We start from the raw sequence: 110995 nt of genomic DNA, 5'->3' as shown, positions 1-110995 counted from the left end.
TCTACCATATGGGAGGCCCTGGGTTCGCGTTCTGGGCCTCCTTGTGAAGGCAGGCTCACCAGCCAGCACCATGGAGAGCCGACTCAGCAAGGTGACGCAACAAAAAGGGAGAAAAGCAAAATCAAAACACAGAAGAGTGTGCAGTGAATGGACACAGCAGACAACAAGCAAGCCACAAAGGGAGGCGGGGATGGAATAAATTTTAAAAACAAAATAAAAAAGTACAGACACAGAAGGACGCACAGTGAATGGACACAGAGAGCAGACAGCAAGCAAAAAGCCACAAGGGAGTAGGGGGAATGCAATGACAAATTTCAAGTGGGAAGCTAGCGAAAGGAGAGGAAAGGGCCTAGGATCCCTCCTTGAGCAAGGAGGTGTTTGCTGACCCTATTCACTTAGGATAGCGAGCCCTGGAAGAAGAGTGGATTTGTGAAAGAAGATGATGTCTTCAGCATGGGAACACTATAGTTGAGAAGTCTAATGGGCACTTGCATTCATTTGGTCACTTAAATTGAACACCTGCTATGTGCCAGCCTCTGTTCTAGGCACCAGGGATACATCAGTGACTAGGAGAGACAGGATCCCTGCTCTCCCTACACAATGGGAGAAAATATTTGGTAACCATATATCTGATAGGAGACCTGTAACCTGCATATATAAAGAACTCCTATATACTGAAAATAAAAAGACAAACAGCCCATTTAAAAAATGGGAAAAAGATTTAAACAGACACTTCTCCAAAGAAGAAATACAAATAGCTAAAAGCACATGAAAAAATGCTCCAATTCTCTAGCTATTAGGGAAATGCAAATCAAAACTACAATGAGATACCATCTTACTCCCATAAGATTGGCAGCTATGAAAAAAACAGAAGACTACAAATGCTGGAAAGGATGTGGAGGAATGGGAACACTCATCCGCTGCTGGTGGGAATGCAGAAGGATCCAGCCATTCTGGAGGACAGTTCAGCGGTTTCTCAAAAAACTGGCTATAGATTTGCCATATGACCCAGCAATTCCACTGCTGGGTATATACCCAGTAGAACTGAAAACAAGGACACAAACTGATTTATGCACACCAATGTTCATATTTATGCACACCAATGTTCATAGCTATAGCTTTTGCACCTATTGCCAAAAGTTGGAATCAACCCAAATACCCATCAACAGATAAATGGATAAATAAAAAGTGGTATATCCATGCAATGGAATACTACTCAGCTTTAAGAACGAATACACTACAAACACGTGTGATGACATGGATGAATCTTGAGAACCTTATGTTGAGTGAAGCAACCCAGGCATTGAAGGACAAATACCACATGACCCCAATGATATGAAATAAGTAAACCAAGCTGCCTCAGAGAGCTAGAGACTGGATGATAGGCTTAAAGGAAATTGGGGGGTAGAGGAAGGATGTAAGCTGACACCTACAAGGGTGAAATCTATGATAAGTTGGAGGTAAGTATTTGTACAAGGAAGGGATAAAATAGGGAATTAGGGTTACCTTAGGCTGGGGCTTTGTGGGCTTGAGGGGAGGGATGGGAATATTGCCCAAGAAATTGGGGGGAAGGTGGGGGAACATATGAACATAGGAGATTGTCAGATATTTGGTTGAGAGTATAATACTGAGAAAACTTTTTCAAAAATGTAATTAGGAAGGTTACCTGTTTAAGACGCTTAAAGGGGATAATCTGATGCAGGACAGGCTTCTAGGGAGTGTGTGAGTGCTCATTTTGTCATAGTGGGTTATATCATTGGATAGAGACCCATATAATGAGAGTGAAGGTATACCCACATCCTGGGGAGGACTGATGTTCTCAAATAGAGGGAATAGTATCTCTCGAGAGAAATGGTGGCTCTCAGTACATTAGGGCAGTTGAGCATGTCAAGCCCTCAACATTGTTGCAAGTATCTCTGAACATGGCCCTTCAAGCAATGAAGATTGACTGTCACTGTGGGCCCTGAGGGGAGGGGGAAAGAGGTATTGAATAGATGGAACCAATGTAACTGTGTGGGCAATAGAAGTGTTCCACAAGATTATGCAAGGATGGATATAAGACATGTTAAATTACACTAAAAATGTATAGGGGCTGATAGGCTAAAATGTAAATCATAATGTAAAACATAAGATAAGGAAAAATTTAGAAAATTGTATAGTGTAAAATATAAACCACAATGTAAACCCAAATGTTACCTTGTTTGAAAGCTATTGTCTCAATATCTGTACATCAATTTCAGTAAATACAGTATGAATATGTAAAAAGATTATTGCTGTGGAAGGATAAAGGGTTTTATGTTGGATATGTGGGAGTACTGTATATTGTATATATGAATTACTGTGATCTAAAACTTTTGTGAAGACAAGCTTAATAATTAGGAAAAAGAAAAAGAAAGGACATACACACCGAGGAAAAGATGGAAGAAGTTGCCTTGCCAATTTGCATACAGGGCAACACTTATTGCAGTGATGGAAGGCAAAACATCAAAAACAAAGCTTTTGCATTTTAAAATTTTTGATACCCCAATTTATTTTTACCTTAATTTTTCTAAATTAATATGTATTCTATATCTAACCTTTAAACTCATCACTATATTCCATTTTACTATTAATGGAAACTGGCAATACATTGGGCTTCATTTCTGAAGAAGTTTTGGATCACAGAGAAGTTCAGTAATGGCAGGGGAGGAATACTGGTGTGGGATATTATTGACAGAGGACACATGGTTGGCAGGGAGTTCTCCAGGGCATATATCCAGGGTACATAAAAATGTTTGGATATTTTCATAGTGGTTACAATTAAAAACAACATCTGAGGGAGTGTTGAGTTCCTAGCCAGGGGAGCTCTATCACAGTCCCTAAAGGAACAGCAACAATCCCCCACGTGCAACGGCAAAGACCAAAAAAGAAGGAAGGTCCAACAATGAGTCCTTGATACTAATGACTATGCTTGAAAGCCTGTGCACCTGAAATAAGAACAAGGCCTAGAGCTGCAGGGTGCCTAAGAGTTACCTCCTGAGAGCCTCCGTGTTGCTCAAATGTGGCCAGTCTCGAAGCCAAACTCAGCATGTAAATGCGTTGCCTTCCCCCCAGCGTGGGACATGACTCCTGGGGATGAGCCTCCCTGGCACCAAGAGATTACTACCAAGTACCAGTTGATGATGTAACTAGAAAATGACCTTGAATAAAAGGGTCAACTCAGACCAGCAGAATATCTCAGTGTACATATAATACCAGGAGTTAAAAATGTTTTTTGACCTGAATAAAAGGGGAAATGGGAAGGACAAATGAGTTTATATGGCTATGAGTCTCCAAAAAGAGCCAGGAGGTTATCAGAGGGGTTGCCCTTATGCACACCTCAGCAGAGTCCCAGAGACAGATATAATAGATACAACCTCAGGTATTGGTCTTCTGAGGGCTACAGAGACCCACAGGTTCTATGGTCATGGCAGATGGAGTTCAGTGCCATGTCAGTTGGTACTACTTTGGAGTTTGTGTTTCTGTGTGATGGAGCTGGACTCAGCTGTGATCTTTGTTCACAAGCCTCTCCTGTTACTTTTACCGGATTTGTAGTTGGTGCTGGGATTTAGTGTATACCCAGGGGACCTCAATCTCTGGACTGACCACGTGATAGCCAGGCCCTGAGCCTCAACAGACTTGCAACTCCTACACTCTGGTTTATTGGACTTACCCCATTCAGCTAACATGGAGGTGAAGAAGGTCAACCACCACACCAGGGAGCCAAGAGTGCCTGCAACTGAAAGTAGGAGAATTGCATTCAGGATCCATGTGGAATCTAAGCCCCCTCTTGATATAGATGTGGAGTGGACACAACCATTCTAAGGTCCACAGGATGGAGGAATAGAGTATGGATTAGAGTGGACTTACTGATAATCTATTCGTGAACTATTGTGATTAGTAATCAAAGAAAATGTGGCATTGGTGTGGAAGAAAGTGGCCATGGTGGCTGCTGGGGGTAGGGAGTGGGAGGAAGAGATGTGATTTGGGGGCATTTTTGGGACTTGGAGTTGTCCTGGGTGGTGCTGCAGGGACAGTTACTGGACATTGTATATCCTCCCATGGCTCACTGGGTGGACTGTGGGAGAATGTGAGCTATGGTATGGACCACTGACCATGAGGTGCAGCAGTGCTCAGAGATGTATCCACCAAGGGCAATGAATGTCTCATGATGATGGAGGAGGTTGTTGTTATGGGGGGAGGAATGGGAGGAGGGGGTGGGTGGTATATGGGGACCTCATTTTTTTTAATGTAACATTAAAAAAATAAAGACAAAAAAAACTTGCTGCTAATCATGGTCAATGGTTTACATTATGGTTAACATTATGCACTGTACACTTTTATAGGTTTTAGAAAAATTTAAAACTCAGTGTATCCATCATTGGAAGGTCATGCAGGACAAGGAGAATGTCTTAAAAATGCCCTATGTTCCATATATTTTATTATTCCATCCTCCTTCCATCAGAACCTATGATAAACACTAAGTTTAGAGTTTTGAAGAGTAAAGTTCATACTTACAAGCAAAAAAAAAAAAAAAAGAAAAAAAAGATCCCTGCTCTCATGAAGCTGAGGTAGAGAGGCAAATAATAAACAAGTAAACAAATAAATCTCTATTTCAGGTAATACTAACTGCCCTGAAGAGAAATAAAGCAGGAACAGAGAAAAGAGAGTGTATGCATTAGAGAGATCAGATTTTTGCAAGGCGAGGTCTCTCTTAGCCAAGGCACGGTCCACATGTTCAAAATATACAGGAGTCAATGTACAGAGAATTGCAAGTATAAAAACTCTGGGGCAATAACGACCCAAATAAAATGAAGGAAAAGTAAAAAGCCCAGGGTAGGTGGAGTGGGTTAGAAGAATCGAAAGTGGCAAATGTGGGAAGTGGTTGTGGCTCAACTGATAGAGCATTTGGCTACCATATGGAGGGTCCAGGGTTCGATACCCAGGGCCTCCTGACCTGTGTGGTGAGCTGGCCCACATGCAGTGCTGCCTGCATGCAAGGAGTGCTGTGCCACACAAGAGTGTCCTCCACATAGGGGTGCCCCACGTGCAAAGAGTGCGCCCTGCAAGGAGAGCCTCCCTGTGTGAAAAAAATACAGCCTACCCAGGAGTGAGTGGCACCACACACGGAGAGCTGATGCAGCAAGATGATGCGACAACAACAAAAAGAGTGACACAGTTCCCGGTGCCACATGATAAGAATGCAAGCAGACACAGATGAACACACAGCAAATGGACACAGAGAGCAGACAATGGGGGAGAAGGGGAGAAGAAATAAATAAAATAAATCTTGTTAAAAAAAAAGTGGCAGATGAGTTCAGAAGGAGTCACATTATTGTATGTCATAGTAAAGTGTTTGGATTTCACTCTAAGCATGATAGAATTAAGTCACTGGGGAGTTTTGAACATTGGAGTAACATAAACTGATTTACATTTTTAAAAGAACTCCTCGCTGCTGGTTAGAGAGTCTGGAGGGGCAAGAATGTATGCAAAGAGACAGGTAGAAGGCTCTCGACCAGTAGTCCAGGCAAAGGACGGAGGTGGGTTGGGCTCAGGTGAAAGCAGTGAAGGTGGTGAGAAGTGGTCAGATTCCAGATAAAATCTGAAGTTAGAGCTAAGGGGACCTGTTAAATGAATTGACTGTAAAGAGTGGGGGAAATTGAAGAATAAAGGATTACTTTAAGCCCCAAGCAAATAGATGAATGGCAATGCCGTTGGCTGAATTGGAGAAACAGGTTTGGAGATCTGTTTGGGGTAATTAAGTCTGAGATGCCTGTTATACATTCAAATTGAGCTTTTCAATAGAAAATCGTTCAATAGAAAGTCCCAATATGGGTTGGGACTCAGAGAAAAGGTCAGAGTTAGGGAAACATATTTGGGAAATGCATTAGGATACAGATGCTATTTGAAACTGTGGGATTAAAGAAGATCAATTGGGTGTGAGTGTAGATCAAGAAGAGAATGGAGGGAATTTGATGTGGCTCAAGCAATTGGGCTCCTGTCTACCATATGAGAGGTCCCAGGTTCAGTTCTTAGGACTTCCTGGTGAAGGCAAGCTGGCCTGCATGGCGAGCTGATGCAACAAGATGATGCAACAACAACAACAAAAAGACACAGAGGAAAAGACAGTGAGAGAGACAACAAACCAGGGAGCTGAGGTGGCTCAAGCAATTGGCTGCCTCTCTCCCACATCAGAAGGCCCTGGGATCAATTCCTAGTGCTTCCTAAAGAGAAGATGAGGGAAATAGATGTGGCTCAACCAACTGGGCTCCTGTCTACTATATAGGAGGTCCAGGGTTCAATGCCAGGGCCACCTGGTGAAGGCAACCTGGCCCACGTGGAGTGCCAGCCTGCGCAGGAGTGCAGCCCTGCATGGGAATGTTGTCCAGCATGGGAAAGCCACCCTACACAGGAGTGCCAGCTGACACAGAGAGCTGGCACAGCAAGATGACACAACAAGAGACAAAGAGAAGAGTAAATAAGAAGACATAGCAGAACAGGGAGTTGTGATGGCGCAAGAGAGTAATCGCATCTCTCCCCCTCCATAAGGTCCAAATAACGGTTCCTGGAGCTGCCTAATGAGAATACAAGCAAACACAGAGAGCAGACAATGGGGGGAATAGGGGAAATGGGGGAGAAATAAATAAAAAATAAATCCTTAAAAAAAAGTTCTCATTAAATGACAAAAGAGAAGATGAGAGGAGAAGACAAGCAGACACAGAAGAATGCACAGCAAATGAACACAGAGAGCAGACAGCAAGTGCAAGCAGCAAGGGGGGTGGATTAAATAAACAAATAAAATAAATCTTTAAAAAGAAGAGAATAGAGCCCCAATATGCACCAATCTTAATAGATCAGGAAGAAGACCCATCAAAGAAGATTGAGAAGAGGCGACAACCTAGGCAGGAAGAAAGCCCAGAAAAGTGTGGTGCCCTAGAAACCAAAATTGTGTAAGGATTTCAGAAGCAGGACGTGATCAAAGCCTTGTCAAATACTGAAGATGAAGACTGAGAATTGGCCAGTGGATTTGGCAAGATAATAATCACTGATGACTTTTCAAAAGTATTTTTAATAGAGAGGTGGGGGGAGCTTATTGTAGATTAGAGGAGAAAAAGGGACGTGAGAAAGTGCCTACAAGTAGAGGCAACTATTTCAAAGATTTTTTAATAAAACAGCACAGATGAGCTTTCATGAAGAAAAGCCTAATCTAAGCTAGAGTTAGAGATGTGATGATCAAAAACATACAAATAGCAATAAAAGCTTATTATACACCTACTATGTCAGACATTGTTTTAAGTGCTTTATGTGCATTAGCTCATTTAGTCTCCCAATGGACTTAGGATACAGAAACTGTTAACATCTCTATTCTTCAAATAAGAAAATTGAAGCACTGAGCTGGGAAGTGGAGATGGAGCTGGATATCTAACCCAAATCATCTATGGGCATGGACCCCCTGCCTTGTGAGTGAATGCAGTGTTCACACTGATGACCTCCTATTACTCCAGCATGTCAATTCCTTGACCTCTTCCTTCCAATGACATTGACCTCCATCCTGCTCAGCCGCAGCTCCTATGATCATATCCAGACTTTATCATTATAATAATGGAACCCCCTCTATAATGTCTATTTCATCTATTCCACATTTTAGCCACCAATAACTAGTTTTCAAACTCATTTCGTTTAGCGCCCAGCCATCCTTCTACCCCACTGGACCTTCAATCCATTGGGCCTACAATCTTTTCAACAGCCCTCACTCCCCCTTCCTGATGGCTGCACTTCCCCCTATTTTTCTTAAACTCAATCACTAAAATTCTCAACACTCTTACCTCTCTCCCACATCATAGCCTGCCCTTGGCAAAACCTCAATCTTGGTTAAATATAACTCTCCTCCCACATCAGGTGAAAGTGGCTAGAGGCAAACCATAGCCATCCTGGCTCTTATGACTTTTATCCACTTTAAATTCAAGATCAATAACTTCCCATAGGACTTATTTTAAAGATTTATTTATTTTTATTTCTCTCCCCTTCCCCCCTCACCCCAGTTGTCTGTTCTCTGTGTCTATTCGCTGCGTATTCTTCTTTGCCCGCTTCTGTTGTTGTCAGTGGCACTGGAATCTGTGTTTCTTTTTGTTGTGTCATCTTGTGTCAGCTCTCCATGTGTGCGGCCTCATTCCTGGGCAGGCTGCACTCTCCTTCGCACTGGGCGGCTCTTCTTACAGGGCGCACTCCTTGCGTGGGGCTCCCCTACGTGGGGACACCCCTGCGTGGCAGGGCACTCTTTGCGTGCATCAGCACTGCGCATGGGCCAGCTCCACACGGGTCAAGGAGGCCCGGGGTTTGAACCGCAGACCCCCATGTGGTAGACGGACGCCCTAACCACTGGGCCAAGTCTGCTTCTCCCCCCCCTCCCCCATAGGGCTCTGAGGCTGCCAGGCAATTTAATCAATTGTTCCCTAGCCTACTCATTCTCCCACTCTCCTAGATATGAATTCATATCTTCTCCCATCACCTCAAACCTCCTCATCGTCTCTCACAACTCCTGAGAGAACAGAAGCAGTCATAAGAGAACTTCCATAAGCTCCAGGACCATAGACTTACCCACCTGTGCCCACATGCTCTCCATCTCTCCTGGTAGTCTGGAGGAGCCCTCTGCTTAAACTCTAGACCCTATCCCTTCTTGCCTATTCACGGATATTACCTCAGCAATTCTTTCCCCTCTCTTTACCAGCAATAATTTTTACCTCTCAGCTTCATGCTTCTCATCAGCATATAAACATGCTGTTACTTCTCCCTTCTGTAAAAAAACAAACTCCTCATGGCCCCATGGATTAGTTTCCTAGGGCTGCTACAGCCAAGTGTCACAAACTGGGTGGCATAAAACAATAGGGATGAATTCTGTCACAGTTCTGGAGGCTAGAAGCTCCAAATCAAGGTGTCAGCAGGGCCGCGCTGCCTCTGAAGGCTTGCAGGGACGAGAACTTCCTTGCCTCTTGGTGGCTTCTGGTGGTCATTGGCACTCCCTGGCATTCCAGGCTGCATCTCTCCCATCTGTGCCCCTTTCTTTCCTGGCTCTCTTCCCTGTGTCTTCTCTCTCTCTCTGTGTCCAGATCTCCCTCTTCTTTATCTTACGAAAACACCAGTGTTTGGATTATGACCTCATCTTAACATCTGCAAAGACTCTCTTTCCAAATAATGTCACGCGCACAGCTTTCGCGGGATAGAACTTGAACATATATTTTGGGGAGACATGATTCAGCCCACTATACCTCACTTCCCTCTCCAGGTACTATTGCAACCTTTCCTTTCCTTTACAACAAACCTAAAAAAAAGGCAGTATAATTTTGTCTTCTGTCTCCAATTTCTCTCCTCCCAATGGGGCTTTCATTCAAGCCATTCTGCTAAATTACTCTCAAGGTTGCCATTGACCTCCGCACTGTTAAATATATGTGCCCAGCCTAAGTCCTCATCTTACTTGACTTACCATTTTCAAATTTGTCTTCCACAATATCATGGCCTCCTGGCTTCCTATTTGTTTCTCTGGCGGCTCTTCTCAGTCTTCTAAATCTTCCTCATCTCCCGATTTCTAATATCAGGATGCCTCAGGACACATCTTCCTTTTTCTATCTTGGGAAAGCTTAGACACCTGGCTTTAAATGTCATCTATATGCTGATGGTCCCGATTGTGTACCTCTAGCCTGGATCTTTCCCCTAACTCCGCTTACATGACTTGCATATTAAATTCTCTATTCAGTATCTCCACATGGGTGACTAACCAAAATCCCAATTTCAGAGATTTTAAAAGGTAAAAAAAAAATGCATCTTAAATTGATAAAAGTTGACCAAAACAACTGAGAGATAGGAAAAGATATTGCATCACTGAAATAAAAACAAATTTTATAAAAAATGAACATTCCAATGACCAAAATGAGTTCTTGAAAACTGAAAGTATAATAGCAAAATACAAAAGATCAACAGAAGGGTTATAGGATAAATTTTCTAGAAAGGAGAGCAAAAAAATAAAAAGAGGGAAAATCAAAAAGAGAAAAAAGGAGGAGGACTCTTTAGGAGATTGTATGCCTGAATAATAGGAGTTTATGGAAGAAAGAACAGAGAAAATGAAGGACAAGAAAATTAAAAAAGAAAATATTGCTGGTTTTCCTCTAGGTTCTTGGCTATGTTACAGAAATGAATTTAAGAACGTGTTGCTTTAGTTAGGCCAATAGTTTATTAAGGAAATGAGGGAAGGGAATAGAAATGGGAGAAAATAGCAGATTATGGGTCCAGGGTATACTTGTGGATTGGTCTAGGCAGAGAAGTGTAAAAACAGAGCAAAAAGGGACTTAACTTCTGCACTTGCTTTTTTTTTTAAGATTTATTTATTTTTTTATTTCTCTCCCCTCCCCCCCAATTGTCTGCTCTCTGTGTCCATTCGCTGTGTGTTCTTCTGTGATCACTTCTATCCTTATCAGTGGCACCCAGAATCTGTGTTTCTTTTTGTTGCGACATCCTGTTGTGTCAGCTCTCCGTGTGTGTGGCTCCATTCTTGGGCAGGCTGCACTTTCTTTCACACTGGGCGGCTCTCCTTATGGGGCACACTCCTTGCGCGTGGGGCTCCCCTACGTGGGGGAAACCCCTGTGTGACAGGGCACTCCTTGCACTCATCAGCGCTGCGCATCGGCCGGCACCACATGAGTCAAGGAGGCCCGGGGTTTGAACTGCAGACCTCCCATGTGGTAGGCGGACACCCTATCCATTGGGCCAAGTCTGCTTCCCAGCACTTGCTTTTTAAACCATTAATTATTCCTCCCACTTGCTAATGTTCAGGGTAGGGCCCCCAGTTGTTTGCCGTTTTGATTGATTACCCCTCCGGTCAATTTCCCCCAGAGTGCCCAATGTTAAGTCCCCTTGAGAATATCTGGGGCTTTTCCTTGATCCCAGATGACCAAGGAAAATTCTCACAGGTTCTTCCAGCCAATTCCTGGTGAGGGCATCTTTCACTCAGAGGATTTCGAGGTGGGATTCCATGGCCACTTGTTTCAGGTGTTTTTTTCCAGGTCCCAGATTTGTCTTTTCATTCCCTAAATTAGCCTGCTTCAAAAACAGAAAATGGTTTCCAGAACAGAGGGATATGAATTTCCATCTTGAAAGGGCTCACAAATGCTCAACTCTCTGGATGAAATTAGACTTAAAGACACACACTGTTAACATTTCAGAATAAGAGAAAGGGCAACGAGAAGAACCTATGAGCTCCCATAAGCGAAAAAACAGGTTATAGACAAATGATCAGGAATCATACAGAATCTGTATTATCAACAATACTGAAAGCTAACACACAATGAAGCTAAGCCTTCAAAATTCTGAGATAAAATTAAATTATCACCCAGTAAGCTAGTTATCAAGGATGAGTAAAATGAAGATACGTCAGATGTGCTAGGTCTCAAAAATATTACCTCCTAAGTTTTCTTTCTCAAGAAACTACTGAAGGATGTCCTCCACCAAAACAAGGAAGTAAACTGAGAAAAGAAAGGCAGGGATATAGGAAGCTCTGGAAAATTAATTCAGGAGAGAGGCCAAGGGGCTCTCCAGGTGAAGAGAGACCCTGGATGACAATGGCCTAGCTGGAGCAGAGGGAAACTGTTCAGACGTCAAAACTGTTCAGAAGTCTTGATGAGAACTTTCTTCAGGTAGATGAAATTGACAGAATAATTTGTTTGAAAATATTAAGTGAAGATTTATACAACCAGGAGAGTATAATGAGTAGAAAGAATGACAAGTCAGAAAATGTTAAATGAAGGTGACAAAAAGACAATTAAAAACAAAAACTTGTATAGGATAGCATAAATTATTAGATTGTTGAGTTGCATGAAATTGCCAGTATTCAACCATTTTTATATACAAAAGCAACTATTTATACAGTACAAAGAAACACATGACCAAGCTATAAATAGCACTATACATAATTGTGTGAACACACATTTATCACAATTGTGTAATAAAATGGTGTTGGGGAATGCAAGTATGAGACTTATATCTTTATCGGCGGGTTAAGGGTGAGCTGAGGTATGAACAGGAGTAAATCCTCAACTGTTATCATGAGAGGTCAATAATAAATGATGCACAGAGCCAAAAAAATTCAAGAACGGGTACTAAAGGCATATTTTTAGTGACGTCATTTTAAAAGCTTAAATGGAAACAAAGGAGTTCATTGCAAAAAATCTTGTGAGACTCTTCCATTGTTAAAATTATTTTTTTCTGTTTAATTGGGATACATTTGAAAAAACAAAGTCCCAGTTTTTTTTAAAGTTGCTCCATCTCCCTCAAGATACTTTTCCACCAATAAGGATCCTCCAGTCTGGTTGTGGAGCTACTTCGCTCAGAGACCACATCTGGAAGGTGGTATAACACCGAGTCAAGTGTCCCCGTCACATGTTATATACTCCATAAATGTTGATTGAATTGGAATCTTTTCTGCTCCTTTGATTGTCTACAATTCATTAATCTCTACCTTCTTCCAAAAGCATATGTATAAGTGAATATTTTCTTTATTTTCCTACTCATAGATAATAAAAAATTGGAAAAAGGAAATACTTTCTAATCAGTCCATGGAATTTCTTTACACGCATGTACCTGTGCATAGCTGATGAATAAAATGTCAGATTGTGAAGGAACTTAGTGATCATCTTGTCTACTTTATAGATGATGCATGGGTGCCCTGAAAGGCTCAGGTAGAAAGTTCCTGATCTCTCTGTCTCTCCTATGCCATGCTGTGTCACAGGGAGGCCCATTTTATAAGGCAAGTCACTTGGAGCGAAGGAGCATGCCCTTGGCTTGCAACTTTCACCTGTCTATTCCTTCAGGACATGTGCTAGGAACTTGGGAATATAGTGGAGAATAAAACTGACCTATTCTCCTCTGTGCTTTCTGCATAACTTTTCTGTAAACCCACAACTGTTCTAATTTTTTTAAAAGGCAAAAATGGATCTATTCTCTGATCTCAAGGGTTTAATGAAGTCTGGTAGGAAGACAGACTTAAATAAATAATCACATCTGTTAGTGAATAATTGTACTAACAAGGAAAAGTACGAGGAGTAGGAAGCTCCAGCAATCAGTCCTTCCATGAGAACAACTACTAAATAGGCAGTAACTATCTGAATAAACTCTTTGAAAGTTCCAGAGGCAGGCAGAACACTGTACAGGGAAGAGTGGGAGGAAGAGGCTGATGAGTTTTGGTAAATAACAGTAAATTGCTTTCTCCACACAGTAGTTACTGTCACCCAGCCCATGACAGGCAAGAGTGGTATCCAGTCCCTGGTGTAGCTTGCTGGTGCCAGAAAAGATCCGGGACAGGGAGCATGGTCCAATGCCTGATCACTCTTTTGATTAGCTACTTTGGAACCCTGGGGGCCCAGCTCAAGGGTGGCCATTGTTCCAAACTTCCCTGGACAAAGGCAGCAGAGGAAACTTGAAGTTGGCACCTTCCTCAGAGCTGTGAGGACAGTTGAAGGGAAGCATTTTATGGGCAGGGCCTGAGTCAAGAAAGCACAACTGGGAAACCATGGAAGAAGCTCCTGGCGCACTTCCTGGCCCCTTCCCTGCCCCTTCCTGGCCCTCCTGAGGGCAGTTTGGAGACAGTAGGTCCTTCCTTTGTGGTTTTCGATATGTTCAAGGAAATGAAGGGAAAAACAAAGAAAGCACCACAGGATATCAGGAAAAGTCAATATTCTAAAGATGAAGGAAAATACAGAGAAAGAACTAGAGGATAACAGGAAAACAATGAAAGAACTATATGAGAGTCTCAAAAAGAGATAAAATTTTTAAAAAGGAAACAAGCAGAACTACTAGAGTTCAAGACCACAATAATTGGAATGAAAAATTCCCAGTAGGGTTTCAAGAGCGGATTGGATTTGGCAGAAGAATAAGCAAACTCAAAGACAAGACAACGAAATGAGTCAGTCTGAGGAACAGAAAGAAAAAGAACTATAAAGAGTGAAAATAGCTTAAGAGACCTCTGGGACACCATCAAGCATAACAATACATGCATTATGGGAATCTCAAGGAGAAGAGAGAATGGGATAAAAGGAATGTTCAAAGAAATAATGAGAGAAAATGTCCCAAACTTAGCAAAAGATATAAATATGCACAATCAAGAAGACTACAGAACACCAAACAGGATAAACTTGAAGAAAAATACACCCCATCAAATACTGATTGCACTATCAAATGCAAGGACTAGAAGAGTGTTCTGAAAGCTGCAAGAGAAAAGCAGCAGGTAAAAAGGAGTCCCAATTAGATTAAATGCCAATTTCTTATCAGAAAATATGGAGGTAAGAAAGTAGCAATTTGAAATACATAAAGTGCTGAAGCAAAACAATTGTCAACCAAGAATTTTATACCCTGCAAGACTTTCTTTCAAAAATGAGGGAGATGTAAAGACATTCCCAAATAAACAAAAACTGAGTAAGTTCATCATCACTAGATCTGCCCCACAAGCAATGCTAAAGGGAATTCTTCAGACTGAAAGGAGAGGACACTAGACAGTAGGTTCAAAGTGGCATAAAGAAATAAAGACCTCCAATAAAGGTAACCATTTGGATAATTATAAATGCCAGTACTATTATATATATTTATATTTTGGTATGCAAGTCCACTTCCTAGAGGTGCTAAAAGGCAAATCCATAAAAAATAATGATAAATGTATGGTTTTGGACATAAACAGATAAAATTTGTAACAAGTACAAAAAATGGGGGGCATGGCAAAGAAGAGAAATTGTATTTGTTGGTTATTGAAACTAAGTTGGTATCAAATCAAATAGAATTGTGGTAGGTTTTTAGTTTGTTAAATTTTAACCCCTGTTACCACAAAGAAAATATATGAAAAATATATCCAGATAGAAATGAGAAGGGACTCAATATGGTACAGTAAAAAATTAAATAAATATGAAAATAGGTATTAACAGAAGAATTGAGGGACAATAGCTAAATAGCAAATTGGCAGAAGGAAATCTTGTACTACCAGTAGTTAATTTAAATGTCCATGATTACACTCCCTGGTCAAAAGGCAGAGATTGACAGAAGGGATAAAAAAGCATGACCTAACTTTATCTTGTCCACAAGAGACTCACCTTAAATTCAAAGACATAAGTAGTTTGAAAGTGAAAGGATGGGGAAAAAAATACTCTTTGCAAGCGGTAACCAAAAGAGAGCTGGGGTAACTGTGCTAATATCAGATAAAATAGACTTTGAGGTAAGCAGATGTGGTTCAACCACTTGGGTGCCTGCCTACCACATGGGAGGTCTTGGGTTTGGGTCCTAGTGCCTCCTAAAAGACGATGAGCAGACGTCGCCTCCCACAGCAATGAGCTAGAAGCCACCTCCTGTCGCATCGAGCTTGACTTGGCTCTGTCCCCAACAAGCAGAGGCCACAAGCCAGCAGATGCCGCAGCCTGCAGGGAGCGGATGTGGCTAAGTCCCTTGAGCGCTCCCCTCTCATGTGGGAGGTCCTGGGTTCAGTTCTGGTGCCTCCTGGAGAAGGTGTGCAAACAATGAGCAGACAGAGGGGAGAACCATCTGGGGGAGGGGGGTATAAATAAAAATAAAGTAAATAAAATAAATCTTAAAAGATAGAGGCTCACACAAAAAAGGACTGAGCCTGAATATTACTTTTTTTAAAAATAGACTTTTAGTCAAAAACAGTTACAAGGGATGAAGACAGTCATTATGTACAGGTAAAAATCAATTCAACAAGAAAGTGGGATTATCATAAACAAATATACACGTAACGGGAAAGCCCCAAAATATATGATACAATTATTGACAGATGTGAAGGGAGAAATAGACTGTTCTACATTATCTAGACAGAAGATCAATATGGAAATACTAGACTTGAATTAAACAAATTAACCCTAACAGACAGAGATAGAGCACTTCACCCAACAACAGATTGCACATTCTTCTTAAGTACACATGGATCATTCTCCAGGATAGACTATATCTTAGGTAACAAACATTCAGAAATTTGAAATCTTTTCCAATTATTGTGGAATGAAGCTAGAAATCAATAAAATCCAGCATCCTTTCCTAAAAAAAAAAACAGAAAACAACCACTTTCCTCAACCTGATAAAGGTCATATATGAAAACCCACAGCTAACATCCTACTTAATGATGAAAGACTAAAAGCTTTCCCTCTAAGATCTGGAACAAGACAAGGATGCCCACTGTCACCACCATTATTCAACATTGTACTGGAAGTTCTAGCTAGAGCAATTAGGCAAGAGAAAGAAATAAAAGGTATCCATGTTGGAAAGGAAGAAGTAAAACTTTCCCTATTTGTAGATGGCACAATCCTATACACAGAAAATCCTGAAAAATCCATAACAAAGTTGTTGGAACTAATAAATGAATTCAGCAATGTGGCGGGATTAAGGTCAACACCCTAAAACCAGTGGTGTTGCTATACGCTGGCAATGAACAATTGGAAGAGAAAAACAAGAAAAAATTCATTTACAATAGCATCTGAAAGAATCAAATATCTGGGAATAAATCTAACCAAGGATGTAAGGGACCTATACACAGAAAACTACAAGATATTGCTAAAAAGAAATCAAAGAAGACCTAAATAAATGGAAGGATGTCCCATGTTTATGAATTGGAAAACTAAAAATTGTTAAGATGTCAGTTCCACACAAAGCAGTTTCCCGATTTGAAGCATCTCTTTTTTTTTAAGATTTGTTTTATTGATTTCTCCCCACCCCATCGTTGTTTGTACTTGCCATGTCTGTTCATCTTCCTTGTTTCTTTAGGAGGCACTGCGAACCAAACCCAGGACCTCCGATATGTGAGGGAGGCGCCTAATCACTTGAACCACTTCTGTTCCCTGCTTTGTTGTGGCTCTCATTATGTTTTTATTCTTTTGTCTTTTGTTGCATCAGCTTGCCACACCTGCCCACCCCACCAGCTTGCTGTCTTCTTTAGGAGGCACCAGGAACTGAACCAGGGACCTCCCGTGTGGTAGGCAGGAGCTCAGTGACTTGAGCCGACTTGAGCCATATCCACTTCCCTCAGTGCATTCTCAATCATAATTCCAGCAGCCTCCTTTGCAGAAATGGAATAGCCTATCATCAAATTAATAAAGAAGTGGAGCCAGTGTGGCTCAGTGGTTGAGTGCTAGCTTTCTATATACGAGGTCTCAATGTCAATTCTCAACCCTGGAACCTCAAAAAAAAAATTACTATGGAATTGTAAGGAGCCCCAAATAGTCAAAGGCATTTTGAAAAAGAAGAACAAAGAAGAATAAAGAACAATTTTAATACTTATTACAAAGCCATAGTAATCAAAACATTATGATAACAAAAGAACAAAAAGAAAAAAAGAAGAAGAAGAAAAACAAAAAAGCATGGTACTGACACACAGATGGACATATAGACCAATGGAATCGAATCGAGAATTCAGAAATCCACCCTCCTGTTTATGAACAACTGATTTTTGACAAGGCTGCCAAATCCGCCTAACTGGGAAAGAATGGTCTCTCCAACAAACAGTGATAGTCTTTTGCTATAAAGACTTAACTGGGTCAAGTGACCATGTTAAACTTCCTTAATGTGATAACTGTACTGTGATTAGGTAAGAGAATGCCCTCGTTCTTAGGAAATACTGAAGTATTCAGATGTAAAGGGACACAATGTCTCCAACCTACCCTCAAATGTTTCGGGAAATAGGGGTATATACATGTATGTATGTAGAGGGAGAGAATGAAAAAGCAAAGGGGACAAAATGTAAACAGCTGGTGAATCTTGTAACAGATTTATGAGGATCCTTGTGCAAACTCTTGAAATTATATAAAAATAAAAGTTAAAAAAATAAAAAGTGTTCCATGATCACCAACTTTGACAGTCCTCTGCTGCCTCCCTCCCCCAATTAGGCAATTCATACCTGAATTTCTGCTACGACGTTTTTTATCATTGCATTTACCATACTGCATTAAAATAGTCTGTTCCAGAGTCAACCTCCACACTGGCCTACCTAGCACATCTGACACCAAGAGTGGATTATTTATTTTTTTAAGATTTTTTTTCTCTCCTCTTCCACGTTCCGCCCCCCCCCCCACAGTTGTCTGCTCTCTGTGTCCATTTGCTATGTATTCTTCTGTGTCTGCTTATATTCTTGTCAGTGGCACCAGGAATCTGTGTCTCTTTTTGTTGCATCACCTTGCTGCGTCAGCTCTCTGTGTGTGTGGCGCCGTCCCTGGGCAGGCTGCACTTTTTTCACACTGGGTGGCTCTCCTTGTGGGGGCGTACTCCTTGATTGTGGGGTTCCCCTGTGTGGGGGACACCCTTGCAAGGCAGGGTACTCCTTGCGTGCATCAGCACTGTGCTGTGGGCCAGTTCATCACACAGGTTAGGAGGCCCTGGGTTTGAACCTTGGACCTCCCATGTGGTACGTGGACGCCCTATCTTTGGTCCAAATCCATTTCCCTGGATAATTTTTTAAAACAATAAAGTCCCCTTCTCTATAAGACAAATTTATTTTTACTAATAATCATGAAATGAATCAAATATTAATAAAGTCTAGAAAAATCAGATCATCTTTCTTTTATTGAACTTCATGCATAAAATCCTGTCACCTAAAAAGACAAGTCAATGATATAATAAATATTATAGTATAAAAAGGAAAAAGTTCTGGATTAATATTTTCCTACTACATTAATACTTTAAAAAGGGTGGACTTATACCTATATATTGGTTTGTTGCAGTAATGAAAAATAACATTAGTTTTCAAACCTTCAGTTTCTGCAGATTTGTCAGTGGCTGCAGCAAAGTTGATTGTCTTCATGTATTCGCATCCAATAGTTAGTGCTGTTAGATTTGCTAATCTTTATTTGCTTACATATACTAGTTAGCATTTCATTTTTTAATAGCATTTAATATTAATTTTAATTTTGAACAGTTTATTTTACATGAAATAACACATACACAAACAGCTGGGAGAACTCTTAAAACCTAAGAATGATTTTGGCAGAGATTCACAAACATCCCATTACATTTCAGAAAGTGTAATATCGCCAATGTCTTTATTTTTTTTAGGTAGCTAAGTAGTTTTAAGATTCTTTACAGTTGAAACCTTTGAAACACAAATAAAAATTGCAAGCAATCACACAGAATGACAGGAATGAAGTAATAAGCTCTGCCTCTTCATATCTGTAATCACTGTGCTGTCATTGCTAATTTTTAAAAAAAGATTCATTTATTTATCCCTCCCCACCATTGTCTGCTCTCTGTGTCCATTCACTGTGCATTCTTCTGTGTCTCCTTGTCTTCATTTTAGGTGGCACCAGGAGCCAATCCTGGGACCTTCCAGAGTAGGAGAGAGGTGCTGAATTGCTTGTTCCACCTCAGCTCCCTGGTCTGCTGCATCTCTTATTTTCTCTCCTTTGTGTCTCCTTTTGTTATGTCATCTTGCTGGGCCACCTCTCCATGTGGGCCAGCACTCCTGCACAGGCCAGCTTGCCTTCAACAGGAGGCCTTGGGAATCAAACCCTGTGTCTCCTATATGGTAGATGGGAGCCCAGTCGCTTGAACCACATCCTCCTCCCTCATTGTTAATTTTCAATCTCCTGTTTAAACACAGGAATATGCAGTATCACATGAATTCTGCCCCCTAGAAAGTGTGATTGTTTCTGAAACCTCAAGAACTTAAAAAGCACTTGTTAAAAAATAGGGAAAACTGGGAAGCAAAATAATCCCCCAAGTGAAAGGGCAAAGACCAGTGAAGAAGGATGGTCCAATGATGAGCCCCTGATACTGATGACTATGCTTATGAGCCTGTGTGCCTGAAATTTCAGCTAGGCCTAGAGCTGCATGGTGCCTAAGAGTTACCTCCTGAGAGCCTCCATTTTGCTCAAATGTGACCACTCTCTAAGCCAAACTCAGCATGTAAATACATTACCTTCCCCCCAGTGTGGGACATGACTCCTGGGGATGACCCTCCCTGGCTCTGAGGGATTACTGCCAATCACTAGCTGGTGATGCAACTAGAAAGACTTTGAATAAAAGGGGGAAATGGTAAAGACAACTGAGTTTATATGGCTAAGAGACTTCAAAATGAGTCAGGAGGTAATCAGAGGGGTCCTGCTTATGCAGATCTCAGCAGGATCTCAGAGACACCCAAAGTAGTTACAACCCCAGGCACTGGTGCTCCTGAGGGCTACGGAGACACACAGGTTCTACGGTCATGGCAGATGGCTCTGGAGTTCAGTGCCTTGTCAGTAGGCCCCACTTTGGAATTTGTGCTCCTGAGTGTGATGGAGTTGGACTCAGATGTGATGTTACTACACATGCCTCTTCTGTCACTTTTACTGAAACTGCCGTTAGTGCTGGGGTTGGTGTATACTCTGGAGACTTGAATCTCTGGACTGGCCATGTGCCACCTGGGCCCTAATCCTCAGCAGAGTTGCAACTCCTATTCTCTTATTTGTTGGACCTACCCAGGTCAGCTAACAGGGAGGTGAAGATGGTCAACCACCACACCAGGGAACCGAGAGTGCCTACCACTGCATGCAGAAGAATCACATCCATTAACCATGTGGGATTTAAGCCCCCTCTTGATTTAAAAGCTGGAGTGGACATCATCATCCAAGGGTGCACAGGATGGAGGAATAAAATATGGAGTAGAGTGGACTTACTGATATTTTACTATGGAACTATTGTGATTCTAGCAATGGAAGAAATTGCATCATTGATGTGGAGACAGTGGCCACCGTAGTTGCTGAGAGCAGGGACAGGGAAGAAGAGATGTGATGGGGGGCATTTTCTGGACTTGCAGTTGTCCTAAAAGATATTGCAGGGTCAAATGCTGGACATTACATAGCCTGCCATAACCCACTGAATGGATTGGGGGAGAATATAAACTATAATGTAAACTATAATCCATTCAGTGTAGCAGTGCTCCAAAATGTACTCACCAAATGCAATGATTGAGCCACAATGATGAAAGAGGTTGTTGATCAGGGAGGAGAGCGGGTGTGTGGGGGGGTGTGTGTGGCATATATGGGAACCTCTTGTATTTTTTAATATAACATTTTTTGTGATCTTTTAAAAAAAGACAATTAAAAATAAATACAAAAAATCAATTGTCATTCTAAAATTGACAGAGGTGATAGCACTACTGTGATGAAAATGAGAACCACTGAGTGTACACTTTAAATGGATTGTAACAAAGCATGGGACTGTATAACACAGGAATCCAGTGGTGGAAGATGGACTGTGGTTACCAGAACAAATATGAGAACATTCTCTCATGGACTATAACAAATGTATTATAGTAATACACGATGTTAACAATTAGGTGGGTTGGGGGGAAATACTCTAAATGTAAATAACAATATTTTGATGATGCTATTTCTTAGTTTGTAACAAAAGTTTCACAACAATGCAAGATGTTGGTTTGGGAGCACTGTTTGATGATGTGCATGTTTGTTTTGTAAGTTTGAAACTTTTACTTACACATATTGTTTACGTATGTTCATGTATGAATGATATACGTCAATAAAATTTTATTTTTAAAAAACTCAGTAGTAACCAAAGTACTGTTTATACCTTAATCTGATAAAAGATGTTTTGGGGGAGGAGTATTTGATCAATTATATTTAGAATTGGTATTAGAAGATGATAAGCTAACCGACTTTTAGTTGATTTGAGTATCGTTTTAGAATTCTTCAAATAGTGCGCTTCTTTAGTTGCCTGGGCCCTGGGCAGACAGTTCCCACTCATTCGCTCTTGGGGTGCCACTGCACCTCACCTAATACACTCGGGATTCTTTGAGGGCAAGAGCTATTATTCTCTGTGCAACCCTCCAACCTCCGTATCAGCAGTTTAGCACAATGCCAGGCACCCAGTAGGCTCTCAACAAACGTTTATCAAGCAACCGAATTAATAAATGTAGGAGAGTAGTAGGGAGGCTTCAGTTGCAGGCAGTTAAATTTGGTGACGATTGACGTATCCTATGTGGAAAATAACCGCCTAGAAGGGTGACAGTCAGAAATGCAAATGAGACTAATTTTAAGACATCTGAGAGACCAAATTCACAGGGCTTGATCACTGATCAGAAGATGTGTTATCTATCTGTGTTGGAAGAGTGTTGCAGAGAGAAGAATCACAGATGACTTGGAACGTTCTAGCCCCCAAATAATATGAAATTGTATGATTTTAACTGACACAGGGAATGAAGACCGGGTTCTAGTTAACTGTGAGAATGCGGGAAAAGTGGAAGGGAGGAGCTAGTTCGCTTTGGGCTATGCTGAGCTTGAGGTACCAGATGGACAGCTACATGATGGTGTCTAGCAGAAAAGTGATAATATGGACTTATATATATATATAATTTTTGTTTAAAAGATATAATTGGCTCTTTAATAGTTTTCCATTGTCTTTTTTTTTTCAAATGGGAATACTGTTGCAGTTACTTTATCACTAAATAGGCTTTTGAGGAGAGCTGGAGACAAAACCACTATTTACAGCAGAATCCAAAAAGTACTTGAAAATGAGTTGTAGGAATACAACCCTCTTTTAAAATGGGAATTGCCTAAATTAGCTAATGGGAACCTTTGCTAGTTGTCGCCGAAATCCTTTGGCAAGCTGCGTCCCTCCGTTCCTCCTCCCCGATGCCAGGCAGGCGGAGATCTGTCAACTGTTGTCCTCGGCCGACAGCCCGAGCAGGAAAGCCGACACCCGCGCGGGAGGAGGGCCTGCTACTGGGAAAATAAGACAACGACAAGCTGGAGCAGGAGGAGCCCCGGACCGCCCCGCGTCCCGGGTCCCGCGCCATCCTGCCCCGAGCGCAGCCTCAGCAGCGACGCTTTCCCCCGCGTCGCCGCCCAGATTGCGTCAGGGCTGGAGGCGGGTCTCGCCCGGCTACGTCACTCGCCTGTGACTGCGCCTGCGCGGAACGCGGTGCCGCTGTCCGGAAGCTGCTGTGGGCTCCTGCGGCGGCTACCGCAGTCCTGGAGGTGGTGAGGACCCGTGGTCTGTCCGTTCTTGCCCTGCCTCGGGCGAGAGCCCTTTGAGGGAACCCGGTGCCTTTGTTGCGCGTCGTCGCCCAGAGACGCGCGGGATGGAGGAGGGTGCGAGGAGGCGCTGGGGAGAGTCCCCGGCACGGAGTCGCCTCCCGCGGCCGGAGCTTTGGGATCTGACTTGGCTCGTAGCGGGAGAGTCTTAGACCCCTGGCGCCGCGGGCGGCATCACTCTGGGCGGAGACCGGTGTCGCACGCGGGTGACCTGGGGATCGCTCTCTCGTCGCCCTGGTCGAAGTGCTCCCTGTCTCCAACTTCCAGGGAGCGCGCCTTTCCGACTGGGGAGCTGATTTTAGCGGAATCTGGGCAGAAACACAATTTAAAAATTTAGGTTGAACTCCGTCGGGGATTAGGGGCAGTGCCGTTTAGCGAGATCGTGGGGAAGTTCCCCGGCCAGACACAGAAGAGTTCCTCCCGTAAGCGTTTCATGCTGAGGAGGCCGGCGTTGGAAGACTATGTATTATTGATGAAAAAAAAGGGGCTGTCGCATCATATCAGAAGGTAATGCGATGGTTTTTAGGTGCGTATTAGTTCCAGAAGGAGGACAGGAAAGGAAGGCCGCCTGTATTGGATGCGATCCTACAGCCCTGATTTATAATACACTTACAGCACATTTCTGAACGTGTAAGTTGTTTCTTGTTCTCTGCCCCCCTCCCTTTTAAACCAATGGATATGATTTTGATATATTTTGTGATGAAAATTAGTATGCTGTTAATTTTACTAAGAGACAGCCAGGTTTTGATTTAAAAAAATTTTTTTTTACCTACTTATCCTAAAACTTTGGTTGATGATGTAACAAGTAAAACTGGTAAAATTTCCAGTCTCATTTTAATAATCCATATTTTCTCCCAGTTTAGGGTTTTTGCCTATGCTGTTTCCTCTACTTGAAACACTCTTCCTTCCCCTCCCTTTCTAATCTGGCCCCTACTTTACCCTTCAGCTCCAGATCAGATTTTACTGGGGAGATCTTGAAAATCCTTGACCAGATGCAATTCTGTGATACTTATACCGAGCCCCTCTAAGCTTCGTAGAATTTGTTTTTGTGACACTTGTTTTAAAATTGCCATTTTACATTTATTTTTCTGTTATTTGATCACTGCCCATCTTCCACTATGCAGGAATTAGGGTCTTAGTTGCCAAACACATAGTATGTACTCAGCAAATACTTTTTAAATGGTAGAATGAGTGAAATGGACTTCGAAACCAGGCAGCTGGGTTTGAATTCGAGTTCTGCCACTTAAGTTATTTGGGCAAGTTCTGGGAGTCTCATTTCTCTTTATTTGTAAAATGAAGAAAATATCAACTTATGTAGAGTGATGAAGATGCACCAGACAGCTGTACAAGTTGATATTTTCTTATATCAACTTACATTTCTGTGTTTCTTCATTTTACAAATAAGAGAACTTAGACTCCCAGAACTTGCCCAAATATTAAGTGCTTATATATTATATTGAGAGGGTGTTGAACTCTTGAGGGGCACCTCTGTATTGCCATTATGGTGATATTTTAATCATCATATTAGTTTACTAAGGCATGTTATGCTACTAGAGGCATATTTTATCAACAATAGATATATTACTGTCCACTTCCCTTTAGAAAAAACTAGTTTATATTAAAACTGCTAAAACTAAACACTAAACATAAAACAAATATTCTTTATTAAAAAGTTAACAGTCTTAATCACTGATTAATGGTTTATTTCAGTCCTTAATCACAGCCACAGCCCTTGAGTATGTCCCTTTGTAACAACTCATTCCATTTCTTCAGCAAATAATTGCCTATCTCCTATGTAGACGTGTAAATGACAGCAATCTCCAGATTTTCTTATTTATCTTATCTGCTGACTTACATGATTGCCACTTAATAAAAACTAAAGTGCAGCTTGATTAGTAACACCTTAGGCTGAGGATTAGAATTTATATTATTGAAATAGTCAGGAAAGAGATTGGAATTATTGTTGAGAAAAAAAAAGTAGTCTGAAAGGGTTGTTTGAAAGCCTGAAGTTTTAAAATGTATAGAAAACTCAATAGTAGAGTAATATTTCATAGCCTTGAGAGGAGTCTTAAATCCCTTTTGGAGAAAGGCAGGGAAATGAATAAGTGCTAATGTCCTGCCCACAATTTGGATTGATTCTACTGCTATGTACGTAGTGGTATACACATAGAAAGCTCCTCCCATTGATATCATTGTAACCTGAAGGGCAGGACACAAAAGCCAAAACTGGAGTCTTTATTTTATAATATTGTGCCAGTTTTCCATATCTTACATGAAAAAGCCAACTCCATGCTTTCCAAAGCTTCTACTGTTATAAAAAAAAATCTTGTATATAATTTTTATTATTAATATATTGTAAAGCAAAATAGAAAATATTAAATTATTTCCAGGAGTCAATGAAGTCTTGTAGCTTTACCTATTTATCAGTGTCCTCCAAACCATACTTTTAAATAAAAGAAACTATTAAATTAAAATATATATACAGAAAAGTACACTAAGTATGAGTATAGATCACAGTTTATTTTTTTATCCTCTCCCCCTTGTGGCTTTTTGCGTGCTGTCTGCTGTGTCCATTCGCTGTGCATTCTTCTGTGTCTGTATTAATTTTATTTCCCCTCCCTCCTTGCAGCTTACTTGCTGTCTGCTCTCTGTGTTCATTCACTGCGTGCTCTTCTGTGTTTTTGCTTGTCTTTTTTGTTGTGTCACCTTGCTGAGTCAGCTCTCCATGGTGCTTGCGGCCCTGTGGCTCTGCATCGCTTGGGGTCCAGCTGGCGGTCCACGGCGCTTGTGGGCCGGGTGGCTCTCCTCAGCGTGCAGGCGAGCCTGCCTTCACAAGGAGGCCCTGGGATGTGAACCCAGTGCCTCCCATATGGCAGACGGGAGCCCAACCGATTGAACCACAGCCGTTTCGCCCCGTTTCGCCACAGTGTATTTTTATAAACTGAACAAACCCATGTAACCATTATCAAGATTTAAGAAATATACTATTACAAGTCCCCCCAGCCTCTCCTCCCCAGTCACTACCACCAGCCCAAAGTAACCACTGTTCTGTAATACGTCACCATTGGTTTATTTTGGCTTTCAGCTTTTGTATAAATTAAAGCATTTGGTATATACTGTTTTGTGCCTGGCTTCTTTCCCTTAACCTTATAATTTTTAAACTATAATCTATATTGTATCAGGTAGCAGTAATTTATTCTCAGTATGAGAGTACCTCACAATTTCTTTATCTTACTGGTGATGGAAATTATGTATTGTTTCCAGTTTGAGGTTTTTATTAATAGTGTCACAGTGAACATTCTTGTATATATCTCTTGGTGCACAGGGATATACATTTCTTTTTATTATTTTCTTAGAGTAGAATTTCTGGATCTTAGAATTTGTGTACATTTAGTTTTAATAGATCTTAGATAACCCCTAAAGATAATCATGATTCTGACATTAGCACCATCAATTAGTTTGCCTGTGTTTTAACTTTATATAAAGGAATCATATAGTAGGTACTCTTGTGTCTGGTTACTTTTGTTCAACTTATGCTTGTGAGATTCATCTACTACATACAGTCGTAGTTCTTTCACTTTAGTTTCTATATAGTATTCCAAATAAATTCCCTTCCAATTTATGTATCCATTCTGCTGCCAGTGGACATTTGAGTTGGATATTAAGAATAGTGCTGCTCTGAACATTCTGGTACTTGTGTTTTGGTGCACATATGTACATGTTGGTGAGTGTATAGCTAGGACATAAATTGCTGGACCATAGGGTATATGTATATTCAGCTTCAGTAGAGAAGGCTAAATAGTTTTCCAAAGAGATTATACTAATTTACACTTTCTAAAAAAAGTTTCTTTGTCTTTATTTATTTTTAATGTTACATTAAAAAAATATGAGGTCCCCATATACCCTCCATCCCCCTCACCCCCTCCTCCCATAACAACAACCTCCTCCATCACCAATTTACACTTTCATCTGCAGTGTTTAAGATTTCCACCTGTTCTGCCTCTTCACCAATACTTGGTATTTTATCAGTTTGTACTGTTTTATTATTAATATTCTTTTATTTTTTATTATGGAAAGTTTCATACAGAATTGTATGAACTCCTATAGTCATTATCCAGTCCCAACAACCATCAACCCATTGTTAATTCTTTATTGCCTTGTGTAATTTAACATGTTCCTTTGGCCTCCGAATTTACTTTAAGTTGGTGGTTGCATCTAGAGCAGGTTTTGGCAAGTTTTTTTAGTAAAGAGTCAGGTAGTTCATATGGCTTTGTGAGCCACAGGGTCCCTCCATAGTTATTCAAGTCTGCAACTATAGTGTGAAAGCAGGCATTGAAAATACATAAATGAATGAGCATGGCTGTGTTCCATAAACCTATATTTACAAAAACAGGCAGCAGGCCCAGTTTGGCCTAGGGGCTGTCATTTGCTGACCCCTGATCTAGAAGTTTTATCAGATTTTAACCAACTTCAGATTTGATTTTTTCTTTCTTTTCTTTTCTAGAAAGATTGCTTTTTCCGAAAGGAAACAATATTTGTTTTGAAATCTTGGTTTCCATAGATTTTGTAAGTTTAGCTATTCTGTGGTTATATCTCTTTATGTTTTTTTTAAAAAGATTTATTTCTCCCCCACTCCCCAGTTGTCTGCTTTCTGTGTCTATTCGCTCTGTGTTCTTCTGTGACCGCTTCTATCCTTATCAGCGGCACCAGGAATCTGTGTTTCTTTTTGTTGCGTCACCTTGTTGGGTCAGCTCTCCTTGTGTGTGGCGCCGTTCTTGGGCAGGCTGCACTTTCTTTCGCGCTGGGAGGCTCTCCTTACGGGGCGCACTCCTTGCGCGTGGGGCTCCCCCGCGCGGGAGACACCCCTGCATGGCAGGCACTCCTTGCACGCATCAGCAGTGCGCGTGGGCCAGTTCCACACGGGTCAAGGAGTCCCGGGGTTTGAACCATGGACCTCCCATGTGGTAGGCGGATGCCCTATCCATTGGGCCAAGTCCACTTCCCTCTCTTTATGTTTTAAATTTGCATTTCCCTAGTGACTGCTAATGATGTTGAGCACTTTTTATTGATCTTTTTGATATCCTCTTCTGTGAAGTGCCTGTTGAGGGTTTTTGCCTATTTTTAAATTGAGTTGTTCCTTTTTATGTGTTAATAGCATAAACTCCTTCAATTTGTATTCACATTACAGAAATGATAATAACTTATAGTAGACACAAAAAGCAATACAATCAAAATTTAGGACTTTTGATAGTCAAAAACTCTTTATGTATGACCAATTAGTGAATTGGCCTCAACCAGTTCAATAGAAACAGAAATGTCTGTTTTTCATCCCAACTCAATTCATCATCCTAGATTCTCCATCTCATAATGGGAGCACCACCAAAATGGATACTTGTCCCCTTGATTCTAACAAATATCCATTATGTCACCATAGTCAAATTCTATCTACTAATTACCTTTTTTAACAAATCAATTTTGTTGATACATATTAAAACATATAATTCATTCAAAGTGTACAATCAATGGCACTTGGTATAATCACATAGTTGTGCATTCATCACGTCAATCATCAGCATTTTCATTATTTCCATAATAATAATAAACAAAAAAAGCAGACAAATTCTTTACCTCTCAATCTCTCTGTTTCCCCTGCTGTACATAGCTGCTATTTCTGGCTATCACTGCACAGTTATTTATTAAGCAGGTTTTTTTGTGATATATTCACGAACCCTACAATCTGTCTAAAGTGAATAGTCAATGGCTTTTAGTATAATCATAATGTAGTTCTCTTTTTAAAAGTGGCCATTCTGATAATTGTGAAATGATACCTCATTGTATTTTGCTTTTCATTTCCCTAATCATGAGTGATGTTGAACGTTTTTTTCATATTTTTTTTGCCATTTGTATTTCTTCTTTGGACAAATGTCTATTCAAGTCTTTTGCCCATTTTTTAGTTGGGTTGTTTATCTTTTTATTGTTGAGTTGTAACACCACTTTATATATTATGTATATTAAACCCTTGACATGTGATTTCCAAATATTTTCTCCCATTGAGTCAGCTGCCTTTTCACCCTTTTGACAAAGTCCTGTGAGGTACAAAAGTGTTTAATTTTGAGGAGGTCCCATTTACCTATTTTTCCTTTTGTTGTGTGTGTCTTGCATGTAAGGTCCAAGAAACCACCACCTACCACAAGGTTTTTAAGATGTTTCCCTATATTTTCTTCAGGTAGTTTTATGGTCCTGGCTTTTGTATTTAGGCCTTTGATCCATTTTGAGTTGATTTTTGTATAGGGAGTAAGATAGGGGGTCCTTTTTCAATCTTTTGGTTGTAGATATCCAGTTCTCACACACCATTTATTGAAGAGACAGTTTTGTCCCATTAACATGGACCTAGTAGATTTGTTGAAAACCAGTTGACTGTATAGGTAAGGGTTTATTTCTGGACCCTCAATTCTATTCCACTGATCAAGGTGTCCATCTGTATGCCACTGTAGCTTTGTATTATAATGTGTTTGAAGGACTAGCAGTGAAATTTCTCCCATGTCACTCTTCTTTTTTAGAATGCTTCCAGGTGCACTTTCCCTTCCAAATGAATTTGATCATTGTCTTTTCTATTTCTGTAAAGTAAGCTGTTGGAATTTTGATTGGTATTCCATTGAATCTATAAATAAGTTTGGGTAGGATTGACATTGTCACAATATTTAGTTTTCTAATCCATGAACATGGAATGTCTTTCCATTTGTTCAGGTCTTTATTGATTTCTTTTAGCATTGTTTTGTAGATTTCTGCATGTAGTCCCTGTACTTCTTTGGTTAAATTGATTCTTGGTTTTTGAGTCTTTTTGTTGCTATTTGTAAGTGGAATTTTTTTCCTGATTTCTTCCTCAGATTGTTCAATGCTGATATGTCTTGATCTTGTATCCTGCCACTTTGCTGAACTCATTTATTAGCTCAAGTAGCTTTGTCATAGACATTTCAGAATATTCTAAATATAGCATCTGCAAAAGGTGAGAGTTTTACTTCCTCTCTTCCTGTTTGGATGCCTTTAAATTTTTTTTCTTGTCTAATTGTGCTAGCTAGAACTTCTGGTACAATGTTGATTAACAGTGGTGGCAATGGGCATCCTTGTCTTGTTCCTGATCTTAGAGGGAAAGCTTTCAACTTTTCCCTATTGAATACAATGTTGGCTGTGGGATTTTCATATATGCTTTTTATCATATTGAGGAATTTTCCTTCTATTCCTGCCTTTTGAAGTTTTTATCAAGTAGGGATGCTGGATTTTGTTGAATGACTTTTCTTCATTGATTGAGATAATCATGTGGTTTTTTTTCCTTTACATTTGTTGATGTGGTTTATTACGTTGATTGATTTTCTTATGTTGAACCACACTTGCATACCAGGAATAAATTCCACTTGGCCGTGATATATAAGTCTTTGATATTCTGTTGGATTTGATTTGCAAATATTTTATTGAGAATTTTTGCATCTGTGTTTATTAGAGAAATTGGACTGTAATTTTCTTGTAGTATCTTTATCTGGCTTTGGTATTAGAGTGATGTTGGCTTCATAAAATGTGTTGGGTAATTTTCCCTCCTCTTCAATTTTTTTAGAAGAGTTTAAACAGGATTGGTGTTAGTTCTTTTTGAAATGCTTCGTAGAATTCTCCTGTGAAGCCATCTGGTCGTGGACTTTTCTCAGTTGGAAGATTTTTCATGGCAGATTCAATCTCTTTAGATGTGTTTGGTTTGTTCTTGTGTTTCTTGTAGCGTCAGTGTAGGTTGTTTGTGCATTTCTAGGAATATGTTCATTTCATCTAGGTTGTCTAGTTTATTGGCATACAGTTTCTCATAATGTCCTCTTATGATCCTTTTTATTTCTGTGGGGCCAGTCATAACTTCCCCTTTTTATTCTGATTCTATTCATTTGCATCTTCTCACTTCTTTTCTTAGTTAGGCTAGCTAGGGGTTTGTCAATTTTATTGATTTTCTCAAAGAACCAGCTTTCGATTTTGTTGATTTTCTCTATTTTGTGTGTGTATGTGTGCGCTCAATTTCATTTATTTCTGCTTTAATCTTTATTATTTCTTTCCTTCTCTTTGCTTTGGGATTGGTCTGCTGTTCTTTTTTTCATTTCTCTAGTTGTTCAGTTAAATATTTGAGTTTAGCTCTTCTTTTTTTTTAAAGACTTATTTTTATTTATCTCCCCCCCCACCAGCTGCTTGCTTGCTGTCTGCTCTGTGTCCATTTGCTGCACATTCTATATCTGTTTGTGTCTTTTTGTTGCATCATCTTGCTGCGCCAGCTCTATGCGGGTGCGGGCCAGCTTGCCTTCACAAGGAGGCCCAGGGGAGCAAATCCAGGGCCTCCTATATGGTAAACAGGAGCCCAATATTGAGCCACATCCATTTCCCTCTTTCTTCTTTTTTAATATAGGTTAAAAGACCGTGTTCACTGTATCCCATAAGTTGACAAATTGTGTTCTTGTTTTGATTTGTCTCAATATATTTACTGATTATCTTGCAATTTCTTCTTTGACTCACTGATTATTTAGGAGTATGTTGCTTAGCCTCTACACATTTGTGAGTTTACCTTTTTCCTGTCTGTTATTGATTTCCAATTTCATTCCATTATGATCTGAGAAGATATTTTTTATAATTCAATCTTTTTTATGTTTATTGAGAGCCACATTGTGACCTAACTATGGTCTATCCTGGAGAAAGATGAATGGGCACTTGAGAAGAATGTATAACCTGCTGAGTTTGGATGTTACCTTCTGTATATGTCTGTTAGGTCTAACTTGTTTCTCATATTGTTCAAGTTCTCTGTTTCCTTGTTGATCTTCTGTCTAGTTATTCTATCTAATTATGTGAGTGGCGTGTTGAAGTCTCCAACAATTATTGTAAAGATGTTTATTTCTCCCTTCGGTTTTGCCAGAGATTGTCTTACGTATTTTGGGGCACCCTGATTAGGTGAATAGATATTTATGACTGATACAGTTTCCTGGTGGATTGTCCCTTTTATTAATATATAATGGCCTTCTGTATCTTATAACTTTTTTGCATTTAAAGCCTGTTTTGTCCGATATTAGTATAGCTACCCCTGCTTTTTTTTGGTTACTATTTGTGTGAAGTATCTTTTCCCAACCTTTCACTTTCAGCCGGTTTGTATCCCTGAGTCTAAGGTGAGTCTCTTGGAAGCAGCATATGGATGGCTTATATATTTTTTAATTTATTCTGTCAGCCTGTATCTTTTGATTGGGGAGTTTAATCCATTCACATTCAATGATATTACTGTAAATGCATAATTTACTTCCACCATTTTATTCTTTGGTTTTCATATTTCATATATTTTCTTCTGTATTTTTAATTTTTTTGTTATCCTTTCTGCTACTTTCTACTGTACTCTCCTCCAAGCCTCTTTCTATTATCTTTTTTCTTTCATACTCTCAGCCTTTCTTTACTATTTCTTGCAAAAGAGAATTCTTTTTTTACAAACTTTCTTAGTTCCTGTTTGTGAATTTTTCATAGCTTACCTTCATATTTAAGGGACAGTTTTGCTGGATAAAGAATTCTCAGCTGGCAGTTTTTCTCTTTCAGTATCTCAATAGTATCATACCACTGTCTTCTCATCTCCATGGTATCTGATGAGAAATCTGTGCTAAGTCTTACTCTGAGTCCCTTGTATGTGATGGTTTCCTTCTCCCTTGCTGCTCTGAGACTTTTCTCTTTATCTTTGACATTTGACATTCTGACTAGTTTGTGCCTTGGAGTAGGGCTTTCTTGGAGTAGGATTTCTTTTTTTTTCCTTCTTGTCTTTCTCTTTTTTAGGAGGCACTGGGAACCAATCCCAGGCTCTTCGGTGTATGAGAGAGGCACTCAGTTACTTGAGCCATCTCACCTCCCTGGTCTGCTGTGTCTCTCACTGTCCCTCCTCTGCATCTCCCTTTGTTGCATCATCTTGCTGCGCCAGCTCTCCACGGCATGGGCTGCCACCTCTCTGTGGCATCGGCTGCCAGGCCTCAGTGGCACAGGCCAGCTTGCCTTCACCAGGAGGCCCCAGGAATTGAACCTGAGGCTTCCTATGTGGTAGGCAGGAGCCCAATCGCTTGAGTCACATCATTTCCCTATTTGGATTTATTCTGATTGGGGTATGGTGTGCTTCTTGGACATGTAAGTTCATTTTTTTCACAAGAGTTGGTAAATTTTTCGCTCTTATTTCTTCAAATATTCCTTCCACCCCTTTTCCTTTCTCTTCTCCTTCTGGAACTCCCAGACATGTATGTTGTATTTCATGTTGTCATTTAACTCCTTGAGCTCCTGTTCAATTTTTTCCATTCTTTTCTCTCTCTGTTCTTTTCTCTCATCAATTTCAACTGTTCTGTCTTTGGTATCACTTATTTCTTTTAATATTTTGAGTCTGCTATTTTACCCCTCCATGGCAATTTGATATTTATAAATTAAAAAAAGAGATATTATGTTTGTAAACTGGTCAGTTTTTCTGGGTGTGATACCCTTTGAATGTATTAGATTCAGCTGAGATGTCTGATTAAATTATATTAAGATCAGGGCTTTGGTCCAATCACATCATTAGAGTACAACTCAGCATTGAGTCCCAGCCCCCTTGGGCTGATAAAGCAGACTCTCACATGGAAGTAGACTCACAGGAGGAGATATGCAGGAAGAGGGAGAACTCCATAGACAGAGCAAGAGGCCCTGAGAAGAGAGATGAGCATGATAGCCTACAGCTGCAGTTGAGCCTGGAGAGAAATGAGTCCTGGGGAGAGAGGCAAGCCTTATGCCAGCCTACAGCTGAGAGTGGAAGAAACTGGGAACATGGGGCCTTAAGAGGAAGACTGAACCCTTGGAGAGACCAATGGCCATCTTTCTCCCACACATCATAGTAGTCTTTGGTGAGGCCTTGTGACTGTAAGCTTCTACCCCAAATAAGTACCCTTTATAAAAGCCACAGATTTCTGTACCTTTCATCAGCACCCCTTCGGCTGACTAATATAGCCTCTATGTGTTTTTTAACTCACCTATTGTGTCTTTCATTCTCATGCACTCTATTCAGGATTTCAAATTATTCTTTGTGCTCGCTAATTGTCTTCTTGATGCCATTTATCTCCTTAGCCATATTGTCTTTCAGCTCATTAATTTAATCTTGGAAATTTCTGTGCATCTCAGTACTCTCAAATCCTGCGTCTATTCTGGGGCTTTGATATATTCCTTTTCTTGGGCCATGTCTTCCATTTTCTTGGTGTGGCTTGTAATTTTTTGCTGGTATCTAGGCATCTGATTAGGATCTATCTTATATTCATCTAACATTCTCAGGCTTTTTTTTAAAAATCATTTTTACCATGTTGCATCCAGATTAATAATAATAAAACAATAACTAGTTCTTTTAGCACCAGGCACTGTTTCAAACACTTTATGTAGAGCAACTCATTCAGTCTCACAATATATTATTATTCCCATTTAACAACTGAAGAAACCAAGGCACTGAGAAATTAAGTAACTTGTACTGGGTCACACAGCTAATAAATGACAGCACCAGTATTTGAAATCAGAAACTATTTTCATGCTTTTTTTCTTTTAGAGTTATTTATTTATTTATTTATTCCCCCCTGTCCCTCCTCTCGCCCTGCTGTTTTTGCTGTCTGCGTTGTCTTCTCTTCTCATTTTCTCGCCTCTAGGATTCACTGGGATTGATCTTGGAGACCTTTGATGGGGAGAGAGGTTCCCTGTCAATTGTGCCACCTCAGTTTCTGGTTTCTGCTACGCTTCACCTTGACTCTCCCCTTGTCTCTTTTGATATGTCATCATCTTGCTGCATGACTCACTTGCACAGGGCACTGGCTCACCATGCAGGCAGGCTTTCTTTTCTTTTTCACCAGGAGGCCCCAGGGATTGAACCCAGGTCCTCCCATGTGGTAGGTGGAAGCTCTATCACTTGAGCCACATCCGCTGTTAGTTTTTTTTTTGTTTTTTTTTTTAGGTGGTACGGGAAACCGAACCCCAGACTCCCACGTGAGAAGCAGGCACTCAACTTCTTGAGGCACATCTGCTCCCAATAATTTTTTTTAATCTGGAAAAAAAAGAATGGGTTGGATCCATTATAGCTGAAATGGTAAGTCAAAAAGAAAGGTGCAGGAAAGTCCCCCTGTGCAGGAGTGCCAGCTGCCACTGAAAGCTGCCACAGCAAGATGACGTAACAAGAGACATAGAGAAAATAAGAAGACAAAGCACAACAGGGAGTTGAGGTGGCATAAGAGAGTAGTAATTGCCTCTCTCCCACTCCAGAAGGTCCAGGATCGGTTTCCAGAGCTGCCTAATGAGAATACAAACAGACATAGAAGAACACACAGTGAACAGACACAGAAGACAATTAGGGGAGTGGGGGGAATTGGGAGGGGGAGGGGAGAGAAATAAATAAATCTTTAAAAGAAAAAAAGAATAATATACTAAACATAAATTTCTGTCCATGTTCCTACCACTTTATTTCTGGTTACTGTTACCCTGGTTGATTACTGTTACTTTTGACCACTTAATTCCTCTCCTAAATGCCATCTCACCTTCTGGGCCTTCCCATTTCCAATCCATTCTTCTCACCTCTAGATTAATCTCCTTAAAATAAAGCTCTGGTATATTCACTCTCCTGCTGAAAACCAGTCAGGAGCTTTCGAGTTCAAGGCTATTGTTGACCTTCAGAATCCATCATCTACCTGCCTTCCACTTTAGTTCTTTATGTAACCTGCTTATAGTCTTGCCAGCTAAAATGATGGCAAAGGAATTAAAAAAGGTATTAAACCACAAAGAGAATGGAAAAATAGACAATGGCTAATAAAATATTTTAACAATTTTTAACAAATTTTGCAAACAGCCTATCAGAAGAGGAATGGATACAATGGGATACAATTATTCAGTAGTTTAAATAAATGTACTATATCTTCATCAGTGAATCTCAAAGATATGATGCTTAGTGAAAAAGCAGGTTGTGAAAACATGTATTGAATGGTCACGTATGTAAAATTTAAAACTACACAAAATAGTACCATGTATTGTTTGTAGCTATATACATATATTATAAAAATATAAAAGTACTTGGAAATGTTACCAACTTCAGGATAATGTTTATCTCTGAGGAGAGAAGAGGAGGAGAAGGAAGTATAGGGAAATAAGTTTGGTTGTCCAGCCTGGTTAATGGCTGGGCTCCATAATAGCCAAATGACTGGCTAATTTATTTAAACTTTCTGGGCCTCAGTCTCCTCATGTATTAAATAGGAATAATAACAGTACCTATTCCATAGGACTGTTGGGAATTAAATGAAGCAATTAATGTAAATGCTTGGTACATAGTAAGATTTAAGTGTTCTTATTTTCATCCTTAGTATTCTTTCTCTCCTTTTTCCTTTTTCCCACCTGTTTAAAATCTACTTTCTCTTCAAAGCCTAGATCAACTCATCTCCTCCATGGAATATCCCTTAATCATCTATCTGGAAGATTATCATCTTCCTCTGAATTACTGAACCACTTTCTTTTTCCTTACTTGGTTTCTTGATTCAAGAAACATTTATTAAGGTCCTTCTATGTGCCATACACTGCTAAGACAAAAATGCATTCTACATTTAAAGGAGCTTTCAATTTAGAAGAGAAGATAGGCTTATAAACAGTTATCGGAAAGAGTCAGAAGTGTGAAACACCATGGGTACAGAATTGGGTAAAAAAAGTAAGCATGAGGAAAATGGCTGTGGCTCAATCAGTTGGGCTCCCGCCTGCCATATGGGAAGCCCTAGGTTTGTGTCCCGGGGCATCCTTTTGAAGGAAGGCTTGCCCGCGTGCTGCAGAGAGCCCCTGGCCCGCAAGCGCCGTGGAAAGCTGACTCAGCAAGGTGATGTAACAAAAAAGGGAGACAAATAAAAACACAGAAGAGTGCCCAGCAAATGGACATAGAGCAAACAACAAGCAAGTGGGGGGATAAATAAAAATAAATACACACAGAAGAATGCACAGTGAATGGACACAGAGCAGACAGCAAGCAAGCTGCAAGCGGGGGCAGGGGATAAAAAAATAGTAAGCTTGAAAAGATGAAGCTGAAAGCAGTCATGAGGGGCTAGATAATGAAGAATGTATGTGTATCAACTTAGGATGTATGGACATTATCTTGTAGATATTGGGAAAAAATTGATGTGTTTTTACATAGAGGAGAAGAATGTCCACATGTCTGTTTTAGAATACTTTTGGTGAAAGAATGGAGGCTAGAAGACTACTTAGAAAGCTATTGTTATATTTCAGTAAGATATGTTATATTTCAATAAGATCAAGATGAAATCTTGATCTAAGACAGTGGCAGGTGGGTGAATTTGAGAAAAACTTGAGGTACATTTGTGAGACAGAATCACTTTAGTCAAACAAAAGCATCAAAACCCCACAGATTCTCAAAAGAGAATCAAGGTAAAGAAAATGACTCCAACTTTCTGGTTTGAGTGACTAGATTAATATTAATGTTGTTAACAGAGGCTAGAGCATTTAAGAAGATTAGCAGGTTTCTTGGTTACCTAATTTTGGTCTTTGTCAATAATATATAAAACTGTAGTCTGAGAACCAGTTTATGGGAAGTGGATGTGGCTCAAGCAGTTGGGCTCCCATCTACCCTATGGGAGGTCCAGGGTTTGATTCCCAGGCCCTCTTGGTCAAGGAAAGCTGACCCGCGCAGAGTGCTGGCCTGTCTGTCATATTGGCCCGAGTGGAATGCTGGCGCATGTAGGAGTGACTGGAGTACTGGCTTGCAGGGCAAGCTGGCCCGAGTGGAAAGCTGGCACAGCAAGATGATGCAACAAAAAGAGACACAGAAGAGAGACAATAAGATGCGGCATACCAGGGAGCTGAGGTGGCGCAAAAGATTGAGCATGTCTTTTCCACTCTGGAAGGTCCTGGGATCGATTCTCAGTGCTGCCTAAGGAGAAGACAAGCAGACACAGAATAATGCACAGCAAAAGGATACAGAGCACACAACAGGCGGGGGGAGGGGGGAGGCAATAAATCTTTTTTTTTTGAAAGAACCATTTTATGTCTATCATATTGACTCTTTGATTCAGTCTTTGAGGTCTCTACTTGGATCTCTAATAGGCATCTTAAACTCATAATGCCTAAATCTGAATCCTTCATTATTTCTCCCCAAATATGCTTCAATAGTCTTCCTCATTTTAGTAAAATGACATCCCCATTTTTTCAGTAGTATAGGCTAAAAACTTTGGATCAGTCCTTGACCATCCTCTTTCTTTCATATTACATAGCCTAATAAGCCTAAGTCTAATTGGCTCTACTTTCAAAATATATACCACGTCTCACCCCATCTACTGCAATTTGCTATTGCAAGCCACCATCATCCTTTCTTGTCCTCTATTCTACAGATAGAAATTAAAAAACAAGTCTGATTACCTCATTCTTTAAAATGCTTCAGCAACTTTTTTGTTGCGTAAAGCTAAAGCCCTTACATTGGCCTGTAAGATTTTGCCATAATATGTCTCTCCCCCATCCTCACCACATCCCCACCAACTGAGACCTTTCTCTCTTACCATTTCCCCTCTTTTTCCTCCACTGAAGCAACAGTGGCCTCACTTTTTCAGACTCACAGAGTATCCTTTTGCCTCAGAGAACTTATATTTGCTTTTCCCTCTTCCCTGAGGAAGCACACTTTGTGAATTTCTACTGGGCATACTCAACATTTTCTTCAGGTCTCGTCACTGACCATCCTATGTATAAAATAGCACCTCCTCCCCTTGCCTTGCCATCTTTTTTTCCTCTTATTCTGGTTTATAGCTCTTGGTATCACTAGTCACCACTGACACATATTTATTTGAATTTTGTTTAATGTCTATCCCTTCTTAATGTAAGTTCTGGGAAGCAGATTTGACCCAACAAATAGGGTGTCCACCTACCACATGGGAGGTCCAAGGTTCAAACCCGGGGCCTCCTGACCCATGTGGTGAGCTGGCCACGCAGTGCTGATGCACGCAAGGAGTGCCGTGCCACGCAGGGGTGTTTCCCACATAGGGGAGCCCCATGCGCAAGGAGTGCGCCCTGTAAGGATCGCTGCCCAGCGCGATAAAAGTGTAGCCTGCCCAGGAATGGCGCTGCACACATGGAGAACTGATACAGCAAGATGATGCAACAAAAAGAGACACGGATTCCGGGTGCCACTGACAAGAGTACAGGCGGACACAGAAGAACATGCAGCGAATGGACACAGAGAGCAGACAATTCGGGGTGGGGCAGGGAAGGGGAGAGAAATTTTAAAATAAATAAATCTTTTTTTTTTTTTTAAAGAATGTAAGTTCCCATTATATCTTTACCACCTAGCAAAATGCTTAACACACAGGAGGTCACAAATATTTGGTGAATGAATTAATGATAATGACCCTTGGACTATAATATTTTTAAAACAAACTGTAGGATAATTTATCATTTAGTAATATATTGATGTGCTAACAACTCAGCTCTCTGGAGTTATCCATCAATAAACATTATTTTATATTTTGACCAGATTTATTTTTTTAAATAATGTTTTATTTGAAAATTTCAGCCATTTATTTTCTCACTGAACTTAGTATTTCTTATGAGTACAGTACCGTACTCTGCAATTGGATGAAGAATAAAGAAGAAAAAAGGAACATGGGCCTTGCATTCTGGAGGCCTCTAAAATTATTATTCAAGACCTTTCTTTTAAACATAAAAAATTAAAACATATTTGAGATGTGAATTTCTGCTGCCAAAAGTTCAGATAAAACATTTGAACTTTATACATATGTGTGTCACCTGTATATATGTATGTATATACATATTGCTAGAGAAAAAATCCTGTATTATTACTGTTGCCAAGTACAAGATATGCCATTACAATTTTCACATCTGGTCAAGCACTATAACAAATTGTATAATAATAAACATGCTTTTGAAAACAGTAAAATTATAGTTAATAGTACTACTATATTCTTTAAAAATGAGAAATACTTTAACTGGATAATTGCTTTCCAAAATTGCACCATTTCACTACAATAAGAAAAGAAAACCTATGTTTATATTTGCTTTATTTAAACAGAACTCAGTCCACTTCTCTTTTTCCCCTCACAGGTAGCTTTGGATATGTTAAATCCCCAAGTTGCTCTGCCTGTTTTATACCCATGTCTTAAAACAGGGTGGTATATGTGCTATATATCTAGCAAAGTGAGTAATACTGTTTTTCTTTGTAATGTGGTTTTAAAATACTCTTATTTTGCCTAAGTACCCAACTAAATAGTTCATTTTGTAATTGAGTGAGGCATATATGTCATCAAGTAAAAGTGTTATAAAAGGACATATGCCCAAAATTCAATTAAACTGCTATTTAAATTGTCCTTTACATAAATGGTAGTACATGACACATATTTCTTCTGACAATTTGGGAGAAAATTTTTAAAAGTGTAATGTGAACAATAAAGTTAAATTATGGCCTTTTGTATTTTTTTACTTAGTTTCTGTGAAATTGCTTATTATGTGCCTTTCATTTTTACTTTTCCCCCTCTTGATTTAACTATAGCATTTAAATTTGGGTAAGAGGTATAATCAACTTAAATATAAAATTATTTTAGTAGAAAGTTAAAGTGATTTTTTTTACTTTTCTGGAAGCATCACATGGGTTATTGAACTATTAGATGGAATTCACATCATGAACCTGCTCTTTCATGGAAAGATAAGCAAAGTCGTTATGAGAGATTGGTTGATTTGCCTTGCAAAACATAAAAATGGAATTTTAGGTCAAAAAGTAGAATCTACAAACAACAAACATTTACAATTACATTCTCCAAAGAAAAATTGGAGTTGAGGATGAGCTATTTCAAGAAATGACAGTGGTGAGCTTCAATTGTATTTTATGCATGCATTTGCAATAATAAATGGGGAATGGGTTCCTGAGTGTATTAAACAATAAATTATAAAAATATTCCCTAGGGATTTATTTTTTCCTATAGAAATTGAAATATAGTATTTAATTCTGTTAAATTAAAATCTCTAAGGGACAGAATAATGAATTTTCTTGCCTTTTATATAAACTCTGATACCTATGAAGAAATGAGATTCTTATAGTATTCATATTTTACTTCTCTCTAAGGAGGGGCTCAGCTTGTGAAATACTTTAAATATACTAAGGAATGTTTTAAATTTAGATCAGTGATTATTACTGAAGGGAATGAATGTAATAGAACCTAATATGCAAATACTCCAAAAACAACTTCTGAGATGCTACAGGAATTCTTCAAAGAACTAAATTTAAGTTCTTGTTGAATGCACACATTATTTAGGCCATGAACAAGTTTTCTTATATCCATTGATTTATGATATGGACTTATCCATTAGATTATAAAATCATACGTTTATCATGTAATCATTGACAAATTGTTCTATAAAGTAACTGGCAGAGCAGCTCCGAAACAAATACTAGGGAAAAAAAATGGGAAAAAAAGGGCAGTAATTTGTATTTTGACAGTTTTTGTGAACAAATTATAAAATATTTTACATAGAGTATATATTTTGTTCTATGCCAGAAGAATCACATTCTGATTTTCCATATGGCTCATTTTTGTATATTGCTAGACCTATACACTGGCAAACTGGTCATAGAGGTGAGTAATGTTTTTAGGCCATATTAAATGGTATTTTTCTTCTAATTATTGTAATAATCTTACTTCTTTTCTCCCCCTTTATTGGCTTTTCTTGTCAAGTTGAGGAAGTTCAAACTATATAATTGGGAACTCCAGATGACAGCAACTGTTTTGAAGACTGAGAAGTATCAAAATAAAACACTATATTGCAAATTGCTACTCTCATAGATTGGCATTTTTAACTATTATTATGATTTGTATAACTTTTACATAAAATCTTGAAAAACAACAGAAGTTAAAGAAAGATGTATAACATTGCAAAACTGCTTAAATGTCCCATTTTGACACTTGTCTTGCAGTTAGTTTGATATTTTGTAATAAATAATTGCAAGTTGGATTAGTTGAGCAATCTCATTCTTCACTTCCTGTAAACCACTCCATAGATTTGTCTTTCTTCAAGAAATTAGCTTTCTTTTCTTTCTTTGATTGATGGTCATTGGCTACTGAAAATAAAATATGCATTTTAAGATAAATTTATGTACCTGTGTATTTTAAATACATATATTAATGGTTTGTCTCTGAGCATGGTAAATAGGAAGAAAACTGAGAAAGTAATAACAATCACCTAAAACATTGTTACAAAAGATGTAAAAATTCTTTAATCTCTTTTACCCCTCTCAGAACCAGCTTAAATAACATCATAGCTGTTCCGTGTTATTACATAAATCAAAGGTTTGGGGAAATCTACTTTATAAACAAGACCTTGGGAAGATGGTGTATTATTTGTAGGCTCCAGTTATTGAGCATTTAGCATGTGCTATACATTGTTTTAAGAACTTTATATATAGTATCTCTTTTGATATGTGTAATCCTCTTTAAAGTTATCAGTATTTACAGATAAGCAAAGTCTTAAAGTTGTTGTGTAAGTATAAATGTTTTATAGGTTTTAAAGTAGTAGTGCCTAAGAGGAATGAGAAGTGTTCCTATTCCTGGATTTATCCCTTGGGCCAGAACTACTTAAAATAATTTATATTCTAAAAAACATTTTATATATATTAATCAGTATGTGAAAATTTTAACCTAAAATCTCTGCCTTTATAGACTTTACGTCTATATGGTAAAGGTAGATATTAAATAATTAAACAAATATGAAACTAAAACTGTTAAAAATACTCCAAAAAAGTACAGGGTACTATTCATTGTTACAATAAGGGTTTTGCTCTACTCAATTACCTGAGCAAGGGACATGTTATCTTAGACCTGATGATAAGTACGAATTAAGTACAGCAGGGAAAATGAGTACAAAAAACGAGGTGTGGTGAAAGAGGTTGATTGAAGAAACGAGACTTGAAAGATAGGTATGGGTCAGGCTAGGCAGGAACTTGTAGACCTGTTAAAAGAGTTTGCTTATCCTAAGAAAAATGGTGTGCCATGGAAGGATTAAATTAAGTGAGGGGTAACATGCTTAGATTTTTGTTTTGAGGGAAAAAAAATCACTCCAGCTGCATTTGTAGAACTGATTGAATCAGGAGCAGAGTATTCTTCCGGTATCATATTTCTATATGATTATTATCTGAACAATGTAATGATATACACAATAATAATGCCTTCATAGTTTTTATGCATTTCCAGATATATAGATGCTCTGAAGTTCATTTGTAATTCCATTATGGAATACTTCCTTTTCTTCCCTTAATTGGTAGCAAAATTCTGTTATTCACATTTCTGGTTGAGCAAGATGGTGGTGTAACACTCTAAGGTGCTGTTCTCTGAAAGAATCTTTGAAAAACTAGAAAAATGGTCAGAACCATCTTTCTCAAAACTCCATAAACCAGTTAAAGGGTCATAGTAACTAGATGAGGGCAAAACCAAGAAAATGCAGCTTTAACAGTGGTAGGAGAAGCTCCTGGTGCCCTTGCTAGTGTCCCCCACCCCCTTACTCTCAAGTGCAGTGGAGCCAGTGTGTGCTCCCCTTGTGGATCCTTGGCCCTGTTCCAGAGAGAGCAGAGTATCCCCTATGTTAATACTGCTGTTTCCGTATGTGGGTGCAGTCGATCAGGTGGCAGCCTGAAAGACTGAACTAGGAAATTCATCTCTGGCTCACCTTCCCAAAACTTACTGGCAGGCAGAAGCCATTTATAGAGAGCAAAAGCAGTGTAAGAAACATTCAGTCAAACCAGCCTGAGGCATACAGTTAGGACAGCTGGGGGTGAGGGGAGGGGGAGTCTCTTCCAAAGAGAACCGAGGGGACATTTGAATTCCTGTGCACACAGAAATTTCTAACGCCATAAGTAAGCAGAAGCCCAGGACAAGACTCAGGCTCAGAAAAAGGTGGAGAGGGCCCTGCACTTCACTTTTACCTTGGGTTTATCTTCTTGATAGGAGGTGTAAACTCAGGAGAGCAGGAACCAATGCAGAGCCAATTTGCAGTGACCCTGAAAGGTGTTTTTTTTTGTGTGTGTTGATTTGTTTTTGCTAGCTCTGGTAACTCAAGTGTATCTCTGTGGTATCAATAGCTGGATAGAAACTTAAGGAGCTTAAGGAAGTTCAGGGTCTAAATCCCAGAGTTAACGCTATAAAATAAAATCCCAGAGTTAATACTTTAAAATATTAAAATGTACGGTGTGCAACAAAAGATTATAAGGTAAAAAAAAAAAACCACAAAAACTCAAGAAACAATGGCCCATCCGAAGGAAAAGATAAAAATCAGAAACCATCAATGAAGAACACTTTGGACATAATAGACAAGGATTTAAAAAAATGGTCCTCGCAAGGACAAGAATAGAAGCAGACACAAAAGAATACATAGTGAGTAGACACAGAGAGCAGACAACGGCGGTGGGGGGGGTGGTTTGGAGGGAGAGAAATAAATAAAAAAAGAAAATGGCCCTCGGGGAGCAGATGGGGCTCAAACAGTTGAGCGCCCACCTCCCACAGGGAAGGGTCCAGGTTTGGTTCCTGGTGCTTCCTGAAAACACAAAACAAACCAAAAAAAAAAAAAAAAACCAATTCAGGGAAGCAAAGGTGGCTCAGTAGTTGAGCAGTGGCTTGCCACATATGAGGTCCTGTGTTCAATTCCCAGCCCCAGTACCTAAAAAAAAGGAAAAAGAAAAAAGATCCTCAGTATTCTCAAGTAAATAAAATACATAGAACTAAAGGATATCAGGAAAATAATTAATGAACAATATGAGAAACTCAATAAAGAGAGAAAATTTAGAAAGAAACCAAACAGAACTACTGGGAGTTGAAAACCAAAGTAACTGAAAAGAAGAATTCTCTAGAGGGTATCAACAGCAGAATGGAGCTGGCAAAAGAAAGAAACAGTGAACTTGAGACAAAGACAACTGAAAATTTTCAGGGAGAGGAGCAGAAAGAAAAATAATAAGACCTGTGGGACACCATCAAGCATACCAATATACGCATTATGGGAGTCCCAAAGGGAGAAGAAAAAAAGAGACAGAAGGACTATTCAAAGAAATAAAGTTAGAAAATGTCCCCAATTTAAGGAAAGACAAACATTCAAGAAGTCCAATGAACCCCAAACTCGAGAAGAACCATGCCTGGACACATAGTAGTCAAACTGTTGAATGCAAAGGACTAGAACAGAGTTCTGAAAGCTGCAAAAGAAAAGCAACATGTTATATACAAGGGATCCCCAACAAGATTAAGTGAAAAATTCTCATCAGAAACCATAGACGGGAAACGGACTTGGCCCAGTGGTTAGGGCGTCCGTCTACCACATGGGAGGTCCAAGGTTCAAACCCCGGGCCTCCTTGACCTGTGTGGAGCTGGCCCATGCACAGTGCTGATGTGTGCAAGGAGTGCTGTGCCACGCAGGGTGTCCCCTGTGTAGGGGAGCCCCACGCACAAGGAGTGTGTCCCGTAAGGAGGCCCACCAGCACGAAAGAAAGTGCAGCCTGCCTAAGAATGGTGCCACCCACATGGAGAGCTGACACAAGATGACGCAACAAAAAGAGACACACATTCCCGTGCCACTGACAACAACAGAAGTGGACAAAGAAACAAGACGCAGCGAATAGACACAGAGAACAGACAACCAGGGTTGGGGGGGAGGGGAGAGAAATAAATAAATCTTTAAAAAAAAAAAAAAAGAAACCATAGACACAAGAAGGCAGTGGGACAAAATAAAGTGCTGAAAGAAAAGCGTTGGCAACCAAGAAGTATGTATCTGGGGAGACTGTATCAAAAATGAGGAAGAGATTAAGAATATTCCTAGAAAAGCAAAAGCTGAAGGAGTTCACCACTAGACCTGCCCTACAAGCAATGATAAAGGGAGTTTTTCAGAATGAAAGGAAAGGATACCAGAGAGTGGATCAAAGTAGCACAAAGAAATAAAGATCTTTGGTAAAGGTAACCATATGGTAAATATAAATTCCAGTACTATTGTACTGTATTTTATGGAATGTAACTCACCTTTTAATTCCTACAGGTTCTGAAATACAAATGCATGAAAAGTAATGATAAATCTATGATTTTGGACATACAGTGTACAAAGATATTTGTAAGAAGTACGAGAAAAGGTAGAGAGATGGAGGGTATATATTTTGTATCAGTTCACAGTACAGTGTTTCGTATGCTGTTGAAGTTAAACTGGTATCAAGTGAAATATGATTGTTATAGGCTAAGTTTTAATCCCATGGTAACCACAAAGAAAATATATGAAAAATATATTCAGAAAGAAGAGAGAAGGGACTCACAATGGCATATTTCAAGAAGATCAAATAAATGTGAAAGTAAGCATTAATGGAGGAATTGAAGGTAAAAAAAAAAAAAAGGTATAAGACTTAAGAAGGCAAAATAGCAAAATGGCAGAAGAAAGTCCTGCATTATCAGTAGTTATTTAAATGCAATGGATTAAATATCAAATCAAAAGGTAGGGATTGGCAGAATGGATTAAAAAAAAAAAAACATGATCCAGCTATATGCTGTTTACAAGAGACTTATCTTAAATTCAAAAACATGAGAAGGTTGAGATTGAAAAGATGGGAAAAAATATTCCATGCAAGTAGCAACCAAAAGAGAGCTGGGGTAACTATACTAATATAATAAAAAATAGACTGTAAGTCAAAAACTATTATGAGAAACAAAGAAAGTCTTTATATACTGGTAAAGGGGTCAATTCAACAGTTAAGACATAATATTTATATATGAATATGCACCTAACAGTAGGGCCTCAAAATATATGAAGCAAATATTGACAGATTTGAAGGGAGAAATGGATCGTTGTACACTAATAGTAGGAAACCTCAATACACCACTTTCAATACTGGATAGCACATCTAGACAGAAGATCAATAAGGAAATAAAGATTTGAATGATACTCCAAACCAACTAGATCTAACATACATATATGGAAAATTTCACTCAAAAGCAGCAGAATACACATTCTTCTCTAATGCATACAGATCATTCTCCAGGATAGATCATCTAGGTCACAAAAAAGTCTCATAAATTCAAAATATTGAAATCATGCAATATATAATCTCCAACCATAATGGAATGAAGCTAGAAATCAGTAACAGAGAATGGGAAATTCATAAATATGTCTAAATTAAACAGCTTACTCTTAAACAGCCTGTGGTACATAGAAGAAATCACAAAGAAAATTAGGAAATATTTTGAGGTGAATGAAGATTACAACATACCATCCCAAAACTTATGGTATGCAGCAAAGGCAGTACTTGGAGGGAAATTTATAGCTTTAAATGTTTACATTAAAAAAGAAGAGGGAAGCAGATATGGCTCAAGTGATAAGGCCTCCGCCTACCATATGGGAGGACACAGGTTTGATCCTTGAGGCCTCCTGGTGAAAAAGAAGAAGAGAAAAGAGTGCCTGCATGGCGGGACAGTGCCCATGTGGTGAGCTGAGTCCCTGCACGGCAAGTTGAGTGCCCAAATGGTAAGCCAAGTGCCCACATGGTGAGCCAAGTGCCTGTGTGGAGAGCCAAGTGCTCATGTGGGTGCCCGTGTGGGAAGCCAAGTGCCCACATGAGTGCCCACATGGTGAGCCAAGTGTGTGGCAAGCTGAGTGATCACATGGTGAGTCAAGTGGCCATGCAATTGCCTGCATGGCGAGCCAAGTGCCCGTATGAGTGCCCATATAGTGAGCCAGTGCCTACATGGCAAGCTGAGTGCCCACACAGTGAGCCAGTGCCTGCGCAAGTGAGTCATGCAGCAAGATGATGATGCAACAAAAGAGAGAAGAAGGGGAGTGTCAAGGTAAAGCACAGTGGAGACAAGGAACTGAGATGGCACAATTGACAGGGAACCTCTCTCCACAACAGAGGTCCCCAGGATCAAATCCCAGTGAATCCTAGAGGAAAAAGATGAGAAGGCAAAAAGAGAAAAAGATACAGAAGATGATACAACAAATGCACACAGCAAAAACAGCAGGGTGGAGGAAGGGAGGGGAGGGGAAGAAAGAAAATAAATAAATTAATTAAATTGTTAAAAAATAAAAAAGGAGAAAGATCTCAAATCAGAAACCAAGCATCAAAACTAGAGGATCTAGAAAAAAGAAGAGCAAACTCAACCTACAGTGAGCAGAAGCAAGGAAATCACAAAGACTTGAACAGAGATAAATGGAATAAGATGTTTGAAAAAATAGAATCAATGAAATCAAAAGTTGGTTCTTTGAAAAGATCAATAAAATTTACAAACCTTTATCTGGACTGATGAAGAATAAAAGAGAGAAGACACAAACACTAAAATCATAAATGAAAGGATATTTATTACTGATCCCACAGAAATAAAAAGGATTATAAGAAGACACTGAACAACTGTATACCAAAAAACTAAATAGATGAGATGGGCAAATTCACAGAAATATAAAAATTACCTACACTAACTTGAAAAAATTTGATAACAAGTAAAGAGATTGAATTAGTAATCAAAATCCCCCAACAAATAAAAGTTTACCACATGGGTTTACTGGTGAATTTTATCAAACATTCCAAGAAGAATTAACACCAATCCTGTTCAAACTTTTCCAAAAAATTGAAGATGGGAGGAATACTTCCTAACTCATTCTGTGAGGCCAGTATTGCCCTAATACCAAAGCCAGATAAAGATACCATAAAAAAAGAAAATTGCAGACCAATATCTCTTATGAATATAGATACATCCTCAACAAAATACCAGCAAACAAAATCCAACAGCACATTAAAAGACTTTTCTATGATGAGGAAGTGGGATTTATCCCAGGAATACAAGAGTGGTTCAACATAAGAAAATCAATCAATGTAATATGCCACATTAACAGAATGAAGGGGGGAGAAACATCTCAATTGATGCAAAAAGGCATTTGACAAAACCCAGCACCACTCCTTGATAAAAACACTTAGAAAACTAGGAATAGAAGGAAACTTCCTCAACAAGATTAAGGGTACACATGAAAATGCAGAGCTAACATCATATTCAATTGTGAAAGACAAAGCTTTTCCTCTAAGATCAGGAACAAGATAAGGATGGCAATGGTCACCACTACCATTAAACATTGTACTGGAAATTCTAGAAATTAGGTAAGGGAAAGAAAGAAAAGGCATCTGTCTTAGTCAGCCAAAGGTGTGCCGATGCAAAATTCCAGATATTGGTTGGTTTTTATAAAGGGTATTTATTTGGCTAGGAGCTTACAGATACCAGGCCATAAAGCCTAAGTTACTTCCCTTATCAAAGTCTATTTCCACATGTTAGAGCAAGATGGCTGCCAATGTCTGTGAGGGTTCAGGCTTCCTGTGTTCCTACTTTCCTCGGGCTTCTTTTTCCTGGGCTCAGTGTTTCTTTCTTCCTGGGGCTTGCTTCTGTTTCCTCTGTGAGTTTACTTCCTGGGGCTCCAGCTTAAGGTGTCAGCATCAAATTTCAACATCAAAACTCTAACATCAAAAACCCTCTAACTCTGTCCTTTGTCATGTCCACCAAGGGGTGGGGACTCAAAGTCCTACTGGCACAAGAGATTTACCTGCTTACTTAAATCAAGCAAACCTCTGAATCCAATATAATCTAATATGCCCAGAGGAAAAGATCAGTTTACAAACATAATCCAATATTTTTTTGTAATTCATCAATAATATCAAACTGCTACACTCCACCCTCTGAATTCCAAAAAGACATTACAATATTAAAACAAACAAACAAACAAACACAGTACTTGTAGTTACAATGCAAATATTAAATCATATCACAATCAATTTAAAGAAATACAGTTTGTCCTGGGGCAAAGTCCTGTCTGATATATACCTCTGAAACTTACAAAACAATTCATCTACTCCCAATACACAAATGGACAAACGATAAACATTTTCATTACAATAAGAGAAATTGGGAGAGAAACATGAGTCATGGTTTCTCTACAGTTCAGTAGACCTGCAGGGAATCCTCTGATTTCAAAATGTGGGAGCCATTCTTAAGAAGATGGTTTCTTCTCCTTGGGGCTATATGGGGACTCACCATTTCCACTGACTTGCCTACGGCCATTTTCTTGGTTCCACCCTCATCAAGCATCTGGGTGTTGACCAAGCTCCAGACCTCTCCCTCCAAGAGTGTTGGGGTAATTGCCATACCTTACCCAATCTTCAAGTTAGCATCTTAACCTCCTTACTACAGTGATGTGAAGACAACATTCCCCCTAGCCTTTGGCATAGAGGCTCAACCCTCTCAGAGCAATGACTTGACCACCTGGCCTTCCCTAACCTTTGGGGGATAGGTCCACCCCTCTCAGACCTGTGGGGTGCTGACCTTAACTGCCCTAATCCTTGGGGAATGTGCTCCACCCTCTCTGTACCCTGGGGCAGAAAAACTCTCCCAGAACATTGGACAGGAACATCCACCCTCTTCAACTGCTGGGGCAAACTCACCCTCTTTGTACACATGGGTGGGTTCCTCTCTTGGCCCAAGGTGATGTCTTAATTCCAGATCTCAGCTTCCATGGTTTTCCTTTTAAAGCTGTTTCTCCTTCAATCTTTCCTTTCCATGTCCCTTTTAGTCCAAGGTGACAGTGGTTTTGTTCATACAGTTCTCTCAAAAAACCTTGTTGGTTTAGCATGCAAGAAGCAGGGGCCCAAGCCATCAGACAATAAGACTTTTCACAAGTCTTTCCAAGATACCTACATCTTCAATCCTGATTTATAAGTGCCAAGTTTAGTTAAGTCTTCCAATGGGGCACTTTCTTCTGGGAGCTTGATTTCCAGAGGCTTGGAATTTCTAGAATTAGTTTCTGTTTTCTTTGTGCCTGACAGTTCAGTCCTCAGTATCTCTCTCTCATCTAGCATTTTGCTATAAGCTGCAAGCAGAAGCCAAGCTGCATTCTCCAGGTTTACTTTGGAAATTTCTTCAGCTAAATGCCCAGGCTCACCATTTTCAAATTTTGTCTTCCATAAAACACCAGGAGTTAATCTTGCCAAGTTCTCTGCAACTTTAAAACACGAATCACCTTTCCTCCTGTTTCCAATAATAGTTTCATCATTTACTTCTAAGGCATCATAAAAAGTCTCTTTAGCATCCATATTGCTATCAACAGTCTCTTCAAAGCAATCTATGCCTTTCCCATCACACATCTCACAATTCCCCCCAAAAATACCCTTTACCCATTTATAAAACCATTCCAGCATTTTGGTAATTTCAAAAGCACTAACCCACTCCTGGTACCAAATTCTGTATTTGTCAGCCAAAGGAGTGCTGATGCAAAATACCAGATATCTGTTGGTTTTTATAAAGGGTATTTATTTGGGGTAGGAGCTTACAGATACCAGGCCATAAAGCATAAGTTACTGCCCTTACCAAAGTCTACTTCCACATGTTGGAGCAAGATGGCTGCCAGTGTCTGTGAGGGTTCAGGTTTCCTGCGTTCCTCCCTTCCTCAGGCTTCTTTTTCCTGGGCTAAGTTTTTCTTTCTTCCTGAGGCTTGCTTCTATTTCCTCTATGAGCTTACTTCCCAGAGTTCCAGCTTAAGACTTCAGCATCAAACTCCAACATCAAAACTCCAACATAAAAAACCCTCTAACTCTGTCCTTTGTCATGTCTTTTGTCTGATTACTTAAATAAACCTCTGAATCCAATATAATCTAATATGCCCAGAGGAAAAGATCAGTTTACAAACATAATCTAATATTTCTTTTTGGAATTTATCAATAATATCAAACTGCTACAGCATCTAAATTGCAAAGAAAGACATGAAATATTTCCTATGTGCAGATAGCATGATCCAATAGGAAATCCTGAAAGATCCACAATAAAGCTTCTAGAGCTAATAAATTCAGCAATGTAGTGAGGTACAAGATAAAATATGCAAAAATCAGTAGGGTTCCTATATACGAATAATGAACACTCTAAAGAGGAAATCAAGAAAAAATTCCATTTTGTGTCAGGACTGGCACAAGGACAGACATAGACCATATTGACATACAGACCAATGGAATCAAAATAAAAGTTTAGAAATAAAGTCTTTCATCTATCACTAATTATCTTTTAACAAGAGTGCCAAGTCAACAGTTTGTGTTGGGAAAACAGGATATTGATATGCAAAATAATGAAAGTCGGTATCTTCCTCACACCATACACAAAAGTCAACTCAAAATGGATAAAAAAATGAAATATATAAATCAAAAGTATAAAATTCCTAGAAGAAAACATACGGAAGCATCTTCAGAACATTGTGTTAGGCAGTGGTTTCTAAGATTTTATACCAAATTTATGAGCAATAAGAGAAAAATAAGTAAATGGAACTTCATCAAAATTAAGAAATTCTGTGCATCAAAAGACTTTAACTTGAATGTAAAATGAGAACCTAAAGAATGGAAGAAAATATCTAGAAAACACATATTTGGTAAGGGTTTAATATCCAGAATATATAAAGAACTCCTACAATTCCACAACAAAAAGACAAACAACCCAATTGTTTGTTGGATGGGGAAAAGACTTGAACAGATATTACTCTAAAGAAGATATTCTGAATTGCCAATAAGCATATGAAAATATGTTTCACATGCAAATCAAAACCACAATGAGTTACCAATTCATACCCACAAGAATGGCTGTTATTTTAAAAACAGAAACTAGTATATGTTGCTGAGGATGTGTAGAAATAGGACCCTTCATGTATTTTTGGTGGGAATGTAAAATGGTGCAGTCATTGTGTAAGACAATTTGGTGGTTCCTCAGAAAGTTAAGTATAGAATTACCACATGAACTGGAAATCCCACTTTTAGGTATATACCAAAAAGAATGGAAAGCGGAGGCTTGAACAGATACTTGCCCACAGATGTTTATAGTAGCATTATTGACAATTGCCAAAAGATGAAAGCAACCCAACTGTCTATCAACTGATGAGTGGATAAACAAATTGTGGTACATACACCCAATGGAATACTATTTACCTGTGAAAATTAATGAAGTTCTGCTATGTGTGACAACATGGATGAACCTTGAAGACAGGATGTTGAGTGAAATTTGCCTGATACAAAAGGACAAATATATGATTTCACTGATATGAAATTAGAACAAGCAAACTCAAAGAGTCAGAACATAGGTTACTGGGGGACAGAGATGGCATAGGAAATAGGGAGTCAAGGCTTAACAGAGTTTGTATTTGAGATGATGGAAAACTTTTGGTAATGGATGGTGGTGATGGTGGTAGCACAACATTGTGAATGTAATTAACAGCACTGAATTATATATTTGAATGTGGTAAAAAGGTGAAATTTTAGGTTATATAAAGGGAGCTGAGGTGGCACAAGAGATTAATCGCCTCTCTCCCATTCTGGAAGGTCCCAGGATTGGTTCCCAGAGCCGTCTAATGAGAATACAAGCAGACACAGAAGAACACACAGCAAATGGACACAGAACAGACAACAGGGGAAATGGGGGGAAAAATAAATAAAAATAAATAAATCTTTAAAAAAATATTTTAGGTTATATATATAACTAGAATAAAAAAATTTTTTAAATCCATGGAATTGCACTACACAATGGATCCTATATTAAACCATGGTCTATAGTTATTAGTACATTATAAAAGTGTGATTTCATCAATTGTTACAAATGTACCACATCAGTGCAAGGTGTCAATAAAGAGCAATATGGGAACTCTGTTTTTTATGCATGATCTTTCTGTAAACCCACAGCTTCTCCAACAAAAGTAAATAAATAGCTGCAATTCTGTAATAACAGGCTCTATTAATTTCTTGTGATAGAGGTAGAAAAGACCATAAAAATCTGTCAGTCCATCTCCAGATGGGTAAAGATCTGAAAAAAAGGATTAGTAAGATGTAAAAATGATCACTGCTAGTAGAATGTTATTCTTGTACTGCTTCAAATCTAGAAGAGATATGACAGACACTATATCCTTATAAAAATAATTTGAATGAAAATTATGTGATTGAGTAAAAGTGTTTCCAATTCATAAGATTATTTTAAATTAATTTAAGATGCCATTGTACAAAGGCACTTAAATCCCAACAAAAAAAAAATGAAGTTTGCAAAAAATTATGGTACATATATTATGCCATGATTAAAAATCAGGTTTTCCAAGACATCTGGGGAAAATGCTTTATGATAAGTGAAAAAAGCAGGCCTAGACATAATATGCCTTTAATTTTGATAAAAATAGAAATCAAAAGAAACACACAACAGTTAACCATTGATAAAGCTGTATGATGAGATTACAGGTAAATTTATTTTTTTCTTGCAACCCTTTTTGAATAAAATAAACATTTCAGGCTCTTAAAATATTTAATACTTAAAATACTTGCAACTCTTGGTATATTGTTTCAATTTAACATAAGACACATTAAAATATTTCTTTTAATTTAGGTAGGCTACTATAAAATAGATAAGGAATACAAGACAAAAAGTGATAATTCAAAGGGAGAAAACTTTCACTACTATCTTAACTCATATTGTTCTAATATATAAATTATTATGTATCCCTGCTTGTAAGGACAGACTAGTGCTCAATAAATAACATGCATAAATCTAATTCTGACATATCACTAAATCATACCTTGAGAATAGCTATAATCTTGAGAAGAAACAACTATTTTGTCCATTGAGAATGAGTTCTGTGATTCTTGAGACTGTTTTTCCACCACCTCCACTGTATCACTGGATGAAGATGAGGATGAAGACAATCCCAGTCTAACATATCTTCCTTTTTTACCACAGAGTGAACAATCTACTGGTGTAGCACTAGGTCCCCGGGGCAGAGGAACTTGATCTCGGTTGTAGTTTCTAACAGCTCCACTATGGTACACAGAGCGTTCTCGTTGCCATATGTAATGGGTTGGTGCAATGGCCATAACCTATAGCGGAAAGCCTGCCTTTAGAATTTTAGTAAGATTTTAAAATTACATAAAATCAAGTACAAAAATTATAACTCAAGACAGGTAGCTTGTTTTAAAACAGATAAAATCTAAGTTACCAGTGTTTTATTTTTTTAAAAATAGTATCTCCAGCTAAGGCAGTATTACCTATAAAATGATTTGTGACTTGGATACTTAAAACAATATTTAACAAGACACTTAAATTATTTCAAATAGCAAATAGGACCGAAGCAAACTTTCAGGTTGTCAGGGTATTCACTCTTAAATTCTGAATATTCTAATTGGGAAAACAGTAATACAGTTAACCCAAAACAAAATATAATTCTTAACTTTGGAGTGTGTGGGTTTTAAAACATGTATTTAAAATTGAGGTTTCCAACTATGTATGCTAAGTTAATCTTAAAACATTTGCAGTTATGGGAAGTGATATGGTGAGTAAGAACACCATATGGTGAATATAGAATCTTTCTGTTCCTTGGTTTCCTTATTTGTAATATGGGGATAATAATAATGTGTATCTTGACGGTTGTTATGAGAATTAGGTGATATACCATTTGTAAAGTACTTATGAGTCCTCACTATATCTTAGGCGTTTTTCTATAAGGTTTGTTAAACAAAAAATGGCTTTGGAATCAGGACAGATTTATTTTCTTATCCTGGCTCAGCCCTTCTTAGCTGCATGACACTGGGAAGAGTACTTAAAATTTTTGGAGGCTCAATTTCTTCATTTCTAAAATGGGGACATGATCAACCTCACAGGATTGTTCTGAGGATTAGCTGAAATGTGTGTAAAGTCCTTATCACATAGTTAGCACTTAGCAAATAATAGACACTTAATAAGTAACCAGTATAGTCAAGCTAGGGAAGTGTACTTACACTCTGACCTCATGTCTAAGTCTAGAAGTTCTAAGCATTCTGAGCAAAAATGTTTAAGTGCAATTATCAAGGTCCCAAAGTCAATGAGAATTGTAGAATTTTAGAGCTAGACAGAGTTGAAATTGCCTAGTTTAGTGATTCTCAAACTGTTTTGAGGAGTTGGTTTCACAGTGACATAGTAGGGGCCCCAAGAAGGTAGCAATTTTTATCCATTTTATAGATTATTTATTTTGTAAGAGATAGTGTGTAAGTTTTTTTTTTTTTTTTTTTTTTTGGAAAGAAAGACTTTTGATGCTAAAACCAAAAATAAAAACCTTAAAAACACTAGATTTAAATCCAGTCCCTTCAGAGGGGGTTACTATTGCTTCCTGCAAGATAATGACATAAAGAATAGTTGCAATGGTGATGCCCACATCCCAAAATCCTCAAGACTGAGGAATAAACAAACATCAGGGGGCTGGGAATACAACCATGGACCAAAGTAGACATTATTATTGTTGTAACAGAAGAACTTGTAACACCAATATAAAGATCATAGTTACTAGAGGTTCTATGGGGAAGGGGAGGAAAGAATAGGTAGAACATAGGGCATTTTTAGGGCATTGGAATTGTTCTACATATTGCAATGAAGGACACAGGCCACTATACATTTTGTCAAATCTTATAAAACTGTACAGTCAAAAGTGTAACCCATAATGTAAACTATAGACCTTGGTTAGTAGCAATGCTTCAATTTTTTCATCAAGTGTAACAAATATACCATAATGATATATTATTAATAGGGGAAAATGTGGGAGGGGAAGGGGGTGAGGTATATGGGAATCTTCTATACTTTTGTTGCAACTTTTATGCAATCTAAAACTTCTCCATAAATAAAGTTTATTATATGGAGAAAATTTTTTTTAAATAGTTGCTATGCTAATTGCAAAAAGAACATATTTTAGGACTGAACTCATAATTTACTTCTTAAATCTTTCAAAAAAGTTTTCAACCAAAGACATGTAATAAAGTTACATTTATATATTAAAAAAAGGTAAAAGCAAATAAAGACATTACTCTAACTATAAATATTTCTATAACATTGTAAAACTAGGTTCAGAACTCTAAGGTGAGGAAGCAGAATTAATTAGAATTTATTTTTTCTGATCTACTCATTTTTCCTCAATACTTCTATATATTTACTTTATTTCCCATGTTTGGAACGTCCTATACCTTCATTTGTTTTGCAATGCTTTTTCTTCAGTGCCACCCATCACAAGTTAAACCTCTGTAAAGACCTTCAGCTTGAGGCTTTTCTTGTCTGCTTGTTAATCCTTTGGCATATAACTATCTAGTACCATGATATACCTTTGAATGTAAGTAATATACTCTATGGAAAGCAGGAATAGTCTCATATTCTTCTGTATCAAATAACCTCCACAGAATATTATACAGTCAGTAAATATTTTTTAATGATAGATGATGAAAATATGTAAGAAAAGAGGCAACTGACATTATGAACCTTCTTTTGTAGCAATCCTATAACTAAGCCTAGTGAGAAAAGCGGAGGAAAGTGGGAAGCAAAGGGCACAAAACGAGGGTTTGGTAAATTTCGCAGGAATTCAGAAACCTGTTATTTCTAGGCTTTGTAGTCTCCACATACTAACCTAGCTAGAAGAAAACACACATTTGTTTATTTTTAATGTATATTATGTTTACATAATTACAATTAGAATGTTATTGTAGTAACAGTGACTTAAAAATCATTCAATGACTTTGGCAAATTACATAACATTCTGGGTCACAGAGTGTGCTATATAGATGAGAAAACTGAGGTCACTTTCAGTCCCAAAATTCTATGGTTTTATGAAACTAACCCCTCTGAAGGAACGGTAGCAGACAACCTATTAGAAATGTAATCCTCATCTCTATTTTTTCCATCTTACTCTTCTATCATTTTCATCAGCTTTTTTTTTTTTTTTTTCATGTGTGGGCCTTTGGTGGGATATTTAATACTTGAGTCTTTTTTCTCTCTCTATGCCCTACCTCTCTGTGATCTCAAGAGGCAGTATAGTAAGGGTGTAAGAAGCACTGAGTCTGGTGTCAGACTGCCTGGATTTCAGTACTGACTGGTGTGCTGTTTTACTGTGTGTTCTTGGAGAAGTCACTTAACCTTAAGCCTCAATTTCCTCATCTGGGGTTACTTGCCTCAAAGAATCATTGTAAAAGTTAATACATGTGCAGTACTTAAAACAATTCCTGGCAAGTACTCAAAAAATATCAGTTTTTATCTTGCATCTCTCATCTATTCTACTAAATTTTAAACATCACCTACATGTAGCTCATTCATTCTACCATACCTGTTGACCATTTAATTATGCAATTATCACCATAAATTCATTATATCTAATATTAAATTCCTTATCTTCCCAATAAACCTGTTCCTTTTCTAACCTTCCCTATTTCCATTATGGATTCCATTATTCTTATTATATAGTCTTTTTAAAAAAGATTTCTTTCTTTCTCTCGCCATCCCCCTGTTGTCTGCTCTCTGTGTCCATTCGCTGTGTGTTCTTCTGCCTCCACTTGTACTATCCGGCAGCACTGGGAAACTGCATCTCTTTTTTTGTTGTTTTTGTGTCATCTTGCTGAGTCAGCTCCTCATGTGCATGGCACCACTCCTGGGCAGGCTGCGTTTTTTTCACATGGGACAGCTCTCCTTATGGGGCACACTCCTTGCGCGTGGGGCACCCCTATGCAGAGGCGCCCCTGCATGGCAGGGCACTCCTTGAGCAATGCAGCACTGCATGTGGGCCAGCTTACCACATGGATCAGGAGGCCCTGGGGATTGAACCCTGGGCTCTCCATATGGTAGACAAATGCTCTATCAGTTGAGCCATGTCCACTTCCCTATTATATAGTCTTGAAACTCTTGACAGCTCCCTCTCCTATATGTGCTGCACTCTCTGGTCAACAAGTTGTGACAATTATAATTTTGAAAATTTCTAATATTCCTTTTTTTGCCACTGCCATCAATCTAGTTCACATCTGTAGCTGAGCGGGAGGGTTTCGTCCTCGCTCAGGCCCAAGAGTCGGGGGGGCTTGCTCCTGCTGAACCACCGGCGGGGGGGTGCCCCAAGAGGGAGCACCGGTTCTCCAGGCGTGGGGGACGCGCGGTTGGGGAAAAACCACGGAGACTGCTTGAGCGCAAGAACAGGTCTGCTTTATTACGGAAGTACACTTAGCTATATAGGGTTGGGTAGAGGGAGGGGCGTGATGAAGGGAGGGTTGGCTAAGGGGCGGCTGTGGACAGGCTGAAGCTGATGGATAGACCTGAGGTAAGCAGTTACTGGGGAAGAGGGCAGATTGTGGGTTGGCAATATGGGCGGGACTGGCGGGAAGGACGGCGGGGGCTGGAAGGGGAGGAGGGGTGGAGAAAGGCGGCAACACACATCCTTGCTTCCTAATCTTTAGCAAATATAGCAATTTCCAATACATTGCCTATACTGAGCTTCTTCTACATACTGTTATTGGATTATTCTACCCAAAACATTGCTATATCACATCATTGTTTTCTAAATTCCTAATCTGGAATTAAGTAGTAGCTGATGGACACCTCAGCTCTGATGACAGTGTGGCATCTAGGCTAGAGTACATAACTGGAATAGAGAAAAGCTTACTCTTGATTAAATTGCTGGCCTCCATGAAGCATGAAAAGGGCTGGAAGTAGTCTCTTCCTCATCAGATAAGCATGTTCCATGATCTGTGAACCAGTTAGAAATTAGACCACCAACTAGTCTAAATAAATTCTACCTCAGAGGAGCTGATGGCCAAAAAGGTTACCTGATTATAAAAAGATTAAATCAGAATAGGCAGAGAAACTTTTTCTGAAGAAATCCTACATATTTTCTAAAATTTTAATCATACCTCATATCATCCTAAAAAAGAAATCATTAAACTAAGACCCAAAAGAGAAAACTGGGCTAAAAGGAGAAAAGCTGACATGTCAGTAATAAAAAGTAATAGAGTTGATGTGGTTAAGGATAAAACCTGGCTCTGAGCTTCCTTACAGCTAAGGTTAAAAGAAGAGACAAACCACAAAATTTATTATTATCTGAAAAGAGAGAATATGTTTTTCTTTTGACAGAGGAGTATAATGGAAAGAATGCTGAGTTTAAGTACTAGCTACCTCTGCACTTATTAACTGAATGACCACCGACAGTTCACAACCTTTCTAAGCCAGTTTCTTCATCTGTGAAATGGAAAGAACGCAAGCTATTTATTTCCATGGATAAAATGATAAGAGGTACAATGCATTTTCTAAATTAACAGGTGTGAGGGGTTTGTATGGAGGCTAGATGTAGAAAAAGGAACATTGGAAAGTCTTTAGAAGTGAAGTTGAGTTCTGACTCTGACACTTGCTATAGGATCTTGAGAAAATCCCAAACTTTTTGGTCCTTAGTTTCATTATTTATAAAACGAGAATACCACTACCCTCATAGGTACTTCGTTAGGGTAAGAAGGTAATTTTACATGGAAATATTTATGAACTTAAGTACTCTACAAAAGTAAAGTATTATTGTAAACCAGTTTGTAGCTACTATTCTATCAGGGATTATTTTAGGATAAGGGACCAAAGAAATGTTTTGTGAGCTAGTATGCCAGTACAGGGCTCTCAATAAGAAAATGCATAGAATGCTTACCTAAATTTCTAACAACATGTCTTGCTACTTGAATACAGCAAACTTCAGGGCAGGGATGATATAATACTTCTTTATAATAAACTCCAACAATACTGAACTTGGTGTCTTACTCATAATCTAGCTGTTGAATGACTACTTAGAGAACAGGATAAAATCTATTAGGCAGTTAAAACCTTTCTGAACAAGCTATTTTTATACCTATAAGAGGCACCTGGTTAGAACAGCCAAGAACCAGTTTATCTATCCATCACTGAAGTAAGGGGAATGGTGCTAAATGTGCTCAGTGAAGAATTTTTTAATAGTTTACTGTTTTTCATTTCATGGATGAGAAAGTAGATATGAATAATTAATTATTGGAAGCCTTCAGTTCCACTCATTCTGTCAGTCGGCAAATATTTATCGAGTAGCTTCTATGTGACAGGCCCTGTTCTAAGCACTGGAGACACAATAATAATAATAATAATAAAAGACCCTGCCCTCTTGAATTTGGATTCTAGTGGGGGAAAACAGACATTTACAAGATTAGGCAAGTAAAAAATTAGAATATATTGCATGGTGGTTAAGTGCTATGAAGAAAACAGAAAGCAAGAAAGGGATCAATAGTAATAGTGGGAGGTACTACATTTTTAAAAAGCAGCTTTATTGAGATATAATTCAAATACCTACAGCTTACCCAGTTAAAGTGTACATTTTGATGACTTTTAGTGTATTCACAGAGTTATGCAATCATCACCACAACCAAGTTTAGAATATTTAAGTCACCTCAAGAAAGCAGTCACATCCCATTCCTTCCTCCTCCTCTTTGGCCCCTGGCAACCACTAATCTATGGTCTCTATAGATTTACCTATTCTGGACATTTCAAATACATGCAATCATAGGATATGTGGTCCTTTGTGACTAGCTTCTTTCACTTAGCATAAAGGTCTCAAGGTTCATCCATGTAATATGCATTGATACTTCATTTCTTTTTCTTACTGAATATTATTCCATTGTATGGATATATCACATTTTGTTTATCCATTCATTAGTTGTTGAACATTTGGGTTGGTTCTACTTTTTGGCTATTATGAATAATCCTGCTATGAACATTCACCTACAAGTTTTTGTGTGGACATAAAATTTCATTTTTCTTGGATATATATCTAGAAGCAAAATTGCTGGGTCTTTTGGTAACTTTATGTTTAAGCTTTTGAGGCACTATCAAACTGTTTTCCAAAGCAGCTGCACCATTTTATATTCCTACCACAAAGAGTTCCAATTTCTCCACATCCATGGCAACACCTGTCATCTTTTTTAAAACTTTTATTATGGTCGTCCAAGTAGGTGTGAAGGGATATCTCATTGTGGTTTTGATTTGCATTTCCTTGATGGCTAATAATGTTCATGTGGTTCTTTGCCATTTGTTTATCTTCACTGGAGAAATGTCTATTCAGAACCTTCGCCCATTTATCTTTTAATTATTGAGCTTTAGAGGCTCTTTATATATTCTAGATACAAGTCCCTTATCAGATACATAATTTGCAAAAATATTCTTCCACTTTGTGATTTGTTTTTTCATTTTCTTGATGGTATCTTTAGGAGGACAAAACTTTTACATTTTGATGAAATCCAATTTATCTATATTTTCATTTGTTGCTTGTACTTTTGGTATCATATGTACGAAATAGTCCAAGGTCAGGAAGATTTAGGTCTATGGTTTCTTCTAAGAGTTTCATGGTTTTAGTTCTTACATTTAGATCTTTGATCCATTTTGGGTTAATTTTTGTATATGGTGAGATAGAAGTCCAACTTCATGCCTTTGCATGTGAATATTCACTAGTCTCAGCACCATTTGCTAAAAAGACTTCTTTCCTTAGTGAATCATCTTGGGACCCTTGTCAAAAAGCAATAGAACATAAATATAAGGGTTTATTTCTGGACTCTTCAATTCTATTCCATTGAGGGAGATACTTTATGTAAGGTAGTGAGGAAAGGTCTCCTGGAGGTTGTGACATTTAAGCAGAGTCCTGAAAGATGTGAGAAAGTGAAGCAAACTGCTATCAGGGGGAAGAGAATTTCAGGCAATGGAAGTGGCAAGGGCAAAGACCCTGGGGTGGGAAGTTTTCTTGGGGCTGTTTGAGGAACAGCAAACATAGGAGGTCAAATAGATAAGGGGGGGAAATTGGAAGACCATGTAGGACCATGATCAGGACTTCTTTTACCCTGTGTGATTTGGAAAGTTACTGGAGACTTAGAGAAGAGGCGTCATGATTTGACTTACTTTTTAAAAGACTTTTTCTGGCGGCTGTATGAAGAATAGACTAGAGAGGACAAAGAAGAGAGACTATTTGAAGATGACAGCAATAATCAAGATAAGAAATGACAATCACTTTAGGGTGTTAATGGTGGAGGTGTTAAAAAATCGAGGTGGTAGGATGCTGGATAATTTTTGAAGATATGGACAGGTGAAAAAGATGAGTAAGGGTAACACATTAGTTTTTTGATTTGAGCAACTGGAGGGATGAAGTTGACATTTATTAAGATGTAGAAGACTGCAGGAGGAGGTTTGAGGGACAGTGTGGGAGATATCTATTAGATAATGACGTATAGATATGGTCTGGATTTAGGCAAGAGATCTGGAGTTGCCAGTGTTAAAACCCTTAAGAGTAGATGAGATCTCCTAGTAAGCTAGTATCAGTAGACAAGAGAAGAGATGCTAGGACTGAGCCCTGGGGCATTCTACTGAAGGTGTTGAAGAGGAAAGGAATCAGCAAAAGTGGTTGAGAAGATGATGTCCTGGAAACCAATTCAAGAGAGTGTTTCAGAAAATGAGGGATTCTGTCAAATGCTGCTGCTAAGTTGAGTAGGCTGAGGACTGAGAACTAATCTTTAAGTTTGGCCACATAGAGATCTTTGGTGCCTTGATGAGTTTCTATGGAGTAATGGGGGAAAGGCTGTTAAATGAGTTCAAGAAGAGTAGAACGGAAGGAAGTGGTGTCATTGAATACAGACAATCTTTTAAAGAGTTTAGTTGTAAGTGGCAAAGAAATGTAGATGAGGCTGGGGTGAAGAGTTTGTTTTAAATTGATGGAGTTCTTACAACTATTTTATATTCTCATGGCAGTGATCCAATGAAAATAGAAAATGTAAAACTCTTGAAAGAGGAGACAATTACTGGAGTGATATCCTTGAGAAGGCAAGAAAAGATGGGATCTAGTGCATAAGTCGAGAATGGAATTAGATAGAAGATAGTTATTTCACAGAAACAAAAGAAGGGCAGGTATATGAGTACACATGCAGGTATGGTGGTAGAAATATTTGGAACATGTTGATATTCTTTTGTGATTGCTTCTGTTTTCTCAGTAAAGAAGAAAGCATGATTCTTATCAATGGAGTATGAGGGCTAAGATGGTGGGGAGATGTTAGAAGTGTTCTAGAGCTCTGATTTCATTAAACTTAGTTTACAGTTTAAACACACAACAGACAAGCAGATAAAATAAATATAAATTTTGTTAATTGCTATATAAAGGAAACAAACAGGGTACTGTGATAGAGGATAACAGAATGGAACCCAAATAAAGTGACTTTTTTGAGGATGTAAAAGTTAAATTCCATTAATCTTTTAAAAAATATAAATTTTAAAATTATGAAAAAACACAACGAATAATATAATAAATATCTATATTCCTATCAGCCAAAATAATAGCTATTTTTTGCTCCAAGACTTTTTATATTAAAAGAAATAAAATGGTATAGTATCTGGTGGATACTAAATATTCATTAAATGACTGTTTGCTGAATGAATGAATGAACTCTATCAAATGTTAAGGAGCAACCTATTTTGCCTAGCATGAGCTTTGGCAGTAAAAACCCATAAAATATGATTTTACACTCATAAATTTAGAGTTGTAAGGAACTTTAGTGATCATCTAGCTTAACTGCTTACCTGAAGCATGAATCTCCTCTATGATGAAACTAGCTGCTCATTAAAAAAAAAAAAATCATCAGTGACAGGAATCACTGCTTCAGGAAGTCTATCTGTGGAAGGCATGAATCCTAGTGTGGCCTGCTGCTTTTCCCTGAGACCAACGAATGAACTCTGTGCCCAGAACCAGATGTGTAGGTCTGGTGCCTAGGATGGAAGATGAATATGGGCTGACTCCCTCCTTGGGGCACCTCAACATAAAACATATCCCCTCGGAGAGAGTGGTTTGCACAATCCTTTATGTAGAGCATACATAAACATCCACAGAGACTGCTTTGCTAAGCATGTATATTTAACAGCACCTGACCAAACCCACAGCTAAATCTGTTCCCGGCAAGGAGGGAGTGGGATCCTCCACTTGCAGCATCAGAAGAGTATGTACAGACCACCTCCCTGTGTCTGCTGCAAATTAAAACCTGCTAGCCATGGGGGACTGATGCCTAATGAAGCTGACCTTGTTCTGTCTCTTCTCCATGTGAATAAAGCATTATTCCATCCAGTGCCTATGTGAGCTGTGCTTTTTCGGTGACCCTGACACCTGCTAACCATGGAATAGGCTGACATCCTAGGACTCTTCCCCAACACTCTTATTTTCTAATTTTCAGATAATTGTTAGAATGATATTCTTTGTATTGAGCTATAACCTGCTTCCTTAAATTTTCTACCTACACATTATATAATAGTTCTCTCTTCTATTGTGAAAAAAGACAAATCAAACCTATTTCCTGGCCCACTGTGGTCCTATACATAGTTGAAAACAGCCATCAAGCTTCTCTTTCTAATACTAAAAATCTCTGATCCCTTCTATCATTCCACATATATCATTTTTCTTTTGAGACTCTGCTCCATTCTAGTTGCTTTCCTCTGGCTATACAGTTGTTGGTCAATATACTTCTGCAAGGTGGAAACAAATGTACATTTTAGTTTAATCTGATGAATTACCTCCTTTTTTCTGGATACTATGCCTAAGGCTACATAAACTTTTCTGTAAATTCCATTACACAACTGAGTTTACAACTGTCTAAAACTCTCTAGTCCTTTACATATACATCCTTAAACCACATCATTCTCTTTTGCTCTCCAATAGACTGGTGCCAGCAGCTGTGGTAATTCCAGCTCTAATAGTATATATTAAAGTTGTTGCAGTTAAAATGATAGTGGTTGTAACTTAGGAGCAGATGCGTGGTCAGTCACCAGGCAAGCTACTGCCTCCTGCATCTTGTCTCTGGCACCCCCTTCATGCTCTTAGCTGAGTGACTTATGAGGCCTGAAGTGTTTACTTCTAAAAGATTAGTGTTCAAATCATACCTTCTAACACATTCAGGGATGGCAGCAGGAACACCTGACCTGGAGAGGTAGTGACAAAATAAAACAATACAGGATATTTTTTAAGCCCTGAAAATGGAATCATGGTACTTAATGGAATAAATGTACTTAATTATTTAATGAGAATCCATTAATTTGGAGGGCCTTAGACACCTAACCTGACACTTTCTACTAAACTTTTTCTTTTAAAAGACTTGGCCTACTCTATAGTTTTCTAAGTTATTTCTGAATCCTTGCATTTCTTCTAATATTCAGCAATCCTCCTGATATAATTTAATCTCCAAATAGGCATGTTTGTTATGTCCTCATCTGAGTCATTAACAAATATAATTAACAAGGTTAGTTCTGGGCAGAGTTCTGTGATACACCACAAAAGTCTTCCCTCAGGTTTGATGTTAATCTACTAATTGGCTCTTTTGGCCTATAATTATTTAACTGGATATATGACTTCACTTAATTACAGCATTATCTAGTCCACATTTAACAACTTTTCTGAACTAGAACTGGCTTACAGTGACCCCTGCTTTCCATTTAATTTCTTATTCTAGAATTTTCTTTAGTTTGAAACATTAACTTTCTTCTCTATTGAAAACCAGGACATATGATAAAATAATTGATCTTTTGGTTTTTAATGTCCTGTTACTTTACGTGAAAAGAGGTGTTTTAAAAAAATATTTAAATTTCTTTCAATTTTATACCATATGGTTAATATTTCAATTTTGCAAACCTGAAATTTCACATACGTTATTTAATAGACATTATTATTCAATTGCAGTGTTATTACCATCCTCAGTAAGATATTTTGATATGTTTGCACCACCCTTTCCCAATCTATTGGTGATCATTTAGACAGGAGGAACAAAATAAAAATAAAAATACTTGTTATAGAGGTAGGCTGTTCTGAAAAATAGAAATGACAATTGTTAATTATTGTAGTACAAAATTTTAAAAACCACATTTTATATGCAAATTGTATTTGTGGTAACAACCAAGGACAATGGTCTGTCCGTACATATACAAAGAATGAAAACCTTGGAAGCACATTAAAAATAAGACAAAAATTATATAAACAGAAGTTACAGATTATATGTATAAAGTATTTTTAAATCCTTACCTCCTCACAGCATCGCCTGCTTACAATAGCCCTATAGTCAATTCTATCCCAGAGTTGGTCCCTTAATTTTAGGAAATTAGGGAACAATTTTCTCCAGTTTTTCCCTAAAGCCCATGGAAAAATTTCATACTTGGATTCTTCTTCATCTTCTTCAACTGTATTAGCCAGATACCTAACAAAGAAGATCACAACCCAAAAATAAGTAGGTAAAGTACAGGGATTCACAAAAAAAGAAATATAGATGGCTTATAAACACATAAAAAGATATTCACCTTCACTCATAATTAAAGAAATGCAGATGAAAAACATAGAGAGACAATGAATTTTACCTTCTTGGGTTCTGGATATTTTTGTTTTTTTGTTTTTTTGTTTTTTTTTTAATTTTTTTATTTTTTATTGACTTTGTAATAATATTACATTAAAAATATATATGTGAGGTCCCATTCAACCCCACCCCCCCACCCCCCCTCTCCGCCCCCCCAACAACACTCGTTCCCATCATCATGACACATCCATTGGATTTGGTAAGTACATCTTTGGGCACCTCTGCACCTCATATACATTGGTTCACATCATGGTGGATATTTTTGTATTCCTATAAATCTTTTTAGGCCTTGTTCTGGGATGCCATAAAATTACGTGGAAGTAGTTTTTTAATTTCAGGTCTTGCTTGTATGATTTCTTGTTTGGATCTGGAGCAAAGTTTAGTCTAGGTCTAATTATTCCCTATAACTGAGGCAAGAACTAGCTAAATACAGTACTCAATGCCCCATGAATTGTGTTTTTTCAGTCTGGCTAGTGGGAACATGAATTATTTCCAGCCCTGTGTGAATGTTAGGTATTGTTCCCACTAATCCTTTATTACTGTCTTTCCCCAGACTCAGGTAGTTTCTATACGCACATATGGAAATCAGAATTCTGCTGAATACTCATGGGTGACCAGGCATGCATGGAAACAGAAAAACACAACCCATAGTAAGGAGAATAATTAATCAAGCAAAACTGACAAGGACATTTAAACAGTTACAATTTCAGATGTTCAAAAAGTTAAGCAGACACACTGAAGATGTAAACAAGATTCAAACAGAATTCACAGAGATGAAAACTACAATATGTGAGATAAAAATACTACAGAGGGATTAAGGGCAGAGTAAATATGCAGAAGAAAAGGTTTTGTGAACTTGAAGACGTAGCAATAGTAACCATCCAAATGAAACTCAATGAGAAAAAAAACAAAACAAAACAGAGCACCACTGAGCTGTGCGACCACTTTAAGCCGCCTAATATAAGTAAAACAGGAGACCTTGCAGGGCATGGGAGGGATGGACCAAAAAACTATTTGAAGAAGTACTGGCTGAAAATTTTCCAAATTTGATGAAACTTATAAATACACAAATCCAAGGTCAAAGAACCCCAAAGCACAAGGAACATGAAGAAAATTATACCACAGTACGTCATCAAATTGCTGAAAACGAATGATAAAGATAAAATATTTTTTTAAAAAAAAGATTTATCTTTTTAATTTATTTCTCTCCCCTCCCCCCCAAGTTGTCTGCTCTCTGTGCCCATTCGCTGTGTGTTCTTCTGTGTCTCCTTGTATTCTTGTCAGTGGCATCCGAAATCTGTGTTTCTTTTTTTGTTGCATCATCTTGCTGCATCAGCTCTCCGCGTGTGTGGCCCCACTCCTGGGTAGGCTGCACTTTTGTTGGTGGGGTGGCTCTCCTTACAGGGGCACTCCTTGTGCATGAGCCTCCCCTTTCACAGGGGACATCCCTGTATGGCATGGCACTCCTTGCATGCATCAGCACTGCGTGTGGGCCAGCTTCACCACACATGTCAGGAGGCCCTGGGTTTGAACCTTGGACCTCCCATGTGGTAGGCAGATGCTCTATCCATTAAGTAAAATCCACTTCCCAAGATAAAATCTTAAAAGGAACCATAGAATAAAAGGTAATTTGACATAGGAACAAAGACAATGATGATGTATATTTTCCATTGGACATAATGTAAGCCAAAAAGCAATGTAGTACCATCATTAAAGTACTGAAAGAAACAAAACAAAACAAAACTGTCAACCTAGAAATTCCCTATCCAGCAAAATATCTCAAAAATGAAGGCAATAACTCTCATCAACCAAGATGGTGGAGTGAGATGCTACGGAGTTCCTATTCCCCACAGAAACTTCCAACAACTAGTAAAAACTGAAAGAGCCTTCTTTCTCAGAGCTCTGGAAAATGGTTAAAGGATTGCAGTAAATGGGTAAGCACCAAATCAAGGAAAATGCAACTTAAAAATGATAGGAATGGGAGCAGGTATGCTCAGTGATTAGCATCCAAGATCTCATGTCAGTTACCTAACCTCATCCCTGAAGGAACTAGAAAAAGTGAGCAAACTAAACCCAAGGAAGCAGAAGGAAGGAAATAATGAAGACAAGAACAGAAAAAAATATATAAAATTTAAAAAACACGGGAAGCGGATTTGGCTCAACGGATAGAGTGTCTGCCTATCACATGGGAGGTCCAGGGTTCAAACCCAGGGCCTCCTGACCCATGTGATGAGCTGGCCCATGTGCAGTGCTAATGTGTGCAAGGGGTGCCACGCTGTGCAGCGGTGTTCCCTACATAGGGGAGTCTCACGTGCAAAGAGTGCGCCCTGTAAGGAGAGCCATCCAGCACAAAAAAAGTGCAGCCTGCCCAGTAGTGGTGGCACACACACGGAGAGCTGACGCAGCAAGGTAATGTTACAAAGAGACAGATTCTTGCCGCTGACAAGAATACAAGCAGACACAGAATCCACAGCTAATGGACACAGAGAGCAGACAACTGGGGGTGGGGCATGGGGTAGGGGAGAGAAATAAATAAAAAATAAATCTTAAACAACAACAACATAGAATCAATGCAACTAAAAGTTGATTCTTTGAAAAGATCAATAAAAATAAACCTTTATCTAGACTGATAAAGGAAAAAAGAGGTTAATAAAATAATTAAAGCAAAAATGAAAGGACATTATTACTTACCCTATAAAAATTTTAAAAAAGATTATAAGAGAATACTATGAAGACTTGTATACCAACAAATTAGATAACCTAGATGAAATGGACGATTCCTAGAAACACACTAATTGCCTAAACTGAAATAAGAAATAGAAGACTAAACAAATAAAGAGATTGGATCAATAATAAAAAACCTCCCAACAAAGAGAAGCCCAAGATCAGACAGCTTCCACTGGTGAATTTTATGAAATATTCAATGAATTAACCCAAATCCTGCTCAAATCCTTTCAAAAAAAATTGAGGAGGGAACACTTCCTAACTCATTCTATGAGGTCAATATCACCCTAATACTAAAGTCAGATAAAGATACCTCAAAAAAACAAAATTATAGACCAATATTCCTTATGAATATAGATTCAAAAATCTTCAACAAAAATACTAGCAAACCAAATCCAACAGTATATTAAAAGAATTATACAGGATGATCAAGTGGGATTTATCCCAGGAATGCAAGGGTGGTTTGACATAAGAAAATCAGTTAATGTAATACACCACATTAACAAAACAAAAGGAAAAAAACACGATCATCTCAACTGATGAAGAAAAGGCATTTGACCAATTCACCCCTTTTTGATAAAAAACTCAGAAAACTAGAAATCGGAAGAAACATCCTCAACATAATAAAGAGCATGTATGAAAAACTTACAGTGAACATCATACTAAATGAGGAAAGACTGAAAGCTTTCCCTTTAATACTGGGAACAAGACAAAGATGCTCACTTCCACCACTGATATTAAACATTGGAAGGGAAGTTCTATCCAGAGCAATTAGGCAAGAAAAAGAAATAAATGTCATGAAAATTGGAAAGGAAGAAGTAAAACTTTCCCTATTTGCAGACTACATGATTCTATATATAAAAAATACTGAAAAATCCATGAAAAGCTACTAGACTAGGGAGTGAGTGTAGCTCATGGTTGAGCAACTGCCTCCCATGGACAAAGTCCTGGGTTCAATGCCTGGTACATCCTAAAAAATAAAAATAAAAAAGGCTACTGGAGCTAATAAAACAAATTCAGCAAAGTGGCAAAGTACAAGATCAACATGTAAACATCAATAGCATTTCTATACACTAATAATGAGCAAGCTGAAGCAGAAATATAGAGAAAAACTTCTATTTACAATAGCAACTAAAAGAATAAAATATCTAGGAATAAATTTAACCAAGGATGTAGAGGACTGGTACATGGAAAACTACAAACATTGCTAAAAGAAATCAAAGACCTAAGTAAATGCAGGACATTCGGTGTTCATGGATAGAAAGACTAAATATTGTTAAGATGTCTATTCCACCAAAAGCAATTTACAGATTCAATGCAATCCCAATCAAAATTCCAACAGCCTTCTTTGCAGAAATAGAAAAAACAATCATTAAATTTATTTGGAAGAGTAAGGGGCCCTAAATAACCAAAAACATCTTGAAAATGAATGAAGTTAGAAGACTCACATTTCCCAGTTTTAAAACTTATTATAAAGATATAGCAATCAATACAGCATGGTAATAGCATAAACAGACATATAGACCAATGGAACTGAGTGTTCAAAAATCAGCCATCACATTTATGGCCAATTGATTTTTGATAAGGTCACCATGTCATCTCAATGGGGACAGAACAGTCTCTTCAGCAAATGGTGCTAGAAACCTGGATATCCATAATGCAAAAGTACGATGGGGTATCCCTTCCTCACATCACATAAAAAATTAGTTAAAACTTTTTTGAATTAGGTTTGAAAAATCTAACAGAATCAAAACTATAAAACTCCTAGAAGTAAACCAGGGAAACATCTTTAGAACCTTGAGTTAAGCATTGGTCTTAGACTTTATCACAAAAGCATGAGAAAAAAAAAATCAGAGAAAAATTGGACTTCATAAAAAATTAAAAAGTTTTATGCACTTAGGACATTATCAATAAGTGAATGACAACTAACAGAATGGGAGAAAATATCTGAAAACCATATTTCTGATATGGGTTTAATATCCAGAATATATGAAGAAATCCTCCAATTCAACAACATAAAGACCAACAACCTAATAAAAATAGGGCAAAATATTTAAATGGACATTTCTTTAAAGAAGATATTCAAATGGCCAATAAGCATATGAGGATATGCTCAACATCATTAGCCATTAGAAAAATAAAAATCAAAACCACAAAAGTTTGAGTGGTGTCATCTAATATGGCAATGAAAGACATTCCCTGAAAAAAACCCCCAGATATTTAATGAATAAAAGGAAAAATCCCACTTGCTTAGGACTCTGGATGTTAGAGGGTAGAGAAGTTTTCCACGAATACCGAATCAGAGAGGAAGAAAAATATCAGGTAAAAAATTTCGATACTGGATTTGCTGATCCATTCCCCTTCACCTCAGTTGGTACCATGCAGCTTGGGAATTGTTCAGAGGCAGTGGGCCAGGCCCCTCCCACCACAGACAGAGACTATAGAACCCTTTATAGCAGCGAGTTAGAACCCCACACATATCTACCCACAGGGACCCAAGTCCAGTTCCAGTATGAGGAATGCTGCATACAAAAGGGCCCTGGAGATGTGTGTGTGTGTGTGTGTGTGTGTGTGTGTGTGTGTGTGTGTGTGTGTGTGTGTGTATGTGGATCATGGAAGAGTGGCTGGCAAGTAGTATGCTCACTCAACCAAGTTTCTGTTGGCTGGACCACCTAAATGCAAAACAGACTTTTATGGAGTGATTTACCTTTCAGGATTAACCCCACCTGGCTCCCCAGGCAGGATACCCTGATGGGGGAGAAACTGAATGCAGTAAAGTAAAATAACAGAGAGAGAGAAAACAAAACATAACACAATAAAAAAAGGGGTTAAACCGAACTACTATAGGACCACAGGGTTCCAGAAGTAAAAAGTGTTAGGAAAACAGGGCACTGAATGAGGTAGAGAACTTAAATCATAAGAGTTGGGGAGATAATAATGCACATAAACAAACAAAAGAAATCAGGATTTCTGGAGAAATAACAGAGGAAAGGAAGCTTTCTCCTGGAGATGAAACAATTGAAAAAAAAATGCAATCTCTAAATATGCACTGCATATCCAGGAAAAGAAACAAATGAAGACCTGAAAAAAATCTCCTCAAACATGGGCTATTCTAAAGGTCTAGAATAAACTAGACCTAGCATCAAAGAAGAGCCTAGGGAAGCGGACTTGGCCCAATGGAGAGGGCATCTGCCTACCACATGGGAGGTCCATGGTTCAAACCCCAGGCCTCCTTGGCCCATGTGGAGCTGGCCCATGTGCAGTGTTGATGTGCGCACGGAGTGCCCTGCCATGCAGGGGTGTCCCCTGCATAGGGGAGCCCCACGTGCAAGGAGCACACCCCATAAGGAGAGCTGTTCAGTGCAAAAGAAAGTGGAGTCTGCCCAGGAATGGTGCTGCACACTTGGAGAGCTGACACAAGGTGATGCAACACAGATTCCCGGTGCTGCTGATAAGCGGTCACAGAAGAACACATAGCGAATGGACACAGAGAGCAGACAACTGGGGGGGGGGGGTGGAGAGGAGAGAAGGGGGAAGAAATAAATAAAAAATAAACCTTAAAAAAAAGAGCCTAAACATAAAGCCAATCAACAATAAAACCCTAGACAAGAGGAAAAAACTGACCATCAGAGGTAATTCATCATGATAATCAGATGCCTAGCATTAGCAAAAATTATAAGCCATACTAAGAGAATGACATGGATCAGTCAAGGGAAAAAATTAAAACCCTAGAGGAGATACACAATTTGGAACAACTAATCAAAGAAGTTCAAACAAATCTAAATCCATTCAAGGAAAGGAAGGGAACCATGTATAAAGAGATAAAGGATACTAAGAAGGCAGTGTGTGAGCAGAAAGAAGAATTTGAAAGTATAAAAAGAAACATAAATTATAGGAATGAAAGGCACAATAGTAGAGATTAAAAATACATGAGTGGTGGGAGTGACATCATCAACATTGTGACAAAAGACAGTCACTGAAAAGCATCCTAAGAGACTTAGCAAATAAAAGGACAAATCTCATTTGCTTACAATTCTGGAAGATGGTAGAGATTGGAGAAGGACTCCACAAACACTGAATCAAAGAAACAGAAAAATCTCAGGAGAACTCCATCCCAGACACCAGTCAGTTGTCATTCCTCTCCCCCTCACTTGGTTACACACAGCTTGTGAGTACATAGAGGCAGCAAGTTCTGGGTCCCTCACACTGAGGACTGAGACTATAGAGTGATAACAGCAGCAAGTTAGAACTCCTTGCATAGCCAGGCACAGGGACCTAAGTCTGCAGAGACCCAGGGTGGAACACAAGCCACTGAGGAGTGCTGCATAAAAAAGGGCTCCCAAGGAAGGGGGTGGTCATGAAACAGACTGTGAGATAAAGGCTGGTAAGAATTGTTGTACCCTTACTCAATTCGGTTTCAGTCAGCTGAACACCTAAAGGCCAAGTGGGTTTTTCTGAAGTGATCCACCTTTCTGGATTGACCCCATCTGGCTCCCTGGGGCAGGATACCCTAATGAGATCAAACAGGGGGAGCCTGACTGGAAAAAAGGAGAGCAAAACTGAAGTGCTGTTAAGATAGAACACGCCCAAGAACTGAAAAGTTTAAGGAAAATGTGACACTGAGTAAGGGAGAGAATTTAAACAAAAGTACAGTCTGAAAAATTGTACTGCATTGCCAGGGCAAGAATCAGATGAAATACGAGCTAAGAAAATCTGAACAGTTAAACACAGGTTGTTTTAAAGGGATAGAAGAAGTTAGTCCAAGCATCAGGGAAGAGCCTTAACATAAAGACAAATGACAATAAAACCCTACACAAGAGGGAGGAAATGACCTTCTGGGTTAACTCAACAGGATAAGCAGATGACAAGTCAACAGCAAAAAGTTACAAGTCATACTAAGAAAGAGGGTGATATGGCTCAGTCAAGGGAACAAATTAAAATGTCAGAGGAGACTCAGACGTTGAAAAAACTAATCATAGATGCTTAAACAAATCTAAATCAATTCAAAGAGATGAAGGAAAATATGCATAAAGAGATAAAAGATATTAAGAAGACAATTGTGAGCATAAAGAAGAATTTGAAAGTATAAAAAGAGGGAAACGGACTTTGGCCCACTGGTTAGGGCGTCCGTCTACCACATGGGAGGACCGCGGTTCAAGCCCCGGGCCTCCTTGACCCGTGTGGAGCTGGCCCATGCACAGTGCTGATGCGCGCAAGGAGTGCTGTGCTACACAGGGGTGTCCCCCGCGTAGGGGAGCCCCACGCGCAAGGAGTGCACCCATAAGGAGAGCGGCCCAGCGCAAAGGAGGGAGCAGCCTGCCGAGGAATGGCGCCGCCCACACTTCCCGTGCTGCTGACGACAACAGAAGCAGACAAAGAAACAAGACGCAGCAAAAAGACACAGAAAACAGACAACCGCGGGAGGGGAGGGGAATTAAATAAATAAAAATAAATCTTTAAAAAAAAAAAAAAGAAAGTATAAAAAGAAACATAGAAATTATAGGGATGAAAGGCACAACAGTAGATATTAAACAGTAGATACTAAACGGTAGATATAAACACTAGAGACATACAACAGCAGATTTGAACAGGCACAAGAAAGAATTAGTGAACTAGAAGATAGGACAATCAAAATCATATAGTCAGAAGAACATATAGAGAAAAGAATGGAAAAAATTGAGCAGAGTCACTGGGATTTGAGTGACAGCATAAAGTACACAAATATACATATCATAGGTGTCCCAGAAAGAGAAAGAAGGGAAAAGGGGCAGAAAGAATATTTAAGAAAATCATGGCTGAACTTTTCAACTCTTAGGAAAGACAAAAATATACATGTCCAAGAAATGCAATGTACTTCATTTTTTAAAAGAGATTTACTTTCTATTTATTTCTCTCCCCTCCCCCTCCCCCCCAAGTTGTCTGCTCTCTGCATCCATTCACTGTGTGCTCTTCTGTGTCCCCTTGCATTCTTGTCAGTGGCACCGGGAATGTGTGTCTCTTTTTGTTGCATCATCTTGCTGTGTCAGCTCTCCATGTGTGTGGTGCCACTCCTGGGCAGGCTGTACTTTTTTCGTGCAGGGCGGCCCTCCTTATGGGGTGTACTCCTTGCACGCGGGGCTCCCCTATGTGGGGGACACCCCTGATTGGCAGGGCACTCCTTGCACGCATTAGCACTGCGCATGGGCCAGCTCACCACATGGGCCAGGAGGCCTTGGGTTTGAACCATGGACCTCCCATGTAGTAGGCAGACCCTCTATCAGTTAAGCCAAATCCGCTTCCCACAATGTACTTCAAACAGATTAAATCCTAATAGACATACTCTGACACATCCTAATCAGAATGCCAAAGAAAACAAGACAATTCTGAAAGCAGCAAGAGAAAAGTGATTCATCATATCAAGGGATTCTCAATAAGCCTATGTGCTGATTTCTCATCAGAAATCATGGAGGTGAGAAGGCAGTGGTATGATATATTTAAGGAACTGAAAGAGAAGATCTGCCAGCCAAAAATGCTTTTTCTGGCAAAACTGTCCTTCACAAATGAGGGAGAGTTTAAAATATGCACAGATAAACAGAAATTGAGAGAATTCATCAACCAGAGACCTGCCCTACAAGAATTACTATAGGTTGAAAAGACAAGACAGAAGATAATGGTTTGGAGTAGTGTGAAGAAACAAAGATGATCAGTAATGGTAACTGAAAGAGTAAATGCAAACCCCAGTAGTATTGTATTCTCAATAAACAACTATATACTTAATTTCTATAAGAATCAGAACACAATTGAACAAGACGAAGGCCTATTTCCTGATACCAAGTGTGTAAAATATAAATTGGTAAATGGGACAAAAATAATATAAATAGGGGAAACAGAGAGATATGGGAGTAGAGAACATGTACACTATTGAAGCTAAGTGGGTATCTTTTCAAATTAGTAGGTTATAGATATAGATTGTGCAATAGAAGCTCTAGGAAAACCACAAAGAAAGCATTTTTTAAAATACATAGAAACAGAAATGAGAAAAGTATCAGTCAGGTACATCACAAAAGATCAACTAAACAGAAAACGAGCTTGTAGTAAAGAGAGAGAGAAAAATAGATATGACATATAAAAACCAAAGGGAAAAATGGCTGAAGTAACACTGCCTTTACAGTAGTAATACTGAATGTTAAAGGATTAAACTCCCCAATCCAAAGACACAGGTTGGCAAAATGGATTAAAAAAAGGCATGATCCAACTATATGTTGTTTACAAGAGACTCACCTAAGACCCAATGCAGAAATAGATTGAAAGCGAAAAGCTGGCAAAAGATATTCCACGCAATAGTTAAAAGAAAAAGAAAAAAAAAAGAGCTATACTAATATTACACAAAATAAAATAGATTTTAAGTTAAAAGCTGTTATAGGAGACAAACAAGGCCATAATATATAAATAAAAGAGAACATCCACCAAGAAGAAATAACAATCATAAATATTTATACATGCAACCACAATTCCCCGAATACATGAGGTAAACACTGGGAAAACTAAAGGGAGAAATAGATACCTCTACAATAATAGTTGGAGACATCAATATCTCATTCTTATCAATAGATAGAATATCTAGACAGAAGATCAACAGGGAAACAGAAAACTTGATAAACATTCCTAGATAAATGTAGTCCTAACAGACATATATAGAACATTGTATCCCAAAACAATAGGATATATATTTTTCTCAAAAGCACATGGATCATTCTCCAGGACAGATCACATGTTGGGTCACAAAACAAGTCTCAATAAATTTTGAAAACTGAAATCATACGAAGCATCTTCTCTGATCATAATGGAATGAAGCTGGGAGTCAATTAACAAGTGGAGAACTAGAAAATCCACAAATATATGGAAGTTAAATAACACTCTCTTAAACAATCCATGGGTCAAAGAAGAAATTGAAAGGGAAATCAGTAAGTATCTTGAGATGAATGAATATAAGAACACAATGTTTTTTTTTTTTTTTAAAGATTTATTTTTATTTTATTTAATTCCCCTCCCCTCCCCCGGTTGTCTGTTTTCTGTGTCTTTTTGCTGCGTCTTGTTTCTTGTTTCTTTGTCTGCTTCTGTTGTCGTCAGCGGCATGGGAAGTGTGGGCGGCGCCATTCCTGGGCAGGCTGCTCCCTCCTTCGTGCTGGGCGGCTCTCCTTATGGGTGCACTCCTTGCGTGTGGGGCTCCCCTACGCGGGGGACACCCTGCATGGCGCGGCACTCCTTGCGCGCATCAGCACTGCGCATGGGCCAGCTCCACACGGGTCAAGGAGGCCCGGGGCTTGAACGGGGGGCCTCCCATGTGGTAGACGGACGCCCTAACCACTGGGCCAAAGTCCGTTTCCCAAGAACACAATGTTTTAAAACTTACAGAATGCCGCAAAGGCAGTGCTGAGAGGGTAATTTATAGCCCTACATGCTTACATTAAGAAAGAAGAAAGAGAGAACCCTGACCCCATCAAAATGGCAGAGTGAGATGCTTCAGGGATCCACACCCCCCTGCCCCCACCCCAGAAGCTTTGAACAACCCAGCAAGAATTGGCAGAAACATCCTTCTAAAAGCACCAGAAATCAGTTAAAGGAGTGCAGGAACAGGGCAAGCACCAAACTGGAAAATGACCACTTAATGCTAGGAGGAGTGGGTGTAGCTCAGTGGTTGAGTGCCTGTGTTGCATGTACAAGGGCCCGTGTTCAATCCCCAGCACCTCCCCACCAAAAATAAAAAAAGAAGGGGAAGCAGACTTGGCCCAGTGTTTAGGGCGTCCGTCTACCACATAGGAGGTCCAGGGTTCAAACCCCAGGCCTCCTTGACCCGTGTGGAGCTGGCCCATGCGCAGTGCTGATGTGCACAAGGTGTGCCCTGCCATGTGCGGTGTCCCTCGCATAGGGGAGCACAAGGAGTGCGCCCCGTGAGGAGAGCGGCCCAGCATGAAAGAAAGTGCAGCCTGCCCAGGAATGGCGCCGCACACACGGAGAGCTGACACAACAAGATGACGCAACAAAAAGGAACACAGATTCCTGTGCTGCTAACAACAGAAGCGGACAAGAAGAACACACAGCAAATGGACACAGAGAACAGACAACTGGGGTGGGGAAGGGGAGAAAAATAAACAAATCTTTAAAAAAATTTAAAAAGGTAGGATCTTAGGGTGCCCTGGCTGGCCCATCCCCCACCCCTCAGCATGATGCTAGCCGGTGCTCCCAGTACAGATCTCTGGTCCTGTCTGCAGAGGGAGCAGAGAAATCCTCGTGCACATATTGGGATCAAGAATTTGTCTGTTTGTCTGGTGGTGGCCTAAGGGACTCACTGTCCTAGAATTGCCCTGTGTGTAGAAGGTGGTTAACACAGCTTTCCTGCAGGGATTGCTGGCTTTCCGATTAACAGTGCAGTGCCTGGGTCCATGAGGAAACTGTTTTCTGGGAAAGTGGGAACACTCATATCCCTGTAAACTGGGGGTTCCCAGGATCTAATGTTTATGATAAGAGGCTGTGCAGAAAGTATTAGGGTGGCCCCTGGGCTTTCGCCTGGAACTATTTGCCAAATGGATAAGCCCTGAAGGAGATTAGTACAGGTCAATCTGCAAAGACTGGGGGAGGTGTTTTTCTTTTCTTTTTTTCTTCTTTTTTAAAAAATAAGTTTTATTGATACATATTAATAAGGCATAAAGTACAATTCATCCCAAGTGTACAATGTATGATATTTGGTATAATCACATAGTTGTGCATTCATCACCTCAATCATCAGAGCATTTTCATTATTTCAATAACAATAATAATAAACAGAAAATCAAACAAAATAACAAGAAAATTCTTCACCCCTCAATCTCTCTATGCTTCCCTGCTGTACATAGCTGCTATTTCTGGCTATTCTTGCCCAATTATTTATTTATTTGTTAGGCAGTTTTATTGAGATATATTCATATACCATACTATCTATCCAAAGTATATAATCAATGGCTTTTAGTATAATCATAATGTTGTGCATTCATCACCACAAAAAATATTAAGACAATTTCATTACTCCAAAAACTCCACACCCCTTGCAGTCCTTCCCCAGCCCTTCATAACCACTAATCTAAACTTCATCTTTATAAACTAATTTATATTTATATTTTATATAAAAGGAATCATACAATAAGTAGTACTTTGTGTCTGGTTTCTTTTACTTAGCATATGGGTTTTTTGTTGTTGTTGTTCTTTTAAAAATTAAAAAAAAATTTTTGTTGTTGTTAGCTCTTGGAATTCAAGGAAAGCTCTGTCAAGAAACTAGGTGGATGCAAGCCTAAGGAACAGAGGTCTCAAGAGTCTAAATTCCAGTGATAACACCCTAAAATATCAAAATGCCTACATTTCAACAAAAGTTTGCAAAACATTTGAAGAAAGAGGTAGTGATAGCCCCAAAAAAGGAGAAGATTAAAGCATTAGAAACCATCAATGAGGAGGACCACACATTCCAGACAAAAACTTTTAAAAAATGGTCCTAAATATGCTCAGAGCTAAAGGAAAACAGGAACAAAGAACTAAAGGAAATCTGGAAAAAGATGAACACAAAGGAAAAATCAACAGGGAGATGGAAATTACAAAAAGAACCAAAAGAGCTGAAGATGATAGTAACAGAAATTAAAAATTCTCTAGAAGGGTTCAACAGCAGACTGGAGATGATAGAAGAAAAAATCAGAGAACTTGAAGATGTGACAGTTGAAATTATCCAGTGTGAGGAGCAGAAAGAAGAGAGAATGAAGAAAAGTGAACAGAGCCTGTGGGATACCATCAAGCATACCAATATACACATTGTAAAAGATTCAGAAGGAGAAGAAAGGGGCAAAGAGAATACTTAATGAGGTAATGGCTGAAAACTTTCCAAATTTAATGAGACAAGCATATATACACATCCAAGATGCTCAATGAATTTCAAACAGGATAAACCCAATCTTATAACCCATGTTATAATCAAATTGTTGAATGCCAAAGATAAAAGAGAGAATTCTAAAAGCTGCATCAGAGAAGCAACATGTCACATACAAGGGAGCTTCAATAAGATTAAGTGCCAATTTCTAATTGGAAACCATGCAGGCAAGAAGGCAGTGGGATGACATATTTAAAGTGCTGAAAGCAAAAAATTGCCAACCAAGAGTTGTCTCTGGCAAACTGTCTTTCAAAAATGAGGGAGTGATTAAGACATTCCTAGGTAACCAAAGCTGAGGGAGTTCATCACCACCACACTGGACCTATAAGACATGCTAAAGGAAGTTTTGCCGACTGAAAGGATAGGACACTAAACAATTGACTGAAGCCACCTGAGGAAATAAAGATGTCCAGAAAAGATACAGACATGGGTAAATAGAAATACCAGTACTTTTATTTTTTATTTGTAACTCTGCTTTTTACTTCCTACAGAATCTAAAAGGCAAATGTTTAAAATGTCATGATAAATTAGTGATTTTGGACTCAAAATGTATAAATATGTCATTTGTGACAAGAACTACATAGAGGTGGGAGGAAAGAGGGGTATAGGAACTTAGTTCAGGAATGGTATTGAAGTTGCTGAATTAGTTTGAAAGCAAACAAGATTTTATGGATTTAGGATGTTAAATTTAAGCCCCATGGTAGCCACAAAGAAAACACCAGAATAATGTAAACTCATAGAGACAGAAAGTAGAGTACAGGTTACCAGGGTTAGGGATCAGAAGCAATGGGGAGTTAATGCAAAATGGGTATAGCGTTTCTGTTTGGGGTGAAGGGGAAGTTTTATTAATGGATGGTGGTGAGTGTATGGCAACATGATGAAGTGATTAATCCCCTGAATGGTGTACTTGGGAGGGGTTGGGATGGGAAGATTTATGTTGTATATATGTGTCCATGATTGAAAAAAGAAAGAGATAATGACAATTAAATTCAATATAAGAATGGAGGAGAAAAGGCTCAAAAGGACACTATTGGTGGGAATGGATGTGGCTAGAGCAGTTAAGCGCCTGCTTCCCACATGGGAGATCCCAGGTTCAGTCCCTAGTGCCTCCTAAGAAAACCAAAACCAAAACAACAAGCAAACAAGCAGAAAGGCCAACCCAGGGGATCTGATGTGCTCAGTGGTTGAGCACCAGCTTCCCACATATGTGGTCCCGGGTTGAATCCTCTGTTCTGGTAAAAAAAAAAAAAAAAAAAAAAAAAGAAAAGAAAAGAAAAGAAAAGAAAAGAAAAGAAAAGAAAAGAAAAGAAAAGAAAAGAAAAGAAAAGAAAAGAAAAGAAAAAGGACATTATTGGGACAGAAGAAAAAAAAATAAGCAAGTAAGCTTTATAACATTGTTAAATTTCTTGAACTTGATAACTGCACTTAAGGACTTATGGTGTTTACATAAGTGAATATCCTTGTTCATAAGAAATGTACATGGAAGAATTATATGTGATAGATGGATAGATAGAAAGAGAGAAAGTAAGTATGGTATGGCAAAGGTAGTAAAAGGTTAAATTTGGTGGATCTATATATCTGAGGGGATGGGCTCTGTGGGAGTTCTACTTATGGGGTTTATGTTATTTTGCAACTTCCCTGTATGCAATTATTTCAAGATAAAAGCTGAAAAATAAAAAAATAAAAAAAATAAAGAGCTAAAATCAAACACCTAACTGCACACCTGGAGGAATGAGAAAAAGAACAGCAAACTAATCCCAAAGCAAGCAGCAGGAAGAAACAAAAGAATAGAACAGAAATAAGTGAAACTGACAATTAAAAAAACAGTAGAGATATAGTTAGTAGCAGTACTTGGACCATTCTCTTTCATTAATTTGTTACAAATGTTTCACAACGATGCAAGATATTTGTGTGGGAGCCCTGTATGATGATACATGTTTGTTTTATAATTTCACAACATTTACTTTACATTTATTGTTCATGTATGTTCAGGTATGAACAATATACTTCAATACATTGTTTTTAAAATGAAGGAAAAAAAAAACAAAAAACAACAAACAATAGAGAGCATTATCAAAACCTAAATTGGTTCTTTGAAAAGATCAGTAAGATTGACAAACCCTTTATTATATTGATTAGGAGAAAAAGAGAGAAGATGCAAATAAGTAAAATCAGAAATGAGAGGGGGGACATTACTACTGACACCACAGAAATAAGAAGGATCATAAGTGGATCCTATGAACAACTGTATGCCAACAAATTAGACAACCTAGATGAAATGGACAAATTCATAGAAACACACAATCAACACTGACACCACAATAAATAGAAGACCTCAGCAGAACAATTACAAGCAGAGATATTGAATCAGTCATCAAAAATCTCCCAGCAAAGAAAAGCACTAGACCAAATGGCTTCACAGGTGAATTTTACCAATCATTCCAAGAAGAATTAAGATCAATTCTGGGGAAGTGGACTTGGCCCAATGGATAAGGCATCCGCCTACCACATGGGAGGTCCGTGGTTCAAACCCCGGGCCTCCTTGACCCGTGTGGGGCTGGCCCATGTGCAGTGCTGATGCGCGCAAGGAGTGCCATGCCACGCAGGGGTGTCTCCCGCGTAGGGGTGTCCCCCACGTAGGGGTGTCCCTCGCGTAGGGGTGCCCCATGCGCAATGAGTGCACTCTGTAAGGAGAGCCGCCCAGCACAAAAGAAAGTGTACCAAGAATGGTACCGCACACACAGAGAGCTGACACAACAAGATGACGCAACAAAAAGAAACAGATTCCCGGTGCCGCTGATGAGGACAGAAGCAGTCACAGAAGAACACACAGCGAGTGGACACAGAAAGCAGACAACTGGGGGGGGGGGGGGGGGGAAGGGGAAGGGAAGAGAAATAAATAAAAAATAAATCTTAAAAAAAAAAAAGATCAATTCTGCTCAAATTCTTCCAAAAAATTGAAGAGGAGGGAACACTACTTAATGCATTCTATAAGGGAACACTACCTAATGCATTCTATGAGGGCAACCAAAGCCAAATAAAGCTACTACAAGAAAAGAAAATTACAGACCAATATCTCTTATGAATATAGAGGTAAAAATTCTCAACAAAATACTGACAAATTGAATCCAACAGCACATCAAAAAATTATATACCATGAACAAGTATTATTCCAGATATGCAAGGGTGGTTCAATTAACAAAATCAATTGTTAATATAACATATTAACAAAAACGAAAGGAAAAAAAAACCATATGATCATCTCAACTGATGCAGAAAAGGCATTTGACAAAATCCAGCATCCTTTTCTTAATGAAAAACACTTAGAAAAATAGGAATAGAAGGAAACTTTCCCTAGCATGATAAAAAGCATATGTGAAAAATCCACAGGTAACATCATACTTAGTTGTGAAAGACTGAAAGCTTTCCCTCTAAGATTGGGAACAAGACAAGAATGGCCACTGTCATTACTGTTATTCAACATCTTACTAGAAGTTCTAGCCAGAACGATTAGGCAAGAAAAAGATAAAAGTCTTCCAATTTGAAAAGGAAGAAATAAAACTTTTCCTATTTGCAGATGACATAATCCTATACATGGAAAGTCCCTCAAAATAAACAACAAAACTACTTGAGATCATAAACGAATTCAGCAAAGAGGTGGGGTACAAGATCAACATGCAAAAATTAGCAGTGTTTATATACACTAGTAATAAGCAAGCTGAGGAGGATATCAAGGGAAAAATCCATTTACAATAGCAACTAAAAGGAGCAAATATTTAGGAATAAATTTAATCAAGGATGTATAAATAAATTTAACCAAGGACTTGTTGACAGAAAATGACAAACATTGCTAAAAGAAATCAAAGAAGCCCTAAATAGGGGGAGTAAATGGAAGACAATGTTACTATACATATAGGACAACCAATCATACAGTGATATAAGGGAAAATGTCAAAAGAATTTTTAAAATATTTTTTCATTATTTTTATTATCCCAAATTTTTATTATTTAAATTTTTTTTTTTTGCATTTTACTTCTTATTTTTAAAATTATCATTAGTCCATTTTCTTATTAATTGTATTTGGCTATTTTATTGGCTTCATTTCTAAAGAAGTTTCGGATCACAGAAGGGTTAGAACTGTGGAAGGGGAGGATCACTGGTGTGGGTTGTAAAAGACAGGGGACACATGGGAGGAAGCTTGCCTGGCATACATACAAGGCATATAAATGTATTCAATGTTCATGGGGCATTGTCATAGTGGGTGGAGATTCACACAATAACTGAAGGAATAACAAATTCCCATCCTGGGGAGCTCTGCCACATTCTCTAATAGATCAGCAAGAATCCCCTGAGTATAGGGGCAATGACTAGTGAAGGAGGATGGTCCATTGGTGGGTCCTTGATATTGATGACTGTGCTTATGAACCTTTACTCTTGAAATTGAAACAGCCTAGTATTATGGGGTACCTAAGAGTTGCCTCCAGGGAGCCTCCTTGTTGCTCAAATGTGGCTTTTCTCTAAGCCGAATTCAGCTTATAAATACATGGAACATGACTCCCGGGGATAAGCCTCCCTAGCACTGAGGGGTTACTACCAAGCACAAACTAGCAATGCAACAGGAAAAAGACCTTGAACAAGGTAAAAAGGAAGGAAAAAAAGGTAAAGACAAATGAGTTTATATGGCTAAGAGACTTCAAAGTGAGTTGGGAGGTCATTTCAGAGGTAATGCTTATGCATTTCACAGCAGGATCTCTTTAACAGCCAAGGTAGATACTACCCCAAATAGTGGGGTTCCTGAGGGCTCTGGAAACATCCAGACACTATAGTCAGGGCACATAGGAGTTTGGGGCCTTGCCAGTGGGCCCTACTTTGGAATTTATGCTCCCCAGAGTGAAGAGGTGGACTCAGTTGTGGTTTCCCTACACATGGTTCTTCTTTCCTTCTGTTTGAATCTATAATTAGCACTAGAGTTGGTAGGTGTATGTCCAAGAGACTTAAATCTTTGGGCTCTCCATGTGCCAGCTGGGTCCTGAGTCTCAATGGAGTTGCAACACCTACTCTCCAGTTCATTGGTTTCACCCAGGACTACTAACAAGGAGGTGATGATGGACAACTACCATACCAAGGAACCAAAAGAGTCTACAATTGCAAGCAAGAGAGTCCCAACCATTGACCCCATGGGATCACAGCCCCCTCTTAATTAGAGGTGGACTAGACATCACCATCCCAGAATCTTCAGGATTGTGGAATAAACTATGGACTAAAGTAGACTTAGCGGTATTCTACTATAGACTTATTGTGATTCTAGTAATGGAAGAAATTATATCATTGATGTAGAAGCAGTAGCCACTGGAGGTCCTGAGGAAAGGGAGAGGGAAAAACAGGTGTAATACAGGGTTTTGGGACTTGGGAATTGTCCTGAATGACACTGCAAGGACAGATATGGGCCATTATAAATCTTGCCATAAGCTACAAAAGTGGGTGGGAGAGAGTGTAAATTACAATGTAAACTTTAATCCATGCTTAGTGGCAATACTCCAAAATGTGTTCATCAATTGCAATGAATGTACATCACTAATGAAGGATGTTGTTAATGTGGGAAAATGTGGGAGGTGTGGGGAGCAGGGCACATGGGAATCCCCTATATTTTTTATGTGACATTTGTATAATCTAAGTATCTTTAAAACCACCCTCCTCCCAAAAGAAAAACCCCCACAAAACCAAAGCCAAAACCAAAAAACAAAGAAGCACTACATGGAGGGACATTCTGTGTTCATGGATTGGGAGACTAAATATCGCTGTCAATTCTACAGATTCAATGCAATTCCAATCAAAATTCCAACAGCCTACTTTGTAGAAAAGCACTTATCAAATTTATTTGGAAGGTTCAGGGGGGTCCTGAATAGCCAAAAACATCTTGAAAAAGAAGAATAAAGTTGGAGGACTTACACGTCCTGACTTTAAAGCATATTACAAAGCTACAGTGATCAAAACAGTATGTGAATGGCTAAGGACAGAGATCAATCAATGGAACCAAATTGAGAGTTCAGAAACTGACTCTCACACCTATGGCCAACTGACTTTTTTGGCAAGGCTGCCAAGACCACTCAGTTGGTAAAGAATAGTCTTTTCTACAAATGGTGCTAGGGTTGGTGTATACTCAAGAGACTTGAATCTCTGGACTCTCTATGTGTCAGAAGGGCCGTGAGCCTCAGCAGAGCTGCAACACCTACTCTCCAGTTCATTGGACTTAACCAGGTCAGCTAACAGGGAGGTGAGGATGGTCAACCACCACACCAGGGAACCAAGAGAGTCTACAACTGCAAGCAGGAGAATCGCATCCACCAGCCAGGTGGGATCTAAGCCCCCTCTTGATTTAGAGGTGGAGTGGACATTGCCATCCCAGGGTCCTCAGGATGGAGGAATAAAATATGGATTAGAGTAGACTTACGGGTATTCTACTATAGAATTATTGTGACTCTAACAATGAAAGAAATTATATCATTAATGTGAAGAGAGTGGCCATGGGAATTGTTGAAGCAGGGAGAAGGAAAGAGGTGTGATATTGGAGCATTTTCGGGACTTGGAGTTGTCCTCAATGATATTGCAGGGACAGATGCAGGACATTATATATCCTGCCATAACCCACTGAATGGACTGGGAGTGTAAACTACAACATAAACTATAATCCATGCTGTGTAGCAATGCTCCAAAATATATTCATCAAGTGCAATGAATGTACCACACTAACAAAAGAAATTGTTAATGTGGAAGGAGTGGGGAGTGGGGTATATGGGAACCTCTTACATGTTTAAATGTAACATTTTGTGTAATCCATGTATCTTAGGGAAAAAAATATAATAATAATTTAAAAATGGTGCTGGGAGAACTGGATATCCATATGCAAAAGAATAAAGAGGACCCCTATCTCTCTTACACAAAAAATAAGTCAACATGGATCAAAGACCTAAATATATGAGCTAGGACTATAGAACTCCTATAAGAAAATGTAGGGAAGCATCTGCAGGATCTTATGTTAGGCAATAGTTTCTTAGATATTACAACCAAAGCACAGGAAACAAAAGAAGAAAAATAGATAAATAAGATCTCAAAATTAAAACTTTTGTGCATCAAAAGACTTTGTCACAAAAGTATAAAGACAACCTACTCAAAGGGAGAAAATATTTGGAAACCACAAATCCCGTAAGGGTTTACTATTCAGAATATATAAAGAAATCCTACAACTCAACAACAAAAAGACAGACAACCCAACTAAAAAATGGGCAAAAGATGTGAACAGACATTTCTCCAAAGCATATATTCAAATGGCCAATAAGGACATGAAAAAATGCTCAACATCACTAGTTATTATGGAAGTGCAAATAAAAAACAATTCAATAGTATTTCATACCCACAAGAAATGGCTACTATTAAAAAAACACAATAAACTATAAGTGTCTGAGAGGATGTGGAGAAATTTGCTGGTGGGAATATAAAATGGTGCAGCCATTGTGGAAGACAGTTTGGCTGTATAGATTCATCATATGACCCGGCAATCCTGCTACTAGGCATATAACCAGAATAACTGAAAGCAGGGACTTGAACAGATATTTGCACATCAATATTCATAGAATTATTCACAATTGACAAAAGATGAAAGCAACCCAACTGTCCATCACCTGATAAACGGATTTTAAAAATGTATATACATACAACGTAATATTTAGCTGTAAAAGGGAAGGAAGTCCTGATGTATGCTATAACATGGATGAATTTTGAGGACATTATGCAGACACAGGAGGTCATATATTTTATGATCTCAGTGATATGAGCTAAGTAGAATAAGCAAACTCATAGAGTTAGAATCTAGAATATAAATCTCCAAGGGATAAATTGGGGGTAGAGAATGAAGAGCTGATACTTAATTTGTACAGAATTTTCTATTTAGGTTGATTGTTAAGTTTTGGAAATGGATGGTGGTGATGGTAGCACATTATTGTGAGTGTAATTAATAGCACTGTATTATATAGGTGAAGGTGGTTAAAAGAGGAAACTTTAAGTAGTATATATTACTAGAATAAAAATTAAAAGATAATTTTTAAAGGAGATATCACTTTATACCCACCAGCATGGCTACTATGAACAAATAAACAGAAAATAACAAGTGTTGTAGAGGATGTGGAGAAAGAGGATCCCTCATGTATTTCTGGTCAGAATGCAAAACAGTGCCACCACTGTGGAAAACAGTTTGGTGGTTCCTCAGAAAGGTAAGTATGGAATTACTGTATAACTTAGCAATATCACTTCTAGGTATATATCCAGAGAAATGAAAGCAGGACTTAAATGGATATTTGCACACCAATGTTCATAGTGGCATTATTTACAGTTATGAAAAGGTGGATGCAACCTAAGTGTCCTTCAAAAGATGAATGGATAAATGAAATGTGGTATATATACACATGATGGAATCTTATTCAGACATGAAAATGAGTAAGTTCTAATAAATGCTACAACATGGATGAACCTTGAAAACATGCTGAGTGAAAAAAAGCCTTATCCAAAAGGACAAATATTTTATGACCTCACACGAAATAATTATAATATGAAAATTCAGATTAAAAAATTAGAATGCCGGTTACCAGGGGCAGGGTTGGGGTTGGAGAAGGGGAGTTAATGAATGCTTAATTTGTACAGAATTTGTTTGGGGTGACGTGGGCACTTTTGTAATGGATTGTGTTGATGGAAGCACAATATTGTGAATGTAATTAACACCAACTGAATTAAGACAGAAAATTTCAAAGAAGGGCTAGGAGATATGGAAGACAAAGTGAAGTATTAACATATTTAATTGCAGCTTTAAAAGGAGAGGATAGAGAAGATGACAAAAAGGAATATTTGAAGGAAAAGTGGCTAAAAATTTTTAAGAATTGTTTTAAACAAATCTTCAAATTCAAGAAGCCCACCAAATCCAAAGTATGTTAAGAAATTAGTGCCTTAGTAACAGACAGTGGGACTTAAAAACACAAAAGTAAAATAAGTCCTAAAAGCAGCCAGAGGGAAATGGATGTGGCTTAACCAATTGGGCTCCTGTCTACTATATAGGAGGTCCAGGGTTCAATGCCCAGGACCTCCTGGTGACGGCAAGCTGGCCCATGCAGCAAGGTGGCCCAGGCTGGAATGCTGCCCTGCACAGGTGTGCCCCCCTGTGTGGCAATGCCACCCGGAGTGGGAAAGCCACCCTGTGCAGGAGTGCTGGCTGATGCTGAGAGCTGGCACAGCAAGATGACGCAACAAGAGACACAGGAGAGAAAATAAGAAGATGGAGCAGAACAGGGAGTTGAGGTGGTGCAAGAGAGTAACTGCCTCTCTCCCACTCCGAAAGGCCCAGGATCGGTCCCAGGATCAGTTCCTGGAACTGCCTAATGAGGATACAAGCAGACACAGAAGAACATACAGCAAATGGACATGAGAACAGAAAATGGGGGGAAGGGATGGGGGGAGAGGGTAGAAATAAATAAATCTTGAAAAAAAAAAAAAGCAGCCAGAAAGGAAGGATAAGGATCCCAAGTGGAAAGTTTGAGATGAAAGAAGAAATGGTAAGCAAAGTTATAAATATGTGGGTAAACTTAAATGTTGAATGTATAAAACAATAATAATAATACGTAATTTGTTGGGGGGCATCAGATGGAGCTATAAAATGTCAAAACAAGGAATATCAGCTGGGAAGGGAGAATCAGAGTTAAAGTGTTTAAGGTTCTTGTGATAAAATAATTATAGTCATTGCTAGATGAAGAGATATGCACTGCATAATTTCTAAACAAGTAGAGGAACAAAGGTAGCAAAAACAAAAATAAAATTATAAACATTCTCAATCAAAAAAGATTAAAATGGAGGGGGAAAAAGAAATAAAAAATGGGACAAATAGGAAATATGTAACAAGATGGTAGACAAAGTCCAAATATATAAGCAATAATTATTTATTTTTGATTATTATTCAGCAGTGAACTATAGCTACACATATCAATATGAATGAATCTCAAAACCATAACATTACAAACAAAAGAAGGAAGTCAGAGAATAATAATACACAATGATTCTTTTATAGAAATTTCAAAAGCCAAAGAATATATTGTCTAGAGATATATAATATAAGTGGAAAAAAGAAAAGAAAATACCCCTGGAAGGGAGGGAGCTCTGATTGGGAAAGTATGCAATAGGAGCTTTTAAGGTTCTAGCAAATGTTCTGTTGAGTCACGGATATTTGTCTTACTTTTATACTTTTCTACACACACACGTATACATATATACATTCCATAGACTCTTGTACATATTTCACATTACAAATTTTTAAAGGCATAGAAAAACATATATAATACACTTCTATTTATGTAACACACACAGGGTGGTTCATGTATAACACAGATGTGCATGAATATGTTAACTATTATACTTAAGGAGGGAGATCAAGGCTCTGAGCCAGAAGGAAGACTTCTTCTAATTATATGTTCTCTTTTGTACTTTTTAAAAAGCCATGTACTCATTTATATTCAGTTACATTAATGTAAACTGAACACTAAAATATACTTTATAACTGTATATAATTTGACATTACCTTATTATAAATCACCTTATTGTCAAGCCATTCAGTTTTATAATGAGTCAAATCATGTCCTCTATGAAATTACATAGAGCAGTTTCTTACTTTAGCATCCTTGATAGTACTTAGCAAAGGGTAGATAGAGCCCAACATTGATCCATACAAGCTTGCTGACTAATTGTAATATGGAAAATCTATAATATTACAATGGTATTATGATATCAGGATTATACCAAGATTATACTTATACATTAGGAATTATTCAGGTTCCATGTGATGAAATATATATATTGTATACATGCAGGTTATCTTCTAACTTTGAAATATCCATATTTTCTTGGAGCAAAAGCCATTTATTTTGCATAATAGTTATATTTATTCAAACAAAGAATTAAGAACCTCATATGTTAGCCTTGAAGGATACAAAAAGAGAACATACACATTCCTCGCCCTTAAGAAGCCTAGAGTCAAGCAGAGGAGGCAATGAAGTATAAACAAATAAATAAGAGAATATGGAAGACTGATAATAGAGGTTCAGAGTTTCATAAGAACACATAGAAAGGAAAAGAACTTGAGCTTTAGAACTGTGACTGAGAAAATATTTAGTAGAGAATGTTAAGTCAGACTTAACAAAAAGCATTATTAAACATAAAATGGAAATGACAGTTCATACTATTTTTAATTGGAGCATATAGAAATCCAACATGCAATGCAACTTACCTACTATTTGCAGTATAAGCTAACATAGTGCTTTACTGGTAATAATTTTACACAAAAAAGTAAAACAAATACAATTTCAGCTACTTAGTAAGATTTAAATTAAAGTTTTTTTAGTTTGTTTTTAATTCTCAGGCGAGGGAAAAACCTACAAAATACATATTGCATCAACATACAGATATAATGTAAAACAAATAGGTATGTAAACAGTTTAGGGATCAATGGCTAAGACTTTGGCATCACACCTGAGTTTGTGTCCCAGTTCTGTGGCTTACTAACTTTTGTGATCTTGGAAATGAGCTAATCTTCCTAAGTCTCAGTTTTCTCATCTGTATAAACTTGGAATAATAATAAAATGTATCTCATAGGAAAGATTAAATGAGTTAATGTATGTAAAATATTTTTCTGGTGCCTTGAAAATAACAATCAATAAATATTAGCTATTACTATTATATTTCCCAATTTAGCAATCATTACCACATTTTATATTTACAGACTGTTTTGAGCTCATTTTTTTTCTATGCACTGGGAAATGTGCCCCTGAATACATGGAAAGATCAGTTTCTTCTATTTCGCTAATAGCTCTTTGGTTCTAAATTTAAAACACTGAGTAAAAATTATTCTTCTGTGCTATTGTGGCTTTCAACTGAAATATTTTTAAGTGTAGTTCCCTAGTTAAGTACTTAAAATTACAATCAAACATTCCCATCTGCAGCATTATACCCAGGTACAAGGTAGAAAAGGTATAATATAGTATGTTCTTAAATTACTTGATTCTAGCAAAATTCTGTCTTAGGACGGGAAAACCATGCCATTAAAACCATTTCACAGATCACAAAGCCAATACAAACTAATAAAATCAAGAGAAGACCTGGGAAACACACTATGTTCCTTGTCACAGTCCAGTGTATTCAGTGAAATGGTCAGTGGATACTAAATATATCAGGTATGAAGACTCCTTACTTTACAGACATAAATTCACAAAGAATATTTCTAGATTTCTGTTCAATGTTTTAAAAGAGCAATGATGATTATGATTTTTACTATATATTAACTGGAAAATTCAACAAGAATACTCAGGCTTTATAAAATATCTAATGTCTTGATTAAAGTACCTGCTAAAATTAGGGCTTGATTGGACCATGTCAGTAGGTTGTGACTGAGTGTGTTCCTGCTCCCTTTGTGGGCTGATATAAAGGGACACTCACTCAAGAAGATATATGGAAGAGGAGAGAAATTTTTCACTTGATCTTGGAGCCCTGGGGAGAGATGAGCATTTGCCTGATAGTTTGCAGCTGAAGACAACTACTGAGCAACTGAGAAGACCTGGAAAGAAACAAGCCCTATGCAAGAGATTGATACAGGAAACCCTGAGAGACCAGGAAGAGATGGCCTGTCATCTTGCTTCAACACATGGCAACTGATTCTGGTGAGAAGGCTGCCTTGAGCTGTACTCTTTACGGCCTTGCAAATGTAAGCTTTTACCCCAAATAAATACCCTTTACAAAAGCCAACAGAGTTCTGGTACTTTGCATCAGCACCACTTTGGTTGACTAATACAATGCCCATCCCCCAAAACAGAGATTATCTACAATTGCAAACAAGGCAGTTCCATTCAACAGTAGCCGAATGGGCATCACCATTCTAAAATCCTCAAGATTGAGGAATGAACAAACATAAGGGGGAATGCAGCTATGGAAAAAAGTAGACTTATTATTATTCTAGTAGTGGAAGGACTTGTAATATTGATATAAAGATAGTGGTCACCAGATGTTCTGAGGGAAGGGAGAGGGAAGAATAGCTGTAACATGGGGCATTTTTGGACATTGTAATTGTTCTGCATGATACTGACAGATACAGACCATTATACATTTTGTTAAAACCTATAAAATTGTGCAAAGTATAAACCATAATGTAAACTTACACCACGGTTAGTAGCAATGCTTCAAAATGTGTTCATCAATTGTAACAAATGTACTATACTAACTAAAGATGTTATTAATAGAGCAAAAAGTTAGAGGGGGAAGGGTGGGGTATATGGGAGTCCCCTATATTTTTGATATAACTTTTCTGTAATCTAAAACTTCTTTAAGAATAAAAAAAAAAGAAAAAATATTACTAGTATTATAGATATATATATCCAAAAGAGAATCTGGGATAAATTACATGGGAGCATTCTGAAAAATGTAAAAGACACAATACAAACACAAGTGAATATCAAATAATACTTCTTAAGGATCTAGCATGGTAAGGACAGTGAAAAGAACATAAAAATAGCCTATTAAAAAGTAAAATTATAAAGCTTTATTGCAGAAAGGACTATTCAAATATATACATGAGGTTTTAAATATCCTCTTTTAAATAAAGTAACATATACATATTATAACTGACCACCATAAAAGTCAGTTAGTAGAAAGCATACTTACAGAGCAATAAAGAAATTTATCCTGGTGTGCTCATTTATAGTAAATTTAGCCCTCTTGAAATATACAAAGGTCATAGCCAAAAGATACTATAGAGAAAAAAAGTTAAAAAATTAATATTAATGTTTTCTCTTATAGGTAAAACTTTAACAGTTAATTTTTAGAATTTCTAATAAATAATGAGATAAAACAATAAAACATTATTTGTTTATTCTTTATCAGGGATTTTCCCATTGGAATATTTATTTTTTGACTTCCTATAATCTGTGTGTTCAGTGAGAAATAGTTCTTGACCATTTATCATGATTAAGATTATAACTATAATGAACTCCTAAATTTTGCCAATATTTTTCAACTAAAAACTCAACCTTTCCCAACTTTAATATCAGATCCATAGAAAAATTGGAATAACAGTAAAATGAATAATCATATATCCTTCACCTAGATTCTCAAATTGTGAATATTTTGCCACATTTGTTTCACATGTGTTTGTATGTCTTTTTTTTCCTGAGCCCTGTTAGTTGACAACACATATACCCACTTTAAAAATAACCTTAATAAAATGATCTCTAGTCAAGAAATTAGAATAACATGGATCTATTTACATAGTAAAAAAAGTATTTTAAATGCATTATTAGAAGGACATGGTCTAGCCCCATGAGGACATTATGTCAGATTCTGTTCAAATTAAAAAGCTATAATTTTGATATATTAGATTCTGTATCATAAAATGCACAGTCAACCAATTTTTACAGGACTAGCCACAAAGGTGATTTGGAGTTTTCAGGGTAACTTTCAATAGAGGATTCTTGAAATGTTGAGACAGTACCCGTGGTTAGTTAGTTTTAAAATACTGCCCCCTGCTGTCCAACAACTTTAATTACTATAATGCACTTTGGTTCAAAATTCTTTTTCAGAAACCTTTAAAACTCCACATGGATGAAGTATTTGATATTGAGGTACTAATGTTAATTTTTAAGCATTAGTGACACAGTAAGTCTGTGTAAAATATACATTATCTTTAGAGATAAATTATATTTATGAGTAAAATATTAGGATTTCTAGTATTTGCCTTAAAATAATTTCAGTACTGGGAAGAGGAGTTAGAAGAAACAAGAATGACAATGACCTGATTATTGTTACAGCTGGATGATAGGGAAATGGAATTTCTTCATTTTTCTCTACTTTGGAATTGTGTGTTTGAATTTTCCCAAAATTAAAAATTGAAAAAAAACATTTCCAATTTGTCATCTTAAGCTTGAAATAAAAATTTCACATCAATATTAACTTGTGGGTGTTTAATCATAGCGAGCCTTACTTTCATTCCCTTGTCTGTTGGTTGCCACACTGACAATCTTAAGTGCTTTGTAAGGTAATGCTGAATTTTCTAGTGTGACTATCTGGTCTAAAATGGCATTTAAACTGAAATCTTGAATGTTCAGCTGAATCTTAAAGAATATAGAAATATCACTGTTCCTAGTATGTTAGTAGCATAACTTTTTAAAAATGAAATATTGATTTCTAGATAAAGATCACGTTAAACAATCTTACCCTTCATGATTACTGGGATTTTATCTTAATTACTTATAAAAATATTAAAATGTGCAACAGACTGCCCTTATGGAGCGAATTTCTGAATATTCTTTCTCAATAGCCTGATAAAATGGTAATATTTCTCACCAAAATATATTAAGTCTATACTGCTTCTTGTTTTCAATCAAACATTAAGAAACGGGTGTAATTTCATTTAATTCTAATCAATAGTTTACAATTTTTCAAGTATAGAATGGACCCATGGTATATCCTAATTCCAAAAGCAAATGTGTAAAGACTTGGGTTCAAAGAGGTAATTCAGGTTAGTCCTTTTTCTATCCTTACTAAGACAGAACAATCTTACAAAGTTCCAATAAAGTTCTAATGGTCTAGTAACATAATAATGCTGGTGAACAATTACAGTGTTACCAAATTTACCTTGTCTGCAATTTTACAGCAGCAGTCCATCCACAAGAAATCTTGAATTAAATCGTCATCTACAACAAAAGATAACTATGACTTGTCTTTTAAAAATACATTTCCTTTTGAAGAATCAATTTCTACAGAAGATTATAGATGATACTTAGAAATCAACAAAAATGGCTGAACCAGTGTTGTCTGCAGTGCATAGTTTTAGTTCTTTGGTATGTTCACCACTGAAAGCTTTGTACAAAAAGGGCCACTGCCTTATCCTTTGTCCTCCCACCTGATTTGCCTTAATATATGGTCTGGGTTGGAATAGGGAGTGGTGGAAGTATTTGGCTTAGTGAATATTCAATAGCACTTTGAGAAATGTATCTTGGGTAACACTAGACTAGCTCTTCATTCCTTTCCAAAATAAATCTTTAACAAGTGGAAATGGAATCTGATAAAAGATAACACATTCTTTGAGAAATAATGACTTAATGAATACTTTGTTTTCTAAATAGGTTTACTTTTTTCTATTCCTTTCTTCCTTTAGGTTCCAGAGCATTTTTAGTTTTGGATTCTTCTTCTCTCTTCCTATTTGTCTCTGTTCCACTTGTCTATTATTCAAATACATATGAAAATGTTTATGTATAAAAGTTCATAATTCATTATTTATAACACTTAATTTCAGAAAAACTGAGTATATGGCAAAAATATCAACAAACAAAAACACTGTTAAAACAAGAACAACATCCAAAAAGTAGGCTGAAAATATTTATTTCAATTTTAAAGGGTTAAAATATATAATTCCCCAATATATTGGTAGTTATTAGAATATAATCTGGAAAAATCTGTTTTTTTTCCCAGTTCTTCTCTTCATTTTAAGTAACAAAGCATAACTTAGAATAGTACTGATTGTTGGAGAATAATCAATTTCTGTCATGTTAATTCCATTCCCATTTCTTAAATGACCTAAAATGGTAAAGCCAAGCATTTTCTTATTACTAATGATCAGTTATAGGTACTAAAAAAGTCTGTGGGTAATAATTTTGTTCTACCTTTAATAAAGAGAGGTAACTTGTATTAGCATTCTAGATCTGGACAGCTTTGCCTTTATAGCTCAGTGTTTTCTACTTATATTCCTTCCATTTTTTTCCTCTTTTTTTCCCCCTGACTTTAACCAGTTTGCTCTCTCTCATTTCTTTCTTTCTTTTTCTCTCTTGAGATTTTTGGCCAGACTCTTGTCCCCAGACTTTCTTCTTTTATATCCACCTGATCTTTCCCTATACACAAAGAAGTCTATCACTGGGCTGTGGTACCTATTTGATTTGATTCACTCCCACAAGCATTTATTCACTACCCCTTATTCTAATCAGTTCTACTATTGTCACTGTATACCCTATGCCCTACCTAAAAAAAAAAAAGAAAAAAAAAAAGTCCTTCTTTTACCAGGCCAAAAGTACAATTAAGAAGTTTCTTTTTGACTGTTTCTAAAGAAATTTATAAGCAAAGTAGTATTGTCTTTTGATCTGTACAAATCCAAACTCAATTTCATTTCATGAGCATGATGACAAACGATAGCTACTTTTAAACAATATTTCCAGGATGTGTTATACTGAAACTGCTGCAGGGTGACCAACTTTCTGGTTTTGCTGTTTTAGCACTAAAAGTCCCAGGAAATCCCTCAGGTCCAGTGAAACTGGGTCAGTTGGCTCACCTAAGACTTTACATAGTATTTTACTTTAGGTCAAACAAAACTATGGTATCAACCTGAGACTCACAGAATTTACACTGGCACTTATATCTAAGCAGTCTCAGAAGCTAGATTCGTCTGAATTTTTAACCCCAAAACAAAGAAAAACCCAACTTAAAACAGTAAGTGGAACAAAACTGGATTTAGTTGAAAATGGGAAATTAGACATAAAAAATAAAAGCATCCTCTTTGATTGTTATGAAAATGATAAAATAGAGCTTTACATTCTAATTTTTAATACTTTATAATTACCAATATTACAATACTTTAAACCTACCAAATAATTTAAAGAAAGCAGTCATTTCCTGACGCTGTATAACTAGACAAGGTCCTTTGGGGCGTTTAGACTTGTTATTATGTACATGTTTTTCAGAAGCTTGCCAACTATCTTTAAAAATAGGACGTTTCAGATTAATGGGCTTTTTAGGCTGGTATGATCTATTTGACCCTGATTTTACATGAACAGTGACAGTAGGTGGTGTCTCACAACATATTTGATTGTGCCTCATTTTGGTTTCCCAAGATTCCTGTAAAAATAAAACATATAATTATTTATCACACTCATTCATTTCTATATAAAAACAATGAACAGATGACACTAGAAGATGTTGTCATATGAACGTTACTGAACTTTCTATTAAAATATTATTTGTACAGTGAGACATAGACATGAAAAATTCCTTTTAGAATTCAGTGCTAGGAAAAGCTATGCTTCCTTTGGGTAACTGATATACTTCTTCCTAAATAAGATGACTTATGTAACAGATCACTTTGCTTTGGCTGCTAGGAAATTCAAAATCAAATTTTAAAGTTAATTAAAGAAACTATGCTGAGTTTTTAATCTGTTTGTTGTGAATTTTTTCTCATTTTTTATTTGTTTCTATGTTAACATTTTTATCATATGGTTGTTACATGCAACCACAAATTTTTTATAAAACAAGGTAAATTATTTCCAGGACTTAATATTATTAATATCAGGTATTTTATTTAAAAACAACCCTCTATAAAACATATTCTTATTGGCAAATTCCTTGATGCATTAAAAAATTCACTTATTCAACAAGCATTTATTGGTTTATTATTTATTGAAAAGTTTAAAATAATTCTAGCAAAGACATATGGTATATGTGTTCTGAGGGATTCTCATAAATTGGTCCCCTAATTTTAAAGGTTGTGAGTGTATGACCATGCTACATGAAGGGCTGATTATATATGGATATTGAATACACAGTATTATTATTGAATAAAACTTGAAACAAAATTAATCCATCAATATTTAACAATAAGCAAAATCATTACCACGTTTGGTGGTATAATCTGTTCACATAATTAACTACAGTTAGTATTTCTCTTGCAGTCAAAGTGTTTTGGGGGTAATAGGGATATGAAGGTATGAATAAGCAAAGGAAACTACTTTAAGACCCTACTGAGAACCTCTGAATCCATAACTCACAGTGACCCTGGCAGCCATGCCTCCCTTGGTGTTCAAGGAGTTAGGTACAGATTCTCCTTCCTGACCCTCAGAAACTTCTCTGCTGAAGGAAGGAATGGAAAATAAGATTGGATGTTGTGAGGCTAGATCAGCACTGTCCAATATAATGTGAGCTACATATATAATTTTATGTTTTTTATAAGCCACATTTAAAGAATATAAACACGTGAAACTAGCTTACTACAATATTTTTATATCCAAAATATCATTTCGATAAGTAAATAATGTAAAAATTAACAATGAGATATTTACACTTTTTTTTATACTAGATCTTTGAAATCTGGTATTTTATACTTATAGCAAATCTCTCAATTCAGATGCCAAATTTTCAACAAAATGAAATGCATTCCTACCAAAATAATGAGGTAGTATTGAAGGGAAAATATTTTACATTCTAGTTTTTAAATTTAAATTATATAAAATTAAAAATTAAATTCTTTAGTTGCAGCAGCCTATTTCAATAGGCATATATGGCTAGTGGCTACTGTGTTAAGACTATAAAAGGTTTGACTGTGAGGAACAAGGCAGAGAAAATTATTCTTATTTGGTCATTGTTTTTCTTCCCTCAAGTTTGCCTCTTTCCTCTCCAATTTTTCTTCCTAGATCCTAAGGTCCAGTCAAATTGAAGGCAGTTATGGAGTTGGGGTTGGTACAAACTCCACAGAAAAAGCAATGGGAGATAAATTGAGCTTTCAGACTTCTCTGAGAACTTTCTGCTCTTTCCTACCTACCTCATCTGGGAGACAGCTGGAAGCCTCATCTGCATCTTTTTTTTTTTCAAAGTAACAGCAGGCTTATATCTGGATGAAAAAAACTAAGTAGTAGTCAGGCTTCTCAAATTGAGGTTTAGGGGTTAGGTTCGAGGGTATAGTGTTCCAGGTTATTGAATAACTGTGACAAATCTTCTGCAAGGTCAATTTTACTCAATGGAAAATAACTTTAAAAAGTTTTTTATTAGAATAACTATGGATATACTGTGCAACACAATGCAAATTCTCAAGCAAGAAAGGTAAAACATAATAAATGTCAGGCTAATGGTTTCCCACTTCACACTAGTCTACTAAACCCTATGTATGTATTGGGTTACTTCACATAAAATTTTAGAAAACAGAAACAGAAAAAAATGTTTGATGTGCTCCAATAGGATCCAATAGGCAAATATTAGCATGCAATTTTTAGAGAAGGAACTTAAGGAGAGAAGCTATCATGCTACATTTTAGGTCAAATTCCATCTTGAGGTAGCTTTTATTTTGCTCTTAGTTTAGAAAACTAAGTGAATGAGAGTTCTGATATAAGCAAGAGGAAAGGATGAAAGGTAATTTTAAAAGGGCAAGAGATAGGGAAGGACGGGGAACTAGGAGAAACTATGCTCATATGGCAAAATAAGTTTTTGCATGGACAACATTAAAAAAAAATCATACCAGAATTCATACTTGAATAGGATGTCTGGGATTTTCTGTTTAGTAAATAGACAACTGTAAATCTCTAGGTATCGGAAATAATTTCTTCTCTCTGGGATTTATAAAGGGTGGTGGGCATGGTGGTTCACAGAATCATGCAATAGAAGTAGCAACAGTAGTTTGGAAAGCCATTTGCCTACAGGAAACCTAATAGCAATATCCACTGGCAACTCAGCCAGGGTAGTTAACTTCCTTTTAACTGGAGTCTGACACTGAGCACTTGTTATGTGCCAGACACCTGCTCAAAGTTTAACATGCATTATCGCATTTAATTCTGAAAATGCCTCTATGAGGTAGGGACTATTTTATCCTTCTTTTCTAGATGAGCAATTTGAGGCTTAGAGAAGGAAAGAAATTTACCCAAGGCCACATAATTAGTGAGTTGATAGAGCTAGGACTTGAATCCAGGACTGACACCAAAGTTCCACATTCTTTAAGCCCTAAAAAATTGTTTTAAGGATGAAATTAAATCATATGTAAAGCACTTGACACATAGTAAACACTCAAATATTACTTATTGTCACCTTGCCAGGAAAACAAACCTAAAACTCTACAATTTATATAAATTTAATACTAATAATAGCAGTGTAAATGCATATACTCAAATATTACTTGTTGTCACCTTGCCAGGAAAACAAACCTTTAAGGCTACAATTTATATAAATCTAATACTAATATTAGCAGTGTAAATGCATATACTACATTGTGACTGAGTAGTTAAATAAGCCATTATTGTGGGGAAGTGGGACTTAATCACATTTTTGCTAAAATAAAATAACTTAAAAAAGAATCCTTTCTGAAATGACTACAGAATTTATCTTCATAACCAGCAGAATCTAGTTACTGAAAAACAATACAGTAAATTCAGGAAAAATATCCCAGCAAAATTGCTGGAAGCTTTCCTGGAGCTATTATCAAATCTCCACACTTTTGATGTTGTAAAGCTCTTTTGCCAATTAATCATCTAATAGTTATAGAATACTTTTGACTTCAGCCAAGTGCGACTTGCTCTGGTGTTCATAAAATAATTACATGGCACGTTCAGGTTTGACTGGAAATCCAACCCATTAGTGAATAAAGCAGCATTATGCGTAATAAAACTCTTCAGGGAAGTGGTGACGGAAACCAGACTGAATACGATTAAAGGAATGATGTGCGAGAAAATGAGGTAGAAGAAGTGAACATGCTCCTCCATCCCCTCTTTTAGGTGGCAGCGATTAGAAGGAAGTGAAGAGGAGCTAGAAGGGACAATAGTCAAACGAGGATTTTATTTTTTTTAAAGGCGACAGAGGTGCATCTGGTGGCAAAAGGGACAGAGCCAGGTGAGGATATCTGTTAAAATACAGGAGAATAGACCTGGGTTTAAAACCTGACTCTGTCTCTCAGTCGTTGCGTGATCTCAGGCTACTTAACCTGTGGCAGCCTCGGTTTCCTTACTTAGGATATGGAGATAATGAAAGCACCCACATTTATGGAGAACGTGGTACATAATACATACTCAATAAAAAGGACGTTTTATTAGGTATTATTAATAATACAGAATGAGGAAAGGATCTCCGTGAAGAATGCCTGCCATGGTGCTGAATGCGGAATAAAAATTCAATGTATAGCAGCCCTTGTTATTGTATCAATAGCTCTTTTGCATGAAAGGAGAGCTTGAATATGAGAAAGCCAAATTTTACCCTTACTCCTAAAGGTAACTTAAATGTTAAGAAAATTTTATTGGAAACAGAGATTAGTAGTGTTTTAAAACATAAGCTTATGTTGGAGAATAGATTTTGTCAAGAGACACCATCCCAATGTTAGCCTCGCAGGGGTCTGTTAGTCGCTCAAGGCTAAATTACTTAAAAGGGTGTTCTTGAAACGCTCCGGGCTATGCGGCCCCCGGCGGAACGGAAAAAGTTAAGAGAAGAGCTCGTGTCACTGGAGAGAAACGGGCTAAGGGCACCGCGCCGAGATCCCTCAGCGCAGACCTCGGGGCCCGGGGCAAGCTCCTGCGGGGAAAGGTGCGTTTCAGGGGACGCGGCTGTCAAGGGGCGGATGTGGTGCAAAACGCCAGCGCGCTCCCGCTCCTGCTCCCGCTCCCGCTCCCGCTCCCGCTCCCGCTCCCGCTCCCGCCTGAGGAGTGCAGGGGGCTGCGCTGCAGGCAGGAGTCTCTTCCGAGGTGGGCCGCGAGGCGAGCGGCGGCCCAATCGCCCCCGGCTGCGGCAAAGGGCAAGCCTCGGGCCTCCGCTCCTTGCCAGCGGCACAACGCGCCCCGCGCGGTGTTCGCCCGCGGCCATCCCGCAGGGCCCCGGCCTCGGGCCGTCGACACCCCCCGCCCCAGCTCCCCGCTCTCGGCTGCGCGGTCACCTTGGGGAGACTGGATAAGAAGCCGGGGGCGCCAGACAGGGGCTGTGACGCCGCCACTCTGAGAGGGAACAGGCACCGGGGAGAGGGTCGCCTGTTCGGTCGCCCTTGGGGTGCGAGGAGAAAGTACCTGAGGAGAGCGGGGGCGGCGACCAGCCTTCCCCACAGCGACCCGCGTCTCTCAGACGGTTGCTCGCGGGCTGCTCGACGGCCGCCGCACGCCCCTGCTCAAAGACGTCCCGCCAACTGGGCAGCGCGAGCTCGGGACAGGCAGGAGCCAATCAGAGCGCGGAGCCGGCCCGGGGGGCGGTGCGCACGAGGCCAGCAGAGGCCAATCAGAGCGCGGAGGCGGCCCGGGGGGCGGAGCGCGGCTGCAGTCCGCGCCTCGCCTGCGGGCGTGGCGCAAAGTCCCACGGGGAAGAACCAGGCAACTACCTTCGTCCTGCCTGCCTTACTCTCCCGGCAAAGCCCGGGCAAAACGCCCATGGCCCGCCTATATTTTATTCTGGCTTCTTAACCTCCTTCTCTTGGCACTTAGCAAAGCCAGTCATGTCTTGGAGCCATTTCTTTTCCCCACAACTAGCTAGGAAGGTCTTGCAGGGCTGGGGCCTCTGGGCGTAACTCTTACCCGTCCCCACAGCACCTAGCACAGCGTGTTGCGCACACCCCTACGGCTACTCCACTAATGGAGAAACCGATAGCAAGAGGACAAAGATTTAGAAGTAAACTTTGCAGCAGCAATTACAATGTTATAACAACTAGTCATGTAGAAATAATTACATAAAAAGAAGAGACCACGCAAACTGGAAAAAAAAAAAAGGGAATACTGGGACTCTGAGGAGGGAGTAGTGTTGAATCTATACTGTAATTCTTTTTGACCATGTCTTAGCCCTTGGCCAGATTGGGATGTGGTAGGTACTTTTTTTTCCCGACACCCTTTCCTCCTATCTAAATCACAGGCTGCTTTTTTTCTCCCGTTAACATACATGACCTTTTCACATCTTGCTAGCCTGTCTAAACATCTTTTAATGACTGTATTATATTCCAGAATGGATGGACTTTTTTAAAAAAAACACCACCATACACTCCTTCCTCCGTAGTCCCCCAACGCCTGGTAACCACCAATTATTTCTGCAGATTTGCTATTTCTAGACCTCGCTTATAACATCATACAATATTTGCCCTTAAGTTGTCTTTTTCCACTGAGCATAATGTTTTCAAGGTCCTTCCATGTTGCAGATCTCAAAACTTTTTCTTATGGTCGAATAATGTCCCACTGTGTATGTGCCACATTTTGTTTATCCATTTGTTGAAGGGCACTTGGATTGTTTCCACCTTTTGGCTACTGTGAGTAATGCTGCCATAAACGCTGGTGTACAAGCATCTGTGATCCTGTTTGAGTATATACCTACAAGTGGAATTGCTGGTCATATGGTAATTCAACTTTTTGAGGAACCTCTGTATGACTTTCCACAGTAGCCGCACCATTTTACATTGCCACCAGCAATGGACCAGAGCTTCAATTTCACTGCATCCTCTCCAACACCTTTTTATTTTTTTAAACAATAGCCACCCTAGTGAGTGTGAAGTAGCATCTCTTTGTGGTTTTGATTTGCATTTCCTGATGGCTGTTGGGCATATTTTCATAAGCTTACTGGGTATCTGCATATCTTGCTTGAAAAATGTCTACTCAAGGGATGGATCGTAATTAAATCATTTTGATATTGAATGCTTCAAAATCTTTTGGCTATTACAATTCTCACATTTAAAAGACTTTTTTCCACCTTGCCTATTTGTTGTCCTTTCTAGCAGTTAGTTCCTCAGCCAGCAACTCTGAATAAAGATATTAGTCCCTTTCTTTTTTGGAATGTCACATGGCAAAATCATCTACAACAAAGAAGGCAATGCCATCTGGGAACTCATTTTACTTTGTAGATGCCATCAACATTTTTTCCATGGTCCTTAAATGGGAGAGTGAGCCGAGAGCACCAACAAGTTGTGAAAATCTAGAGAATCAAAGCAGTTGCTTCACACATCACTCCTCTGGCCTTCCTTCCCTAGCTTTTCCTCTTCCATTCTCCCCCTTACCCCCTTGAAGATAACAGGTTTTCCTGTCTTGAGTTTTCAGTCTTGGGTACAGAATATGTTTATAACATTGACTGTCCCTTATTCCAGAACCAGCTTCAGTTAAGCAGCCATCATCAACTGGAGTGCTTAGTTAAGTTCAGCGCTTTGGGGATGCTTTCAAATTCCTGTTGCACTTCCTGAAGTTCTCATTTATTGATGGAATTTTACTAACCAGTTACCTTTTTTATAGAAAAAAATGTAATAGGTGTAAAGATACAATTTTACATAAATGGGATTGTATACTATTTAATATGCACAAAAGAATATATATGACATATATGCAAGTTGAGACATAATAAAAAACACCTCGGAAGCCACCACCCATGGAAAAGTCATAAACCTAACATCCAAGAAACAGAACACCAACAATACTGTTGAAATTTCCTATGCTCGTCCCATCCCATTTCCTTGCCCAGGGAGACTACATTTGCTTTTCCCATTTCTTTGCTTTTAGATTTGTTATTTCCTTAAACTCATGTTTTGCTAGTGAACTGAATACTTCATCTTGGTATTCTTTTGTTTCAGAAACTTTAGCCAGGCTAACACATGACATTGTGAATCATTTTCATTGCTGTATAGTATTTCATTCCATGACCACACCATACCCTGCCGATACTCCTTTAGGTCATTTTTTGTTAGTATAACTGCTTTGAATATTCTTGTACATGGATCTAGACAGCAGCTGGTGGGCCTCCTGAGGGTTGTTATTACTTGTTTAGAGCAGGCACAGGTTCTGGTTACTTGGTATGCCTACTGCTCATTAAGTATTTCTTATACTATCTCTGCTTGTCTCTGTCCCTTGGTGCATACATGCAGTTTTTCTACAGATGCCTTAAAAGTGAAACTGGAGCATTACAGGGTATTCATATGTTCAATTTTACACTATTATGAATGCTATATTCCTTTTTTTTCAGACAGCTGTACCAATTTTAAGAATTCCCATTATTCTAAATCTTTGGCAACTTTGTGTTTTCAAACTTTCAGTGACTAGATTATCTTGTAAAGTGTATCACAGACTACACCTTTGGGTTTTCTTTGCAGCACACCTTTTCTTTCTGTTTCCCAACCTCCCAGACCACTTAAGTTGCAGGGATAGCAGCTATGTTCATGCAGTATAACCCCTCCTTTTCCCTAACTCAATGGAATTGTTTGGGTTCTTGATCCAAGCAGGGCTGATCAAATCCCTTCCTTGGAATTTTATATTGGAACCAAAAATTTAGCCTGCCCAGCTGATTTTTTTTTTTTTTCCTTCTTGTTTTTGTTCTCCCAGATGCTCTCTTAAATGGAAGGGATACAAATTCTGAGAAGTATAATGAATAGATTAGAACGAGAGGAAAGAACTGTATCAAAATTCTGTCTAGAACAATTTCCTTCACTGTACCTCATTTCTTTTCTTTCTTACTGAAAATTTCTTTTTGTTGGTCTCTTTTCTCATCTTTGCTTCTATGACATAATACTTTTGTTAAATTAGACAATAGCCTTTCCATTTTCAAATTTCGACTCCTGGTTTAAGTGCTCATAGTCACTGTACGAATTTTGACATAAACTGTTATTCAAACTATACCATTTTGCTAAAAAATAGGGGAAAGGACTCACAACAAGGATGACTTAAAGGTCAATAAAACAGAGAATGTGGCCTGTAAAAATTGGCAAGATAAGATCTTAGAAGGTTTGACTCTGAGCAAAAGAGGCAACCTCTCCAATGCCTGTCAGGATGCTACCTGCAAATTAAGGATCAGAGTTTTGACAGTGAAGCTATTTAACTTAGTGCATTATAGACTGGATCCAATTTTCTCCTAAGGCTATTCCAGCATTTTGTCGTAAGAGACAAAAGCAGTTAGGATAAAGGAAAACTAGAACCGTATTATTTTTGGCAAATTTCTCCAGAAGGTCAAGGTGTCAAAACAGTAATATGAGTAATCATTTCGGACACTTACTTTGTGAGGCACTACTCTAGGAGCTGGAGATACAGCAGTGAAGAAGAAACAAAAATCTCTGTCCATATTTATTCTAGCCACAAACAATTATACTGATCTAGGCCTAATGACTTTTAGGATCAAATTACAAAATTTTGAATGCACAGGATCATATCTGTATAAGGAGTAATCAAATCTCTAAAAAAAATACACGGCAAAGATCAAAACTTGCATTAATCTGTAAGTGATCATACACAAAGAATTTTGGGCACTCACTTGATAAAAGATTAGGCCTCCCATTCAAAATAGGCTTTACAGTATAGTAACAAAGATTTTAATGTAGATCTTTGATATGACTGGTCAAATTAATTTTAGCAGTTACTAGGCCTCAGCTAGAGATGGACTACAAAATTTGAGCTAATTATCCCACAAGACCAGGATTCGTGTTTCTAAAACTTCTTACTTAAGTCATATATCACACAAGTTTTTCTGAGGTAGTAAGTAGTTCTGGATTCTCCCAGAAGAAGCTTTTTCAAGTGATTCCACTGCCTACATCTAAAAGCTCCTGTTAACCCAAGTATGGTAAACTTGTTAAAAAAGGACTCCTCTGGACTAGTACTTTCTCGTACTATTATTTGTGTTTACAACTTCGTTGATATCAGTGTTTCTATATATGACAGACCATAAATTAGTGTGTCTCAATAAACTGATGTAATATTATGTGATGGTTCCACAAGTTTAGCTGTGGTGTCACTTACTGCTTCCTGGGAAAGAAGGTTGGCCTGTAGAGCTATTTAATTGTTCAGGCCAGGCAAAAATCAACACCTATTTTGGTGATCCCAGGCCAAATTTGACTGAAAGCCTGCAGGGATAGCTTTTCTATATGCAATATCTGAAAGGAAAGAGGAAACCTATAACTTCAGGCAGTTCTCCATAACCTGTGATTTTCCACCTTAGAGATACCTAAAACATTTTGAGTTACAAGATATTATAACTACATTAGCTGACTACAATCCCTAAGAAGAAAGAAGGAAAAGTTTATGGTCACTTTTATAAAAGTTAAGGCTTAATAAAATACTGGCAACGTGAATGATAAAAAAAAAGTAAATTACAAAGAGAAATTAAGCTTATAATACAAGCCAGTCAACGTAGGAGGTGATGGCTGAAGGAAATAAGCTGACTTGTTTTCTTTTTTCATCAGGGGATTTATTTTGAAATCCTAGCATTTAAGCAGTCAGGTAAAATCCTGTACAGGAGCTCAAACTGTTACACTGTATCTAAGTTTCACTTTTGTTGAAGAAACCTTAAAAGGTGAATTAATGTAAATAAAACTCTAGGTGTACTGCCCGCATGGTGAGTCAGTGCCTGTGCAACTGAGTCACGCAGCAAAATGACAATGCATCAAAAAAGAGACAAGGGGAGAGTCAAGGTGAAGTGTAGCAGAAACGAGGAAGTGAGGTGGCGCTGATGTAGGCTATGGGTGGGGGGACTATTTATCTCTTCATATATAACCTGAGCTGTGCATTTGGGATAGTGAGAACTGCAGCCCTGCCCTTGGTAACCATGACAACAACTCCAGTCCTGGAAAAACAGTTTAGCAACGCAACTCTATAAACTTTAAATATTCAGGGAGAATATAAACCAAATGTATTAAAAGCTCACATGGAATGTATGAAGTCCATGCTAAAAGTTTACCTAGGATGTGGAAGATAGATGTTAATTCGAACTTATTGAGCCAAAGAACCACTTGGCCCTTCCTCTGTATAAAAAGAACCTGAAAATCTTGTTTGGGGCTCAGATTTTGAATGAGAAGCTCCAAGCCCGGCCGGTCATAAATAAATCCTTTATCCTTCCCAAAATTATTCCTGAGTCCTGGCCTTTCTATACGCAAATAATTGAACCTCTCAACTTCTACAACAGCATAATTGACAGGGAACCCCTCTCCCCATCAGAGGTCTCCAGGATCGAATCCTAGTGAATCCTAGAGGAGAGTAAATGAGAAGAGAAGACAACACAGACAGCAAAAATAGCAGGACTTGAGGAGGGGAAGGGAGGGAAATAATAAATAAATAAATAAACAAAAAAACTCTAGGTGTATACTTACAAAGAACCAATTTATTTCCTGTTTACTGTTCATTTTGCAAAGTATACGGTCAAATTAAAATTCTTTTAATCTTTTGAAATTTGTTTTAGGAACTTATTTAACACTGAAATCAACGAAGACAAAGGGAAGAAACATTTCTAAGTGGATACCACTAGTGCAGTCAGGTTATTAGTAAATATCTTCTCAAGCACAGCTCCCACTCAGACAGGGTCACAGAAAGAAGAGGTGGGATTAGGGGAGGGAAGAAACAGCAAAGTCAGTTCAATTATCTACCTTTTCTGGAACCATTTTTAGCAAGGTTTATATTTCCCCTTAACACTCAGATAATCACCTTTTAAGCTTTAAAATTTTTCTTACTGGAACTTTTCACTTTTAAATAAAATAACTTCTGGAGTGTGCAGGTATTCTTTACAATAAAGGAAAACCAAAATGTTGATGGGGGTAGTTGGCAGGCTTAAACATGAAAACTCAAATTTTGCATATTGTCTTGCTGATTTGATTCCAATCCCTAGGCAAGATTAAACCAATGACTGTTAAAGCTTCAAATGCAAAGGGTCAACTGAATTTGATTCTTTCCGTTTGAGAACAGAAAATAACCACCATAATATGCTTCATAATCCACGTGATTTAGGTGTCACATTATCACAGAAATCTAGAGTTTAATGATGCTGAATGTCATAACATTTGGACCGAAGATTTGCATTTATAAAATCATTAAATTGAAAAAAAAATTAGACAGAAGAACAATATAAAATTAGTGACACTGGAATTACAGGATACTTTTCTCCTAAGAAATGAAGTTTTATTTATTTCAACTAGTAATGCTACCAAAGTAAATATTTGTGATAAACACATTATTTATATGTGAATAGAAGCTATTAAGGTGGTTTCTAAGAATGCTTGAATAGTATTTAAGCATAATAAATTCCCATCCTTTAAGTTTACTGACCAATATTAATTTGCTTAATTTTTAAATAACTTTTTTATATTCAATCTAGATCTGGAGAATTATTTCATTATCTGAAATAATATGTGATTAATACTGAAATTATTAAAAGACTGTCCTATTTTCTGCCAAAGATTTATTTTCTAGACATGCTTCAATATGATACTAAAAGAATACCGCATCTAAAATTCCA

At 38.1% G+C, this 110995-nt stretch overlaps 2 protein-coding genes across 4 annotated transcripts; one reads left to right on the top strand and one right to left on the bottom strand.

Moving 5' to 3' along the window:
* The first annotated feature begins 22603 nt into the window (after positions 1–22603).
* On the top strand, positions 22604–41733 carry TRMT61B (tRNA methyltransferase 61B). The gene is given in 7 exon segments (XM_058287836.1): positions 22604–22931; positions 23024–23581; positions 35065–35067; positions 40168–40250; positions 40252–40292; positions 40734–40924; positions 41597–41733. Coding segments are annotated over 7 exon segments (1341 nt in total).
* Positions 41734–41921: 188 nt separating this feature from the next.
* SPDYA (speedy/RINGO cell cycle regulator family member A) lies at positions 41922–103921 on the bottom strand. 3 transcript variants are annotated; one of them, XM_058287783.1, is made up of 9 exons: positions 103840–103921; positions 100632–100700; positions 99862–99943; positions 98686–98935; positions 96686–96744; positions 94718–94803; positions 67002–67173; positions 54720–55017; positions 41922–42207 (listed from the first exon to the last, which is right to left on the bottom strand). In XM_058287783.1, exons 2-9 carry the CDS (start codon positions 100664–100666, stop codon positions 42116–42118), a joined length of 1074 nt encoding a protein of 357 aa, XP_058143766.1. In that variant the 5' UTR covers positions 100667–100700; positions 103840–103921; the 3' UTR covers positions 41922–42115. The 3 variants fall into 3 exon arrangements, with proteins under 3 accessions (XP_058143766.1, XP_058143768.1, XP_058143769.1); XM_058287785.1 differs by lacking the exons at positions 99862–99943; positions 100632–100700 and having other exon boundaries at positions 103840–103915; XM_058287786.1 differs by lacking the exons at positions 99862–99943; positions 103840–103921 and having other exon boundaries at positions 100632–100703.
* Between the last annotated feature and the right edge of the window lie 7074 nt (positions 103922–110995).

This window comes from Dasypus novemcinctus, chromosome 25 (assembly GCF_030445035.2).
Source record: "Dasypus novemcinctus isolate mDasNov1 chromosome 25, mDasNov1.1.hap2, whole genome shotgun sequence".
In the NCBI taxonomy this organism is placed as follows: domain Eukaryota; kingdom Metazoa; phylum Chordata; class Mammalia; order Cingulata; family Dasypodidae; genus Dasypus; species Dasypus novemcinctus.
Note: the sequence above shows the minus strand (reverse complement) of the source record. Positions and strands in the feature narration are given on the sequence as shown.

Coding starts and splice junctions, on each gene's coding strand:
- SPDYA (XM_058287783.1), bottom strand. CDS start 100,666: ATGCAGATGAGGCTTCCAGCTGTCTCCCAGATGAG. Junction 99,944..100,631: donor CCAGCTGTCTCCCAGATGAG/GTAGGTAGGAAA, acceptor TCCTTCCTTCAG/CAGAGAAGTTTCTGAGGGTC. Junction 96,745..98,685: donor TGCTTTCTTTAAATTATTTG/GTAGGTTTAAAG, acceptor CTTTTGTTGTAG/ATGACGATTTAATTCAAGAT.